The sequence below is a fragment of the Cornus florida genome, unplaced genomic scaffold (assembly GCF_030987335.1).
Source record: "Cornus florida cultivar Cherokee Brave unplaced genomic scaffold, ASM3098733v1 CherokeeBrave_3.0.0_Hap2_Chr01, whole genome shotgun sequence".
Taxonomy (NCBI): Eukaryota; Viridiplantae; Streptophyta; class Magnoliopsida; order Cornales; family Cornaceae; genus Cornus; species Cornus florida.
Genome location: NW_026775571.1, coordinates 105,774,723 through 105,918,901, shown reverse-complemented (window position 1 = coordinate 105,918,901; position 144,179 = coordinate 105,774,723). Strand labels below are relative to the sequence as shown.

Genomic DNA, 144,179 nt, shown 5'->3' with positions numbered 1-144,179 from the left:
ATGAAACGCCAATTTAGGGAGAATTTTCTTGACATCAAGATTGTTAATAATAGTCAAGACAGCATCCAGGACTGCTAAACAGACAAAAGACACCTTTGAGGATACTTTAAAGAACCAAATGTTTTAGCACCCTAAAAAGCTCTTTTGACAATGTTCAATGTCTTTATACACGAGTCAACATTTCTCAATCCTACTATGCCCTTTCAGTCTCGTGATATCACCACTCACAGATAAAGATGAATTATAAAATGCAAAGCTATAAATTATTAACTATCAAGTGTCAAGACATTGTAATAAAGATGAATTATAATTATATTTTACTTTCACTTCTTTCCCAAAAAATAAAAAATCAGATTTTCGGGAAATTCAGTAGTTTTCTTTTTTTTTTTTCCATAAATGTGACGATTTACATTAACAAAAATAAGCCTCTTCAGTACAATGGTGGAACTTCATTAGTTACTTAACATGTTTTATATTTTATCAGAAAATATATAATTTTAATATGCTTATTTATTTTTCAGAAACAAAAAATCCATAAATTAATTTTTTCTTGAATAAATTAAAAAATAAAATTGTGGTTTGATTTGGCATTTTAAATAGTTCCACATATATTATATTTATTAACATCATTTAATGTTATATATGAATTAAAAACAAAAAAGTAATACAAAATCAAACTTTTAGCATTTTCGAAAAAATAGAATAAAAATTCAGCCATTGCACTGGATTCGTAAGTACTTCCACTTAAGCATGTTGCAAGACAATGAAATTTATTTATTTTGCTTACTTTTAAAAGAATATATAGAGAACTACAAAAACAAATGAGTACACACATAATTAACAATTTAACATAAACATCTAGATCTGCCACAAATCAAAAAGAATAAACACAATTACTTTTAATTTTTTAAATAACTAAAATACAAGTGAAACTCAGCTATCTATTTTTGCAAAAGAAACCCAAGTATCAAACTAAGAAAATGACACTATTTATTATCGAGATGCACAATTATTTGACATTTGATTATTGGAGAATGAAAATTTTAAAATATGACGTCATTATGCAGAAATTTGGAGTTGAGTGGCTGCTTCATCATTGGGAGAGGAAAATGTGAAGAACAGAGCGGGATTTGCTTCCAAATAACCCATTTTTCCATGCTGAGAATGAGAAGGCATTGAACCTATGATGTCCAGCGGTATAGCAAGACGCCTTGAGGAACATCTTGGGCAATACGCACCAGACATCCTGCCACCTGCAATAATGCAGCAACAGCATTCGTCTCCCTCTTTTTTGTAATGCATCACAAATACGCTTTTGAACCCCCGGCAAAATCCAAGATGACTCAATTGAGTCATCTCAATAATGGGCAAGAGAGTTCAAATGTTTTTTTCAGAATGGCTAGCCATATAAGACATACACCGAATGAACCAATAGTAGCAGAACAAAAAGTACTCACCAAGGAATACCTAATAAAACAGTGTCACGGACAAGGACACGGACACGGACATGTCTGACAAAAAACTATAACTTTAAGACATTGTATGAAAGAATACCTGTCTGTCAAAAGTTTATCTCTGGTTGCCAGAGCTCCAAATAATAACACAGAAAATAGATACATAGCAGAAGTCGTGAGAGTTGCAGCCAGTGTTCCAACAGGAATAGATCGCTGGGTGTCTTTAAGTGATGCAGAGCGATTTGAACCTGCCATAATTCCCGTTACAGCAGGGAAAAAGAGACCGACCAATGCACTGACAGTAGTGAAAATTATTGTAGTTAGAAAGCCAGGAAACAAGTCAACAACATTCCAAATCCATTTATAAAAAATCAGCATGGCATACTTCAGAGGAACACTAATTGACAAACATCAAAGTCTTGTCACTGGGGTTAGAAACATTTGCAACAGAACAACAACCACCAAGTCGATTTGAAACTGCTCCAGCGGTTGTAAAAGAAGCACACAGCTATTAAGAATCTCTTTAATTCTTATTAATTAAAAAAAAATGCAAAATTCTCTAACAAAAACTTAGATGAATAGGATGAAGAAATACACTGAATTCCCTATGCCAGGCTATTAATAAAATTTCAATTCCTCACCAGAGTCCTGGAATCTGGATGGTAGGTTCATAATGTTACCTAAAACCTGCTAGCAGAGTTCATCTGGATATAATCATATAATTAGATCAAGAATGTCCTATATTCTCTCTTTGTGAATACCACAAAGGTGATGAGAAACTCCTGTAACATTTCCCATTGATTGCCAGCTTTAGGCAGGTCATAGAGCTACAAGTATGACATGTAGGAAAAGGCGATGTAGAAAGTACCTTTTAGCTATAATAATAATAATAATAATAATAAATTGAAGGATTTCACGTTTTACAGAGTCTCCAACCATGAAGCAAATGCAACTAACAAAGATGAATATATTATTATCCAGATAACTACACTAATTTTACATTAAATATAATTGACCAAATAGTAAATACACAGAATGATAGAAGATAAAAGACTCTAGAGACCCCATAGTTTAACAACCCCATGTACTGGGCTTACAATGTCAAAATGATCCAAGAAAAGGATCAACATGCAACACCAATTCCTAAGTAAATATATCAAAACCCAGCATTTGACACATTTATATGGAATAAACTCATACAAGCCAACATTATATATCGACAGTACCTAGAATTATTGGCATGACTTACTTAAAATTCCAATATATCTTTCCCTCAGGATCAGGTATTCCAGCATTGTTAGTCGTTTGATAATCTGGACTCCAGTTTCCTTTGAAAGTGTCCAAACTCAAGCCCGTGATTCCCGCTGCATCAAGCATTCCCAAAAGAAGAAGTAAATTCTTTTATTCAAGGAATATGTGATTTCATAAAGATGCATATAGAATAACAAAATTAAGGCAAACAGTATCAACATGCTAGAAAGCTACAAGCCTACAGCACAATATTCACATCAAGGAAGTGCAGGACACTAATCATTCCAAACAACCTAGAGCAGAAGCTGACATAGCCTAATGATTACCATATGCCTAAAATACGCTAATGCAATTTCCAGAGGACCATTCAAAATTCTGTACAAAGCTAATAAAGGAGAGTGGGGAGACTAAGTTAGAATGCACAAAGTACAAGTCATAAAGTTGTTTGGTTTGATAACTAAGCTGCATTAAACCTCTCACGAGACAAGCACCAAAACTTTTAGCCTCCTACCAATCAGACCATAAAGGAGACACATTGACACAGGATACAGATTCAAAAGAGCATGGATGCATGAAATAAAGGACACAGAAAGGCAAACATGACAATAAATATATTTATAAACATATATGATAAATAATGATTTTTTTTTTAGTTAATTAAATATTCTAACTTCAATATTCAAACTCAAGTGTAGTTCTATACTATTTTAAAAGGGTTGTATCTCAAATTTTCAATGTCTGAGGCAATTTGAACATGTGCCCTATGAGTTTGAAAGATAAATGTTCATTTACATATGGATAATACGTCCAGTAAGCATTCAAGCATTAATCTAGGATTATTTTCGAATTGGATTCATTCCCAATATCGATACTGCTCCTCAAAGAAGTGTGTGCGCTACACAGGGAACAGGTCGTAAAATTATCTTCTTTTAAATTCAATATTTTTCATTAGAAAGCAAATTGATCAAAAATCAAAAGCTATAAAGACCACACTTTCAAACATGCCAACTTATTTCCTGTCTCTGTTCTAGATCCCTGTTTCAGTGAGAGAGGATAGAGAAACTCCAACGGAACTTCTTGTGGGATAGCCAGGTAGGATTGGGGAGGAGTTTAAGTATCACCTCGTTTGCTGGGATCGGGTTTGCAGGCCTCTACAGGAGGGCGGGCTGGGGATTAGGAGACTTACCCCCTTCAATACAGCTCTGTTGGGCAAACGGTTGTGGAGATTTGGGGTGGAGAGGAATCATCTCTGGAGAAGGGTCATTAGTTTGAAGTTCGGGGAGGAAAGGGGAGGGTGATGTTCTTTATAGGTGCGGGACTCGGCTGGTGTTGGTGTTTGGAAATCCATTCGGAAGGGTTGGGATGAGTTTTCAAAACAAATTCGTTTCAAATTTCGTTTTGGGAGGATATTTGGTGCGGGAATCGCTCTCACGCCCGCATCTACCCGAGGCTTCACAGGATTGTGACAGATAGACATGCCATGGTTGCCAACTGCTATTGCCTTGATGGTGGAGGGCTGACATGGGATGTGCAATTCGTGAGGCATTTCCAGAACCGGGAATTAGAAGACATCTTTAATTTCTTGGCAATGCTGTATCACCAGAAGGTGGAGGGTACAAAGATGGATGAGTGGTTTGGACTCCCACTTCTCAGGGGAGGTTCAAAGTTCAATCCTTTTATTCGAGCCTGGTGAGTACACAGTCTCTTCCTTTTCCATGGAGGGCAGTGTGGCACATCAAAGCCCCTCTGACGGTGGCCTTTTTTGCATGGACAGCGGTGTTGGGCCAAATTCTTACGACAGACAACTGGAGGAGGGGGCAGACCCTTGTGAACCGGTGTTTCATGTGCAAAGCGGCTGAGGAGAGAGTTGACCATCTTATCCACTGTCTGATGGCTAGAGATTGTTGGGATATGCTACTATACATCTTTAGAGTTCAGTGGGTTATGCCCCTTTCTTCGATAAATGCTCGAGGAATGGAGGGGCGGCTTTGTGGGAGCCCAGGTCCGTGTTGCCTGGACGGTTGCGCCTTTGTGCTTGTGGTGGTCCCTATGGAAAGAAAGAAATAGGAGGTCCTTTGAGGGAGAGGAAACCCCTATTAGTGCGCTTAAGTTCTCTATTCTTAGTACTTTATTTTTTTGGATTAGGGGGAGATTTTGTAATTCTATAGGGGAGACAGTGGACTTTGTGGATACCATGAGTGTGTATTGTGTAAGGGCATTATTTGGCCCTTGTGTAGTTCCTGGGATGCAATCCCCTTTTGAGTGCTGTCTATAATACTTTATTTATCAAAAAAAGCTATAAAGCATTCAGAAAGCAAAACAGACCATAAAATGTCCATTAACTATAGATTCTGTTACAATTATTGCCCAGAAATTTCAGACAAAATATTCCAATTGAATAAGAAGGATTTGTTTTCTGCTCAATTTTCTAGAGACTGAGAGAACAAGGACTCTTATCACTCAATAGAGAAGCTCCATACAAAAGCATAAGAAGCAATCAAAGACCATCAATTCTCTGGAATTGTAGAGATTCTCCAAACTAAAAGTAGATCAACAAAAGAAGACCTCAATCCAACAAAAGGTCCATATACTCTTCTTAAGCAAGCATACTGCATACATGTTTATGAACCTTAACCCCCAAGAACAATTTTCTATCAAACAATGAAAATGCCACACTAAAAGATAAATTTATTTATTTTTTGATAAATAAATAAATCATTAAAAAAGCGTTCAAAGGGGGAACATGTCCCTAACAAAACCACAAAAACCTTGGTACCCTAAGGCCCCAAGGAAGCCAAAAACTCAACAATCTCCTCAGCAGAAGAGCAGAGTCTACCCGAACCCCGAAAAACAAAGAGAGCTAATAACAGAAGATTTCAGAACAGTGATGGAAGATTCCTCTCATTCAAAGGATCTTCTATTCCGCTCCCTCCACAAACACCACCAAAGACACAAAAGCGCCATCCTCCAGAACCCTCGAGCCTGTGCTCCCACCCAACCCACTCTCCAGGTATCCATCAAGCCTCTCGTAGATCTAGGTATGACCCAACAAACTCCAAATAAACCTAGCAAAAGGTTCCAACAATCAATCGCCACTGGGCAATGCAAGAGAAAACGATCAACCGACTCGCCATTGTATTTACACATGCAACACCAATTCACCGTGATAAGCTTTCTCCTTCTCAAATTATCCAACGTCAAAATTTTACCGCACACAACCATCCAAGCAAAAAAGGCCACTTTCAATGGTGCCTTAGTGCGCCACACAGCCTTCCACGAGAATACCACCCCATCCGAGTCCACAAGGCATCCGAAAAAAGATCCCACACTAAACATTCCCTAGCAAAAGAAATCCAAACTAGAGAATCCCTTCCTCCTTCCCGAATCACCTGGCTATACAACAACTCTAAAAAACCAACACATCAACCATCTCCCAATCCTAAAAAGATCACTAAAACAACACATCCCAAACCGGTCTCCCGCTATCAAGACGATAGCAGTCAGCCACCAAGGCATGCCTATCCGCCGCAATCCTAAACAGTCTAGGGAAAGAACATGCTAATGTGCGGTCTCCACACCACACATCCTCCCAAAACCGAATCTCCCTACCATCATGAACTCTGAATCTGATATGCTTAGAAAACTCATTCCATCCCTTCCGAATGTATTTCCAAATACTCTAAAAGGGAAAAGAACATCAATAAAGGAGTATCAATGTGGGTTGGGAGTGTCATTCAAGGGCAGGGAGGCTGAGGCGAGGAGTTTGTTCATTGATGTTCTTGATTCTCATCTCAAGAAAAAGGGAGGGTGGTAGGGAAAGGGTGCAGGAGTTAGTGATGCGGGGGTCCAATGATCTTTTCACGTATGAAAGGAGGAATAGGGGATCCAGGGAGAGGGTTGGTGGAAGGAGGGGTGGGTTTGCTTCTTCAGTTGTTTCCCTATGAAGCTACGTATCATTTCATGGAATGTTCGGGGTCTCAATGACCCAGTTAGAAGAAAAGTGGTGAAGTTAGTCATTCGTAAAGGGGGAGGTCATGTGGTTTGTTTACAGGAAACTAAGCTTGCATCGATGTCAGATAGAATGGTGCGAAGCCTTTGGGGAGGGAGATTTGTGGAATGGTTGGCTTTGGATGTTGTTGGGTCTTTGGGGGGCATTCTGATCATGTAGGATAACAGACGGGTGTCTCTGGTGGACTCTCAGGTTGGGAGTTTCTCTGTTTCTTGTGTTCTCTCTCTGCTGGAGGATGGTTCTCATTGGGTTTTCACTGATGTTTATGGTCCTACGGAGGATAGTGAGCGTCATTTGCTTTGGGAGGAGTTGGGGGAGGTTAGATGCTTTGGGTTCTTCCGTGGTGTGTTGGAGGGGATTTCAATGTTGTTCGTTCTCCATTAGAGAGATCTACAGGGGGGAGGTGGACTTTTGACATGGAGTCCTTTTCGGAGTTTATTGATGAGTTTGGGTTGGTGGATTTTCCTTTGCTTGGAGGGTCGTTTACTTGGTCTAGTGGCAGATCTCCTCCTACTCTTGCTCGACTTGATAGATTCCTTGTGTCGGGGGAGTGGGATGAGAGATTTTCTGATGTTGTTCAGGCTACGTTGGCTCATCCTATCTCAGATCATGTTCCGTTGATGTTGAATTGTGGCGGATTGCGTAGCAGACGTTCTCCGTTCAGATTCGAAAATATGTGGCTTCGGGCTGAAGGTTTTTTGGAGAAGGTTCGCCTTTGGTGGGAGGGATTCGGGGTGGTTGGCACCCCAATTCATGTGCTCGCAAGCAGTTTGCGTCTTTTAAAAGGGAATCTTAAGATTTGGAACAAAGAGGTTTTCGGAAATATAGAATGGAGGAAAAATCGGGTTCTTGCTGAGATTGCTAATATTGACTGGATGGAAGGCCAAGGGGATCTAGTGGACTCTCTGAAGGTTAGAAGGGCGGAGTGTCAGGCTGATTTTGCTAAGATTGCTATCATGGAGGAGATCTCGTGGAGATAAAAATCTAGAGCTTTATGGCTCAAGGAGGGGGACAAAAACACAAATTTTTTTCACAGATTGGCCAATACTCATAGAAGGGGCAATCATATTGGGAGAATTCGGGTGCAGGGAGTGATTCTTTGTAAGGAAGATGAGATCTGCAAGGGCTTTACTAAATTCTTTGAGAAGTTATTCACAGAGTCTGTTGGGTGGAGACCTTTGCTTGAGGGGTTGCAGTTTGCCATTATTTCTGGAGAGGAGTGTTCGGGTTTGGAGGGTCCCTTTTCTGAGGAGGAAGTCTTGATTGCTTTGAAGAGTTGTAACGGGGATAAAGCCCCAGGTCCAGATGGGTTTACCATGAGATTCCTTTTGGAATGTTGGGAGGTGGTTAGAGGGGAGGTGATGGGCTCTTTTCATGCTTTCCATGCTCAAGGGACTTTTGAGAAGAGCTTGAATGCCACTTTCATTGCTCTCATTTCGAAAAAGGGGGGACGTTGGATGTAAAAGATTTTTGCCCTATCAGTTTGGTGGGGTGTTTTTACAAGTTGTCGGCGAAGGTTCTTGCTTCTCGACTGAGGAAAGTGTTGGATGGCATTATTTTGGATTCTCAGAATGCTTTTGTGGGAGGCCGCCAGATTTTGGATTCAGTCCTTATTGCTAGTGAGTGTGGGGATTCCAGGTTGCGTAGTGGGGTCCCGGGAGTTTTGTGTAAGCTTGACATAGAGAAGGCTTATGACTATGTGAGTTGGAGTTTCCTTTTTTACCTTATGGAGAGGATGGGGTTTGGTGATAGGTGGAGGCGATGGATTTTCTTTTGCATTTCCAGTGCTCGTTTTTCGATTCTTGTGAATGGAGCTCCTTCCGGTTTTTTTTCTAGCTCGAGAGGCTTAAGACAGGGGGATCCGCTCTCTCCCTTCCTGCTTTTGTTTGTGATGGAGGCCCTTAGCAGATTGTTGAGAAGGGCGATTAAGTTGGGCTTTTTGAGAGGCTTTCGGGTAGGAAGGGATGTTGACTCCCAGTTGGAGATTTCTCATTTGATGTTTGCTGATGACACTTTGATTCTTTGTGATGCGAATGTATCTTAGTTTAGATATTTGAGATGCGTTCTGATTTGGTTCCAAGTTGTTTCTGGTTTGAGGATAAATGTTGGTAAGAGTGTCTTGGTGCTGGTGGGGGAGGTCCCTGAGTTAGAAACTTTTGCTGACATTCTTGGTTACCGCACGGGCTCTTTTCCCATCTCTTACCTTGGGTTGCCTCTGGGAGCTCCTTCGAGGTGTGTGGGGGTTTGGGACCCAGTGGTGGATAGGTTTGAGAGCAGATTGGCAGGGTGGAAGAAGCAGTATCTCTCCATGGGAGGCCGGGTCACTCTAATCAAGAGCACCCTTCTAGTCAAGAGCACCCTTTCATGCCTTCCCACTTATTTTATCCCTCTTTTTCAGATTCCCTCTTCTGTTGCAGAGAGGATTGAGAGATTGCAGCAGAATTTCCTATGGGGGGGGTAGAGGAGAAGAGTTCAAAAGTCATCTTGTTTGATGGGAACAGGTTTATAAGCCAATTCGATTTGGAGGTTTGGGTCTTCGTAAACTGATGCCTTTCAATAAGGCCCTCCTTAGGAAATGGTTATGGAGGTTTGGTGTGGAGAGACATTGGTTGTGGAGGCGGGTTATGGCGAGCCGGTTTGGGGAGTTGAGAGGTGGTTGGAGCTCTTTGGAAGTGAGAGGGTCTTGGGGGCTGGGGGTTTGGAATTTTATTCGGAAGGGGTGGGATCTCTTCTCCAAACATGTTCGTTTTCGACTCAGAGATAGGAGGAGGATTAGTTTTTGGGAGGATGTTTGGTGTGGGGATGTTCCTCTGGCTCGTGCTTTTCCTCAGCTTTACAAAATTGCTTCAAATAGGCAGGCCTTGGTGGTCAACTGTTATCATCTTGATAGTGGAAGACTGGTTTGGGATGTTCGATTCAGGCGATTATTTTAGGACTGGGAGATTGAGGAGGCCATTCATTTCTTGGAGTTACTGTATCGCCAGAAGATTGTGGTTGAGGAGTCTGATAGTTGGACTTGGACTGCCAACTCTCAGGGGCGGTTTGAGACTTTGAGGTGAGATCTTTCTTTAGGTATCTCTCAGATGATCCTAGAGTTTGCTTTCCTTGGAAGTTTGTTTGACGCTCTAAGGCTCCTCTCAAGGTGGCTTTCTTTGTGTGGACCTCTGTTCTGGGAAGGATCTTAACCCAGGATAACTTGAGGAGGAGGAATCAGGTGGTGGTCAATCGCTGCTATATGTGTCTTCGAGATGAGGAAACTGTGGATCATCTTCTTATTCATTGTACCATGGCTCGTGATTGCTGGGACTTAACGATTGGGCTGTTTGGGATGCTATGGGTTATGCCGGGAACCGTTAGAGGGTTTCTTAAGGCTTGGAGAGGTTGCCAAGTGGGGGCCCATATTCAGGATGCTTGGAGGGCTACACCTCTCTATGTGTTGCGGTGCTTATGGCTTAAGAGGAATAGAAGATATTTTGAGGGAAAGGAGATGTCGATTTCTTTTGTTTAAGTTTTCTATTCTTTCTACTCTTTTTTGTTGGGTTTCAGGGAGAGATCATAGATCTTTAGAGGAGATTGTAGATTTCCTGGCCTCTTTGTAGGCTTAGTGGCCCTTTGTGGGTTTTTGTATTCCTTTTGGGTTCCGCTCCCCTTCTGAGCGCTTTTATATGATTTTACTTATCAAAAAAAAAATCAATCAAGAACTAAAAACAAATCAAACTAAGAAAAATCCCTTTCAATCAAACCATCAACATCTTCTACCTTCCCCTCCTTACCAAAATTAAGAATTAGATAACCACATTACAAGGCAAGAAATAATTAAAGTCCAACTCATTCATTCATATTTCTCCTAAACCGAATATGTTATGAGCACAGATCATGTGCCTTGAGAACTTATAGTATTTCCTTTGTCCCAAAGAAAAGGTCCCTTTCGGGGACCTAACTTTTTTAGTGTAGTTTTTAATGTTTTTTCATTATAGTGGTAGGTAATGAAGTTTCAAATATACCCATCTATGGTGGGTCCACATAACTTAAATTGCTTTTATAATTTCAAGGCAATGAGGGCAAATTTGGAATATTAAAAAAATAGTGCATTGGTTTTTGAACTGGGACAATTATTTTGGGATAGCCAAAAATGGAAAGGTTGACATTTTTTGTGGGACGGAGGGAGCAAAATGTAAAAAAGTGCCAAAAAAGAAAAAGGTCAGTCCGAGGACAGGTTAGCATTGACAAAACAACCAAAACTGAAGCTGAACAAAAGATGAGTAGCACTAAGAAGGGTACATATTTGGCCCTGAATTTTTGCTAGGCATAATAAGGCTACACTTTCTGCAAATGGTCAAACTTTTAATAAAAAAGAAACTAGAAACCACTCTCTTCACTAAAAGTCCCATGCTTAATAAATTGACTTTTATTGCATTTCCAAGGGCCTTAACACCCACTTCAAGCCCAGTGATAACAACAAAAGAGCTTCCCTAGGAATGACGCCTGTCTGTCCAAAATTAAACACCTTTTTAACACCAACCAGGAGCTATTATTTAGATTTTCACAGCAACAATGAGCAGCTAAAGAGAGGCAAAATGATTTTTCCCATAAAACCATAATTCCTAAGAATGCAAACGGATCCTTCCCAACTTGGCCTGCCAGGAAAGCAACCACCATAGTTGAGTTCTAGATCTTGAAATCTTCCAGAGGTTCACATATGAAGTAGTGTGCTAGATTAGCACACTTCATATGGTATCAATACTGGCCAACAAAACATTTGGCAATGAAAATAGATGTAGTTGATAGATTCTCTTCAAACGTGATATGATATGAGGAAAAAATTACCTTCTCTGGTAATCTTTTCTGAAGATCGCTTAAATTCATGTTTCTGTGGGCTATAAGCTGAAGGCTTTGACCTTGAAAGCCAATTTTGGAGTTCCAAAGAAACTTAGAAACCTCAAAATAAGCTGCGTTACATGGACCTAAAATCATAATTGAGTATATTCTTAAAGAACAACAATATCATATATTACAAAATTAATATAACGTATTTAAATTAGTAACTAGACACACATCCGTACCCAAGTCTATGTAACATATCAAATAAGTGAACAATGAAATAGGAGCACAAGAAATGTCCCCAAGTGCTGAAGAACCAAAATATGGACTTGGGCCCCAAAGACCAAAGATAATCAAGGAAAGAGGGTAGCTTTAACGGACCAACTGTATTTTTTACAACACTTACAAATTTTTTAAGAAAGGCAGGTACATCAATAAGTGGCACTAACATAAAACCTTTGTCATGCGCTCGTTCTTGGAAGTTGCAAGATTGCCTCGACTGTTTCAAGGTGGTGTTGCAAGATCTGCAAATCTGTATAGGGGACCATCGATTTATTTGGATGATGATTCGGTTGATAGGAGAAAAGAGGACCTTAGGTCGTGTTTGGTGGGCTTTTTTGATAAGGAAGTAGGCGATGGAGCACAGATTGCAGCGTGGGCTTCGAGAGCTTGGAAGATCTCCACTGGTGTGTCGGTCTCGCCGTTGCCTGACTCGCTTCTTTTGTTTCGTTTTCCCTCAGCAGTAGAAGCATCTCGAGTTCTTAAAGAAGGTCGACGTGATTGGGGGAAGGCAACTCTTCATGTGGATGCTTGGAATTTCAGGGTCGGGTGTTCGGAGATCTTGAAAGAGAAGGGGTTGAAGAAGGTGACGATTTTTGGCCTTCCACTTCACCTGTGGAGTCATGCTTAGTTTGTGACAGTAGGCGATTTATGCGGTGGGTTTATCTGGGTGGAGGCCGATGAGGCCATTGATGCTGAAAGAGTTCGTATTACAGTCGCTAATGGAAAGGTTTGTCCACCTTTTGTGTTCGTTCATGACGATCGGTACTGTTACAAGGTGGCAGTGTGGGAGGAGAAGCACCCAGAGCTTGTTCCGACGACGGATTGCTTGGAAGGAGGTGATGGTTCACATCTGCTTAAGGAAAAAGAATGGTTGAGGTGGGAATCTATGGGGAAAAAGGGAATGGCAGAGTTCTAGAGATGGAAGAATTGGAGAGATGCGTTGTGGATTCGTAATAAGGAATGTTTCCGGAGGCTTTTTGTTCAGAAACGTAGGGATGGGCTCTCGTCTGGTTTGAATCGGCATCAGCCGGTTGATTTCCGGAAGATGCAGTGGAATGGAGGATCCACCGAGATTAGTCGTCAGCCATTTTTGCAGCGGTGGGAACAGAAAGGGTCTCGTCGTCGTGGTGTTCACGCGCAACAAGCGCGTGGGAGTGGGAAGGGGAGAATTGCTGACCAACCACGTGGTTGGCTCCCAGGAGTTGCCCGTTCACAGTGGAATACAGTTGTTTCCACGAATTTTTCAAATTCCGCTAAGTGGGCTGGTAAGAATATAAAGACCATACGCGATGACGGGCCTGATGTTGGGCTGGGGATTGGGGCTTTAGTTGTTTGTGAGGGCTGTACTTCTTCTTGTGGGCCTGTTCAGAGGCATCCAATTATTGGCAAGCCTGTTTGTGATTTGAGGTTGGATGGTGGTCCGGTTACCCAGTCTTTTAAAGATGGGTTGGTTGGCAGGTCGGGTGCCCATTCGCTTGATGGGTCAGCTGGGTTGAATACTGGGCAGGTTGGTGGGTCTTCTTGCTATGGGCCTGAGTTGAAGAATTGTTTTGAGCCATTGACTTCCGCTTCGGTTGGTAGTGACTCGCATCTTTCTGGAAGAGTCAAGGAGGATCGGCGGGCTAGGGATCGGGTGCAGCGAATACGTCTTCCTAAGAAAAAGATCCGTCTTCCTGCTTTTCGCAAATGTTGGACACGAAAGGATAAGCAGAAATGGGTGACGTCTATGCAGTCGGATTTGGATCCGGGTAAGTCCACTATTGTTTCTAAGGCACCTCCTTCTTGTTTCTTCTCTCCCTTTGCTCCTTCTCCTTCTCAAGGGGGTTCGAGTTTTTCCTCTAATTTGAAGGATAGTTTGGAGAACGGGCGAAAGGATGGTGTTGGGGTTTGCCACGTTGATGGATTGGGTACATCTCGGTCTGTGATTCAGAAGAATGAGAGAGTCACAGTTTGTGTGGGACGTGATATGAAAATTTGTTTGGATGATGCTTCAGCGACTGTGTTGTTGAGTGAGTTGCGGACTCATTTAGCTTTAAAGGGCTTTTAGTGTGGGATGAGTGGGTTTTTGGCTGCTGAGGTTAATAGGACTCTACCGGATGGTCATTCTCCTCCCTCGTCAGTCTTTAAGGACGGGGATGGTGGGTCATGCTCTTTTTTTGAGGATTTGGGGTCAGGTCAGTGGAATGGCAATGAGACGAATTTTGATTTCTTTGCTCCTTTGGTGGTTGTTCATCCGGATGAGGTCTTTGTGGATGGGGCCGGTTCTGATTCAGGAAGGGTTGTTATGGAGGACGGTTGGGTGAGGGAGAAAGGAATTGAAATTGGCTCTTTGTTGGGAGTTTCTTTTGAAGGACGAATGGAGGAGGCGACGAATATGTTTATGGAGGTTCTGTCTTCTCAGAATTTGGATAGAATGGGTGGTAGGGAGAGTAAGGGGAGCATGTCGGGGGAGTTGGAGGTTGAGGAGAGGGGAGTGTTGAGCCCAACGGCTCTTGTCAACAAGGGGTGTAAGGAAAAGGGTGGTGGAGGGAGGGATGTGTCTATCCAATCTGTTGTTTCCTTATGAAGCTACAAATCCTTTCTCGGAATGTACGGGGTCTCAATGATCCGGTTAGAAGAAAAGTGGTGAAGGTGGTGATTCGTAAAAGGGGTGGGCATGTTATGTGTTTGCAAAAAACAAAGATTGAGACGATGACGGATTTGTTGGTGCGTAGTTTATGGGGAGGTAGATTTGTGGAGTGGTTTGCTCTGGATGCTATCGGTTCTGCCGGTGGTGTTCTTGTGATGTGGGATAATCGGTGGATCTCTATGATGGATTCTCAGGTTGGGCGTTTCTCTGCTTCTTGCATTTTCTCTGTGTTGGAGGATGATTTTCGTTGGATTTTTTCTGGTATTTATGGCCCTATTGAGGATTGTGTGTGTCATTTGCTTCGGGCAGAGCTGGGAGAGGTTCATAGGAGATGGTCTTTGCCTTGATGTATTGGTGGGGATTTCAATGTTGTTTGTTCCCCATTTGAGAGATCGTCAGGTGGTAGGTGGACTGTCGAGATGGAGGCTTTCTCGGAGTTTATTGATGTTTTTGGTTTGATTGATCTGCCTTTGGTGGGTGGGCCCTTCACTTGGTCGAGTGGTCGTTCTCCCCCTACCTTCTCTAGACTTGACAGATTCCTGGTGTCGAGTGATTGGGAGGAGCTCTTTTCGGATGTTACTCAGACCACTTTAGCTCGTCCTTTGTCTGACCATGTTCCTTTGATGTTGGACTGTGGTGGGTTGCACAGTAGAAGATCCCCTTTCAGGTTTGAGAATATGTGGCTTCGGGCTGAAGGTTTTTTGGATCGTGTCCGATCTTGGTGGGTGGGGTATGTTGTTGCTGGCACCCCTAGTCATTCCTTTGCAGGTAAGCTGCGGTTTTTGAAAAGTAACCTCAAAGTCTGGAACAAAGAGATTTTCGGTAATCTTGCGTGGAGGAAGAATCGGGTTTTTTCTGAGATCGCAGACATTGATAGATTGGAGGGTCAAGGGTCTTTGTCAGATTCCTTGAAGCTTAGGAGGGTGGAGTGTCAGGCGGAGTTTGCTGAGATTGCGGTCATGGAGGAAATTTCTTGGAGGCAAAAGTTTAGAGCTTTGTGGCTCAAGGAAGGTGACAACAACACGAAATTTTTTCATAGACTTGCTAATGCTCACAAACGAGGCAATCATATCGGGAGGATTCGGGTGGAAGGGGAGATGTTTTGCAAGGAAGATGAGATTTGTAAGAGTTTTGCTGATTACTTTTCAGTTTTGTTCTCTGAACCGGTTGAGTGGAGACCTTTACTGGCTGGGCTTCATTTTGACTCTATTTCGGATGAGGATTGTTCTCTTTTGGAGGTCCCTTTCTCTGAAGAGGAAGTTTTGTCTGCTTTGAAGAACTGTAATGGGGATAAAGCCCCAGGTCCAGATGGCTTTTCTTTGCGTTTTCTTTTGGAGTGTTGGGAAGTGGTCCGAGATGATGTGATGGGCTCTTTTCATGCTTTCCATGCTCATGGCTCTTTTGAAAAGAGCTTGAATGCCACTTTCATTGCCCTTGTTCCGAAAAAGGAAGGAGCGCTGGATGTTAGGGATTTTCGTCCTATTTGTTTGATGGGTTGTTTTTACAAGATACTTGCCAAAGTCTTAGCCATCTGCTATTTGTTGGATGGCGTCATTTCTGATTCTCAAAATGCCTTTGTGGGAGGTCGTCAGATTTTGGATTCGGTTCTTATTGCTAGTGAATGTGTGGACTCCGGGCTGAGTAGTGGGGTTCCGGGTGTTTTGTGTAAGTTGGACATTGAGAAGGCTTACGACCATGTGTGTTGGAGTTTCCTCACCTACTTGATGGAGAGGATGGGTTTCGGGGAGCGTTGGAGGAGATGGATTCTGTTTTGTATCTCTAGTGCGCGTTTTTCTGTCCTTGTGAATGGAGCTTCCACGGGGTTTTTCTCTAGTTCGAGGGGCTTGAGACAGGGGGATCCGCTTTCTCCTTTCCTTTTTCTTTTTGTGATGGAGGCTCTTAGTAGGTTGTTGAAAAAGGCTGTTGATCTGGGATTGTTGAGAGGCTTTCGGGTGGGTAGAGATGTCGCTAGTCAGTTAGAGATTTCTCACTCGATGTTTGTTGATGATACCTTGGTTCTTTGTGATGCTGATGCGTCCCAGCTGAGACATTTGAGATGTGTTTTGATTTGGTTCCAAGTCGTCTCTGGGCTTAAAGTGAATGTTGGAAAGAGTGCTTTAGTGCCGGTCGGGGATGTTCCTGATATTGAGATGTATGCTCAGATCCTCGGATGTGGCACTGGCTCATTTCCTATTTCTTATTTAGGTTTGCCTCTGGGTGCTCCTTCGAGATGTGTGGGGAGTTGGGATCCGGTGGTGGATAAATTTGAGAAGAGACTGGCAGGTTGGAAGAAGCAGTACCTTTCCAAAGGGGGGCGGGTCACTCTAATCAAGAGCACTCTCTCTTGCCTTCCCACCTATTTTATCTCCCTTTTTCAGATTCCTTCTTCGGTAGCGGAGAGAATTGAGAGTTTGCAGCGGAATTTTCTTTGGGGAGGGAGAGGAGAGGAGTTCAAATATCATCTGGTTCGTTGGGAGCAAGTGTGTCGTCCCCTTCGGAGTGGAGGATTAGGGATTCGAAGGTTGTTGCCTTTCAATAGGGCTCTTCTTGGGAAATGGCTTTGGAAATTTGGGGTTGAGAGACTTTGGCTTTGGAGGAAAGTTATTGCCAGCAAGTTTGGGGAAATCAGTGGTGGGTGGTGATCTCTTGAGGGGCGTGGTCCTAGGGGTGTGGGGGTTTAGACTTGTATTCGAAAGGGATGGGACGTTTTTCGTAATCATGTTCGCTTTAGGATCAGGGATGGTAGGAGGATCAGATTTTGGGAGGACCTTTGGTGTGGGGATCTTCCCCTTGCTCTTTTTTTCCCTTGGCTTTACAGGATTGCTTCTGACAGGCAGGCCTTGGTGGTTGACTGCTATCACCTTGATAACGGAAGACTAACTTAGGACGTTCAGTTTAGGAGGCATTTTCAGGATTGGGAAATTGAGGAGATCACACGTTTTTTGGAGTTACTGTATCGTCAGGTGATCTCTCATGATGAGGCTGATTGTTGGCTTTGGAGTCCACACTCTCAGGGTCGTTTCGAGGTGAGATCCTTTTTCAGGTGCCTCTCTGATGGGGAGGGTGGCACTTTCCCTTGGAAGGCTATTTGGCGTTCCAAAGCTCCCCTTAAGGTGGCCTTTTTTGCTTGGACGTCTGTCTTGGGTAGGATTTTAACCTAGGATAATTTGAAGAGGAGAATGCAGGTGGTTATCAATCGCTGTTTCTTGTGTCGTTGTGATGAGGAGACAGTGGATCACCTTCTGTTGCATTGCAGTATAGCCAGAGATTGTTGGGATTTGATGATTGGGTTGTTTGGGGTTCCCTGGGTTATGCCCTGTTCCTCTAGAGGGTTGATTGAGGCTTGGAGAGGTGTCTCTGTTGGGGCGCTCATCCGGGATGCTTGGAGGGCTACCCCTCTCTGTGTTTGGTGGTGCATTTGGCTCGAGAGGAATCAAAGATACTTCGATGGCAAGGAGAAACCCATTTCTATGCTTAAGTTTTCTATTATTTTTACTCTCTTTTGTTGGATCTCAGGGAGAGATTATCATTCTGTTGAGGAGATTGTTATGTTTTTGGCCTCTTAAAAGGCTTGAGGCCTTTTTGGTTTTTTCTTCTTGTATCCTTGGGTTTCGCTCCCCTTTGAGCGCTTTTTTATAAAATTCTTACTTATCAAAAAAAAATAATAATAATAATAATATTTTGACATCTAGAGAACTGTTTCAGAGAAAAAAATGAAAAAAAAGGACAGGATTAGAGGATCCATGTATTAAATGCTTGCACGCACCATTGCACTTGTGATATCACACTAGTTTGTAGTTTACACGTAATTTTTCTACATCAATAAGTTTCAAAAACTTTTTCATAATATTTTGACATCTAAAGACTTGTTTCAAAGACAAAAGAAGGGGAAAAAAGGACAGGATTAAAGGATCCGTGTATTAAATGCTTCTGAATCATGGTTACTCACACCATGTGTGCGCCATTGTACTTGCAATATCACTACTTTTGTGGTTTAAATACAACAAGCAGCACTGGGGTGGGGGGGGGGGGGGGGGGGGGGGGAAGAAAATTTAACACTCACTTGTTGGTTGATCCTTCCTCGCCAAAAGTATCCCAACAAATATGGAAAACAATGAGAATAAAACAGGTACAAGGAAGGCAGGTGCCACCCGATTGATCATTTTCACGCCACCAAACACAATGAAGCATAGGACGACGGTCACAATGATCCCATAAATTTGAAGGTCATGTAAATTCGGGCTTGAAATGGGCTCTGCAACTGCCGTGCCATTAACTTTTGTGATAGTTTCTGCATTGATGAACATTATTTCAGTTAGTTTACCTGACTGCCAATAACAGCCAATGATAAGTTGGCTAAGATATACGCAGACAGAAAAAATTGGGGGATTAAATAGGATGCATTACAATGTGTCATCAGAAGTAAACATGGTCATACATAGTTAACAAGATCACCAAAATCGTTTAAATAATAAATAAGATGGTTATGCTTGTCCCATCAGAAATCTTTGAACAAAAGAACTATATATCACAATTTAAATAAAAGTTACACCTACTACCTTTATCGTCCTAGAGATTCTCCTCTACCTTCCAAATAGGAAGGTTGAGTGTTTAGGCCCCCATAGGAGCAAAGAAAGCATTTGAAAATATTACTAGATGGAAATTATTCTACAAATGTAATAATTCAGAAAATAAATAGGGCTGCAAAGTTGTGTTGGTCAGCCAAAGGCATAACTCGCCCATATGATAGATAAAGGCTTGCAGGTCCAAAGTCCAAGTTAAAAGGGATAGACCTAGGCACGTATTTGGGCCCAAAACACCTAGAGCCTAGCTTGGCCCTGTATAAGAGAGACCAGCCCAAGTACCTAAATTTTTAATAATAGTTTTAGTAAACCTTCAACAATTATTTTTAATATTCCTACAATAAATTTGAATGAACTCTGAAGAGCTGTAATGGGGATAAAGCTCCTGGACCTGATGGTTTTACTATGAGGTTCCTTTTGGAGTGTTGGGAGGTGGTCCGTGAGGAGGTGATGGGCTCTTTTCATGCCTTTCATGTGCAGGGCTCTTTTGAGAAAAGTTTGAATGCAACTTTTATTGCTCTTATTCCGAAGAAGGGAGAGGCAATGGATGTTAGAGACTTCCGTCCTATTAGTTTGGTGGGATGTTTTTACAAGTTGATTGCGAAAGTCTTGGCCTCTAGGTTGAAGAAGGTGATGGATGGTGTCATTTTTGACTCTCAGAATGCATTTTTTTGCATCTCTAGCGCTCGTTTTTCTGTCCTTGTGAATGGAGCGCCAACGGGTTTCTTCTCTAGCTCGAGGGGCTTGAGACAAGGGGATCCGCTTTCCCCTTTCCTGTTCCTTTTTATGATGGAGGCTCTTAGCAGATTGCTGAAGAGGGCTGTGGAGCTGGGTTTTTTGAGAGGCTTTCGGGTGGGCAAGGAAGTTGCTAGTCAATTGGAGGTTTCTCATTTGATGTTTGCAGATGACACTATTGTGTTTTGTGATGCGGATGCGTCCCGGCTGAGGTATTTGAGATGCATTCTAATTTGGTTTCAAGTTATTTCTGGCCTTAAGGTTAATGTTGGCAAGAGTCTTCTTGTGCCTGTTGGGGATGTTCCGGAGATTGAGTTGTTTGCTCAGATCCTTGGATGTTTTTTTTTTTTTTATAAGATTTTATTAAAAACGCTCAAAAAGGGGAGCGAAGCCCAAAGAAACAAAAGGAACACAAGGGCCAGAGGGCACCTTAGACCTTCAGATCCTTGGATGTTGCACTGGCTCTTCTCCCATTTCTTATTTAGGATTGCCTTTGGGTGCCCCTTCGAGATGTGTGGGGAGCTGGGATCCGGTTGTGGACAGAGTCGAGAGGAGGTTGGCGGGTTGGAAAAAGCAGTACCTGTCCAAGGGGGGTCGGGTTACCCTGATTAAGAGCACCCTTTCTAGCCTTCCTACATACTTCTTATCTCTGTTTCAGATTCCTTCTTCAGTGGCTGAGAGAATTGAAAGATTGCAGTGCAACTTTCTTTTGGGGGTGGGGGGGGGGGGGGAGTTCAAGTTTCACTTGGTTCGGTGGGATCAAGTGTGGCATCCAATTCCGTTTGGAGGCTTAGGGTTTCGGAGGTTGTTGCCTTTTAATAAGGCTCTCCTTGATAAATGGCTCTGGAGGTTTGGGATCGAGAGGCATTGGTTATGGAGGAAAGTTATTGCTTGCAAATTTAGGAAAAGTCGTGGTGGGTGGTGCTCTCTAGCGATGCGTGGTCCCAGGGGGGTGGTGGGAGTTTGGCATTTCATTCGGAGGGGTTGGGATGACTTCTGCAAGCATGTTCGTTTTCGTATTAAAGATGGAAAGAGGATCAGTTTTTGGAAGGATCTCTGGTGTGGGGAACTCCCTCTTGCTCTCGCGTTCCCACCGCTCTATAGGATTGCTTCTCATCGACAGGCCATGGTTGTTGACTGTTATCATCTTGATAACGGGATACTGTCTTGGGATGTTCAGTTCAGGAGGCACTTCCAGGATTGGGAGATCCAGGATGTTTCTCGTTTTCTGGAGCTGTTGTATAGCCAGGTGATTTCTTTTGGGGAATCGAATTGGTGGTTCTGGATTCCTAACTCGCATGGCCGTTTTGAGGTTAGGTCCTTTTTCAGATGCCTTTCGGTTGGTCATGGAGATCCCTTCCCTTGGAAGTCTATCTGGCGGTCCAAGGCTCCCCGCAAGGTAGCCTTTTTTGCTTGGACCTCTGTCCTGGATAAGATCTTAACCCAGGATAATCTGAGGAAGAGGAATCAGCTGGTGGTCAATCACTGTTACATGTATTTGTGTAATGAGGAGTCTGTTGATCACCTCCTTTTACATTGCAGCATCGCCAGAGATTGTTGAGATTTGATGCTTCGATTATTTGGGGTCCATTGGGCCATGCCTTTTTCCTCTAGAGGGTTGATTGAGGCTTGGAGAGGCGTCTCTGTTGGGGCTGGCATTAAGGACGCTTGAAAGGCTATGCCGCTTTGTATTTGGTGGTGTATTTGGCTTGAGAGAAATAAGAGATATTTTGACGGAAAAAAGAAGCTTGTTTCTATGCTTAAGTTCTCTGTTATTTCTACTCTTTTTTGTTGGGTTTCAGAGAGAGATTATAGATCTATGGAGGAAATTATTGTTTTCTTGGCCTCTTTAAAGGTCTAAGGCGCCCTTTGGCCCTTTTGTTTCCTTTTGTTTCTTTGGGCTTCGCTCCCCTTTTGAGCGTTTTTAATAAATTCTTACTTATCAAAAAAATATAAAAAAATAAAAAAATATTATTTTCATCAAAAAAAAAAGAATGTATGTTTTAAAAGGGAACTTCCATGTCCATGTCTGATTAAATATTTATCAAAACAGAGGCGGTTTTATGTGTTAACTGCATGTTTCTTTTATTATGTTAATAATTAAATACATACGACTCTCCCATTGTACTTTCCCTCAAATTTCTGGTAAAGCAGATTGGATTATTTCTAAATAAAAATGATACATTTAAGTTATATTAATACATTAAATACAAAAGGCCTCAAATTAACATTTTAGTCTTAGGGCTCAAATTGAATACAGTCTGCCCTATAATCAATGTTAGTTGTACAAAATTAGGGCTTCTACAAAATAAAACTTTATCTAGTTTAAATATTTCCAAGTATGAGAAGTAGATCGTAAGAGTATTCAAATATGGAGATTTTGCTCAAGTGGATTCTTGTATCCATATGTCTATTATGCAGAGATTTATAAGTATTATCTCAATGGAGTTTGAAAGCTTACGAATGGGCTGGCCCAAGCCTAGCCTTGTAAGGGAGAATAATGGGCTTGGCTTGGATTTACATGGACAGGCTTTTTTGGGCCTTAAGCAGGCCCAGAGTTACTGTTTTTCAAATGGGTTGGTCCAGGTTCACCTTGGCCCAGCTCCAGTGCAGCTATAGCAACAAATGCACAATTAATCAAACCATACAATGTCAATTTGCCACCAAATGAAAACTTTCACATGCACTATCAGGAAAAAGAATGTCACAATGAATCTGCTTCATTTACAGTACAATTGAATGTCAACTGTCAACTGCAGAGATTACTTAGGAATTACCTTTAAAAATCCCAGCCCCAGGCACGGCATTTAGAAAGGTCTCTACAGCTCCCAAAACATAACTAAAAGACACAAGTAAGTAAAAATCAAGGACAATAATATTAGTATGGTATTTTAATAAATTAAACAGAATATGACAACTACAATTATTAGCCACATCCTCATGATGTTCAACCATATTGTTGTGTCATCACAAGAGAGATCATATATTCATAATATACACTCACAGAGCACCAGCAACTGCATTCCCAAGGAAAAAACATAGTCCAATGCTGACTCCAACCTCAGGACCCAGGGCACGACCAATGAGATAATATGGTCCCCCACCCTAGAAATGCAGTTAAAAAATCAAGATTTAGATTACTATAATTTCCATAATTAAATAAACAATACAAAAAGAACCAATATAAATTTTGGAATGTAAGTAGGCGTTAATAATACATTCAATCAAATATTGATAAATGAAATCATATGGATTAACTTATTTTTAGGCTAAGTCATCGTGCTACTTCCTCCACTGAGAAGGAGAGGCATCACCACGATACTTATCAGCAAAAAGGGGAAAGGAAGAGAAAAATATAACTATGCTCCAATGTTCATGTTGAACTCCAACGCCATCACAGAAGTGGTAATCATATCAAGAAGGGAGAAGTAAACAAAACGCAGTCAATGCACAAGTTCCAAAGGAGACCAGACAAGCAAAGAAATTCCAAAGCGCAAACCACCTTCCCTGTAATATAAAGCATGATACATGGTCACTCCTTTTCTTTTTGCAAAAGAAGCAAGTTATCCATAATAGGCCTTCTTTAATATTTCAGTCATTTAGCTATTTCTAAACTAATGAGAAATCTTATTTGTAACATAAAAATATCAAGGTTGATGTTGATGTTTATATTACAAATTGCTCCACAGACATTTGGTGGTATTAAACAGTGGCAAGAATGCTCTCTCTCTCTGCCTCTCTTTATCTCTGACTTCGGAGTCCTCTACTCCGGCGTTCTCTGCTTGATCTCTTTCTTTTCTTTTCGATCTTGTTCCTTTCTGGTTCGCACGAAGGGGTATGTGCAATGGTCATATTTGGAGGTTGCAAAGATCCCTCGACTACCTACCAGCGGTGAGGTGATCTGTTTGCACTCAGACAGGGGGCTGACCTTTAGGGTTGACGATCAGAGCATTGAACGGAGAAGGGATGTTCTTAAATCATATCTGGTGGGTTGGTTTGATAAAGAGGTAGGTTGTATTGCAAAGATTTCTGATTGGGCCTCATCGTGCTGGAAGGTGGAGGATGGGGTTGAGGTTTTTGCGTTGCCGGACTCCTTGATTTTGTTCCGCTTTCCATCTCGACAGGCAGCAGAGAGGGTTTTGGTGTATGGAAGAAGGGAGTTGGGAGATGCCTTTCTCATGCTTGACAACTGGGGGTATAGAGAGGGATGTACTGGTCTGTTGAAGAAGGAGGGTATCTGCCGGATCTTGGTCTACGGCCTTCCTTTGCATCTTTGGTGTGATTCTCTGGCAGAAGCTATTGGTGAGAAGTGTGGGGGTTTCATTGGGATAGAGAAGGACGAGAGGATCGATCCAGAGAAGTTTGTTGTTGTGGTCAACGATGGTGGATTTGTCCCAGATGATGTGATCGTGGAGGATGAATGGATTGCTTTCAGAGTTTCGCTTTTTGTAATAGCTCCTCCAACAATGGAGGCGACGGTGGCATGGGCTACTCATAAGGCTTACACATTGGGTCCTGAGGCTGGGTTGAGAAGAGCGAAGAGGGAGGATGCGGTGGTGAATTGACCGGAAACAGAAGATCAGAATGGGTCTCTGCAGGTGCAAGTCGTGGAAGGTAAGAGGCGAGTGGTGGTCCACACGAAGGAAAAGCGCGTGAGGGAGGAGCGGCATGATCAATGTGTCAACAAAACACTTAACGGATATAAGAAAAGGTATACAGCTGGTGGGACGTGTGTCGAAGACCGTGTGGTGAGAGGCTCTCGGTCACGTGATATGCAACGTAATTTAAAGTTCTCTGGCCGGGGCGTGGACCTGCGGACAAGCAGAATGGGGGGTCATGTTAAAATGAGAGGCCATGTTAACAAAAGCAGAAATGGGCCTCTGCCAACTACTCATTCATCGGGCCTTTCCTCCAAGGGCCCTAAGGCTGGGACTAACACTCGCGGACCACGTCTAAAGGAAACTGGGGGTATGAATACCTGCTCTGGGTTGGGTTGGACTAACACGGCCACTTCATTTTGCTAAAAAAAGCTTCAGATTGTTTTGATGGGTTGGGTCAAACAGGGGGTGAGCGCAGGCTTGGCCCATTTAAAAAGGGCTCCAACTCAAGACAGGTTCAGAAGATACACGAACCGTCTGCAGCTAATCTGAATTCTGATGTACTTCGTCTCATCCCCGACCCAGTCACCGTAAATGGTCGCGAGCAGAAAAACAAAAATGGCATGCAAAAGAGGTGGTTGTTGATGGTTCCATTTCGGGTAGGTCTTCTTTCTCTCACTCTGCTCCATCTTCTTGTGGGGGACCGTCTTCTACAATTGTAAATCAGAGTAGAAGGGAGAAGGGTCCGCCTCCTACTTTCCGACCTGCTGGGAGGACTGAACTGAGCTCACCAGCAGTTAGAGAAGATGTGTGTAATGAGAAGACCGTTGTTTGTGTTGGTAGGGACATTTGCATCACCCTTAATGATGAGTCAGCAGCGTTGTTGCAAGAACTGAGAAAACACAGATTGCAGGTAGGCGAGCAGGTGTGTATTGGCCCGGACTCTCAGGTTGACAATCTGGTGGGGGGTAGGAGCAGTTCCATTGATTGGTTGTCTTGTGACGATTCTGAGCAGGGGTTGGGATGGGATGAAGGCAGTGTGAGGTCGGAGCAGCGGGAATGACCTTTTGACTCTTTGACATGGGATGGGGAAGATTCTTCTGGTTTGGGCTTTGTTGAGCCGCTGGCAATGATGCCTCCAGAAGAGACGGGGGGGAAGGGGTCATGGATAATATTGGCCGACAAGTGAGTTATTTGGCCTCTCTTCTGAAGGGAAGGACGAACAAGCTTTGATGATCCTTAAGGAGACGGTAGAGGGGAGGGATGTGGGGTTGAAGAAGGAACAAATAGGGGCAGGAGAAGTTCTAGAAAGAGTTCTTCTGCTTGGAGAGGGGAGAGGGGAGAGGGAGGTAAGGAATTTCATTTGCTATGTTAATTATGAGGGAAAGGAGGGGGTGGTGAGGGAGAGGGGTAGAGGGAGGAGTAAAGGGGAGGGGAGCGCCATTGTTTCCTTGTGAAGTTTCGAATCATTTCGCGGAATATCCGTAGTCTTAATGACCCGGATAAGAGGAAGGTGGTGAAGGTGGCGGTGAGGAAGTGCGGGGCACATGTGGTTTGTTCGCAAGAGACAAAGATTGCTTCGTTATCGGATAGGTAGTGAAGAGCCTTTGGGGCGGGAGATTTGTTGAGTGGGAAACTTTAGAGGCTGTTGGGACTTCAGGAGTATCCCTATCATGTGGGATAAGAGATGGGTGTTAAGGGTGGATGTTTGGAGGGGAAGATTCTTTATTTCCTGCGCTTTTGTTATGGAGGAGGATAGATTTAGGTGGGCTTTCAAGTGCGGGGCACATGTGGTTTGTTCGCAAGAGACGAAGATTGCTTCGTTATCGGATAGGGTAGTGAAGAGCCTTTGGGGCGGGAGATTTGTTCAGTGGGAAACTTTGGAGGCTGTTGGGACTTCAGGAGTATCCTTATCATGTGGGATTAAGAGATGGGTGTTAAGGGTGGATGTTTGGAGGGGAAGATTCTTTATTTCCTGCGCTTTTGTTATGGAGGAGGATAGATTTAGGTGGGCTTTCTCCGGTGGAGGATGGGGAAAGACACGTTCTGTGGCACGAGCTCGGTGTTGTGAGGGGTCTGTAGGCCTTTCCATGGTGTGTTGGTGGGGACTTTAACGTGGTGAGATCCCCGTCGGAGAGATCTTCAGGAGGAAGGTGGTCTTCAGCTATGGAGTAGTTTTCAGACTTTATTGATGGCCATCACCTTATTGATTTGCCAATGGAGGGAGCCTATTTCAATTGGGCTAGTGGCAGCGAGGATGTTACACTTTCTCGGCTGGATAGATTCTTGGTTTCTGGGGATTGGGAAGAGCGGTTTCCAGATGTGGTACAGGCAGCTTTAGCCAGACCGGCGTCAGATCATATTCTGTTGGTTTTGGACTGTAGAGGGATGAGCTCCCGGCACACTCCTTTCGTTTTGAGAACATATAGCTTAAAGCAGAGGACTTCCAGGGAAAAGTCTGTTCTCAGTGGGAGGAGGCTACAATGGTCGGCACTTCGAGTTTTATTTTGGCCAGAAAGCTTCGGTTTTGAAGGCTGAGATTAAAAGGTGGAATAAGGAGGTGTTTGGGAATCGGGAGTGGAGGAAGAATAGGGCCCTTGTTGAGATTGTAGAGATCGATAGGTTGGAAGGTTTGGGTGGTATTGTCGAGGCTCAAAGTAGGCGGAGGGCGAAGTGTCAGGCAGAGTTTGCGGAGATTCCTACTTTGGAGGAGATCGTGGCGTCAGAAGTCACGGACGTTATAGCTGCAAGAGGGTGACCTTAATACAAAATTCTTTCATAGGTTGGCTAATGCTCATAAGAGAGGTAATCATATTGGGTGGATTTGTGTTGATGGTGTGGATCTAAGTAGGGAGGAGGAGGTGTGCAGATTGCCTCGTACTATCCGAGACTGCACACTGAGACATACAGTTGGAGACCTAGACTGGGTGGTTTGCTTTTTGACTTGATTTCAAAGATGGATAGGGAGGGTCTGGAGGTTCCTTCCTCCGAAGAGGAAGTTTTGAAGGTGCTAAAGAGTTGTAATGGCGACAAGTCCCCAGGTCCGGATGGTTTCACTATGAGGTTCCTGATGGAGAGTTGGGAGGTGGTCAGGGGTGAGGTGATGGGGACATTCCAGGAGTTTTATTCTTTTGGGCGGTTCTAGAAATTTTTGAATGCTACTTTTATTGCTCTCATTCCCAAGAAGGGTGGTGCCACTGATGTGAAGGACTTTAGACCTATTAGCTTGGTGGGGTGTTTGTACAAGCTAATAGCTAAAGTTCTTGCCTCGAGGTTGAGGGATGTTTTGGATGGAGTTATTTCAGAATCTCAAAATGCTTTAATTGGGGGTTGGCAGATCCTAGATTCAACCCTCATTGCTAATGAGTGTGTGGATTCTAGGTTGAGTAATGGTGTTCCGGGAGTTCTTTGTAAGCTTGATATTGAGAAAGCTTACGATCACGTTAGTTGGAGTTTTCTGCTTTATATGATGAAGAGGTTGGGTTCTGGGGTGAAATGGAGGAGGTGGATCGCGTTCTACATTTCGTCAGTGAGATTCTCGGTGTTGGTGAATGGGGCTCGGTCTGGCTTCTTTGGCAGTTCTTGGTGTTTGAGACAAAGGGATCCTCTTTCTCCTTTTTTGTTCATTATTGTTATGGAGGCCCTTAGCAGATTGATGAGGAGGGACGTGGAATTGGGATTCATTAGGGGCTTCAGGGTGGGCAGAGACTCGGATCATCAGATAGAGGTTTCCCATTTGTTATTTGCGGATGATGCATTGGTCTTTTGTGATGCAGATATGTCCAAGATGAGATATTTGAGATGTGTTTTAGTTTGCTTCCAGGTTGTATCGGGTCTAAAAGTGAACGTAGGGAAGAGTTCGTTAGTCCCTGTTGGGGAGGTGCATAATATTGCTGAGCTTAAAGCGATGCTTGGGTATGGGATCTCCTCTTTCCCCATTTCTTATTTGGGCTTGCCTTTGGGTTCACCGTCGAGAAGGATGGAGGTTGGGACCCTGTGGTAGAGAGGTTTGAGAAGAGACTTGCTAGGTGGAAGAAGCGGTATCTTTCGAAGGGCGGGAAGGTCACCCTTATGAAGAGCACATTGGCAAGTCTTCCCACATACTTTTCTCTCTCTTTTTCATATCCCGGCCACCGTGGCTGAAAAGATTGAAAGTCTTCAGTGAAACTTCCTTTGGGGCGGGTTGGGGGATGAGTTTAAGTACCATCTTGTTCGTTGGGAGCAAGTGCCTATCTAGTTGGGTGGTTTGGGTATTAGGAGGGTGATCCCTTTTAATAAGGCTCTCCTAGGGAAGTGGTTTTGGAGATTTGGAGGGGAGCGACATCGATTATGGAGGGCCATCTCTTACAATTTTAGGGAGGAGAGAGGTGGGTGGTGCTCCCGTGTGGTTAGATCACCTGGTGGTGTTTGGGTTTGGAAGTTCATTCGGAAGGGCTGGGATGAGTTTTTGAAACACATCAGATTCAAAGTTCAACATGGTAAGGACACTTGGTTTTGGGAGGACGTTTGGTGTGGGAAGCGTCCGTTGGCTTGTTCGTTCTTTAGGATTGCCGTGGACAAACATGCTTGGATAGTTGACTGATATCGGCTTGATAGCGGAATGATAACTTGGGATATGCATTTTCGATGACATTTTCATGATTGGAAATTGGATGATGTTTCTGACTTTCTTGATATGTTGTATAGACAGACACTGGATGGTAGTGGCCCAGATTCCCTCTTTTGGGTGCCATCTACTCAGGGGAGATTTGAGGTTCGGTCCTTTTTCTGTTGCCTCTCGGGTTTCTCAGGGACTAATTTCCCTTGGAAAACAATGTGGCGTTTGAAGGCTCCTCTCAAAGTGGCTTTTTTTTTTTGTATGGACTGCAGCTTAGGGCAAGATTCTGACACTTAATAACCTCAGAAGGAGAAGGCAGATTACAGTTAGTTGGTGTTACATATGTAAAAAGGATGGTGAGTCAGCGGATCACTTGTTGCACTGCCCTGTGGCTCATGACTGCTGGAGTTTGTTCTTTTGGCTTGTTTGGAGTGAAGTGGGTTATGCCCCGGACGGCGAGAGGTTTGATTGACTGGTGGAGAGGGTGTGGGGTGGGTTCTCACACTCGTCTTTTTTGGAGGGTAGCTCCTTTATGTGCTTGGTGGTGCATTTGGAAGGAGCGAAATAACATATCTTTTGATGGGGAGGAGTATCCCATAGGAACTTTGAAATTCCGTATTATTAGCTTCATTTTTTTGTTGGGGTATGGGCAGATATTGTACATCTATAGAGGAGATTGTTGATTTCTTGGCCTCTGTGGGCCCTTAGGATCCCTCTTTTGGCTTTGGCTTTGGCTTTGGCCTCTGTGTATTCTAGCAACGCGTTCCCCTTTTGAAAGCTTTTCTATACCACTTTACTTATCAAAAACAAATTGTTTATATTACAAGCAATAGGCATAAAAAATAAAGTTTAAATACGTAACCCACATTACTCAAGACAAATGCACACTGCTGGAACTACAAGATTAACACATGATGAGCTTTTTGGAACATTATGGACCCTTCCCTTGGATCCTTCTCCTAAAACATATTTCTAATAGGTTTCTTTTAATTTAGTGTCTTTTCTTGAAGAATAAATAAATAAAACTAAGGAAAGAGACAAAAGTAGCTTTCAAAATCGGTAAATTGAACACTCTGGAACAGAAGTGTCCTGATTTAAACTGTGCAAATTGAAACTAATAGTGCTGGGTTATTAGGCTTTCAACCAACTCTCTCCTTAAAATGCATTCACTCCTTTACTAAAATCACATTCAAAAAGACGCTTCAAGAATACCTTTTTGTCATGTCTTATCTTTGGAAAAGAGTTCAATAATAAACATGTTGCTTTGTTACTTGAAACTTGTGTTAATTACCCTAGTAATTTCAACAGCAAGGAAAGAAAAGCTACCATTTTCTCATTTACTTGCATCTAAGAAACAAAGTGCTAACATGGAATGCAAGGTAGGAAAACATAGATGCCCAAAAGGACATCCTCTCATCCAAAACGCATTGGCAGTTAGTGCTGTAAGAACCATCCTTCTTTCTCGTATTTCAAGACTGAGAATACTCACCCTAAATATGTAGGGGGGGAGGGGGAGAAGGCAATGCTAGTAGTATAGTACCTTCATTGCGCCATTAGTTGCAATAGCACTCAATGATATTGTAGTTAAGGAAGTACACAGGCCACAGAATGAGACTAGCAATAGCGACTCGCCTATACCAGCCATACCAACAATCCTGAAATTTTCACATTCAGAAAATCAGTTTGCTTAAAATATGGCCAATCTATTAAACAGAAAAGGCAATCATATTTGTTCACGGTGAATAAACAGGGCATGGATGAATTTAAAAAAGAAAAAATAGTAGACCTCAATATCTAGTCAAGTCTACATATTTACAAATAATTCATATTACATGAAAAGCATAAATGAATTGAATTTACAGATATTCTGTGTTGCATTTCACAAAAGAATTAAGAGGATTGATAGACTAACAAAAATGTAACATAAATAAAAACAAATATATTTAGAATTTGTGGATTCTATCCTATTCCAAAATTCAGAGAGCGAGCGGTAAGGTAGCTCCATTGTAAAGTGAAGGTCACGGTTCGAAACAAGGAAACAACCTCGCCACATGTGGAGGTAAGACTGCGTATATCTGACCCTCCCCAGACCCCACAATGGTGGTTTTTCCTTAACCTAATCCTAAATTCACATCCAAATACTCAGTACTGAATGATACTATATCTCAACACTCCCCACTCTGACTTGACATATCCAAATGCTATCCATCTTATCCTCAAATTTCCCAATGCCCCCACTCTAACTACTTCCAATCAACTAGCAACAACAATGATTGAAATGGCTTTCATTGCAATAAAATAATCTGAAAATTCTGATGCTGACACTTGAATTGCTACTTAAAGATATTGTGTCCCCTTACAATATGTTGAAGGATTTATATATTTAAGTTACACCCTCTCTAAAAGCTTAAGCTTTTAGAATAGATGGTTGTTAACATGGCATCAAAGGCAAAGGTCTCGAGTTCAAACCTCACCGCCACCCTCATTAAAAAATTTGAAAGACACGTGTTAGACCAAAAGAAGGCCACACGTGAGGGGGAGTGTCGAAGGATTTATAAATTTAAGTTACACCATCTCCAAGAACTTAAGCTTTTAGAGTAGATGGTAGTTAACACAATCCAACTAATAAATGGTAATACTGCCTCCACAAAGGAAGGATTCTTAATCTTTTATACCTTTTTCTGTCTTTTTGGCCAAAAAATAACAATAAGCTAACCAAAACAGATAAAAGATCAATACAAAGGGCAATCCTCCTTCCATATGTCCCTCAATGGTGGGAATCATCAACACCTATATTACATGGAATCTTCTGGAAGTGTGAAAATCATTCTGGACACATGTCACTTTGGGTATGGATATAGGACGTTCTCTGCATGTCTAGTTGGACATGCACCCGACAAGCATATCTGATTAATCCAGTTTATAACTGTATAAAAGTTCTTGTATTATGTTCCTTTTACTATGTTGTTGCTTCAAGACTAAGTGAAGTACCTATATTGAATGATCTGTTACATGAAAGCATCATTTCACTCTGAAAAAAATAAAAGAAGAATATTAAAATAAAAGAATATTTAGTTGCGCTCCCGTGTCCCTGAATTTGGGTTATTTGATATCCAACGCTTAGTCACATACCCACACCTGATACATGTATCCATGTGCATAAAACATAGTCTAACACTCAAAATACATGCCTTGCCACACAACAAGCTGGCCTAGTTCCAAATTATCTCACATAGAACACATAACATAATCAATTTCAGAATTGATATGAATCTCCAACAACCTCCAAATCCAGTAATGCTCCAGACTCCAGAATTTCTATTCATAATTATTTAGATAGAATACAAAGAGAGAGAACATATACAAAACCAAAATATTTGAAAGCATCTACCTAATCCTCTAACATTAATCAAATCTATCTAGAAACCAATAGTACTAAATATAAACTAATAAAAAGTACCACCAACCTCCCAAAGGTCCAACATCTCTCTCATGTAAATCTATATATCTTTTAACATTTATTGTCTTGGGGATTAATGCTAGGAGAAATATTAAATTACATATTTTGTGGTAGAAAAAAGGTGGAAGGTTGTGGAAGCCTAGCAGAAAAGGGCCAATGCTCAAAGTGGATTTGGAGAAAGCTTGTCATGTGGATGTGTTTTTTCTTGGTTTTGTGTCACAGACAGACATTATTAAACCACATTAAGAATGTGTAGCATACTATGTTCATATTCTGTGTACTTTAGAGATTTGCCATCACAGGTGGATGGCTTTTCAATATTGGTCAAACATACCCAAAAGGTGCTGATAGGTTAGCAAGACCTAACTCACTTTTACGAGTTGTTACTATCATGGGCCACAAACTACCATAAAAAGTTGATTTTTGCAAGTGTTGGGTTAGATACTAAAACAACTCTTACTAGTGGCAAACTTATCATGTAAAAGCTCAATATTCACAACCAAGAGCATAAAACCAACCAAGCTTCAGACTCTTACGAAAACCTTAGAGCTCTTTCCCCCCAGACTTCTTAACCATAACAAGACCTTTCCTCCTTCCAAAATGAGACTGGTTACCGCACAACAAGCTAGCCTTCTGGACCCAACAATGTCTTTTTGAGATTAAAAGCAGACAATAAAATCATTTGGTTCATTTGAAAATTTGATCTTTTCCAACATTATCTACATTTTGCATTGCTCTTATTCAACATTGGACATTTGATGCAAGTTCCTCGAGGAAGTTCATATGAGTTTAACATTACAATGTATCAGTTCACAACAGTAATTGATGATTCCCATTTGGTTCATTGTAATCATCGGTTCTGTTACGACAAATAAAGTGATCCAAGAACAAAACAAGAATCTACGACAGAAACGTAAACATGCCACAGACAAAGAACACAAAGATTTTTGTGGTTCGGGGTAAGCCTACTCAACGGTGAAGATCTGGCGAAAGATTTCACTATGCGAAAAACAGGAGATAACTCCCCAAACCCTCGTTCTCGCTCTCTTTCTTGCGATTGTCAGTGTTCTCATGTTATCCCACTCCAAAGACTAAATGCCCTTATATACCGAGCTACAAGAGAATACTAAACAGGGTCAACGACCCGCACAAAGCCCATTTTTGGGGTCAAAACCGGGTCGCCACAACATCACAGGTTCATTTGGTTATTTTCTCATGCATAAACATTTAAAAGGAAAATAATAATTTCACAAAAAAAAGCAATATAAATATCAGGCATATGAAGTTTACCAAGAAAAACGAATATAGTAGATGATTCCCAAAATGCTCTGCAAGCATGGCACAAACACTCCCATTAATGTCCCCAGTTTCACATCAGTAGCCTGCGTATGAATGCACATCAAAGTCATTAAAGAGCATCAAAATGCCATACATTTCACTAAGAAAATATTAAATACCACATATAAGCTCTAATCAGTGTTCAATATTCAGGTCTAACACATCCACATCCAGAAAGTGGAGGTGAAAGAATGCTTTAAATATTATCATACATATTCTATAAGAACCGCATTACCCTTGTCCCAGTTGGGACTTGAACATTGCAACTTTCATTTTTGTTGTAAAGAGACACCACTTGAGCTAACAGTAAAAGTACATCCAAATAGAAGGATATTACAAGGTTAAAAGCATATGATAATACTAAATGTAGATATGCATCACTCCCAGCTCTCCATTTTAAGTCTTACCAAAAATAAGATGTGTCCAAGCAAGTTATGTAACAATCAGACTTCTAAAAAAAAATATTGTGGCTTTCTTTAAAGAATTAAACTAAACCACTAAGCCATTTTTAGTAATTAATATTCCACTAACAATCACTAGTTCAAAGAACTGCCACTTCCATTAAAATTTATCTTCATCTCCTAAATCAAATTTCTCTTCCGTACAATTAATAACTAGAAAAAAATGACAAGTTAAATAATGTAGCACCGTAATTAGTGGGATATAACAACTATTATGGAAATAAGCATCTGATTAAGAATGACAAAACCCACAATATTCCATTTAAAAGGGCAAAAAGAAAGAGAAAAAACGGCCGTACAATCAAAATGCCAATGAAATGGATTTCAATATTTTTGTTGACACTCCGCTAAACTTTAAGTACCATTTGATAAGATTATGTTAGAATGTATATATTTAATCTATATTTCTTCCAGGGACAGATTGGATATAAGTGAGAGAAGAAACGTGATAATCTCTCGAAAATTCCCCAAACAATATCTTCATCTTCTCTTTTCTTTGAACCCTAATTTTAGCATACTATTAGTTTAGCACCAACAAAAAAATAAAAAATAAAAAATAAATCAATGTTGAAAAAATAATGCGGGAAACTTTAAGCAGTTAAATTGAAGAAGTGAGAATTTAACGGTAAAATTGTCAGTTTAGGCTTAATCGAGTGTGCTCAGCGTTTAGTGAAAAGTCAAGTCCTTGTAACAAAATTTAGACCCTATTTAAGTGGAATTCAATTTTATAAGTGGTAGCTACTTGGTGCATTATCAAACTATAGAGGAACCACTGAAAATTCAGTTTTTAGCAATACATAGAATTATCAAACAGTCGTCTTGTTTACCAACAAAGGGGAAATTCATAAAGTTAAGAATCAAGTATTTCATGAGAAGATGAAACATATTAAGGTAGACTGCCATGTTTGAAACGTTTCTACTCACTCCTTGTAGGAAACTAAGGTACCAACATAGAGAATATTTCATCAAAAAGACTTGACCTTAAACCAGTTTCTTGATCACCAACTTCCATACATTTTACCAAATATTATGTTTCATAAAAAATAAAAATAAAAGGATCAATTTTGCAAGTGACACCCCTTTTTATTTGTATTGCATTCCTTTCCTTTCGCTTGCGTCATCTCTCTTCTTCTTCTTCTTTTCCCAAATTTTTAAACATACTTTTTAATATTATTAATTTCTAAATCAATTCATAATTTGTTATACTAATAAGAAGAATAATTCCTACCAGAAGATGATGACCAAAGCAACAGAAAAAGTTAAAAACATAATGGTACTAGCTCCAGACCAATGCATGAATGCCCTGATATTATTTCCACGCATAGCAGTACAACCATGGAAAGGAGGGAAGGTGCATGGAAGATAATGTGACATTCTTGAGGTAAAAAAAATGAAGTACCTTGGGACGCTCAAGAGCGAGAGAAACATCCTCACCATCTCTAGGACTAGAAGGTGTGGGAATCTGTTCCCCTGTCATACTAAAATAGCAAGCCTCATAAGGGGACTGTTATAATTCAGACAAGCAACAAATGACATGACCTTTAGCAGAAGTATATTCTTCAAATAGAAAGAGAATAACTCATAAGAGCTGCAGAAAACACCCTCCTCCCAGAATGAGTTCAATTAGAAAGAAAATCAATTTTGAAGAATAAAAATTGAACTGTGTTCTTCAATTTCAATTATAAGTAAATGAAGAGATTGGTTAAAAGAATATTTACAATTTTGGAAGAAGCAAGCATAAGGAATAGAAATAAATCTGGTAGGTCTTACCTCTTGAGACCCAGAATATTAACAAGGGAATCAAAACCGAACAATTCCAATTTGGATTCCCTCTGGGAGTCATTGAGTCCTCCATCAGTAGGCAATGAACTTTCTCTCGCATCGGAACCCATGTTCAGCTGTGTGCTCACTTTAATTTTCCTGCCACAGCATATACATCAATATATATACATGAAAACAAATCAATCTTATCAAATATAGATATATACATGAAAACAAAAAATCTGAATGAACAAAATAAACAAATGTATGTGGTTAAAGTTATTAGCATTTAATGACATTCACTATAGGAAATATTTGCACAAATATAAGGACATATATCCTTCTTAGAGTGTTTGGGTGCTAAAACAATTACAGCAACAATAATCACCTAGTAAATTTAAAAGAAAGCAGATGTTGCCCGAGACAGGAAGACATGTGTTTGTGTAATTTAAGCTATCGCATCACCAAGAACAACATACTTTAAAAGCCCTGAGAGTTCTACCTCAATGGTTCTTAGGGCTTTTAATAACTTCATTGATGAGTGTCAGCTACTTGAACTGTGGTTTCAGGGTTCACCATTTACTTGGAATAATAACATACCAGGTTCGGCAAAAATTCGTGAAAGGCTAGACAGAGCTTTGAGGAATTCAGAGTGGGTGAGAACCAATGGAAAAGCTGTTCTGAATAATCTTTAAGTCATGGGATCCTATCATATGGCTCTCTTGGTTGATTCCAAAGGAACGAGCAGGACATGTAGGAGAATTTTGTGTTTGATGCCCGATGGCCTGGTGATCCAGAATGTGGTCGAACTATAGTGCAAGCTTGGCAGTGTAGGGATGAAGACAATGATGTTTAAACTGAAATGCAATATTACAAATTGCAGGAAAGCTTTAAAGCGATGGAACCAGTCTAAAATCATAAATTCCAAAAGGTTGATTGAAGAGGCAGAGCTGGAATTGAAGGAAACTAAGGAAGAGGATATGTTCGATGCTGGGAAAGTTAAAGCAGTGGAACAACGATTAGACAGCTTATGGAAGAATGAGGAGCTGTTTTGGGAGCAAAAGGTGAGAGTGAGTTGGCTGAAAGAAGGGGATAAAAACACTAGATATTTTCATGCTAAAACTCAGCAAAGGAGAAGGAAGAATGCCATTTTGGGAATTGAAGATATAGATGGCAATTGGTGACTTGGTCCGAGGATGAGGCTCAGACATCAGCACTGTGGAAGACTGTTTTCAGCAGTTGTATTGTTCAAATAATGGTACAAATTTTGGCCAGGTTATCAATTCCGTTCCTACTCTTATCAGTGAAGAAGATAACAGAGCTTTGGTGGCAGCTGGTACCGAGGAGTTGAAATCTGCTCTTCCAAAGATGGACCCTCTGAAGGCTCCATAGGCCGGATGGTTTTACTCCCTTATTTTTTCAAAGGTACTGGGAAGTGGTAAAGCAAGATATTAATTGTGCTTTTATTGATTTTCTTAGGGCTGGTAACATTCTGAAAAAGCCTAAATCCCACTAATTTAGTCCTTATACCTAATAAGGTTAACCACCCAACTAAAGTGGTTCATTACAGACCCATAGCTTTGTGCAACGTTGTGTATAAGATTTTTTTCTAAAGCTTTAGCAAAAAAGTTAAAACCGTTATTAGACAAAGTGGTGAAGATTGGACAGGGAGCTTTTGTACCGGGCAGATTGATTTTTGATAATATATTAATTGCTCATGAGCTGATTCATTTTTTGAAAAATAATAGAAATGGTGAAGATTCATTCATGACTTTTAAGCTTGACATAACAAAGCTTATGAGTAGGGTGAAGTGGGATTATTTAGGGGCTGTGATGAATAAAATGGGTTTTTGTGAGCAATGGGGCAGGTTGATCAACTGTCAGATATTCTATTGTGTATCTCTACTGTCAGATATTCTATTTTGTTAAATGGTTTCCCTCATGGTTTTATAACCCCCTCTCGTGGCTCAAGGCAAGGGGATCCATTATCCCCTTACCTGTTTCTTCTACATGCAGAAGGGTTGCCTCATGTTTTGTCTTCAGCTTTGGCATCTGGCCTTATCTCTGGAGTGCAGATCTGCAGGCGAGCTCCTAAGGTGTACCACCTATTTTTTGCTGACGATAGTTTGCTTTTTTGTAAGGCAAATACTGATGAAGTTCAAACGCTCATTAATATTTTTAAAGAATATGAAAATGCATCAGGTCGAGCTATTAATCTGGAAAAGTCAGCCTTGTTTTTCAGTAATAACTCTCCACTGGAAGTAAGGAATGAGTTGGTTACCCTGATGGGAATAAATTCTGAAGGTATGACTGGGAAATACTTGGGTTTACCATCTGTTATTGGTAAAAATAAAAAAATAAAAAGTGTTTGGTTACATTTGAGGAGAAAGTTCAGAGCAGAGTTCAGGGGTGGAAGAGGAATCAATGGTCTTCAGGAGGAAAGAAAGTTTTGATTAAGAGTGTTTTGCAGGCTATTCCCGATTATTCTATGGCTTGCTTTAAATTGTCTAAAGTGGTGTGCGACAACATGGATAGGTTGATTTTCAGAGTACTGGTGGGATGGGAATGCAGATCATAGTAAAGTTCATTGGATTGGGTGGAACTTGGAAGCTTCTAACTCGAAACAAAGTTAACGGAGGCCTGGGTTTAGAGATATGGAATGTTTTAACTTGGCTCTTTTAGCTAAGCAAGGTTGGAGGTTGCAAGTAGAGAAAAAGGGGCTGCTTTACAAGCTTTTTAAGGCCAAGTACTTTCCTCACTCATCTTTTTTGAAAGCCAAGATTGGTAGTAGTCCATCTTAGGCTTGGCAGAGTTTTTTGGCAGCTAGATATCTTGTAGAGAACAGAATCTTTTGGAAAGTTGGGAATGTGACTAGGGTGCACTGTTGGGAGGACAGGTGGATTCCAGATCAAACCCTTCCAAGGCTTGTTACTCCTATTCCTTCTCAATCTCCTATTTTCAGAGTTGTTGATTTAATTGATCCTCAACTCAGGAAGTGTGATGAAGGGCTTGTTAAAAATCATTTTGTGGGGAAGGATTGGAGTAGAATTCTTCAAATTCCCATCAGGATTTCTAATAGAGCAGATTGACAATGCTGACTATTTTCCAAGGATGGTAGTTTTAATGTCAAATCTGCAAATCAAGTGACTCTCAAGCTTAAGCAAAATGAACAAATGGCTGTGTCAGTTGAGAGGGCTGAATGTAGTACTATTAGAGATAGAGAATCCCAGTGGACTGATTTGTGGAAGCAACTTTTGTGAAGATATTTGCATGACAAAGTCGCAGTTATGGAAGGTCTTAGGAAGAGAAAATTTGTTCAATGTATGTTATGCCCAGTTTGTGGGGTGGAGCCGAAGTCTCTTGCGCATATGTTGGATCGAAGTAGTAGAGACATAAATGCTTGCATCTTTAAGGTTGGCAAATGTATATGTTTCCCATAGCCAGTGGGACTCATGGTGGATAACCCAGGTTGAGTTGTGGAATAAGTGTGTTGATAGCTGGGTATTGAAGGGAGTGGCAGCTTGTATCTGTTGGCAGGTTTGGAAAGCAAGGAATGATTGGATTTTTCAAGGTAAGTGGTGGAGTGATCTAGAGATCGTATCTTCAGCTGAAGCTGAGTTCTGGGATATGTTACAGTCTCTTTGGGGTCTAATTGTTATGTTCGTCAATTATTGTCTAGAGCATATGACCCCAATCTTTGTGCTAAGTGGACTGCTCCTCCAAGGGGATATGTTAAGGTTAATGTGGATGTAGCGAACTGTGCTTATTCACGAGAGGCTGGAGGTGCCATGGTGATTAGAGATGAAATGGAACAGTGTTGAAGGTGGCTGCTTTTTTTCTTTTTCCCAGTCGGTGATCCTACTCTGGCAGAAGCTTTTAGTCCTTCATAAGGTTGTCTGCTATGTTATGGATTGTGGCTGGGGAAAGGTTGTAGTTGAAGCTGATGCAGAGGTGGTGGTTAAGGCGGTGAACAAGCAGTTTGTTGTGCCAATATCTATTGCTACAGTTATTGAGGATATTACAAGTTGGATTGATGTGTATGGTGGTTTCTCAGTTTGCTCTATATCCCATGAATCTAATGTTGTTGCTCACCATTTAGCTAGTTGGGCATTGAGGAGTCAAGCGGAGAGACGTTTTACTTTTGAGTTTCCAATTTGTATTGGAGAGAGTGTTATTGCTGGTGTAACCCACTGATCTTTCTGAAATGATATTTCTTGCCTTTCGGAAATAAATAAATAAGTTTCAGAAGTAAATGCATGGATACAGATATTGTGCCAAATTACCTATAAGAGGCATATGCGCATAGTTAAGGATCCCTAGACAGCACATTATAATTCTATTTTCTATTTTGTAAGTGATGCAGTAACAGAGACAGCATGACAGTCTTTGGCATATCAGAAGAATCCGATGTTCCCAAAATCTGTTCAAAAACAAACAAGATACCCTGAGGGTCTATCATGCACCATGGACTGTGACTAAAATATAATTTTCTTCTTTAAGTCTTTTGTTTAAATAAACCATTTTGCTGGCCAATAGCAAATTCTTTTAATTGTTATAATTGCACTTATCTTTTCAAGGCAGTATTACAAATAGGTTTGGATAGCTGTAGTAATCAGTTTTGAGTGGCAATTTTATTCCAAGTTTGTTCAATCTTCTTGTTTCTTCCCCTGTTGCTTTGCCTTTCACTTTCTTTTACTGCTATTAGTTGATTGACTTGATTATTCGTTGATCTAAATGGTAAAAATCTCCAACTCTAAACAATATGTTGACAACAGAGCCTGGTCAATTAGGTGTTTGTTGGTTTGTTATCATACGTCCAAGACAAATCAGGCGCATACCATTCAACTGGTTGACCAATGGGCTAGCTATCAAGGGGAAAACCCACTGACAATCTTAAATTGACATTTACCATTCAACCGATTGACCAAGTTATTGCCTGCAAACTCCACAATTTGCAACAACAAACACATCCTCGGAAATCTTAATTTAACCACCTCAGTTTTGCCCATCAGTGTGAGGATGAAAAGGGTAACTTCAAAATTGTTCAAAAAGCTCTCAATTAGTATATTCTTATTCATACATGTGTGCATATATATAATTGTGGAGAGAATTAACTTGTGCTTGTTTAAATAAAGAATGTCAACCAACCAAAATAAAAGCATTCAATTATTGAGTAAACTAAATCACAGTGATTTATATCCTAAATCTAGAGAGAGAGAGAGCTTACTTCAAAGAAGTGTCCCGATTTGGAAGTGGTTCAGAGGAAGATCCAGGATCGAGAGAGGACATCTCGAGGATTGCGTGATCTTTGTCGTGAGCAACCACTGGCCTGTACTTACGACCTCGTGTCTGCGACGTCTCAACTTCATTGTCATCGGAGCTCTCAATCTCACCATTGTCCATCATATATGAATCTATACAGATATATATATGTGTGTGTATGTATGTATTGTGTGTATATCAAGATCCAATTCAATCCGAATATTGGAGAGAGAAAGATCTGTCTCTGAGCTGCCAAAACCTAACTGGAACAATTAGTATAGATAATTATGGAGTATACAATACAAACAGAGATCGACAGAGACGCCCGAGAAACGGCCTTTGAGAAAGAGAGAGAGAGAGGAGAGGGGAGAGAGACGTCTTTGAATAGAGTGAGAAGAAAAAAAGAAAAAGAGTCCTGTATAATGGTAGTTTTAGTGCTCTAATTTTCATTTTCACCGAAAAATGGAATTTATTGGACATCTGATAACCGATAATATAGCAATTTTGTCCATTAAACGGGTTTGAAATTTAGAGTGTGACATGTGTATTTTTACACAGTTGCATTAAAAACGGGTTTGATGACTTAGTTTGACTTCTAAATATTATAGAATAAAATAAATAACGAAGATTTTAACTTATTAAAACTTTTAACAATGCTCAAAATTGGAGCTGTTTATAAGTAAAGAAAAAAATTGGTAGAAATAGCAATTTTAAATATTTTTACATAGAAAGAAAGAAAAAAAAAATGGTGACCCATCCGGGAGTGTGACTAACAATGACTTTAGGTCTCAATGGGGTGATCGTGGCGACCTTATAAGCAGGTGCAATAAAGTATTAGTAGGCTAAGAATTGGGTGAGAGCAGATTTGAGGGTGGGCTTGAGACCACCAAAATATATATATTTATTATAGGCAATTTTAGCTCAGCCAAAAAAAAAAAAAAAAAATTATGAGTATTAGCCCACCCAAATAAATATTAGCTCACCTATTGACAATTTCTGAATTCACCCTTGTCCTAAAGGTGCACGATCATACATCGTCTCGATGTGAAAAGAAGAAGTGCTATATATATATATATAAGTGTGTCACTTCAATTGATATAACATCTTTTGGGATAAAACACAAAAACAAAATTGTGCGGGTTCAAATCAGAAACGAACAATATCATACTATGTACTGAAGAGAGTAGTTACAAATACACTTGATTTATAGATAATGTGAGGTTTTATTTATCTTTCACTGGATGTACTTTAATTGAATTTTTTCTACGTGAATGAGTTGATAGTATAATGCGATAGTATGAGTTTTAATCACCTATTTGATGAATATACCAAATAGGCAAGCTCTGGAAGATTAGATGATGCTACTGAGTGCCCACCATACAGGCCAGAGAAAATATATCAATTTTTAAATGATTCATGATATACAAACCTGACTACTCTAAATATAAATATTTCCAGAAATATATTTGTATATATCTATATTTATATCTATACTATTATTAAATATGTAAAGTGTTTCAATATTTCAGTATTTATTTATTTATATAAAAAAAATATTTATTAACTGATATAAAAATAATTTTTGTAAAAATAATTTCTATAAACCTCTAAAAATTACCTAATAAAATCAATCACATTCTATACACAACTCTGTTTCAGTATTTCAGTATTTATTTATTTATATAAAAAAATATTTATTAATTGATATAAAAATAATTTTTGTAAAAATAGTTTCTATAAACCTCTAAAAATTACCTAATATAATCAATCACATTCTATATACAACTCTTATTTTTAGTTATTTTTTTATGGATAATTATAGTTTATATAAAACTCTAAAAATTATCTAATAAAATCAATCACATCCTATATAAAACTCTTATTTTTAGTTATTTTTATGAATAATTATCACAATATAACCACCCCGACCCATTTATGATTATGTCATTATTAGAAAAGGACACGTGTCATCATCTTATTCATCCAACAAGCCTATAAATGGAGGCATGGATGAAGGAGAAAGAGGTACAGAAATTGAGAATTCTAAGAATCCAGAATTTCAGAATAAAATACGGAAACTATGCCAAAGAGTTTCAGTATTTATTTATTTATATAAAAAAAAATATTTATTAATTGATATAAAAAGAGTTGAATTTCAGAGTAAAATACAGAAACTCTGTCAAAGAGTTTCTATCTATACTTATATAAAAAAAATATTTATTAAATGATATGAAAAGAGTTTTTACAAATAAAAAATAAAAAAATAAATAAATAAAAAATACACACTAAAATATACAAAATAAAATTTAAATTAACGTATTTATATATTTATTATTATCCATTTTTTAATAAAAGAAAATCTAATTAGACAAGATTTATTAATATAAAAAATATTTATTAATTGATATATAAAATAAAATAATTTTTATAAAATTCTACTACAAATTAGCTTTTATTATGAGTATCTTAATAAAATTAAATCTAATTAGACAAATATATGTTTAAAGAAAATAAAATCATTTATATAAAACTCTATTACAAATTACCTATTTTATTATCAATAAAACTTTATTAACAAATATATATTTAAAGAGTTTCTATAAAACTCTAACACAAATTACTTATTTATCAATTTATTATGAGTTTTTTAATAAAAAGGAAACCTAATTAGACAAGTATTATTAATATAAAAAATTATTTATTAACTTATACAAAAAGAAGTTTTAAAAGAGTTTTTAAAAAACTCTAACACAAATTACTCATTTATCTATTTATTCTGAGTTTTTTAATAAAAGTAAATCTAATTAGACAAGAATTATTAAAATAAAAAATATTTATTAATTGATATAAAAAAAGTTTTTCAAAGAGTTTATATTAAACTCTAACACAAATTACCTATTTATTTATTTATTATAAGTTTTTTAATAAAAGAAAATCTAATTTACCTAATAAATCAATCACATTTTATATAAAACTCTTATTTTTAGTTATTTTTTATAAAACTCTTATTTTTAGTTATTTTTTATGAATAATTATAGTTTATATAAAATTCTAAAAATCACCTAATAAAATCAATCACATTCTATATAAAACTCTTATTTTTAGTTATTTGTTATGGATAATTATCACTATATAACCGGTCCGGCCCAATTATGATTATGTCATCATCAGAAAATGACACATATCATCATCCTATTCATCCAATAAACTTATAAATAGAGGCATAGAGGAATGATAAAAGAGTACAGAAATTGAGAATTTTAAAAATCTACAATTTCAGAGTAAAATACAGAAACTCTGCGAAAGAGTTTCAGTATTTATTTATTTATATAAAAAAAATATTTATTAATTGATATAAAAAGAGTTGAATTCTAGAGTAAAATACAAAAGCTCTGTCAAAGAGTTCAGTATTTATTTATTTATATAAAAAAATATTTTTTAATTGATATAAAAAGAGTTTTTATCTATACTATTATTAGATGTGTAAAGAGTTTCAGTACTTATTTATTTATATAAAAAAATATTTATTAAATGATATGATAAAACACTAAAATCCACATAATAAAAATTAAATTAACCTATTTATTTATTTATTATTATCAATTTTTTAATAAAAAGAAAATCTAATGAGACAAGAATTATTAATAAAAAAAATTAATTAATTGATATATAAAATAAAATAATTTTAAAAAAACTCTACTACGAGTTTCTTAATAAAATTAAATCTAATTAGACAAGTATATATTTCAAAAAAATAATAATAATTTATATAAAAAACTCAATTACAAATTTCCTATTTTAATTTCAAAAAAACTCGATCAACAAAGTTTCTATAAAACTATAACACAAATTACCTATTTATCTATTTATTTTAAGTTTTTTAATAAAAGGAAACCTAATTAGACAAGTATTATTAATATAAAAAATTAACTGATACAAAAAGATTTTTTAAAAAACTCTAGCACAAATTACTTATTTATCTATTTATTTCGAGTTTTTTTAATAAAACTAAATCTAATTAGAGAAGAATTATTAAAATAAAAAATATTTATTAATTGATATAAAAAGAGTTTTTAAAAGAGTTTATATTAAACTCTAATATAAATTACCTATTTATTTATTATAAGTTTTTTAATAAAATAAAATCTAATTGGACAAGAATTATTAATACAAAAAATATTTATAATTGATATAAAAAATAAAATAAATTTTCTAAAACTCTACCACAAATTACCTTTTATTATCAGTTTTTTTTAATAAAAGCTAATCTAATTAGATAAGAATTATTAAAATATAAAAATATTTATTAATTCATATAAAAAGAGTTTAAAAATATTTTCTATAACACCCTAACACGTAATACATATTACAATTTAAAAAAAAAAAAAATAAAAATTTCAGAGTAAAATACCGAGGTTCTACCAAAGTTTTTCTGTATTTATTTATTTATATAAAAAAATATTTATTAATTGATATAAAAAAAGTTTTTATCCATACTACTATTAAATGCGCAAAGAGTTTCAGTATTTAAGTATCTATTTATATAAAAATATATTTACTAATTAACAAGAAAAAGGATTTTATAATAATAAATAAGAAAAAAAAAACTCTATCAAACTCCAAAATCTATCTAATAAAATTTAAATTAACCTATTTATCTATTTATTATTATGAATTTTTTAATAAATGAAAATTGAATTAGACAAGAATTACTAATAATAAAAATATTTATTAATTGATATATAAAATAAAATAATTTTTCTAAAACTCTACTACAAATTAACTTTTAATATGAGTTTCTTAATAAATTAAATTTAATTAGATAAGAATATATTTAAATAAAATAAAATATTAAATATGCAAAGAGATTTAGTATTTCAGTATTTATTTATTTATATAAAATTATTTATTAATTGATATGAAACAAGTTTTTATATATAAAAAAATAATAATAAGAAAAAAAAAATCTATAAAACTCTAAAATCTATCTAATAAAATTCAAATTAACCTTTTTATCTATTTATTATTATAAATTATATAATAAAAGTAAATCTAAAGTTTCAGTATTTATTTATTTATTTAAAAAATATTTATTAAATACGGAAAGAGTTTCAGAATTTTAGTATTTATTTATTTATATAAAAAATATTTATTAATTGATATGAAAAGAGTTTTTATATAGAAAAAAAAACTCTATAAAACTCTAAAATATACCTAATAAAATTCAAATTAACCTATTTATTATTATTAATTTTTTAATAAAAGAAAATCTAATTTTCAGAATAAAATACAGAAGTTCTGCGAAGGTGTTTCAGTATTTATTTATTTATATAAAAAAATATTTATTAATTGATATAAAAAAAGTTTTAATTTATAGAATTATTACATATGCAAAGAGTTTCAGTATTTAATTATTTATTTATATATAAAAAAATATATATTTATTAATTGGTATGTAAAGAGTTTTTATTTAAAAAGTCTAGCAAACTCTAAAATCTATTTAATAAAATTTAAGTTAACCTATTTATCTATTTATTATTATGAATTTTTTAATAAAAAAAATCTAATTAGACAAGAATTATTAATATAAAAAATATTTATTAATTGATATGTAAAATAAAATAATTTTTCTAAAACTCTACCACAAATTAACTTTTATTAAGAGTTTCTTAATAAAATTAAATCTAATTAGACTAAGATATATTTAAAGAAAATAAAATAATTTTTATAAAACTCTATCACAGTAGACAAAGATATAATATTTAAAGAGTTTCTATAAAATTTTTAAACAAATTTCCTTTTTATATATTTATTAATAGTTTTTTTATAAAAGGAAATATAATTAGACAAGTATTATTAACAAAAAAAATTATTTATGAATTGATCTAAAAAGAGGTTTTAAAGGAGTTTCTATAAAATTATAACACAAATTACCTATTTATCTATTTATTATGAGTTTTTTAATAAAAATAAATCTAATTAGACAAGCATTATTAAGATAAAATATTATTTATTAATTAGTATAAAAAGAAGTTTGAAAAGAGTTTTTAAAAAACTCTAACACAAATTACCTATTTATTATGAGTTTTTTAATAAAATGAAATCTAATTAGAGAATAATTATAAATATAAAAAATTATTTATTAATTAATATAAAAAGTGTTTTTTAAGGAGTTTCTATTAAACTGTAACACAAATTACCTATTTATTATAAATAGATTTACAGAAAATAAAATAATTTGTATAAAACTCTATCACAAATTATCTATTTTATTTTCTTTAAAATTCACATATAACTTGTTTTTATTTATTTATTATGAGTTTTTTAATGAAGGAAATCTGATTAGAGAACGATATATTTAAAGAAAATAATTTTTTTTTTTAAAAGAGTTTATATAAAACTCTAATATAAATTACCTATTTATGTATTTATTATGAGTTTTTTTTATAATAAAATGTAATATAACTAAACCAGAATTATTAATATAAAAATATTTAATAATTAATATAAAAAATAAAATAATTTTTCTTAAACTCTACCACAAATTATCTTTTATTATGAGTTTTTTAATAAATAAAAAATCTAATTAGAAAAAGGATATATATATATTTAAATAAAATAAATAATTTATATAAAATTCTACCACAAATTACCTATTTTATTTGCAATGAAACTCTATCACATTAGAGAAGGATATATTTAAAGAGTTTTTATAAAACTCTAACACAAATTACCAAAACTTTAGCACAAATTAACTATTTTATTTTCTTTAAAACTCTATCACATATAACCTGTATTTATCTATTTATTATGAGTTTTCTAATAAAAGAAAATCCAATTAAATAAGGATATATTTAAAGAAAATAGAACAATTTCTATAACTCTAACACATTGAAGGATATATTTAAAGAAAATATATAATAATATAATAATACATATAAATAAAATATAAATGTTAAAGAATTTGAACATTTTAGTATTTATTTTTTAATATAAAAAATATTTATTAATTAATATAAAAAAAGAACTCTATCACATATAAGTATGTAACATTGTATTTATCTATTTATTATGAGTTTTTTAATAAAAGAAAATCTAATTTTACAAAGATATATCTAAATAAATTAAAATAATTTATATAAAACTCTACCATAAATTACCTATTTAAAGAAAATAAAATATAACCTGGGGTCTTCAAAAAAACCACAAACTCCATATAATAAATTTTTATATCAATTTTGATCTAATGTATGATTAGTGTAATTGAATTTCTATTTTAAAATTAATATAATTGAATTTCTATAGTAAATTAAAAATTCTGCTAAATTTCAAATTATCTAATAAAATTCAAATTACCTAAAAGAATTAGTTACTTTGCAAAACTCAAATATTTCACTATTAAAATAAAAAATTATTAATTAATAAAAAATAAAATATACATATTTCAGTATTAATATAAAAATGTAAAAGAATTTATTAATTTATGAAACCTAAACTGTATCACCAATTTCAAAATATTTCAGTATTTATTTATTAATATAAAATAAATATTTATTAATCAATATAAAAAGAGTTACAAATAAATGTAACGTTTATTGTTACAAGCTTTAAATCAACAATTAGAAAAAAAAAAAAAAAAAATGAAATTTTTTTTTTATAAGTTACAAAACATTCACCACGTGTTTCGCACGTGCCTTTTCCTAATATATGTGTATATATATATATATATTTCATAAACATTTTGCTTTAATAATGATTTGACTTTTGAAAAATACTACAACAAAGGGCTCTCATTTGTTAGATCTATACTCAATGATGTCATCATTTGTGTTCCGTTTGGTAGGAAGAAAAAGGGGTGAAGGGAAGATAGGAAAAAAAAAATCAAATTTCCTTCACTCGGTAGAAAGAATGGAAGGAGAGAAGAGAAAATAGGATGGATGAATCCTATTACAAATTTTTATCTCTCAAATATGTACTAAAGACACGAAAGAAAAAAGATAAACTTATTATAAAAGTTTTAAAATTATAAAATTTTCCTTATAATTAACAATCTCTCTTGTCTTCTCTCCTCCTAATAAACAAAATAAGGTATTATTGTATTTTTTTCTCTTCCATTAACCCAAAAAAAAAAATGATACAAACTCATTCCCTATGATATCTCATTCATCTTTTCTTCTCTACATTCCATCAAATTTTCTTCCTTCTTATCAAACAGAGCATCAATGAATTTACTAAATGAAAAACACTCTCATTATAAATGTATTCATACTTATTTTTTTAACCACGCTTTTCTCTCATCTTATGTCGATGTCTTGAATTTTGATGGACTCACCCTAGACAGTAATTGGTTTTTTTTTGTTTTTTTTCAATAAATAATAGGCCATTATTTGCCTTATAAAAAAGAGTGTCATTAATACTTTATTTGGTAGGAAGGAAAAAAATTTAATGGAAAGGACAAAAGAAAGAATGACCGAGATTAAGCGTCTCTCTCTTTTTTATTAAATATTTATGAAGGTGATGTTGTAATTTAAAACTTATATAATAGGTTCACTTGTTTCTCTCCTATCTTTCGCCTATATTTTGGTGGATGAAAATTTATAAAGGAGGAAGGATGACTCATTCTTTCTATTATCATTTATTTGTTTATACAATCTCTTCATTTCTTTTTATTTTATTTTCACCCTTATATTTTCCTTCCTGCCAACCATAGCATAAGGCATTTTTTTATTTTTATTACCACGGGGCAGCACGAATGTGATTTTCCATTAAAAGTGGCTTTTTCAACATGAATTTTGAGGGAGCGCACACTCCTCTTTTTAAATGGAATTACAAAAACATTCCTAACTCGCACAATATTTGATTATTACAATTTTCACTCCCATAATTACCCTTACTATTTGCACATTCTCTCCCACAGGTTCTTCCCTTGTACAACTTGTAGAGTGAGAAAAAGAATCCATGTCGGTGTCGGTGAAGAGGAGAACTTGGTGGAATAAAGCAATTCTCGGACTCGGATTGCAATTAAATGATTTGTATTCGTGTATATTCGTATGTTTTTTTTTTTTGGAGATACTCAAGCACGCACATCACGCCCAACAAATATTAGACACTTTTTTTTTTTTTTTGGTTCAACTTGCCCAAAATTAGTATAAGTATTGTGTTCTTTTCTTTTGTGAATGAGTTGAATACCACTGCCTCTCGCCACTCTAAATTAAAAATTTGTATTTTTGTTACATGGGTCATATGAGAAAAGGGAAAGTCAGAAACTCATATAGTATAAGAAATATTGGGTAAGAAATATTAGGAGAAATTTGTGACACAAGCAGAAAATTAGATCTATTTCAAATCTACCTAATTAATGTATGTTGACACAATAGGTGATTAAATATCTCCATATATATATATATATGAGATGAATTGTATCATTGCATGAATGTTATGTTATTTTTTTATTTAATTTTTTTTGTTTTTTAGGGGGTAAATATGAATGTTATATTGCTGGTAGAGGGGGAGAGAAAACGTAAGAGAATATGAAAGGAATCCTGGCCCGAGAGAAGGGCAAATAGGACATTAACCTTTTTTTTTTTTTTTCGTTGCGGTTTAAAGATTTTTTTATAATTTTATTTTATAAAATAAGAAAATGGAGCGGCTTAGTAGGGTAGGGAAATGCGAATATAAGCCCCCTTTATTCTAATTTGAGACAGGAATTCACCAACCCCAAAAAAAACAAACAAATAAATAGATAATCGAGTGGAATTATGGAAGCAGAACTATACTAGTAATTGAGTTATTTAGGATAGACAATCCATGAACAGTGGCTGCAAATAAATAAATAAATAAATAAATATATATATATATGGAATTGAGATATAGGTTGCCAAGAAAGCCTCTCGGTTTTTGTACAGAACAAGAAAAGAAACAAAATAATAATAATAATAATAATAATAATAATAATAATAATAATAATCATAATCATTCAGGCAGGCCAATTTTTTAAGCAGATGGATTAAGGTGCATTGGATGCGAAAAATGACTCTTTTTTTTTTTTCCACTTACATTTATAAAGAAAGAGACTCGAAGAGAAAAGAGGTTATTTCTTTTTCTTTTCTTTTTTCGGTTTTTTATTTATTATTTATTTTAGTATTTAGTATTTCTTCTTTTTGCCCTTTCTGTAAGTGGAAAAGGAAAAATTTAAGTTAAATTGCTTTATAACATACGAAGAAGGTGGTACCATAACAAGTGGCTAATAATTATCATATAAATTGTTTTTTACAACCACACCCTTACCATATAGCAGGTACAGGTACAGGTACGTAAAAAGCTTAATCCTTATTTATGTTAATACTGTTTTTGAATAGCAATCGAATCCATAAAAGAGCACCAAATCAATGTTACATGAATACCAGATTCAGAGCACTAACATTTGTAGTCTCCCTCCCACAGATGCTACATTGTAACATGTATTTTTCATACCTTCTACCTATACGACGACGACTTTTCACATACATGCAAAAATTTACATGGTGAATACTAATTTCGACTCAAGACGGTGTTTGTTGCACTTGCTTTCACAACACATATTTTGGAGCTCATGCAAAATTTGCCAATAAAACGTTTCTGGTAGTTCCAAGTGAAGCTCAGAAAATTACTCCAATGTCCTAAACAAAGCCTCTAAACAAACATGCCCTTACTGTAATTCTGGGAGAAGCAGCAAATGAGAGGGAGAGAGAATCAGTCCTTCAGTACTGTTACGAACAAATTACACGATGCCTACATAGTTCGTCTGCATTACAAGGTTGGGATGAAGAAGAAGAAAATACATAATAACAAATATGGCACAGAAACATGGAGATCGAATTTTTTTTTTTTGAAGAATAAGGAAGGAGAAGTGGAGATACAAACAATGAGAACTTGGAAAAACGGCTAAAATAAAAACCAAACTAAAAAAGTTCTTACCCATCAGGAGACAAATTTTTCTTGTGTTTCCCATGCTTGTCTTTTGTCTTCTCAACCTTTCCACTACTGTCATTCTGGTTGCTAACAGACCCCTCTTGAGCACTGCACATCTGAGACTTCATGTTAAACCCAAACTTCTTCGACACATTCCATTTGCTAGAGCCTTTTACTCGACCCAGCTTCTCAATCTCCTGCCTCATGTTTGAGCACTCTTTCTCGAGTTCAGAAACCCGCATCCTCATATTATCCATCCCCACCTTCAAAACCTGATTCTCCCTCACGGCTGTGGTCCAGCCTCCCTCGTTAGATGTGGCCAAGCCACTTCTTAACTGTCTTGAACCGTCAAGATTGTCTGAGACCAGGAAGCAGCCAGCGATGGAGGTCCTAAGCTGAAGCTGCTCAAAGAAGAGAACTTGGACTATTACTCTTAGGGGCAGCCTCTCGTTCTGCGCGGCATGGGTGCAAGCTTCCAAGGAGAGCTTCTGGCAGTCCATCAATCTGCAGAGTTCTTCTCTATCTGATTCTGCCAACCATGGGTGCGACTGCAAATTGGAAAACAATAGGAAAGTCAATAAGCTCAAGGTAAGATAAGAAAATGTGCTCAATATAATGGTTTTTTTTTTTTTAATTGTTTTCTCACTTACTAAAAGCCCATAATATGATTTTTTAGTGAAATTCATTTGCTTCAAGAAGCAGAATATAAGGAGTTGCAATTTTCCATGCAGGAAAGATTACAGGGTAAGTAACATGACAACAATTTTCCTAAACTTGAACACAACCAGCCCAACCTAATTCTTGGTGAAACTGCTTTTAAACCTTTCCATTGTCTCTGAGTGGTTTCGGGTTCACACAAAGAATAAAAGTGAGGTTTGAGCCGGTTGCAGTTAGAATATCAGTTAAATTCATAAAATATCATGATTAATAAATCAAATATCCCTGAATCACCGCGTAAACTTGTTTATAGGTTCAGGTGTTTGGTTCTAAAGCTTAAATGCTAGAACCTTCAAAAACTTAAAATTTCATTGCTGGAGCAAAAATGCAACACGAATAATAACCTAATCTTATAAGCTACCCATGCCCAGCCTTTCCAGTTTCCATACAGCAGTTAATTTATTTTACCTTCAGATAAATGTCAATTGCACGATAAAGACCATCATCCAAGGGCCTGCCATAATCAGGTACAGCAGCGGCAAGAGATTGAAATTTGGGGAGCTTCAAATTAATATCAGGGGCAACCTCTGCTAGGTACCCATCAATCAGCTTGGCTACCATCGTGATTGGAGTCAAAGAAGGTGATCCCATCAATTGACCATCATCAACTGAACATGGAGATGCCCCACCAGTCGCCTGATCCATGGCCAAAAAGTGCTCGAGTATACGATGCACACACTCAACATTGTAAAGAGTCTCCATGGAATAAGAGAAGTTGGGCATCAAGAGATCTTCAAGAGTTGCCTGATCAAGTTGCATCCCTATCCTCTTCTCTAAGTTTGATATGTAAGAGGGGCTTGCTCGAAGAATCATGGCTGTTCGAAGTAGGCCAAAGAGGAACTTCGTTGAGACTAGGCCCTTCTGCAGTGGAAGTAACCTATCCATCTCTTCAAGTAAAAGCTTCTGATCTTCTTCGGATGGTGGGGCACCCAAACCCACCGGCACCAGACGGTTGCTAGACTCACTGGCACCCTGACGCCGATTCAGTCCTGGCAGGTACTTTTTTGCATAGAAAGTGAGAGACCCGGCAACAATCTCCTGATTAATACCACGAGATTCCATTGCCAAAATTAACCGCTTGTAAAGAGGCAAACTTAGAGCCGATGCATCTTCATACCACCAATCTGAACTTGAATTTTTTGGCCTAGCCCCTGTGCTTATGCCATTCCATAAGACACTCCCACCAGGGCTCTGCAACGGCCCTCCATGCTCCACGACTGGCCACCCGAACAGATTCGGGTCAGTACTTGCTTTCACAGCTAAGGACTCGATGCACCTCTTTGTAATATGGAGTTCTTCAGCATGGGGGAGAATATCATCACAGGTTTGAAGCGCTTTCAAAGAGTCTTTCCAATTTCGAAGGACTATTTGATTGAGAAAGACTTCGGTCTGTGAAATTAGATTGCCCTCTCCATACTCTTCAGTCATCTCAAGATGCTCAGCAGCACAACGTAGACACGCGACATTTGTGGCAGTAAGTTCCAGTTTCACCCCGTAGCAGAATTTGGCTACAAGTTCAAACGTTTTAGCCCCACCTGGGATGTCAGGGAGATAGATGACACAGCCCTCTTCTCCTTTAGATGCATCTGCAATCAATCTTTCCATAACACCGCTTCTAGAAAGCAAAGGGAACTGCATAGGATAATAATGAAAAGAAAAGTGTCATTGACTGGATGCTTAGGATTAAGCTAGCATACCAAGTATTAGTAAGGGAATGATGGGGGCCTGCATTGTGTCAAAAATCATAACAATATAGAGTTTCTTGGCAATAAATATGAGAGCAACCCTCAATCTCAACTCTCTCTGTGTACGAACATTTCTTTTTACAGCATTTTTGTGAATATATGCACATGTGTGTGCTTATTTTGAATAATAAATATATGATAACAACAATTTACTTGATGCTTTATTTATTTATTTTTTATTTTTTTATATATAAGTAATTCACCAATGCTTTAATTTAAACTATTTTCTTAGTGGTTACACCAAATGATGAAAACACGTTTTTGTTTGAATAACCAACTTCATGATTTTTACTTATCATTGTGTTTCCAAAATTTGCACTAAAATTAATAAACTTCTTGTGGAATTTCAATTCAAATTTAAACAATATATCATGCGAATCTAATAATTTTTTATACTCGTATACTGTATAAGAGTTAACAAGTAACAAACAGGAGACCAAATGAAGCCACTAATATAGTGATGGGGAGGGGGTGAAAAAAAGAATTACAGTGGATGGAATCTCATAAGAGATGAACACGGTCACATCTAATAAAAGTTCATAAAGCTGAGAGTTCAATATTGATAGTAACTTCAGCTACGCGAAGCAGTGAGAGACCCTCCATTTTGTTAGATATTAGGAAGATAACTTTTTTATTATGAAAATTACATTTAGATATCTCAAAAGTACCCAAAATAGAAAATAAAAATCAAGCATATTTCTAACAAAATGGGCCAATGCACCTAGAAAATCTCTAATGGAACAATCAGCCAAATACTGCAAAACAGTCCAAAACATAACGGGTACGAAACAATAGGTAGAATGTGTGAAGCGAAAAATTTTGATTACTATGGGTAACAGTTTGATCAATATGGTGGTTTTTCTGCTTCTTATTTGTATACCTACAAAATATACATGCATGTAAGTGGTAGCATAGTTGATACAAGTCTCCATAGAAAGAATAGAAAAAAGGTAAATCGGTGTTCAAATAACTTATTTGATTCAACATCAGATCCGATCTGACTAAATTAGAGCTCAATCATTTCATATCCAGGTCTCATTGCTAGGGTTTGGATCCTGAATGGTAGATCTGTAACTGGTTTGACAGTCAGGCTGACAGCAGTGCTATCAGCTGAATTGCAAGATAACTGGTCAAAGTCTTACATTAGAGTATTCTTAATATTAAATTTGGAGTACTGCTAAATGGTCCTGACAACTCTCCTTCCCAATAACTACAAGCTTTTAGAATATAAGATTGTAGAGTATGAATGAGAGCAATCATATTGAAAAAACAGAATAACTACAACATGCTTTATAATAGTGCTACAAATCATGTGATTACTACCTCTCACCCATCTTCCACACAAGACACCAAGAAACAATGCAGTGGTAGTTAACAGGAAATGCAACAAGGTTTACCTTCAACAACCATGTCAAAAAATTTATGATTTATTAGTATTTTTGTCTGATTTATGCAATTACACACAAATAAAAAGAAGGGAAAAGCAAAAAACAAAACAAAATATTATATTCCAACAGTTGAGGTAAAGTATCAATAGTTAAATGTAATCAAGTGAATAACAGAGTGAACTATAAGTGAACATATATTTGGTAAAAAGAATGATTACCTTGTGGAGATGGAAGGACATCTCCCCAACTTCAACAACAATATCACTTGGAAGGCCAGTAGTACAAAACCTACAATTATTTTTCACAAACAAACAGTCAAAATTACAGGGTTAGAGATTCAGGAAAACAAATACTCCGTATTAGTAAGGTTCATTACCTTATAAGTATGCAGCATATATAGGGTTGAAGAAACGAGGTTATAAAGATCGGTAAATCTTCTTCTGGGAAATGGCCGAAAAAATAAAGGTTTTAATTATAAGAATTGATTTGTAGTTTGATACAAGTGCTCAAGTCAAAATAACTATCAGTATATCTTGACAATGGTGGGAAACACTTGACTTTAAAGGTATGTTGGCAAGCAGTGAATAACGCAGAGTTGGGTGAATCTAAAACAAAAGTTCCAAACACTGCTATGAAATTCCATATATTTGCAATTTTAAGAGAGTTCTTAAAATTAGAAATCTATAGATGAATTCCACTTCTCTAAGCCATCACACACTCTAGGACAACATAAGGCTCAAATACTGTGTGAGCGCAGATGCCTCCACAAACAGTGCAAACACCCAGAAAAAGTGGGAAAAACCAAAGGCAAAAAAGTAAAACAGGGGAATCGATGGGAAATTTGAAGAAAGATCCTTTGACTTTCAGGTTTACAAGATAGAAGATAATAATACCATGAACTCCATTAATTATAGATCTCAGAGAGGATTTTGAATTGCAAAGATCAGGAACATACCAGGCCTGTCCTTGCCTTTGGAATGCGTCAGTTTTGGATCCCAACTTCATACAAGCCATTTTTGCAAAAATGCTATGTGCAGTTAAACTTCAATAGCAAGATCTTCAAGTAAACCAAACTCGGTAATATACTTCTATCACACCCAAAACCCTCAGTTCGACCAAATAAACTCCTTAGTTTGGAACAATGCGCTAGTTACTGTCCCAAACCAAGGCAGTGCAAAACCAGAAACCCAAATCCACCACTTTTGTGCCCTTAAATCTCCGACTATCGAGACCAAACGACCCAAAACCCAGTACCTAATTCCTAAACCAGAATCAGTGAAATCCTAGAAAAACCACAAAATGCAAAACCCTTCTTTTAAATAACCCAAAATTGCAGAAACGCACTTCCAAAAACTCCAATTTGGGGCAAATCTGCCTTTAATCTAACAGAATATCCAGCAAAACCCTAAAAACCACTCCAATAGGACATACCCACTTCAAAACATAATCGAATCTCAGTTCAAACCCATTCTACTAGAAACTAAAATTGCCTAATCAGACACCAAAATTAGGTCAACCCCTTCAATTTTCTGGGCCTAAAGAAACCCTACCCAGAGTGTTTCTGACACAAACCACTGCCTTCTTCAACCACCAGAAGATTCCAAAATTCAAATCATATACCACATGAGAGGCCAAAACCACTCCTACCCAATAAAGAAAAGAAAAAGGAGAGCACAAAGTGAAGAATCACTGTGTCTGTTTTCAACACCTCATCATCATATTAATAGTAGTGTGAAAACGCCACCATCAAAGTGAAAGACCCACATGTCAAGAACTTGAAAAACTCAACCATGGGTAATTAATGGCTACTCCGAAAGCAAGCCCTGACTAATACCATGTGGGGTCCTTTGGCTTCAAACACACTCATTAGCCTTGCTAAAAATCTGTTTCAGAGCATCTTTAAACAATACATTAATGCCAACGTCCAAAACGTTAATACCAACTTTATTAAGAAACTTCTATTTTTAACCGATATGAGTCTTTTGAAAGTAATTGTTATATGTTTGTCCAGCGAGGCCATGTGGATGCTTTAATTTCTTATATAATTTTATTTCTTTATCCATCTCTATATTGACAGATATGTGTGTGTGTGTGTTACACATCTAGTATATTGGGACAAATTGTAGAATCCTGCTCTCTAAAGTGTCAATTTTATTGTAGATATTCCTGGTAGAAGAAAAAATATCATTCTTGAACTTTAAAACGTACGCCAAATAACCTCCAAATAACTTCTATGTACATTCAACGTACAACTATCATAAACGTAAGGATAAAATTTATCGTAAGCGCTTGTAACTTTGTGCTGTACGTAATTATGTACTCAGTGCACACCGGCTTATTATATATTTTTTCAGCAGCATAATGGGTGTATAAAACGGATTGGATTTTTTTTTACATTTTTTTGCTCTTTTATTATTGTGATGTATTTTCACCTTTAGGCCAAGAACAGTCCTAATCTAAGTTACACAACCTTTCTTAATAGGTGTCGCTTTCACACTTCGAACGCACTCTCACTCCCGCTCTCACGGTCTACATATATTCTTTCTCAAATTCTCACTATTTATGACATAATGTTGCCACTCTTCCACTCTCGTTCTTGAATTCGCTCTCGTTCCTAACTTAAGTACCAATACTCCACATGATTTAGTGTGTGTAGTCCCTTGGTGTGGTGACCGGAGAAGTTTTACAAAGTCAATAAAAAAATTGATAATAGTGTTTTCATAATTGAAATTGTATTTTTTTTTGTATTTTTTGGAATAATTTGAGGAAGTTAAATTTTTTATGTAATTAAAAAACTGAACAGGTTTAGAGCAATGAATTGGTATCTTAAAGTTAGAAATTAGAATTGGAAAAATTTAGTTTAGAATTTTAATTAATTAATTTTTTATTCTAATTCCAAAATACCGATTTAGTACTTTCCAAACACAATATACAATTATTTACAATAAATAAATAAATAATTAAAAAATTTAATCCCAAATGAGTAAATCACTTGACTTGGTGCCTCTTAAAACATCATATATTAAGGTGTGCATTAGACAAGTACCACTTATAAATGTTCCTCAAATATTGTATGCTTCAATTAGGTTGAATAATTCTATTCTTTCTGAATTGCGTATCCCAACTTTACCACTAATTATTACTTTTCACACAAGTGCACTAGTTAATTTCAGTATAAATAAAAATCACAGTACAATGCAAAATTTTTGATATGAGAGTCATGAGACATGCTTGTGATGATTAAAGAAGCATTATTATGCAATTTATATATCAAAAATTGCATAATAATGCTCATGACTCTCATATCAAAAATTTTGCATTGTACTGTGATTTATATATATATATATATATATACAACTAAATGATAGATTTTAATCCTTTTCACATTTCTCCGTAAATGAATCGTTAGTTGTAAATTAGACTTTTTCAATTTCTATTGAAGTACTCCAGAGGATCCAATAATCCTCACTCTTCTTATACATACGTCTAAGTGATGGTATTAATTTTATCGTTCTAAAAAATAACACAAAATGCTTTACCCAGTTGTTTAATGGGTAGAACGTCTTACTTTCAAAAAATGTGTTTCGAAAATGTGTTTTTGTGTTTGGATTTCCGTCACTCTTCTTACACATGTGAATAAGTGATGATAATAATTTTATAGTTTCAAAAAAACATCACACAAAATGAGCTTTACAGAGTATCTCAATAAGCACAACGTTTAACTGTCCGAACATGTGTTCCCATGTTTGGATCTCCCTCTGAATTTGTCACGAATTTTGAACATGACATAGTATATGCTAAATGGGTCCAACTGTTTGAACAGTTTATGCTGCTTTATGACAGACTGAAACCCATTTGAATAGTTGTCTTTGCTTTTGCTAACTGCTTTGGGACTCTCTCCAAATAAAGAGCACTATGAACCAGAAAAACTTAACATACTGTTGAATCTTGAGTAATAAATAATTTCCTGAATCTAGGATGACCTAGTGGTTTAATTGGTGGATTGAGTCGTGGTGAGCTCTTTTATTTAATTAATAAATTAAAAAATTTATTTTATTTCATACACATCTAAAAAAATTTGTCTCAATCCTTTTAATTAAACATCGAAAACTCATACCTCTTGTCGTAAGATGGCTCTTATATTAGCATTACTTATAAATAAATAAATATTTTGTGTGAAAAGTCGGAATGCATAATGTAGTAGGATTGTCAGCAACTCACTTAGAATCATTTACCTAAAAAAAAAAACTCAAATAGGTTAAAATAAAACTATTCTAGTTAGTCAAAGGTAATGGTTAAGTTTAGTTAAAAAAAAAAAAGCATGGAAAATAATACTACAAAAGTATGTAATTTATGTAAGGTTTGGTTTGGTTACTTTGGTACATGTAGATGGAAATAATAAAAAAGGAAATGAAAGGAAATAGAAATTTAGTTAGCATAAAAAGAAATTATTTTTTTGAAACAAAATTACTTTCCATCACAACCTAACTTCCTCATAATTTTTTCTTAAAAAAGAAAATATGATTTCTTGAAAAAAAAAATGAATTAATACTGCTACCCTTTCTTTTATTCTAAATAAATTTCATACTATTCAAACAATATACTAATAGTTTCTCATAATTATTTTTTTAAAAAAAATCATGTTAATCAGATAAAAAAATGAAAAAATTATTTTTATTTCAGTCACTTTACTTTCATTTTTCACTATTAATTTTCATCTAACCAAACCGATGCCATTTGATACGAAATTTTAAATATATAATAGCATATTGTTCTTTTCCAAACAATTTTTTTTTTTTTTTTCAAATTTTACATTCCCTCCATCTCAAAAAAATTGTCCTGTTTTTTGGAACCTAACTTTTTAAGCCAGTAATTTTTATTTATTTATTATTATAATGATAGAAAATGAATTTTCAAATATACCATTCAAATGAATTTTTAAAGAAAGCTTTTATAACTTCAAAGAAAGAAGGGTAAATCAAGAATATTAAAAAAAAATAATATAATAGATTTTGAATTGAAATAATTATTTTAAAACTGTAAAAAATAAAATGGTGGATACTTTTTACAGGACAAATAGAGTATGTACTTAGGATAAAATGGGTACAGCACCTCTTTTATATATATATATATATATATTTTAATGTTAAAAATATCTGACTTTAAAAAAAGTTTGGGACACAAAATAAAGAGTAATAATGTTGTTGCTTGCCTTTTAGCTCACGCTTTCTACGCTCGAAGCGCCTAGGATTTAGGGCTCCTCAAATATCACCGATCACGACTCAGTCCTCAATAATGAGAAAAACTGTTTGGGCGCAAAATAACTCCTCCAGCATAACCGATCAGCCACGGACAGTATTGGCTGATTCATAATCAATTCTCAAAGATCCAATATCATTATACACTTTCATGAATTGGTTGGTTTGGCCGATTTACACTGCGCAAACCCATTACACCACGCAAATGAATGTGAAAATTGGACTTATGCTCCCGAGTTTTATAACAAAATTATCAAAACAAAGAATTCAGACAAACCATGCTCCCAAGTTAAATTCAGACTGTTGTTGACATTTATTTATAATAAATTAATACGCTTTTGTGGAGTTTTATTCTCAATCAAAGAGTTTAAATTGAATTAATCCACCAAGTGTCTATGAATTTGGACCGTCTAATAATTTCTCCATTCCTTAATGCATCCTATTAAAAACATACTTTAATGCATCCTAAAGTTAAAAGTGATTCAGTGAGACTATTAGACAAACTACACAATTTCAAAATTATTTCATAATTTTGAAAACAATTTTGGCCTAAAAAACCATAAGATATATATATATATGCTCCAAGTGAATTCCAAAATATTATGAATGATATTTTCAATCCTCACAGTCACTTCTCTATCGTCTACATTGATGACGTCCTCCTTTTTTCCAAGTCAATTGATGAACATTGGAAATATTTAAAAACATTTCTTTCTATCATCTAGAAAAATGGTTTGGTAGTCTCTGCTTCAAAAATCAAGCTCTTCTAAACCAAAATCAGGGTTATCACATTCATCAAGGACAAATTCGTCCTATTGATAGATTCATTCAATTTACAGATAAATTCCCAAATGAAATTCTGGACAAGTCACAACTCCAGAGATTCTTAGGTTCTCTCAATTACATTGCTGATTTCTACAAAGATCTTTGCAAGCAATGTAAATCCCTATTTGATCGACTTCAAAGTAATCCTCCTCCATATACTTCTATTCATACTAATATAGTAAAATCTACCAAACAATATGTCAAGTCCTTGCCTTGTCTTGGCATCCCCACAACTGATTCCTTCAAAATCATTGATTGGTTATGGTGGCATCCTCAAGCAGAGAGTCAGTCCAAATGCTCCTGAACAATTGGTTCGCTTCCATTCTGGTGTTTGGACAAAAATACAAAGTAATTATAGTATTATTAAAAAAGAAATTTTATCTATTGTTTTATGCATTAGTAAATTTCAAGATGATATTTTAAATCAAAGGTTTTTAGTTCGTGTTGATTGTCAAAACGCAAAATATGTATTAGAAAAAGATGTTAGAAAATATTACTTTTGTCCGATGACAAGCTATTTTAAGTATATTTGATTTTGATATAGAATATATCAAAGAAAGTAACAATTCTATTCCAGATTTTCTTACCAGAGAATTCTTGCAGAAATCTGATGACAAACTGGCAGCCTCCTATATATATATATATATATATATATATATATATATTAGTATATATTATATACTAGTAGTAGTACTCCCTCCGTCCCACTTTAAATGTCGCGTTCGGGGACTGTGACAACTGTGACTCACATTCTATGAGCCTATGACTAGTCCACTCCTTAAGTAAGCAGTTTCTGTGACTTGTGACTTGTGAGTCACAGTTTTCGAATGCGACATTTAAAATGGGACGAAGGTAGTATTATTTACTCATGAACTTTCGCTAAGGTGACTTTTATAATTTTGCACATAAACTGCGTACTTAAGGGGTGGATTAATCATAGGCTCATAGCACGTGAGTAACAGATTTTAAATGCGACATTTAAAATGAAATAAAGATAATATTATTTGTTCATGAACTTTCGCGGAGGTGACTTTTAGAAACTGCTTACTTAAGGGGTGGACTAGTCATAGGCTCATAGCAGTAAATGACAGAATGTCCACATCCAAATTACATATTCATCAACAATTAAATAGTGAGATTTTGGACATTAAGAATAAGCCAAAAGTACAAAGTTGAATTCTCGGGTCATTGAGCCACTCGATGATTTGTAAAGTCGTACACTAACCTAACCTTAACAAACAATAACAACAACCATAATAATAATATTATACTCTTTATAGCAATCAATTTCCTCTTTCAAAGATCTTAATTAATTAATTAATATTAATATTAATATTATTATTATTTTTCTTCTGGCATAGATTTTTGTAGGGGTCTCAATTGATATTAAATACGTAGTAATATTTAAGATTAAGTTACTTAATACTGCATAGATTTCCTAATTCAACTCACCAAAGTCATTTTTTCTTTTTTTTTAACTCTCTTTCTATTTTACTGAATGTCTCCGCGCGAAAACAAAAGATTAGACTTATTTATTATCGCTTTAATTTTCTTATTTTTACTTTTTTTAAAAATAAAATTATAGTTCTCATTTCTAAAACTGAAATACATAATAGAATTATGTTTAATAACCTTTTATACTTTCAATATTTTGAAAACAAAAAATTAAAAAGTAAGTTTAATAATTATTATTTTGATTTTGATTTCTAAATTCTAAGCACAGGTTTGTATCCACCAAACTCACATCCTCAGATAAACCTGCTACATCGTCTTACCAAACTCTTAAAAACTTCAACCCAGATTCATAGACTCACACAGGAATTGGAGTGGGCATATTGCAAATATTTGATTTATGAAATCAACTGTAATCAACAAGCAACAAAACCTTCGTTCCTTCTCTTTTGGAAAAAATGGCCAAGAATATAGATCAGAAAACCAACACAACACAGCTTCGGCCCCCTTTCCTCCTTACATGGACAAGGCCGCCGCCTCCGCATCCTCAAGCTTGGCTCTCGTCGCAATCGCCGCCGAAGTCACCGTAACAGACACCCCTCATGTGCTCCTGAACCTCCGCTCAGTGGTTGTGGTGGGTTTTGATGTGTATGAGAGAGGAGAGAGATGGTTGATTTGGGTTTCTACATGAAGATACAAGAAATTCCTTCCCCCTTTCTCTCTCTAGAATTCTTGTATTTCAACCGAAAAATATCTCCCCTCCTATTTCCATTACTTCTCCTATTTATAGATATTTACAAATGTTAAGACACTGCTGGATCTAGGCCTGTTCCTCCATAAGTCCTGGTCATCTTTGATGGGCTTATTCGCGTTCGGCCCATATGGCAATGTCTTTCTATGGGCCTGACCCATCTGTACCGACCGGATGTCGCGTTTGCAAGTCATATCCGGCCCATGTCATCTCGGGCCTCCTCAACTGCCCCCATCATGACGTTGACGGCCCGAGAAACCCACATGGGGGAACGGACGGTCAGATCCAGAATCAATGTTCCGGGGCTCGATGAATTTCTCGCCTTCCTGACGCTTCGGCCCTCGGGTCCCCCTCGCCTTTATAAGGCTCTAGAATACCACTTCATGCCTTTTACCGTCTCCATCATCAGTCAAATCTCTCTCTTTTTAGAACAGTGCTAAGCTTTTTCCGGTGAAATCCTTCAAGAGTCATTCTTCCAGCGGTCTTGCAGTGCTCTTTGTTACTTTCTACCTCAGAGGTTAGTTTTGTTCCTTTTTACTTTCGGCAGGCTTCTTTTTACCCTTTTAGATCCTTCAATCACTTCCACCATGGTTGTAGATCTAGATGTTCTTTGTATGAGACTTAGACTTCCTGACAACATCCAAGTTAGGGTTTGCCCTAAGGATGTTAATATTATGACCGGTGCCGGCCTCCTTCCCGGCGAAGTTTTATTTTCAAACCTTCAACTGAATGTCGTTAGGTTCCCTCTGCATCCCTTCTTTAATTATGTCTTCAATAGACTGGGGATATCCCCCCTGCAGGTAAACCCCAATTTCTTTAGAATCATATCCGTTATGCTACTGTTGATTCGTGACAGAAGCCTGGACCTTGACCTCATAGATCTTCTTCTGTGTTATAAGGTCAGTAAGATCCGAACGAACGAGCCCTTCTACCACCTCTACCCGATCGACAAGATGTCCATATGTACGGACACAATCAAATCTGAAAAGGGTTGGAGGGATAACATCGTGGGCATTAGTGGGGCTTGGTCTTCGCCGGCTGCAGAGGATTACCCAATCCCGAGCGCCTTTGGCGTCTGTTCTGTTTCCTCATATAAGAAATTCAAATCTCACAAACACGATTGTCCCTGCGAAACATGTGTTCCTCGCTTTTGTACTTTCTTATGCCGCTCCTTAGGAATATCTTGTGATGACTTGAGCTACAGTGTTTGCAGGGATAGGAGTAATTACTTGAAGAAATACGTTCTAAACGATATTCCTTCCTGCTCAGACCTCCTCACTTCAGACAACCTTTTAGTGCTCTCATCCCTCGGCTATACCATGAGCAGGCTTCAGATTCCATCCTTTGGCAGGAAGAAAAATACTCACCCAGCCACTTCTGCTGCTGGGGCAACCTCCTCTCCTGCATTAGCCTCTTCCTCAGCCACCATCTCTGACACCATCCCGAGCACGGTGGCTATTGATTCGGTTGTCAGCACCCCTGCTACCAACCCGAGCGCATCTCCACAAATCACTACAGCCCCTGCTGCCGCTGGGGGCGCTCGGGACAAAGAACGAGGCAAAATGCCTCATCCTGACAGTGGAGTCGACCCTGAGGAGGAACCTCTTATAAGAAGGACCCGGGTCTCTGGGCCGGGTGCTCTCTTGCACCGCCCAGTCAGAGCTCCTGCCCCCTCCGGGCCTGTTGCAGCTGGTGCCTCTGCTTCTGCTTCAAGCTCCCCTTCTCTTCCCACTTTACCACCATGGGCTCCTCGGTATACCCGAACGGATGGGACGTTCGTGAAGCCGAACGAGACCATGCTAAAGGATGGCCAGACTGCCATGGCGTATTATAGGAGCATGTGGACTCCGAAAGACCTTGAGGCGGCGAAAGGTCTATCCCAGAAGGATGTGTTCAGCCGCTTTCCCCAATCTGCCATGGAGGTGACTTTTACTTTCCAACTCATGAATCCTCTCATATTATTTGGTCTTGCCTTCGTCCGACCAGACTATCGGTTTAACCATTATTAATGTATATCTATGCAGACTTTGTTCGGAATGATGGCTATACAGAAGCAGGTTGAAATGGGGAACGCCAGGGCTCCTAAGTTTTCCGATAGCCTGGAGGTGGCCAATAAGGAAAACGACCTTCTCGCCAGCAAGAATACCGAGGTATTGGCTCGGCTTGAAAAAACCGAACAAGAAAGAGATGTCTTGAAGAAAGAAAACGACTCTCTTCAGGATGAGAAGGATGCCCTCCAGCTTGAAAAGAGTGTCTGGCAGACTGAGCGTGATTCAATCAGAGACGAAAAAGCAGAGCTCCAGCGCCTTCTGGCTGATGAACAGTCTACTCGGATGGCTTTTGAGAAGAAAGCTCTAGACGAGCGTACTGCTCTGATTGATACCATCAGCAGAGTGAACGGTGGGATGCTGGCTCTTCATGCTCGGTTCTCAAGGGTCGGCGCTCTTAGATATGCTCAAGGATTCCGAGAAGGTTTCTCCGACCGAGTTCCGGATGAGGGACAGACCAGCTCAACTCCAGATGAGGTCGATAAGGATTTAGGGATTGACCCTCTGGGGGTCTATGTTGACCCAGAACCCACCCGAAGCAGAGCACATATTTGATGAGTGCCAGGACATTGCTTCCTCTAGGATCACTACAGCTCCTCCTACCGCTCTGCCTCTAACCGCTCCTCAATCGTCAACTGTGGTACCTCCCATAGCCACTGCTGACGTTGGCCCCCAGCAGAATGACTCTGTTATTCATCTTGATTCCCCACCTCGTGAGGGTGAGATGGCTGATGGGACCGAGGAGGCGGGTCGGCACAACCAGGAGGCTGTCGGCACTGAGGCAGCTAGCTAGGACTCCTCCGGACTCCTCGATTCCATACTTTTTTGTAACAATGTGACTTGAATATTTCATTTTTTGTAAACCCAATGCTTATTATGAATGAGATGACAGAACTCTTTTTCTCTTTTTCCTTTGTGTTGCGCTCTGTTCAAACCCATTTTCAATATATATATACCTTTTCTCTCTTTTTTTTATATTAACTTTGTCGTGTGCTTGTTTATGGCAAGTGCTTGGCGTTCGGCTTGCGGTGCCAGCGGCCACTTATCGTGCTCAAGTGCCTGACGCTCGGCTAGAATGCCCTTGCCACTTGGCTTTTCATTTTTTAGCAAGTGTTTGGCGTTCGGCTTATGGTGCCAGCTGCCACTTATCTTGCTTAAGTGCCTGGCGCTCGGCTAGAATGCCACTTGCCACTTGGCTTTTCATTTTTTAGCAAGTGTCTGGCGTTCGGCTTATGGTGCCAGCTGCCACTTATCTTGCTTAAGTGCCTGGCGCTCGGCTAGAATGCCACTTGCCACTTGGCTTTTCATTTTTTTAGCAAGTGTCTGGCGTTCGGCTTATGGTGCCAGCTGCCACTTATCTTGCTTAAGTGCCTGGCGCTCGGCTAGAATGCCACTTGCCACTTGGCTTTTCATTTTTTTAGCAAGTGTCTGGCGTTCGGCTTATGGTGCCAGCTGCCACTTATCTTGCTTAAGTGCCTGGCGCTCGGCTAGAATGCCACTTGCCACTTGGCTTTTCATTTTTTAGCAAGTGCCTGGCATTCGGCTTATGGTGCCAGCTGCCACTTATCTTGCTTAAGTGCCTGGCGCTCGGCTAGAATGCCACTTGCCACTTGGCTTTTCATTTTTTTAGCAAGTGTCTGGCGTTCGGCTTATGGTGCCAATTGCCACTTATCTTGCTTAAGTGCCTGGCGCTCGGCTAGAATGCTACTTGCCACTTGGCTTTTCATTTTTTTAGCAAGTGTCTGGCGTTCGGCTTATGGTGCCAGCTGCCACTTATCTTGCTTAAGTGTCTGGCGCTCGGCTAGAATGCCACTTGCCACTTGGTTTTTCATTTTTTTAGCAAGTGTCTGGCGTTCGGCTTATGGTGCCAGCTGCCACTTATCTTGCTTAAGTGCCTGGCGCTCGGCTAGAATGCCACTTGCCACTTGGCTTTTCATTTTTTTAGTAAGTGTCTGGCGTTCGGCTTATGGTGCCAGCTGCCACTTATCTTGCTTAAGTGCCTGGCGCTCGGCTAGAATGCCACTTGCCACTTGGCTTTTCATTTTTTTTTATTTTTAGCAACCCATTGAAGAGGAAAGTTATTTTTATAAATTTCAGGAATTTGCACATTCATACGTACTTGATTGACAACAAACAACACCCAATAAAGCCGAAACTTAGCTTTTATTGGTAGTACCTCTTCAGAGACGTGGCATTCCAGGGCTTGCTGACCAACCTTTCCGCCATGGTTTCTAACGTATATGCTCCCTTGCCTATGACTTCTGCAATTTTGTATGGGCCTTCCCAGGGTGGCATCATTTTTTTGACTATCCCCACCTTTCTTTTCAGAACCAGATCGCCAGGGGCAAAATCTCTGTGTTTCACTCTTTTGTTGTGACTATTCGCCAATACTTGCTGGTATGATGCTAACCTTATTGCTGCAGCGTCCCTCCTTTCGTCTATCATATCGAGGTTCAATCTTAACATCTTGTCGTTCTGATCTCGACTCCATGCTAAGCTTCTGATAGTTGGGACCAAGTGCTCAACCGGTATAACCGCCTCGGTACCATATGCCATTGCAAATGGGCTCTCCCCAGTCGGCCGCCTTGGGGTGGTTCTGTAAGCCCATAGGACGCTCGGGAGCTCATCCAACCACTTCCCTTTATGGTCCTCCAGCTTCTTCTTAATGCAGGCGAAAATTGTTCTGTTTGTAATTTCTGCTTGTCCATTGGCCTGATGATGACTTACTGCAGCCAACTTCTGATTAATTCCATACTCCTCCAGCAGCTCTCTTACTTGATTGCTGTCGAGGTTCGTGCCATTATCCATGACTATGGACCTTGGAACGCCGAAACGGCAGATAATATTGTTCCAAATAAATCGCCTCACATGAGTCTGAGTCACGCTAGGATATGGTTCTGCTTCCACCCACTTAGTGAAGTAATCCGTGGCCAGTAACACATACTTGTTCTGAGCTCTTGCCGTTGGCAGAGGACCGACCACATCCATCCCTCATTGCGCGAAAGGCCACGGCGAGACGTGCAATTCCTCAGGTGGTTGGTGGATCAATGGTCCATATCGCTGGCATTTATCGCACCTTCGAGAGAACTCCTCCGCGTCTCTTGACATGTTCGGCCAGAAATACCCTTGTGTCATTGCTTTATGCGCTAACGACCTTCCCCCAGAGTGATTGCCACACACACCTTCATGAATAGCTCGCAATACCTGCTGTGACTCTGCGGGGGTGACACACTTCAAGTATGGGCCAGAATAGGATCTTCTGTACAGCTGATTATGCACGATGGCGTATTTTGCAGCATTCTTTTTGAGTTTCCTAGCTTCATCCCTTTGCATAGGCAAAACGCCATCTCGAATATAAGTAATGATGGGGTCAATCCAACTCGGTTCATACGGTATGACGTTGACTTGCCAAGGGTCAGAGTCCAAAGGTTCTTCAAAAATAGATGGCTGGGTCAATATTCCTATTGGAATCACCCTCGCCAATGTTTCACCAGAACTCGAAGCACTACATGCTAACCGGTCCGCATCTGCGTTCCTTTCCCTCGGTAACTGTATGAATTCAATCTTTGCAAAGTCCTTGGCTTTATGCAGAACGACAGAACGATATGCCCCCATCGTGTCATCCTTGGTCGCGTACTCACCATTTACCTGCCGAACAATCAACTGTGAGTCACTATAAACAGTCAAACTTCTGACCTGTAGCTCTTTGGCCAACTTTAACCCATTCAGCAACTCCTCGTATAATAGCTTCGTTATTGGTGGCTCGGAACTCCAGTCTGAGTGCTTGACTCAAAGAAGTACCCTCTGGGGTTTGCAGTTTAACCCCAATTCCGGCCACCATCTGGTTAGAGGAGCCATCCACATAAAGTTTCCAAGAGCCGCACCTAAGGTCTTCTTTCGTATCTTCAGAGTCACATTCTAGCAGGAAATCGGCTACCGCTTGTCCTTTGACAGCTTTATCGGCTCATATGTTATGTCAAATGAACTTAACTCTATGGCCCACTTTGTCATTCTGCCTGAGAGTTCTGGCTTGTGCATGAGCACTCTGATTGGAAAAGTTGTTAGAACAACTATAGGGTGGGATTCGAAATAATGCCTCAACTTTCTTTTTGCGTTTACAAGTGCAAGTATCACCCGTTCGGCCTTCGAGTATTTTCGTTCTGCCTCGGTCATTGTTTTACTGACATAAAATACCGGGTGTTGCACGCCTTCCTTGCAACGAATTAGAACGGCACTTGTCGCAACACTAGATACTCCAAGATACAAAAATAACTTTTCTTCTGGATCCGGGGCTGACAGGACTGGTGGATTCTGCATATATTCCTTCAAATGGGTCAATGCTTGTCGTTGCTCATCTCCCCAGACCTGTCTTCCATGACTCCGAATCGTGTCAAAGAACGGCTTGCAGCGGTCTGACAATTTTGAAATGAATCGACTTAATGCAGCTATTCGTCCTGTGAGGGCTTGCACCTCTCTGATCGTCTTTGGCTCGGCATTCTTAATTAAAGCCTCTGCTTGAGCGGGGCTAACTTCGATGCCTCTGCGGTTGACCACGTGTCCCAAGAACTGACCGGAACTCACACCAAACGAACACTTGGTTGGATTGAGCCTCATCCCATATCGCCTCAGCACATCAAATATATCTTGCAGATGTTTTAGATGATTATTCTTCTTCCTACTCTTTACCACCGTATCATCAATATAGGCTTCCACAATCTTTCCTATTTGATCCTTGAAAATTTTGCTAACAAGTCTTTGATAAGTTGCTCCCGCGTTCTTTAGTCCGAAAGGCATAACTTTGTAGTAGTATGTCCCTCGCTCGGTTACAAAAGAAGTTTTTTCTTCATCTGCCGGGTCCATAGGGATCTGATTATAACCTGAATAAGCGTCCAGAAAGGTTAAGCGTTCATACCCGGTGGTAGCATCCACCATTTGATCAATCTTTGGCAGCGGGAAGCTATCCTTCGGACAGGCTTTGTTCAAATTGGTGAAATCAATGCATACTCGCCATTTCCCATTCTTCTTCTGTACGACAACGACGTTGGACAACCAATCTGGGTAGTGCACTTCTCTGATAAATCCCGCATCAAGCAGCCTATCAACTTCCTCGGCTATGATTTGGTTGCGTTCTGGAGCAAATCTTCGTTGCTTTTGTTTTACTGGTTTGAAATTGGGATTGACATTCAAGGAATGACAGGATACGGAGGGATTAATTCCAGGCATGTCTAGGTGACTCCATGCAAATACATCGGCATTGTGAGACAAGAAGTCAACTAGCTCTTGCCGCTCTTCGCTGGTCAGTTTTATTCCTACTCTGGTAGTTCATTCTGGCCTGGACTGATCGATCTGCACATCCAGAAGGGGCTCTTCGGTCAAGTCAACTGACTCCTCCACCCTTTTCTGCTTGGGCGGAGGTTCCTGTAATTGCTATCTGGGGCTTGCCGGTCGGACGGGCGCCTTCCCTTTCCCAGCATACTTTAGTGTGACGGAATAACACTCTTTGGCTGCAACCTGATCCCCACGAATGTCTATCACCTTATTTCCATCGGGTCCGAGGCACCTCATGACCTGATGCAAAGTTGAGGGTACTCCTTGGACTTTGTGAATCCATCCTCTTCCCATTAGGAGATTGTACGAGGGGTGAATCTCTACAACCACGAAAGTTTCCATAAGAACTCGTTCTGCAGCTTGAACTTCTACTTCCACCATTCCGACGGGCTCCACCCTCTTGCCATCGAATCCTAACAGGGGATTCCCAGTGGGCTTGAGCCTCTCTGGTTTAATCTTGAGCCGATCAAATGTGTCCCTCGGCATGACATTCGCACTGCTCCCGGGATCGATCAGAACTCTGCGCACCAGGCAGTCCTCCACTGTCAAACTGACTACCAACGGGTCTTCATGGGGGATTTGAACACGCTGCAGATCCGTCCTGTCGAACTTTATCTGTATCGATGTGATCTGCTGGTGTAGAGTATTCACACTGCTGACCCTTTTTTTCATCTGTGCCTGCCGTAGGCGCGCTCGGAGCAGCTCATCTGAATCTTCGCTGGGCTCGGGTCGACCGTGGATAGCATTGATTATACGAACTGGTTGTGAATTGTGGGAGCTTTGTTTATGGCTCCTTTTTACTTGTTCCATCGGTCGATTCTACTCTGTCGCCGAGCCTTGAACATAACTCGCGAACTCCCCTCTAGCTATCAACATCTCCACTTGCCTTCTCAAATTCCTGCATTCATTAGTCTGATGACCGAAATCGGAATGGAAAGCACAATGTTTAGTCTAATCCCTCTGTTCGAGGGGTTGCCTAATTGGCAGTAGTGGATGAAACTTATCTTTGTTCTCCTGATATAGCCTCGCCAGAGTGACCTTCAGCGGAGTGATCAGCTCTTCCTCCCTGGACCTCTTTTCTGCCTTCGAGGAGGTCTGACGCTGCGGCTGAGCCTGCTTCTGCCTAATCTTTGCCTTGGATTTTTCCTCGGTCGACACGAGCGACGCTGTCCGAGCATTGGCTGCCTCCTCTTCTTCTAGGCGCACAAAGCCGTCGGCTCTTTCATTGAGTTCATCCATAGTCGTCGGCGTATTCACTACCAAACTGGTATGGAACGGAGTGCCACGGGTCATGGCTAACTTGAAGGCTTGAACCGCTGTAGAAGGGTGGCATTCGATCACCATACTCTTAGTGAGATTAAACCTGGTGAGAAAAGCCTGGAGACGTTCATCTTTGTGCTGTCTCATTGTGAATAGGCTTGAGATGTCCTTTGGCGGACGCTTGTTCCCACAGTACTGGCTTATGAACCGATCGCACAGGTCTCGGAAGCTACCAATTGAGCTCCTAGGCAAGTTCTTAAACCAGCTGAGCGCCGGTCCAGCTAGGCTTGTAGGGAAACATTTGCACATTAAAGCGTCGTTTTTCGTATTCAGGGCCATCTTCAACTGGATATGGTACACATGATCGATTGGATCGGTTGTTCCATCAAACAGAATAAATACTGGCATAGCAAACTTCCTTGGATGCGGGGCATTCAGGATCTCGTCAGTGAATGGTGAATCAACCGTTTGAGCCGCGGATCGGAGTGCTTCATTCTCTCTTTGGCGCCCAGTGGTAGCTCTGTGAGCTACGTTTCTGCTCTCCGAACCGCGATGAGTGATTGTAGCCATGGAGGGCCGGTAGGACGGATCGAACGACCGTTCCTCTATGAGCTCTCTTTGCCAAGGCGACGCAACTTGGCGGTGATCAACCTCTATCACCTCCTCTCAGTTGAACCTTTCCCGATGCGGATCGAAGGTCATGGCTTCGTTCTGTCTGATCTGCTCATGTCGCGGATCAACGTGAGTCGATCCTTCGTGATCCTCAACTCGACGAGCATTTGGCGGCAAATCATCCATCCTTCTTTCATCACGGTGGAGAGCTGACTGACTGTTCTCGTCCTGCTCGCCTTGATGCGCGATATTAGATTGAACACCTCCTTCTCCGGCCGAAGGTGGACGCGAAACCGCGGGCATTTGCTGATGTTGCATTCCAGCTTTCAATTCTGCATTCTCTTTTTTGAGAGCCTCGATCAAGTTCTTCAACTCCTCAAGCTTTGTTTGCTGGACAGCCTCCATCGGATTGGAGCTTTCACCTATCATTATTCCTGAACGGAGTAAAGGCATTAATCTCAAGTTCGCTAGTAGATCCGAGCTTCGTGAGTGGGAATTTTTTAGATCTGGTTTCGAATTCTCCGAATTGTGCTCATGGTTGACGAGATCTGAATTGTTCGAATTCTAAATCCGTCAGATCCTGCCACAATCGAACAACTCGTTGTTGCGTAGATCTGAAGCCACTTCTGCCAAAGCTACAGGAACTAAAATTCCTCCAGAGTAGGTCACAATCGCTCAGATCTGGATTCAACTCCCAAAGATCGAGTCTCGATCACCCGAATTGGTCTGAATCCACGCGATATTAATCATTGATCAACCAATCTTCCATGGTTCCCACAGACGGCGCCAATTGAAGATACAAGAAATTCCTTCCCCCTTTCTCTCTCTAGAATTCTTGTATTTCAACCAAAAAATATCTCCCCTCCTCTTTCCATTACTTCTCCTATTTATAGATATTTACAAATGTTAAGACACTGCTGGATCTAGGCTTGTTCCTCCATAAGTCCTGGTCATCTTTGATGGGCTTATTCGCGTTCAGCCCATATGGCAGTGTCTTTCTATGGGCCTGACCCATCTGTACGGACCGGATGTCGCGTTTGCAAGTCATATCCGGCCCATGTCATCTCGGGCCTCCTCACTACACTGATCGGGTTTGATGTGTATTAGAGAGGAGATAGATGATTGTGGCAGTGGCAGTGGCAGTGGCTGTGGTGGGATTTGATGTGTATGAGAGAGGAGAGAGATGGTTGATTTGGGTATATTATTTGATGGGGTTTGATGTGTATGATAGAGGAGTCTTCGTCCAGATAGAGAGAGATACTGATAAAAAGTGTGGTGGTTAGTGTCTTCCATCGTCGCCGGTGGGTGGGATGAGATGATGATGACATAGAGGGAGATGACGATGGGTGATGATGGTGGGGTGAGATGACAGAGAGGGAGGAGGATTATGGGTGAGTAAACTGCTACAGTAACTGAAAGTATTTTTTGTGAAAGGTGTAGAAAATAGAGAAGTAACAAATTCTCGCCTTCTCTCTCCTTCACCAATGTGAAAGTATTTTTTAAAATATGAAAAGTAAAATTATATTAATAAACATAATTTTTACATTTTACTTCACAGTTTAAAAATTAAAAGTAAAAAACAGGAATCATTCTTGTTAGTAATAGGCCCATAAGCTCCAGTCTTCAAACCTTCTTTCTTTTTCACTGGATACCCCCGCGAACTCAAATGTTTATATTTACTTGTGCATACAATCAATCTTTTAACTTCTGAAAAAAAAAAAAAAAAAAAAAAAAAAAACGACTCCCACATGTTCAATAATTACAAACCGTGAGACATGCTTAGGTATTTATGCTAAACTCGATGTTTACTCAATTACAAAAAGACTCCCACATGTTCAATAATTACAATTTAAAAAAAAAAAAAAAATACATAATCAATAGATGAGAAACTGATATTTCTTAAAAATAATAAATGACAGATGGACAAGTGGCTAATAAAATTGCTTTCTGATTTATATCATAAGATTGTCAGAATGGTTATCTAAGATGCAGAAAATAATACTGATTGGTAGACGAACAATATCTACTTAGATCAAGTGTTGGTTGTTTGCATTTTAAGGTACTTGAAGGAGGAGAAGAAAAAACGTTAAACTGCGATTATGAGAGGAGCTAAAGAAAACATCTCTGTTTGGTTTGTAATTATTGAAACAGTTTTCTGTTCTCAGAAAATTAAAAACTGTACAAAAACTCTACTTGGTTTAATTTTCCGAAAATTATTTTCTGAAAACTCAGATATAAAAATACTTGTTTTCAGATAATTATAAAAGATTGTTTTTTGAGAATAGTTTTCTGTTCTTTAAATTTTTGAGAACTGTTTTCAGAATTACAATCTAAGTAGGTCATTGGTTATCGAAAATTTGACTACAACGAGAACTGGAATGGAAGATCAAAAACCACGAGATCGAAGGTTTAGTGATGCAAGAAATGGAAGAAAGGACTACCAATAAATTTTGATGAGCATCTATTTGGGAAAGAAAGAAAGAAAGATATGCAATGGATGATTCTAATCAACATGGGCACAAGCATTCATATATACAATGTCATGAGGTTCAGAATCAACAATTCTGCAAGGTCTAGATTTCATGTTAATAGGTAGATGCATGGACACAGCTGGTGTAGTGCGTGTGTGAGAGAGAGACAGAGAGAGCATACTTGAAAGAATCCTAGAACATAATCATTGAAGAAAATATGACATTCAAAATAGGTTCCTTAAAATGCACTAGTTCCTCTCTGCACATACATTAACTAAACTATAAAGCACTCCGACAACAAGTGCCCAGCTAGTTAGCAAGAAGTTGCCAACCAATAAGATTGTAACGACCCGAAACCATAGGGGTGCGATTAATGAGGTTTAAATGACAGCATTCTTCAGTAAGAAGAAAAACATGCGCAGCAGATACTTAAAAATTCGTAGAAAAATCATTTTTAATCGAAATGGGCCAAACTAAAATTATGTCAAAACTAGACTCGAAGGATAACATGACAGAGCCACTCCCAGCAGCTAAAGCTTTGCCATTGAAATCAGTATTTAGATCAAAATTTGACTACATTGGTTGTGCTAAAAATTTACAGTATTGTGATTTATGATTGACACACAGAATTGTGGATACCCTGGCGAGATTGCACTATGTGGTATTGCCAGTCAATCACACATGCCACAAAACAAAGAGGGGGGACCTTTCCACGTGACAATATCATTGGCGTCAAAATGCCAAGAAAAGGGGAAAAAAATTAATACAACACATCACAGTGTCATTTTTGCTAAAACAGTGTCACCAACTATAAAAATCTTGACATTCAGTCCTAAAGGTCAGCACACATTGTCAAATGCATATCTGTGTAATCGCCTACACATTTGACATTTAAAAAAACAAAACCACTTCACGGCATTTGAAGAAGTACACCAGCATAGACAATATTTCACAGCAGTTTTTACGACCACCACTATAAGCCTCTTTTGTTGTAATTTCTGCAAATTATTGACAATCAATTCTTAACCTAAAAAGTAACAGATCCTTGTTATCATAAAATATATTTGAAGAGTAACAGATCCTTGCTAATTAATAGTCTCAACCAAAATCGGATTTATTTATTAATGGGTTAAAATATACATAGAGTAACCCAATCCTAACTCAATTTCTGCCTCAACCCTAACCATCAATCACAATCCACTTCATTTTTAGATTTTCACACATTGAACCTCAAATTCTAGATTGAGATTATGTAAGTACAAAGACTGAAGGAGCTAGGTTGGCCAATTCAGTCTCTTAGCCACTAGAGGAAGACAGAGTTAGGTTGGGCAATTCTGTCTCTCAACCATGGGAGGAAGACATTGCTAAGTGAAGAAGTGAAACCTGAACCAAATCCAATATTCGTCCGTGTTAAGATTTTCATGCATTCAACCCACATTTCTGTTAAAAGCTTAAGATAGTAGACAAAGTTTAAATATACATATATGTGAATCCAATTATGTTTGATCCCTCTTGAGATGAGATGAATAGTAACAATAGTATGCAAAAAGATATGTGAAGAAATGTTAATTGAGTCAGTGCTTGATACCCAAGTACCAAGAATCCACACCAAATACATGGCCATGAGCCAACTAATTCTGAATTCTTTCTGTCAAGCAGAATAAGCATTGTCATTCCATGAATCCATTCGAAGTTTTTTCTAATACAAGGAGTTAGCAAAGCTAAGAGCATAAATGGGTTTGCTAATTAACAAAAGGCACAAACCTAGTCAAAATATTATAATTTGCCGACTATGATCACAAGGTTGAAACATAATTATATAGCAAAACAAAGCACACATAATTTGTAAGAATACCCGAAATCCTCTATGGTCACCATAATAGAATCATGCTTTGGTAGAAAGTTAACAGCTCCCTGAAAACCAAACATCCTCATAAATCACAGCAACAGTTATAGAATGCCAATTCATTGATAATAGTTGAGCTTAACAAGGCTTTTCACATTAACAATCGCAGCAACTGAACCAATGCCGAGATCCACGACCCTGTTCTCTTTCAGGTCATACCAAATTAGAGTACCAAACAAATGCAACAAGACAACTTCCCTACTGGTCTTAGAATAAGCCAAAACCCTTGCACGCTTCAGGCTATGATCCTCACTGTATTTGACACTCGGCAACTTTACCCTGAAGAGTTTTGTCCATGACGACTCCACCATATAATCATTCATGACCCATAATTCAACAGAATCTTTTAAATTCTTATTATAAAATATGCACAAACATCCACATAGAACCCCCAAGGTTTCGCTAGTAAAATTTAAATCAGGAACTTGTGGCAACTGATGTTTCTCATTCAGGGGATCAAAAGCAACAACAATGTCAACCACTTCTGAAGATTCTTCACAACCAAACCAATGCAAAGCTCCATTCATGCTCACGCTATGAGTTCACGGAGTGTCGCATTCCCTTTCGAGGAAATAAGGGAAGTTCTCAATCCGCCTCCACATATTCGATTTTAAACTATAAACCGTTACTTCAGAGGGAAATGAATCATGACCATGCAAGAACAGCAAAAATCTTAATCACCATGTAATCATCACCAACAGAATCATACACTATTCCATGAAATGTGTGCCAAGCTTCGGAAAATGTCAATGGAGGTAAAATTTTGTACTCTTGAAGGATTTAACAAGGCAATGTCTTCATATGAGTGCAAACAGACCAAACCATTGCACGGACCTCCTTCTATATAGTGACTATCTCCATCTATATAGTGATTATCGGTCTCAGATCTGATGGGGTTATCGACTTCTGCAACATCTAAACGTGGGACACTACTACTACCACCAAGTTCCACGACACCATCAAGCACATCTAAGTCTACTGAATGTATTTCCTTATCTATAAAAATCAGACTCAAATTCGTTCCAGTTTCAAGCGATCGATGGAGTTGCAATTTGATGAACCTAGGCGAGTCAATTAGGGCACACCATGGTTTGGAAACGCACCTGAAACGTAGCAGATCTTTCACCGGTAGTCGGGAGAGAATGTCGTCAAACACATCATCCGGAAGCTCCGACATGGATTCCGCCTCAGTCTCCTTCAACACTAACACAGTAACACTCAAATAACTGTTTATGAAAAGCTCTCCTCGCTACCACACATTGATGGACTATCCGACCTTCTCGCTGAATGGTTAACGCATTCTCGCCAACGGCCACCACCACAACCTCCAGACGCCGCTTGATGAAATGATTGGCAATAACGATCGGATCCCTTTGACTACTGTGTGTGCCAGAGAGACGAAATCTGATTTAGAGCGACTAGAGGCTACCATTTTGGGCCTCCATTGTCTACTTTGTTGGGCTACCTTTGTTATTCTTTCCTTTCTTATCTCTTTTTCCAGAGCGTTTTGGGCTTAAGCCAGGCCCAACCTTTCTCATTTGTACAATTGTTTAAACTTCCAAATAAAAAAAATAAAAATAAAAAACATTAAATGTACTTTATTAAATGGTGTTCCACATTTTAAATGTAAAATGCATTGGATGAGTGGTTTAAAAAAATTAAAATAAATAAATAAAAACATTTTAGAATTTCTTAGCCCAGATAATGTGTGTGGGTGGGTGTTGAACAACACATATTACTATATTACTGTAGCTCTTTACCGTACACAGCATGAGTGCCAAAATCCTAACTTGTATCCGAAGAATCTGAACCAATGAAGCATTAATAAGTTAATAGCCGTAATTTGTTTGTTTATCGCGATATGAGATTATTAGTATTATTATTAAAGAATGCAGTTCAATATTGTCTTAAGGCTCATGAGCTTGTTTTTTTTTTTTTTTTTTTTTTCCTGCTCATGAGCTAGTTGACTGCATGCAATATCAATCTACTGGACACAGATATCTCTGCATAAACTTTGTTTTAAGAGCATTTGGTGCGCGGCAATTAATAGAGAAGAAGTGTGAAAAGTAGAGAGAGAGAGGGAGGGGGGGCTAAAGTAGAATACTATGTCCCATTTTAGATGTCTGTCTTTGGAAATTGTGACTTACAATTTTTGTAGTTCCCACATAGTCTTCCCTACATAGAAGTGTTTGGACATGATCTATCATTTTGTTTAATATTTTATTGGCTGGTCCTATCTCTTTAGTTTGGCAACTTTATATGTTTTGAAATTATCAGAATTTTTTTAATTAGTTTACTTCTGGATTGACTTATGAAAGAGAACACCAAGATACTTTAATTTCCTACTTTTTTGCAAGCACGATTATATCTTACGTAGCAGACATGCTAAATTAATCAACAATTATTATATAATTAATACTACCTTTACTCATTCAACAAATTCGATTGGTTGATACGAGTTGATTTTTGATTACGATAAATTGACGAAACAAAAGCCAGTCCAATAGCTGCTTCAGCGGCTGCAATAGCTATAACAAAAATTGCAAAAATGGTTTCTTTTAATTGACGACTATCAAAAAAATCAGGAAATGTTACAAAATTTATATTAACTGCATTCAATATAAGTTCAAGACACGTAAGGGCTTTATTAAACGGCTATTTTATTTATAAAAAAAAAAAAATGCACTGTAAAAATCCTAGCAATTATCATCTTCAATAATTCTCTCTCAATATATTTTTTTTATCATTCATTTCCATGGATCTTATACCTCTATTCTTTTGCTCCCATCTCAACCAATCTCATAACTCCGAATTACTACCGCAGTCTAATTATAATTTGGATTCTTAAAAAAAATTTCAATCCGAAAATTCATCTCAACCCCAATACTCTTATTTCTCATATCTACCACATTCTTAATTCCAACCATGAGTGGTTTATATAGAAATTGAAATATAACTGTTGGGAATATAGTCATTGAAAATATATATACATATTAAAATTAAAAATTTTATTTAACTTTTAAATTAATTAATAAAATAATAAATAGATAATGAGATAATTGAGTTCTACACCATGAAACATATTGGATAACAAAAAAATAGAATACCACATCATCACCTTTAAACTTACGTGGCAATCTACTTTTAAAAAGTATTTAGTTTTAGACCCACACCACATGCTCTAAGTCTCTATGTATAAAGTGGCCCTTTCTTACATAAGCTTGTGATTATATGTTATTGTAACACATCAAGAGCACAAATAAAGAACTGATACAAAATAAATACACACCATATAAGGAACACAAAAATTTACATAAAATCTATTTCCACAATGAAAATTCGATCAAAGATAAATTTCATTATGCGAAAATAAAAGATTAAAAGTTTCCGTCTCCAAACCCCTCTCTTTTTTACTCTCTGCTTTCAAAACGCTTGGCATTAAATTAGAGGAAATGACAGGCATATTGGCCAAAGAGAACAAAGCTTCGACTAAAATATACGTTACGAATGGGTAAACACACGAATGAGGAACGCATCATAAACCAGTGCTACATGGACAACCACACCTCTCTGCCACAAAATCAAGGAAGGATAAAAGCTTCCAAGGCTAAGTTTCAATGCACCAAATGCTTAGTATCTAATCTATACTTACAACCATCCTATAACTACACTCAGGTGCTCCCTCTTCATTTACAAGGTTGGCTTCAATGAATCAGTGTCCCCGAATTCTCTTCTCAGAGAGGTTCAATTGAAACGCTTTTAAGCCTCTCCGTCTTTGCTTGAAGGCCATAGGAAGAACAATGTCTTCTCATCCATAGGAAGAACCCCACTCTGCACAGAATTGCCTGCACTAGCACGGTCTGATGCATGTGGAAACTGACCCTGGACACCATGACTTAAATTGCCATTCATGTGCATTAGTGGCCTGTTTCAGAATCTGGGTTCCCAGCAGCTGCCGCTAGCTGGATGCTCTTCATCCTTTCTCTTTTAGCATCTAATGTTCCGCTAGATACTGCATTCAGTAAATTAAATTTCTAATGTTAGATTTTTCATTACACGGATTGGAACAGTTAAATAAGTGTGGCACAACAAATTACCTCCAGATGGGATTTTGTGGAAGAAAGGTTTAGGGCAGCTAGGGGAGGAGTTGACAATGGTAAACTTAAAGGTGTCCTTCCTGCTGCTGCATTCTTCTCCATCTGCAGCACAAGCAAAAAACAGTTCTTGTATTTACATTGCACTGTTAACCTTGGAACATTTAATTGCAAAAGATGTCAACCAAACCTGTGCTAAACCATCTCTTATGTATGTTAGAAATGCCTCGCTAGCATTTTGAAGCTGAGCAAATATATCAACCTAAAATATAAAGCATGAATCAAAATCTGCACAACTACACTAACAAGAAGATCCAGAAAAGAGAAATCACTTGCACTAGTATGAGAGCCCCAGCCCCCTCTGAAAGATTATAATAAATGCAAGCAAACCCTTAACATATACTCCGTAGTTACTTCATACACAAAGTTTTACCTTGGGATATAATTGGGTCATACGATAAAGTTCATAAAGACCAATAGAGCATGTTTGCTTGTCACCAATCTTCTTGAAAATTGCAACAAGTTCTTGCTGAAGGATGCACACACTATTAAGCAGATTATATCATGTACCAAAAGAAAACATGCAAAAAAGGAACTATAAACACTATTTTGAAATCAACATGGATAGGCAAAACAAACGTTAGAAAATAATATATAAAAAAAATGTTTGGAACATGCATTAACCTTCAACTGGGCATCTGCAGAATGAGTGGCAGGTGATGGATTGTTAGCGGCAGAATCATCCCAATGTGTTTGGCCAGCAGGGCCTGAAGGTGTCAGCATTCTTGCAGCAGCCGAAGTCTGGTAAGGTTACCAGATAAATAAAATAGAGCAAAAAATTAAGATAATATAAAAGTTAGAGAAAAGTCATATGAAAAGAAGCGAAATTCTCCGTTTGTTTTGACATAAAATATTTTCTTTGGAAAATATATATGTTTTTTCAGGTAAAATATTTATTTTTATTTTTATTTTTTGGTGTTTGGCAAAGGTCTAGGTTGAGGTTGAGATCGAGTCCATAGGGTGGGGCGTGTAAAATTGATGAATAAGTTAATTTTGTTAAGTTTTGATATTTTTTTTTTCGTAAATATTTTATGACAACCAAACACCAGAAAACACAGAAAATATTTTCCGAAAAATATTTTACGCTCAAACAAACGAAGCCTAAGTAATTGTGTAATTTACAAAACATAAGAACCTGAAGATAAAGATCAATGTAGGCAAGAATAATAGGCTGAGGTTCCATGTCTATTGGAACCATAGAAAGATGACCCTTGATTGCAGTCCCACGAAGCTTAACAAGCTCGTGTAGAACAGTTTTAACCATACGTAATGGTTTATCATCAGCTCCAGCTCTTTTAAAATGCATAACATTAAAAAATTGATAAGTTCATATCAAGTTAAGCAGCCAAGTGCAAAAGCGATGTTACAAAAGTGAACAAAAATCAAATAAAAAAATTTATATAAATAAGTCAATTGATACCTTCTCCTGATTTCTTCCATTCCCAGTTCTTGCAGATATACATGGATGCTTTGAAGGATGTGGTCAAAGTCAACATTACTTTGAAGAACCTGCACCAAACGGAAATGTCTAAAAGATTATAAAGGCAATAACTACAAGAGTGCAAACACCGTATGTGAGAGCTGACAATCAGATTGAAGGTGGCACATCTTTCAAAGAAACCTGGTTTCGCGTCTAACCCTCACTCTACCAAAACAATACTATGGTGGAAATGATGATGGCAGGAAATAGAATTCTAAGAAAAGTTTTAGGAGGACAGAAAATTAATTTTTGGAATTTGCCAGAGCATATGCCAGCTTAGTCAATTAACATACACAAAATGACATCAACAGAGGACTGAATCTTAAATACTATAAGTGTAAGCAAATTTCGTTAATATCATTACCTGCCGGATTGTCAAATATGCTAAACATGTATGGCAATTTTAACACTTAATGCAGTTTACCAAGTTCAGTTCTGGGAGTAAATGGTTAAAAAAAATTCCTGAATGGGTGGTATTCAATACGGATAACCTAGAAATCTAGTAGTCAAAGAACAAAGAGGCAAAATAAGCACCAAGAAAGAAATATTACCTTTGTAAGTTTGGTTAGACATTTGACAACCAGATCAGAGAACTTCTGATTTCTAGTCGCAAATGACTCATTCGATGCTGGCGACGGCCACCTTGAAGGGTCCAATGGCCGCAAGAGATTAATAAGGACAACAAATGACGATGTATGTTTTGCATTATCCTGAATTTACACACGTAGTCAATATCACAATGCAAACCACCAATATAATAACTAACCAAATGAAAGCTTTTTATAAATACTTAACAAGAATCTTGAGCATTAAAGCATTCAATGCATTTAGAAGCTGGCTGCCATCATCCATCTGGGGAACCCTTTCATCTAAAAGCCAAAGAAGAAGCTCTGTGATGAGACTGTCAAGGGTACTCTCTTTGACAGCATGAGCAAGCCGTTCAATTTGGAATGTCTAAATGCACAGTTTGGTACCCAACAAAGCAGAGGAAAGAAAAGAAGAAAATAAGAAGAAAGGAAAGGAAAATTATGAATATTCCAACCAACTAGTTTCTGCATGGTCCGGACTCGTGAGTTTATTACCTATTTCTTCACTATTAATCAATCAAAACAACATTTCTCATAAAAAGGGCAATCAAACAGAATATCAAGGAGACACAAAAAGTCAAAGCTGAAAGGTTTTACCTCAATGAGTGTTTTCAGAACATATTTGCAAGACCTTGAAGAGGCTCCTGTCAGACTCGAGTCAAAAGTCTTGGCTACCTTCAAGAAACAAGTTAACAAAATTGATTTTTTGATATATGGCATAGAAAAGCTAACCAAGGGGGCTTTGAAAAGGGAATAAATACAAACACTTGAACTGGAACAACAATTTACCTTATTTGCTAAGCAAGAAACAAGTCTATCAGCATCTTTCACAATATCATCCATTGTGCTGCCTTCGGGATCACTTGTTGCCTGTTCATACTCAAGGCACACAAGCTTCATTCCTTCAACAGACTGCACCATGAGAAAGTACTTCCAAGGTCAAATTATAGTTTCATTTTCTTATATTTTTTTTTTTTTGTGTGTGTAGTAACGCTACAAAAATCTTAAACCAGATCAACATTGGCACTAAGTGGGCCAAACGCTTGCAGGAAAGAGTCATAACGTTGAAGAAATTTCTAACTCAACAAAGTTGTCCAGAATGATTTCTCAATACTTATGGAGCATTTAAGAGAATGTATTCCTCTAGGAATTGAATTAATCATGTGGTAAATATATATATACCAATTAAACAAATTTGATGAAGATCAAGAATATGACAACTCAGTAACATAAACATATTTTCAATTATATTCTGAAATAGAATTTATACTCTGACAGCATAGTGCATAAATAAGTTAGTCCAGCTGTGTTAACCCAGTGGACATTTAGCACAACACAAAAAGTATAACCTTTTTAGTTCTTCCAAATAATTCTAATTTCATTATAAATTAGAAATATTGAGGGTCATTTAGACATACAACTTAATTTGGGGGAAAAAGTAAACAAAGAAGGAAATTATAGGTATGTATCACAGGTATGAATGTGTGCCTTTGGTGTTACCTTTTTCTTGCCAAAACATTTAGCAAGTCTATGAACTCATACAATAACAATCTAGTTTAAAAAGTCAAATATGCTGACATAAACCCATATAACATTAAGATTTTCTCAGAAAAAAACGAAGTGGTGATGTTCTCAATTTAAGTGTCAGATTTCTGTCTGTATTCCCATGCTATATCCAGTTTATAACAAAAATTTGCCTGATAACATGGCATCCAGTAAAGTAAAACTAGAATTCTAGATGAAATCCTAAACCACAGATACCATACATGGCTTAGAAAATGAAGATACAATCTAGCAAAACACATGTGAATCTAACATATCTAAAAAGTATAAATAAATATATAATGACACAAAGTAAAGTACAACCTGCTCAGGGGAACCATATGAAATCATATCCAGAGCTTCATTCCAGTCAGTTGGGCCATTTGCACTAGCAAGTGGTTGAGGCATTGCATTTCTCTCCATGTGAGGCTCAGCTTGACCATAACACTCCCTAGAACATGAAAATATTTAGCATCCAAAATAGGATAACTAAGATATAGCATATTGTTATGACAAACGCAACGAACCCAAGTTGAACCAAGAATCACGACAGAAATTAAACACGCCACACAAAGAACACAAACATTTATACGTGATTCGGCAACAGCCTACGTCGACGGTTGGGATCCGGCGAAAGTTTTCACTGTGTGTAAAATCGGAGATTACAAGTTTTCAGCCCCTCACTTTATTTCTGTACGAATATCAGAGTCTCTTTTGTCCACCACTAAAAATCCTTAGCGCCCTTATACATCGGACTACAAGAGACTAATTAGGATTCACGACCCATGAGCAAAAAAAGGTCAAAAACAAAGCTCATCCAACGGGTCGTTGGGTCATAAGCGGGTCATAACGCGACCCAACGCCAAATTCGGGCCACAATATCACACATATGAAGGTGAAACATATTTGAGAAAACAATCAGGACCGACCAGACTAAAAAAATAAATGAATGGAAAAAGGAAAAAGAAATCCAGCAGTACCTGGTAAACATTGGACCAGACACAGAACATAAAACTTCACCACTTTGCTCTGCTAAATCAGAGCTACAAGTCACAAATCAAAGAAAAATGTCAAATATTATAAACAATAAAACCAAACAACAAATTTGGTTGATTCACAATATTTAAACACGTAGATCGCAAAAGCGACATCATTGTGAATTACATCATCCAGGAAAATAAAACTTATTCTTAAATTGAGAAATATTCAACTGTTGTAGCAGATGACAACTTAAGCAAGAGCAGAAGACACGAAACAGAAAGAAACTCAACTAGAAATGGAAAAAGTTCCTAATCAAACAAGGTAAATTAGGATAAGATTCAAACAAATAGCTCTAACCGAATTACAACTTGTATGATGAATTTTTCCTCATATGAGACTAAAATTGAAATCAACTAAAAGCAGCAAAGATGAATCACGCAGGGACACGGAGAGGGAGAGAGATGCATAAAATTTTGATGATAATCATGCAGGGACACAGAGAGAGAGAGAGAGAGATGCATAAAATTTTGATGGTATGAACAAACAAGGGGTGCAGTAGAGAAACCAGATACACACCCATTTTCCCTAATAGAACGCCTTAAAGCAGCCCTAGCCTCACCAGGTTTTCCTTCCTTCCTTTTGTCCATCTCTCGGGCCTGACAAAGTACTCATTGGTAAATGGGAAAAAAAAAAGAAGAACAAGTAGGGTGTATAGTATATATACAAACCTTACGCTTAAACCTGTCACCTAACATGCTTCTCTGAGCATCTGTCAACTTTCCAACATATTTCCATATGTCATCACCTAAAAGAAAAAAACAAAAAAATTCAGATGATGAAACTGGTTGATGAACAAAGAATACCATTCTTCCAAAACTTAAGTCCAAGAAGAAGAAAAATTTAAAATAAAAATGGAACTATAACAAATTAAGTGTTCCTTTGTTCTTTTAAGAAAGTAAAAGAAAATTTGAAAACAGAGCATGCATCTCAGACAACACACCACCCAAAAATAAAAATAAAAAACAAAATCAAATAAATAAACCAGAGAGGAGCTTAAAGGCAAGACTTTTATGTATCTCAAGATTCTCAGCAGACCATTAGCCAAATCAGTACACAGATTGTAGGATCATAACTCACCAACAATCTTATAACCAGTAGCTAGAGTATTTAAGGCAGCTTTGCGTATTTCACCATCTTGTTCTGCTGTTAAGCTTGCAACTATCTGCAAGGATTTTAACCGTCCACCAATCTGTAGACAAATGATGAATGGATTATGCATCCTTTAAAAGATGACCAAAATGAGACACAGTTCTCCATGTTACCTCAGCACCATGGCTATCAATTAAAAATCCAACAAGATCGACACACTCTATCCGGGTTCGGTTGTTCCTAGAACGCAAACCCTCCAAAATATAGGGGAAAGATTTTGAGGCTGAATATGCATTAATAATTTGTTTAATCAGCTCCCGCATTTTTTCTCGTACTTTCTCAATGTTGTGTCCACACTGCAGTAGTAATATGATGTCACAATCAAGAAGGATGTTTGCTGAATTCTCAGGTCAGTAGAAAGAAGAAAGTCACATAACAGCAAGTGGCATGAAAGTACTTCAATATTAGCATCTAACAAGCAGAAGTAGCAAGATTTGGACAAACTTTTATGACATGTTACCTCCCAACAAGAGCCAGACAAGTCTAGATCAAGTAGGGAAACTTCCAAAAACCAACACACCAAACCTACTGATACATAATAAATATATAAAATGAATGCCACTAGCATAATTTCTCAATATGAGAGAGCCAATCCAAGTAGTATACAACCAGAATTACTACAATCTTTTTTTTAAAACAAAAGGTGGATTATCTAACAAAAGAAAATTGAACCAGATGCATTCTTAATGAAAGTACTTCGCCTTCTAAAGAAAGAACATATCAGTTTGACATCTTCTAAGAAGGTTAGGCCAAAAACTGCCAGCTACCATAGTTCAAGTTGGTTAGCACGTTTGGGTCAAACATGACCAACAACAATGCAGCATTAGAAACTGCACAGGTGATGGGACTAATTAAAGCAGTTCAGGGCTATAAGAAGAACCTTCTCAATCAAGCAGGGAAAAAAAATGGCAGCCTCCGATTCAGTAATGGTGTATCCCTCATTCCTCAATGTATCAAAAAGTTCAGGAAGGAATTCCAACACCTGTTCTTTAAGAAAAAATAATAATCACAACCAACAAATTTTCCTAACAGCAACCTGAAATAAACAAAACTGAAATATATTAATAAGAAAACACTACACCTTCAATAGGCATGATGTGTTAGATTCGCAGAATCGCAAACCAAACCATCTTAGAAGAACATCTAGAACTTCAATTATTTCTCTTCCAATGGATGGAAGTGCCTGGAAAGCCAACAGAAACTAAAATTATATAACCAACCAAATATTCTGAGCAAGTCCAAGTAACCACAAATGTGACAATGAAAGCACCTTCTGCAACATTTCGATACCAGCAACTTGCTTCTTGAAGTCTCTGCTAAGAAGCCTCCTGTACAAATCTTCTCTGAAATACTTCATAAGATCATTCTGTAGCATAGACATTCGTTCTATTAAATTCAAAAGGAAATGATAGAAAAGCAAGAAAACATTCATCAGCCATAAATGAATAATAAACCTCAAGATCTTGAATTTGCTCTAACCGTGGCTCTTCAAATTTAAACCTACGGACAACCATCCTTTCTCTATCATCCTGCACATGGGAAGATCTAAGTGACAGCTGCACTAAATGAAACAAAATTGGGACTTGATGTTAATAGATACCTTGTTTGAATCCTTAACATTTAACAAAGGCTGAGACTGGATAGTCATATCTTGAACAGATGTAATTGATTCAGGCCTTAAAGCTTTGTTTGAAGTAACTCTCTGTTCAAACCATTAAAGAATCAGAATCGTTGTTAGACCATTAGCAGCAAACAATTCAATCAGGTAAAAGCATACCGAAGACACAGCTTGGCGTCCATGCCTTGGTGCACGATGATGACCATTGATACTAGATTTCCCAACCCTTGAGCTGCTTTTGGATTTTGGTATTGATTTTGCTGATTCAAACGTTTCTGATAGCAAACTAGTTAGATTAGCTAAGTAACATTGTCAATAAAACCAATATAACATCTCAACAAATTTTAAGAAGAATCACCTTGAAAAGCCCCATATGGCTTCAGCTGTTCAAGAATAATAGCTAAGGCTGGTCCATGTATATCTTTCAAATTTTTGGTCACCTATAAAAATGATAATAGAATAAAGAATCTCAGGAGTTCTGTCAATCTCAAGAAACCAAAGGGAACACAGAAGAATTTTGAAGCCAACGCACTATTTCTTGTCCGCAAACTCTTAAAATTTCACGAATGCATACTTCTGCAGCTTTGCGCACTTCTGTTGATTTATCCTATATGGGGACCAACAAACCATAAAATTTTCATAAAACCAAAAATGAATGAAGATATTGCTTTCAATTGATTTTGCTAGAATATTCTAGTTTATACCGTCATAGCAGAGGCAGCAGGTTTTAGAATATGTGAAGCATCAGAAAAATCACTTAATCCAGTAAGTTGCCTGGATACCCAATCAAAAAGATCCTTACGCCCTTCTGCGCCAAGCTTAGCATCCGTTAAAGCAGCAGCAACATAAGTAACCTAAAATGGACATAGAATTGTCATAATATCAGACAAACATGAATATAATGCACAAAAAGTACAAGGAAATAGAAAAAAGGAACAGATGGAAACCATTTTGTCAAGATGTACAGCAGCAAGCCAAGTATCTAAAGTAGTCAAAACGGATTCTTTCATATGCTTTTTATTGTCTCCCATGCATTTCAAAACATCTGACAGAATGCTCTTCAAGAAACCACTTTAAGTATTAATCTCGGATATCTAAAGAAAACAAAGAAAAAGAAACAAATGCAGGTTAAAAGCCAACAAACCTTGCTTGACTTATCAACCGCTGGTCCCATTGCAGATGCGACAGCACCAACAGTAGTCAAACTTGCCATAACTAAATTTTTATTGCTATCGTATAGGAGCCCTTTAAGAGCTGCGAATAAATCCGCTGCCAATCAACAGAAAAACAACAGATTGGCAACATTACAAACAAAAGACAAAGTACAATGAGGATGATGCTGTGTATGGTCACTAGTTTAATCAAGCAAAAAAATTTCATACCAGTTCCGGTTGGCCGAATGCGCTTATTGGCCTCTTCCAAGATTTTATTAACAGCTTCAATAGATTCCAATCGAATCTGATATACAAGGAAACAAGAAGTTCAAGAAGGTGAGTTACAAAGCATTATGCCTGTTCCCACACAAGACTGTATTACAAGTGAATCTCATATATGCTAATGACCAGACCTTCCAATCAGGACTTTTCAAGCCCTTTAGAAGGGCAGGTGTGATCTTCCCACTAATATCTTCGCGTGGCAGGCTATCTAGCCCACCACTAAATGAAGAAGATGTGGATTCTGATGTCTTAACAGTTTTCTTCGGAATTGCAGATGCACCCTACAAAATACACCACCACACAATAAACAGCCAAATTAACAATCAGAAATGGAATGGTGAATATAAAGGCAATCCTACCTCAAATGGATTTTTTTCGTATTCCGCATCAAGGGCACCAAGAAGAGCAGGTTTGACATCTGCTAGAAACCCTTTGATGTCTGCAAAAGGAGTATATCTTACAACCAATAAATTAGCTCAAAAGCATCCAAAAAGTTGACACAATAATTACCTGGACCAACAAACTTATGTGAAGCACCAACAAGCTTAATAGTGGCATTTCTAGTGGCAGCAACGCTGGATTGCAAACCCGTATCTTTGCAAAAATCAATTAAATCCTGCAAAAATAATAGCAAATTTCCTTCTTAACTGTGATATAAGGGACAAGAACTAGAACATCACTCGTTCTAAAAAAAACTGAAAAAGTAATATAAGAACTGGAAACACCTTCAGTTTCATATGTGATATACCAAAGTCTTCAACAGCTGAAACCATCCACAAAATACCCTCGCTAAGAACCTTCGGATTCTTGTGCTCTTTCATGATTTTGTATAACTAAAACACAACTCAAGAAGTATAAGTGACACAAATAGTAGAAAGACAGATTTACCAAAATGGAAATAAGAAGAGCTCTCTATGTCCCTGCCTAAGAAGGAGACACCATTTGAGCACCTGTTAGATGTAGACCTATACACGAAAAAAAGATGAACAAGAGTGCAACTACACTTACTTGGTCAAAAATAAATCCTGGGCTTGCAGCTTCACAAAAAGTAGTAAGGCAATTGATGGCATGAGTACGGCTCTTGATATCTGCCATCCTTTCGATTATACCTGTTATAAAGCAGATATACTCCAGACATTAATAACAGGCGATGAATAGAGACTGTCACTGACAAAAGAAGTGCCACTGAGCACAAATATTGAACCAACTAGCAAAGAAGAACTGGCCCCAGAAACCAGTTCTTTGATTCAAATATGTTTAACCAAAAACTGAGACATTATTGAAAATCTAACCAGTGTACTCACCGAGAAGGCAAAGTACTACACATTTTTTCGGAAACTTGGATGCCGTAGATGCTATGTGGTTAATAATATCAATAACTTGTTGCTGGACCTGCATTTTTCAAGAAATACAAACTTATTACCCGTAAAGCTAGCAACAATAATAACCCTTCTGATCAGATGAGGAGAAATTTTAAATACCTGAACATTTTTCTCACTCCATCCAGGAACAACACAAAGTAAACGAATTAGAATCTCCACTGACTGGTCCAGATCCCGTATCCCAACCACCTGTTCTTTAAATGAGACAATTGCTGCAACAACAAAAAAGGATAATTTGCTATAGATTCAAGAACAAGTACATGTGTTTAATGCATAACATTAAAAAAATCAATAATAGAAATGCAAACTATCAAACAGAGATATAAATTTAGGACACTCCATCTATAATTTTTAACAAGCTTATGATTGCTAGATGAAGTTTATTAGCGATATATATATGATAAGTAAGTCAAACATCAAAACAACAACAAAAGGGAATATAACCACAAGTATAAAATAACAGGTCGAGAAAATAAATGATCAGAAAATACTATCCGTAATGTGAGCATTGATTTATAGGAAGAATTCCTGCTGCTAAATTTTCCTTCTAAGACAAACACTCTCAATTGACAACACTATTACAATTCTAACGATGTGTAATTGGAGAGTGAGCAATTAGATTAGACAACAATTTCTTTTCACAACAATCTACCCCAAGAAATAATGGTTGAGTTGGCAAAACGAATATAAAAAACTGTGATGTTGTGGCCCAATTTTTTTGACCCATTTTTGTTTGCGGGTCGTGGACCCTAGTTACTACTCTTTTGTAGCCTGATATATAAGGGCATTTAGGCTTTGGAGTGGAATATAGAGAGACACTGAAAATAGCAAAAACGAGAGTGAGAGAAAGAGCTAGGGTTTGGGGGCTGAAACTTGTAATCTCCAGATTTTTTGCATAGTGAATTCTTTTGTTGATCTTCACCGTGGACGAAGGCTTTGCCGAACCACGCTAAATTTTTGTGTTCTTTGTGTGTGGCATGTTTATTTTCTGTCGTGTTTCGTGATTATTTCTTGGGTTCGCTGCATTTGTTGTAACAAAAACTCCAGAAATTCTATATAAATTATACAAAAACAAATCAAACACTGGAAGTTGTAATCAGAGGGCACCCCAACAATACCCACTGCTTTGTAAGAAAAGAAAACATGGAGCCATAAAGATAATTCACAGAATGAATGGTACTGGGCCTTTATGATTTAATAATAAATCTCTTTCACTTTCCAGATAAACCAATGAGGTTGGGATACTTTTGAAGATTCCACACACTGGAAAACGAACACTTGCATTTAATTTTTAATGACCTTCAAAGTTCATGATACAAGTTCAACAAAAAAAAATTATTTAAAAATAAAATAAAATAAAAAGTCTCAATATTGATAGAGAAGAATGATTAACCTTCCAGCCGTTCTTTCCATATGGCGCTCTTCAATTGAGAAATGGTATCGGCTTGTATAAGAGAACCTAATCTGCTTTCAATCTCTTCAAGACTCATATCTACTGGCTGAAATTATTTGGTAAACAAAGAGAGTATAACATTACCGATAGGTTGTCAAAAAAATTAGCATGACAAAATACAATCACCGAATAACTAAAATGGTCATATCTATAACTTACCTCAATGCCTTCAGGTTCAACTGGCTTTGATGTTTTTAACTGTCCAGCTCCATCTCCTTTTCTGCTGACACCCGATTTCAGAGACCCTCCTTTCTTACTAGCAGGCTGAGAAAAAAATTAGTCTCAAGCAAGAGAATATAAATATGTGAATTTTTTTTTCTTTTTCCAAACATGGGATGCATATAAAAGAATACCCTAGTAAAGAACTATAAAACACAATACTCACAGCTGCATGAATAGGCTTCTTCCCGATAAGCATGCTTGCTGCTGACTTTCTCTCATATGATCCTTCTGAAGCCTGTAAAATTTGTCAAGTATGTTGTATTAAAGTTGTGATCTAAGCACAAAAATGTAAATAGGTTGAAGTACACCCAGCAAGTACGAATTCAAAATGATGCAATTGTTTCAAACACATTTATGCACCAAAATGAGACTCGGAAATTTCATATTCTGCCACATGTAACTTTTACTTCTTTTCCCAAAGTTCAAAGAAACGAAAAGGAGAACTTTGGATTTCTTTTAACCAATAACATGTTTGCCCACCAAAAATGAGAAAAGAAAACAAACATTTACTGGTCACCCAATACAAAATTAGTCGATGAATAGATTAAGAAATTATAGATAGTTAAAGCATCCAACGTGCATAATTAAAGAACCAACAGCAACAAAAACAGAAAAAAGAGAGGTGGGAGTCATGCTGAAAAACATTCCAATGGTGATGAATGGAGATAGCACCATCTTTTGAAACATTGATTCAAAACAAAACGATGAAGAATTCATGGAGGTATTATCAGGTGGTGAACAAGTATGTTAAAGAAGCACAACAAATCATTCTAAAGTGGCAGAAGCATCTTAGGTTTCAATGAAACAGTAGGTGATATGTTAACAGCCAACTAGGATAGCCGGTAATATGTGTTATGACCCTTCGGGTTAACTAGAAGCCAGAACAAGCAGAAGGGCAGAAAGATCAGTTTACTATTGAAAGATTCCTCTGCAATGATTATACATCTTTAATCCATCTTTTCGCTTTTTATTGATTCTTATATTATCCAGGCAATTTATAAGTACTCTTTGTGACTGCCTCTTTCTTTTTTCCATAGTTCTCCATCTCTGCTCAGCTAAACAAATGAAAACAAAAAAGTACTGAGAATAACATACTAACATTATTATAAAAATAAATAAATAAATATTGATAAAAAAAATTATAATCTGTGAGGCATATCAAATGAGGCATGTTCCAATGTAATGATTAAGGAGAACACCGGACAAAACTTGAAGCTTGAGTTTTCTCAGGCCAGAGATGTGCAACTTCCATGGACCAGAAAAACTTGCTCATGGTTAACCACTCTATCTTATACTGCATTTTCTCTCTACATCAACATGTCCAGACCCATTTTGAGTTTTAACAATTCATTGCCCCTTACTTTATAGACAAGAATTGTCAAAGCGAGAACATTACAAAGTTTACGGCCATTAGTGTAGGATAAAATTAACTTGTTCTTTTTTTAAAAAAAATTCCCAAAATCAACATGCTATAGCCTTCAAACTGGAAGTGCTTCCTAAGAAAAACATTTCTATAGTTTAGGCAAGTTGAAAAATAAGCCATCATCACACCAAACCATAGTCCAATTTAGCCAAAATAGTAAAAACAAAGCAGCAAGTGTCAAATACACCCACCTTTACACAAGAAACGCTTCCACCAGATGTTTGGACTGTAACAGACATATGATTATAAATATGAGAAATGAAAACAGAGAACTTCAGAGAAAGAACAATCCCTAACAGATCAAATGTGATACCAATATAAAAACATTAGAAATAATTTCAAACCTGAGCTTGTAGCAACTGAAGCACCTCCAGAGCCCCCAATCATTTCTGAAAGCTTCTTTTTTCTAACATCATCAAGTTTCTCCAATGACTTCTCTAAAGGCCTCATGCCAACCAACTAGAGGATAACGAACGATAAAGGAAAAAGCAATTGTTGCCAAAGTTATAAGACACAAATGGAAAATATTTAAGAGGAAATGGAATTATGAATAAAAAGAATACCTTAGCTATGGCTGCCAAAGCAGAAAAAGCAGTATCTCTCACTTCTGGGGTCCCATCATTGAGGCACTATGCAGAATTTGTTTTAACAAATGACACAACAAAATAAGTAAATAAAAATATAAAAAAATAATAATCAGCTTCAAATTTAAAATTTACAGCAAAAGTCTAGAACATATGGATAAAGAGATCACGCCCTTCAGAACAGCAACTTTAAAATGCTGGACGGCCAACAGTACTTGTATATATATATGCAAGTACACAGATCTATAAAATGCTTTCAATATGTGAATTAATACATAGAAGTGTATTTATTATGTGGCTATACTTGTGACTTACAAAAATCTACCAGGAAGTGATTCAAAATCAATTGAGGTTAAAGCTGTGATTCAATAAATTGACCTGAAAAGTCTAATTAGGGAGAAAAAGTTCCAACTTTTAAAATCAACGATCTATTTAGTCTTTTAGATTAAGGTGATAATTTTTAGAGATTGATGGGAACACCAAAATTCAATCTCTGAGTTTTAAGAGCATATCCCTGAGAAAGACTAGCACCAATCCACCAATTGAAAATTGTTGGCAGGTTCGGCACACAGTTCATATGAATTGAGTCATTCAAATCCAACAATAATATGCCTACACAAATCAGTGTTTATGGAACGGATTTCACTAACCTCCATGCAAATTGGAACATAGTCCTTGTGGGTTTTGAGAACAACAGCCTTGTTGCTTGTCTCAATACAATATTTGACCCAGTTTAAAGTCAATGAGCGCACAAGTGGCATTTTATTTTTCACTGCTGCCTTAGCATCTGCAATAAAAAGGAATTTAGCATAATAAGTATAAGGTTCACAACAATCACAAAGCAAGTCTAAGTACAAAATCCAAAGAAAAAAATTTCCTTTTATATACAGCCCCCAGATATTTAAACAAAATATGAACTTCCACTTGCAAAAATAATGCATCTTAACACCTTAAAAACATAAAATAAATAAATAAAGCAGAATATAGCACATTTTGCACTTGCATATTGTTAGACAACAAATGAGGGAAAATCAATACAACTATTTATATTACCTATCAAAATATACGATTATTATATTACCCATACAAAAATACGATCATTTATATCAAACCCAACCATTATATCTTATGGAACTAGTCCCAATATGCCACTGCAATCCCAATATACCACAGCCATATAAGTATCAAATATTCAACAGGATGGATCCAAAAAAAAGAGAAAATGAACCCAAAAACCCCTTCTGATGTAGACCAGATTGCTGATGATTTTGGAGCCCGTTTGGACCGTCAAAAGGTTAAACGGGCGGGCTGACACAGTTTTTTGGGAACAATTTCGATGAACCTGCTGCTGAGGTAGAGTGCTTTTCAGCCGAATTCAATCGTTTAGGGCTCGGGAATTGCGTTTTTCCAATTTTGAATATTTTGGGATTTTTATTAGAAGACTAAACAGATTCAAATTACTTTCCTTTTTGATATTTAGTAGTTTTTAGCAATTAGTTTCTTGCCTTATTTTTACAGAATTTTTGGAGCAAGTTGATTTTTGAGCAGTTTCCTTACGCTCTAGTTTCCTTATGTTTTTAGGGTTTCTTATGCTTTTAGGTTTCTTAATTATAAATATATGTACTGCAGAGCAGGTCATTCATCCAAATTATCAATAATATTTCAAATTCTCTGCGAATTTTCTTCAACCTTGTGGATTCAAAGTTACCTTACTTAGTGGATTCAAAGTAACCCTTGTTCCTTGTGAACGATTCATAGCTTCCGCATACGTCACCTCCCATAGAAGCAGTTCCCAAGATGCAACAATGAGTAGAAGAGGAAAAGACGGAAGGAATAAGTACCTCCATACAGGTATTTTCTTGGCTTCTCTTTTCTTTTCTTTTTTTTTCTTTTTTTGGTGGGAAGTTAATGCCATTTTCTTAGCTTTTTTCTAATTGACAAAAACTTTCATCCCATAGGCATGTAAAATATTTATTTATTTTTGTATAAACTCTCCTAGCATACTAATGTCAACACAACACAACATTAGTACGAGTATAAGAAATGTGTCCAACAATTGAACTCAAATGGGGCATCTCAAAGTCCAATCCTCAACATTTAGTGACGGTAAAATTTGATAGCAAATAAGGGCTTCCTAATCATGAGAGATATAGAACTCCCTTTTTACTGCATCCTATTGAATTTCAATAATAATTGAGTATAACTTAAAGAATAGTAAAACCATGTTGTACTCCCTTTTTTCACTAATACAATAGAAGTTTTATAAAACCTAACATATTAGAATGTACATGACATGTCTACTGTATACGTACCAAACTTTTGGACACATTAAGATGAACCCCACTTATCCTATGATTTGGAGCTCAAGGAGGTCCTACAATAAGAATAGACCGAGCACTTGATACACATATCAAGTCCATATAACAGAACCCATAGGTCTCAGTTGTCCCTGCAAAATTATTTGTGGTTTCTTTTGTTTGGGCATTATACAACCAACCGAGGGAACAAAAAACTTATGGATCAGATTTTCCCGTTTGTAAAACAAAGAGGTTTTGGACTTCTTATTCAAATAAATAAAGAAAAGATGAAGGAAAATGAAACAGTAATGAGCTATAATGAGATATCAAAAGCACTAGCCGGGAATAACTTCCAATTCCTATTGAGTTTAATCAAACAATTGCAAGATATTATCTGAAAGCAATGAAATTACATTATTGTACATCCATTTGGTTTCATTTCAATCAGGACAAATGAGACAGGCAAAGTAACCCAATATATCCTGCTAATAGGAGAATGACAAGTGACAAAAGGGTTCTTAGACAGGATAGTCTAATTGTTGTCAAGGGCTTATTTGTTACTACTTATATAATGTTGGGGCTTATGTGTAATTTCTGAAACTTATTAGTATAAATATAATGTGGTGGAAGGATGAAAGTATTCTTTCATTCTTTCCCCATCTCTCTCTCTTTTCTCTCATCCTCTTTCTTCTCTTTTTCTTCTTATACTTTATTCTTTGATAGATTCTCTCTTAAAGTAAACACTAATAGGACAATGGACCACAGAAACCTCGAAAAACTTTAGTTAGTCATAAATTTTTAATATTTATTACTTCCTTCAGGGTAGAGAAATGTAACCCAACCTCGAATCCTTCTACAGCCTTCTTCCAAAGTCTTTTCGCTCAATCTCCTTGATAATCAAGATAAGGTTGGCTTCAAACCTCCAGTAGTCCTCAAGAGTGCCTCCCAAAAGTAGAACCTTGGCTGATCTTATGGTCTCCAAAAAGGGATTAACTTGTGAACAAGAACACTTGTAACTCAGTGTGCCCTCTATCTGAATCTTGTGCCTCGTGCAAGGAGGGAATAAAGGGTTGTTGACTACTTCTTTATTCATTTTTAATTTGCTTATTCTACAGGTTATTGTTGTTTCCTGTTTGTATTAGTTGAATGGTGGTTCAAGTAACTTTCATTGTTTGTGGTTCCTTTTGTTTGGGCATTACACAACCAACCGAGGGAACAAAGAACTTATGGATCAGATTTTCCCGTTTGTAAAACAAAGAGGTTTTGGACTTCTTATTCAAATAAATAAAGAAAAGATGAAGGAAAATGAAACAGTAAGGAGCTATAATGAGATATCAAAAGCACTAATTGGGAATAACTTCCAATTCCCATTGAGTTTAATCAAACAATTGCATGATATTATCTGAAAGCAATGAAATTACATTCTTGTACATCCATTTGGTTTCATTTCAATCAGGACAGATAAGACAGACAAAGTAACCCAATATATCCTGCCAATAGGAGAATGACAAGTGACAGAAGGCTTCTTAGACAGGATAGTCTGTCTAATAGGACAATGGACCACAAAAACCTCCAAAAACACCTGAATCACTTTAGTTAGTCATAAATTTTTAATATTTATTATTTCTTTCGGGGTATAAAAATGTAACCCAACCTCGATTCCTTCTACAGCCTTCTTCCAAAGTCTTTTCGCTCGATCTCCTTGATAATCAAGATAAGGTTGGCTTCAAACCTCCAGAAGTTCTCAAGAATGCCTCCCAAAAGTAGAACCTTGGCTGATCTTATGGTCTCCAAAAAGGGATTAACTTGTGAATAAGAACACTTGTAACTCTGTATGCCCTCTATCTGAATCTTGTGCCTCGTGCAAGGAGGGAATAAAGGTTGTTGGCTACTTCTTTATTCATTGTTAATTTGCTTATTCTACAGGTTATTGTTTTTTCTGGTTCGTATTAGTCGAATGAAACTATTTCCAAGGTCTGGTTGTTAAAAAGGAATGCTTGTGTCGAGTTTGAAACAAACTTCTATGTGATTAGTAATCAGTTAAGAGGGGGATGGGGATAAATTAATTAATCAAAGCTTGCATTGGACAGATATCAAAAAAGTTTCAGCAAAATCCCTCTGTCACTTGTTACTAATACATGCAAAATCTAGCCTAGGGGTATTTCAAATAGACCCCATGTTCTCTTGGTGTAACAGTTCACTTGGGCATTGGGGGTTAAAGAGAGGATATACTGCCACAGCCATTATATGTGGGATGTTGACGTGCCTAAAAGAAGAAAACGCAACAAGTTAGACTACCATTCACAAGTTGAGTGATTTATGTGAACTACTGGATTAAGAATATAATTCAGGGCCCTGGAGGAACTCTCACTCCCGCAGAAAAAATTCTATATTGCAATAAATAAGTACTGCAGTCTATCTAATTTCTAGATCGACCAAACAGATCATCAGAGTGCCAAGCTAAGTTAATGCATTGGAGAATTACACCAAAGACATCTATCCTATGAAGCACGTTTTTTTGTAGCTTATTCTACTATGTTTTGCTTTAAAGTTTAAACCTTTGTTTTGCTTTGAAGAACCTGTGGTTTCCGAATAAAAACTTTCTCCAATATTAAAGAAATTCTAAGTTACCAAAGGAAGATATATATATATATATATATATATATATATATATATATAGACACACGCACACACACACAGAGGCTTTGAACTTAAAGAACAAGAAAATGAATTGAAAAATAAATCATTGGGGGAAAGCAGGGAAAGGGATTCAATTCTTCAAGATTCCCCATAAAAGACTTATTCTAAACTTCTATGCTACATGAGTAAGGGCAACAGAGCAACAAAAATAAAATCATACTCACAACACAAAAACAAACTCTACAAGTATTAAACACTAGCTCATGCATTCACAATTCTGATCTTTAGGGTTTTGAAAAACAAAAATAGACTAAGTGATATGCAAATGTAAAAGAATTACTTCTAGAAAATAACTGAATGTAGAATGACAAATTACAAAACCATACAGATCATCTAGAGAGGAAATCATGCAAAAACTATTTTCCAAATAATAAGTGCATAGGATTCCAGAATTAAGAAGATAGTAAAACCCGCCTTCAACAATGTCAGCAAGAGTTAAACACCCAGACTTGTGCATTGCTTGGAGAGTTTGGGTAAGTGAATCAGTCAGAGTAGGTTTTTTCTCCTTCAGTTTTTCCTAGAAAAGATAGAATTTCTTAGATAAAAAATTCACTAGTTAATCTTCTACAAAATAAAACAAACATGAAAATTTTACAATGAAGCTAAAATGCAGATGAATTATATAGAATATATAGTATCATACTAAAAATGCTCAACTGGGCAACCGCCATCAATTTTCAGTATTGCACATTCAATCTTCATATAAAAACCATTTGCTCAACAGGAAAAGGAAAGGGTATTGAGAAGACTATAAAGAGGAATGAATTCTGTTATAATGGTTATATCTGTCAATTTCTCGGGCTACATGTCAATTTACACCTTGGCTGCATCATATATCAGTATAAACAAAGAATTGGCTATCTCATGCTCCAGCAAGATCTGGAATGATAACAGCACAAAATCTAGTCCCTTAAAAAGCCTACAAAGTACCAACAACTCCCCAAAAAATATTTAAAAAATGTAGACTAATAATAGAAAGAGAAGGACTGCTCCAGGGAATAAATTTAAAAGAACCAAGTCACCAAATCAAAATTAATAAAGCAGGTAGTTTATCCTTTCGAGTAAAGAAGAATAGACCACATTGTTTAAACCACAAAACCACTTTGGTCAATAAGAAAACTTGGTAAGTTAACAATAACTTTTATATCCCATAGTAGTTGTTCCTCTTTTGATATTATAACTTTTTAAGGGGACATGCAATAAATGCATTGTCCCCTATTAATATTACCAAGTTGTCCTTTTAAGTTTAAATATGTATAAGTTGAAATTTTTTTAAAACTAAAAGGGTAATTATAGAAAGATAACATTTATTTTGCTTTAACTTTTCAAATGGGACAACTAATTTGGGAAATTCTAAAAAGGGATGACGGACTACTAATATGGGACTGAGGGAGTATAACTAATAACAAATTGGGTAGATTACACATGTGTTTTGGGTACCTACAGTTACCTCCCTTCTAGTTTACATGTCCGTAATTGTTGAAATATATGTATTATTATTATTTTTATTAGTTGTTTTCAGCCTTTTATTAGATATTTTATGTAATATCTCTATTATCATGGGATCACGTAGATAAGATCCCCATAATCATAGGATCACGTAGATTTTGGCATATTTCCTGTTTTTCTTTGATTTGGTTTCCTGTCTTTGTATCCCATTCTTGTATATAAATATAGCTCTTGGCTCTCGGTTTGAGTAAGCCAAAACCCAAAACTTCTTCTTTTTGGTATCAAAGCAAAACAAAAACATTCACCTCCCCATCTTCCTCCCCAACGCCGCCACCATCTCTCTCCATTTTCCCCTACCTCCGGCGCACCTCTATCTCCTCCTAGCCCTTGCGCCGGACCCCTCGAGTAACCCTCTCTTTTTTACTCCTTGTTTAGGAGAATTCCCTTAAGTTTTTTATGACCTAAGGGTCCTTCTAGTGTTTTTTTTTCCTTTGTGGGCTGCCGGTGTTTGTTTGGCAACATATTTGGAGGAAAGCGCTGATTTTTCCGGCCTTGTCTTTTTCTCTTTCCTCCTGTTTTGACGTGTGGACCAGCCTTCTTTTGGTACTATGACTGATTCTAGTAGCCAAAAGGACACTTTATCCTCGGTTCAACATACTTTATCTTCTAGTAACCCGCTGTGCTGGAGTATGACGTGCCAAAGATAAAGTACACTAGACCATTTGGTGGCCAAAGGGTTTACTCAGATTCCTGGTAAAAACCTTAATGACACCTTCGCTCCAGTGGCTAAATTGACCTCAGTTCGTTTGCTTGTCTCCTGGTTGCCTCTCACAATTGGCCTCTTCATTAGCTTGATGTGAAAAATGTTTTCCTTAACGGTGATCTTCTTGAGACTATTTATATGGATCCTCCACCCAGTTTTCGGGCTGAAAGGGAGTATACTGGAAAGGTCTGTCGATTGCGGAAGCCTTTGTATTGGTTAAAACAATCTCCCAGAGCTTGGTTCAGCCGCTTCAGTGATGTAATTCTATCCATGGAGTTTGTTAGATGCCATTCTGACCATGCATGTTTTATCATTCTTCTTGTCTATGTTGATGATATCATCATTACTGGCAATGTCATCCCTGGGATTGCTTAAGTAAAGCTTCAATTGGCTAAAGCTTTTGATGTGAAAGACCTTGGGCAACTCAGATATTTCTTGGGAATTGAGGTTGCTAGATCTAAGCAGCGTATCTCTTTATCGCAAAGGAAGTATGTCTTGGATCTTCTTCGAGACACGGGTACGCTTGGGTGTAAACCTGCTTCCACTTATATGGATCCTAATATGAAAATCTCGATTGAGTCTAGAGATCTCCTTTCTGATCCCGTGCAGTATCAGCACTTGGTAGGAAAATTGATTTATCTTACCCATAGTTGTCAAAGGCGACGGAGGCGCGCGCCAGAGGCGTAAGGCGCCTACAGGAGCATGAATAGTGCCTGTAGGGAGGTCAGGCGAGGCCCTTTTGATGAGGCATGCACATCTGATGCAGAGGCAAGGAGCACAAGGCGATTCAAAGGCGCGCCTTATTAAAAATCCTTTAAAATGCTATGTTTACTTATTATTGCAGGTTACCACAGTAAACTAAAAAGGTATATGCCTTATATAACTTATTACAGCCGGTTGACACTTAATTGTTTGACCAAGTTGACCCAAAACAAAAGGGAAAATGAATAAATAGAAAAAGGCTAGGGCTTGCGAATTGCGACTGCGATTGAAGTCCCCTCTCTCTCATGATCTCATCTTTGCTCATCTATTGCGATTGAAGGTATCAGGTAAGTTCTCTTCTTCTTCTCTCTTCTTTTCTCTCTCTCTTTTTCTCTCTCCTTCTTCTTCTTCGGCAGAAATCTTTTTTTTCTTGGGTTGCGCAACTTGCACTTGATTTTTTTTATTCTTCTTCTTCTTCTTTCTGAAATCTCTGGGTTTTTTTTTTTTTATATACTATTCTTCTTCATCTGGAAGTAGAAGCTCTATTTTTTTTTTAGTTGCTACTCTTCTCCTTCTTCTTCTTCTTTTACTGAAATCTGTCTCTTTTTTTCTTTTCTTTTTTTGTTGCTACTCTTCTTCTTCTTCAGCGGGAACTAGAAGCTCAGTTTTTTTTTAAAAAGAAATCTGTTTCTCTGAACTTCTTTTTCTGAAATCCAATTTGCTGATTATTTTGTTTTTCTGAAATATCTGTTTACCAGTTCTTAGTTTATATGCTCTTGAAATAAACATGCTAATGGTGCTGGGAAATTAACATGCTAATATTGCTTTGAAATTGAAATGTTGTTGCTTACTTGCTAGTCTTGCTTTGACATTGACATGTTTGCTGTGATAGTGTGATGTTCTGAATTTATTTTGTTATCTTGAATTTGAATGTAGTTTGTACTTTAAAAGATGCCAAGTGAAGGTGCAAGAAAGGATCCGGCATGGAATTACTCACATTTGGGGAATCCGAAATATACAAATGCTGTCGCTTGTAACTTTTGTGCAAAAGTTATAAAAGGAGGTCTTTATCGGGCTAAGCAACACTTAGCTGGAGGGTATAGGAATGTGAGTGCATGCACAAGATGCCCAGTTAGTGTTAGAGAAGAAATCAAAGAGTACACGAGTAAGAGAAAGGAAGAAAAAGATTAAATGAATTTGTTACCGAATGATTACATTAATTTCATTGATGGAGAGGATGAGGAAGACGTTGAGGAAGTTAGCAATCGGGGAAAAAGGGTAGCTAGTGCAGCTAGTGCTAGTGTCAATTCCGCAAAGAGGCAAAAGCAAAAGGGGCCGATTGATTTATATTTCACTCCCAGACCGGAAACTATGGTACAAAATAGAAAGGAGGGGGGAAAACAGACAACCATTAATGATGCATGCAAGAAAGAGTTGAGAGGAAGAGCGTGTGCTGCTTTCGCAAGTTGGATGTATAATGCAGGAATTGCATTCAATGCTGTTAAGTATGATGCTTTGCCGAGGCTTTTAAAACATTTGGACAATATGGTCCTAGCATGAAACCACCTAGTTATCATAAGAGTTCCTTTGCTTAGGAAGGAATTGGATAATACCAACGCTTCGATGAATGACCATAGAGAGGAGTGGTCAAATTTTGGATGTTCATTAATGGCAGATGGGTGGACAGACAAGAGAGGGAGAACATTGATTAATTTCCTAGTAAATAGTCCAATGGGAACCATGTTTATTGAATCGATAGATACTTCTTCTTTTTCAAATGATGGTGAAAAGATGTTTGACTGACTTAATAAATTTGTGAAGTACATTGGAGTAGCAAATGTTGTCCAAGTCATCACAGTTAGTGAATCAAGCAATAAGTATGCCGGTAAGAATGTTCAATGTTTTATATACTTTTAGAGTTTATATTATTTACAAATATATAATTCAAATCAATTTTGATTTACTCATTCTCTTTATATCATTTTTTTTCCGTTTGGTTTCAAATAGGGAGGATGTTAGAGACCGCACACCCACATTTGTATTGGACACCATATGCTGCTCATTGCTTAGACTTGATCTTGGAAGACATTGGGAAAATACTGGCCATCTCTAGAACATTGAAGAGGGCAGTGGAGTTGAATAGTTATATTTATATGCGTCCAAAGTTGTTGAACATTATGAGATTTTTTACTCACAAAAGGGAGTTGCTTAGGCCCGCTAAGACTCGATTTGCTCTTTCATCACATTATCAAGTATTCACAAGCAAAAGAATAACTTGAGAAAGATGTTTACTTCGGAAGAATGGAGTAGCAGTAAATGGGTGAAAGAGCAAGCCAGTAAAAGAGTTACTTCTTATATTTTGATGCCTTCCCTTTGGAATACCATTGTCTTTAGCCTTAAGGATTCCGGTCCTCTTGTTCCAGTTTTGAGATTAGTTGATGGCGAGAGAAAGCCTCCCATGGGATACATTTATGAGGCTATAGATAGGGCTAAAAAAGCATTGCAAAATCATTTACGAAAATAGAAGAGAAGTACAAGGAAATTTTTTAAATCATTGATAGAAGGTGGAATGTTCAACTTCATCGCCCTTTGCACGCAGCAGGTTATTATTTGAACCCAAAGTTCTTTTATTCAAATCCGAATATTGAAGAAGATGAAGAAATTGCAAAAGGTTTGTATAAATGCATTGCAAGGTTAGTCCCGGACATCAAAGAGCAAGACAAAATTACTGAGGAGCTGTCCTTATAATCTAAAGCTGAGGGCCTATTTGGTAATCCATTTGCTATTAGACAGAGATGTATACGAGGACCAGGTAAAGTGGTAAACTATATTAAGTTAGTATATCTAATTTTTTAATTATTTTGACAATAAAGTCGATACAAAGATGAAGATAAAGTTGTTAAACATCATTTCTAATTTTTTTTAATAGCCAATTGGTGGGAAGCTTATGGCAAGTCAACAAAACATCTCCAAAAGTTTGCCATAAAGGTTTTAAGCCTTACTTGCAATTCTTCTACTTGTTTTTGAAATTGGAGCATGTTTGAGCATGTAAGTATATACTATCTACTAACTAGGTTTGTAATTTAATTGTTGAAGCCTAAATTTTTAATTTTTTATACTTACTAGTTAAAGTTGAATTTATTGCAGCTTCATAACAAGAAAAGAAATAGGCTCGCTCAAACAACTTTGAATGATTTAGTGTTCATCAAATATAATAGGACATTGAGGCGTCGATATAATATGCGTGACACTCATGATCCCATTTTACTCGATGACATTGATGAGAGCAATGAGTGGTTGATGGGGAGGATGGATGATTCTGATGCAGAAGATGATCTAGTCTTTGAAGATGATTCCTAGGCGTGGGGTGATGTTGCTAGTGTTGTTGGTGTTGGAGAGGATAGCAGGTACCGGTCTAGATCAAAATCTAGTTTACGGCTACCAACAAAGGCAGTAGGAAGTTCTTCAATTCGACTTGTGGATGAGGATGAGATTGAAGATGAGGCAGATTCAGATGAGATAAAAGACGATTCTGAGAATTATGAATCCTTTAGTGACGATCAAGATGATGTTATGCTTATTGATGACGAGTATGATATTTAGATTCGTTGGTGTTGTCTTCTAAGGAAGAAGTGATCATGTCTGTGTTTGTTTTAGTTTTATCTCATTAGTTGACTTTTGCATCTTTATATTAGTATATTGATTGTTCACTGTTGAACTTAAGTACTTGATTTAGATGGCTTTGGCATCTTTATGTTGAATATTGAACTTAAGTAATTGATTTAGTTGACTTTTGCATCGGGTGAAGTGCAAAAAACACCCCTGTAGTTTCAAAAGTGTGCAAATAACACCCCTTGTGTTCAAATCCCACCCCTGTAATATGTAAACTGAGCAAATAAGGACTTCTAACATTAAAAAGTGGCATGTGCGGGTCATGTGACCAAAAAATCCTCTTTAATACCAACTCTACCCTTTTGCACTTCCCAAATTACCCCTCACTCATTTCTCCCTCATTTTTATATATAATATATACAATACCCCTATTTCTATATTTTTCTCTCTAAAAATACACTATCTACATTTAACATTTAATATATTTTCTCTCTCCTCTCTAATAACTCTTTCTCTATATATATAATTTCCATTTAAAAAATTTTGCTCTTATTTATTCTCTCCCCCAAAGGCTTTTTCTCTCTCTATATAATGGGTGTTTCTATAAAAATATATATATTCTATTATTTCTCTCTCTATATTTATCATACCCATCAGCATTGCAAAATTGTTCTCAAGGTCAATTATTCATCTTCTCTTTCAAAGCTAATAGACCTCATTATTACTGTTCCGATGGTGTCCGGCCAACTAAAAAACTTGTGCCTCAGTAATTCTTTCCATGCCAAAAAGAGAAGGGAAAAAAAGAGACCCATTTGTGATTACAAAATAATAAAACCTATTCAACAACAATTAAGAATTAATTTTGTCAAAGCTTTCAAGAGATTAAAGTGAAGGACAATTCTTTGTGTTCAGAGGTAATAAAATAATATTACTAGCAACTTCTTGTAATATATACAGAGAACATGAAATTGGGTTGTCAATAGAGCAAACGCCTAACATGCCTTGCAACCAAAAATTTGTAAATACAATTCTGATAAAGATAAATAATTGTTCCTTCAAGAAAACTCTTATTTTAGCTATAGAGAAGGATTGAAGAAAAATTAAATAGAAACCAAACCCTATTATTGTTCAATCACACATTGAAACCCCCAAATCATTTCTAGTGCAATATGATTCATTAAGCAAGTCATTTCCCAACTGAACAACAGCTTAAAACTCATTTTACACCCAAAATCAAACAGGCTTAAACCAAGAAAATTCATATCAATACCAAATTGGGATTTTGATGAATAATTAAATAAATTCAAGTTGGCAATAGTGAAAATTCCATAAATTCTCAGATCATATCAAACCATTAATTCCATAGTGAAAAATTAAATGAAAATATTTCAAATTTCTTTCACATTTTCTCTTAAATTTCCTTTTTCTTCACTTTCTGAGCAACCAAACATAAGCAAAATCCAAATCAAAATTAAACAAACTAAGATCAGATGATGATGAGGAAGAAACAGTCCTCCACCAAGACCAAGTCCAAGAACCTCCAACAAGAGCTCGCTTCCAATGGAGAGGTACGTAGCAGCGAGGATCATCAAGTAACATAGATGATGATAAGGAAGAGATTGTTGAGCGTTGTGGTGCAAGGCATGAAACCGTATGTCTGATCGCAAGACTCTTCAGCGAAGAAACGATCGAGCCAAAGAAGTTGCGAACCTCGCAAATCATTGTGGACACCGTCGGAGATGAGACTTGAGGATGGCTAACCGATGATGAATCGGCCGTAGAAGAGGTTGCAGAGGAAGAGAGAGGAGGAGATTTAAGAGGAAAATAGTTGAGAGGAAGATGAAATATGGTATCTGAGCCATGTTTGTTAATGTGTTGTTTTAAAGATGACCCCGATGAAGATCAAGAGATATTTGCTTCTAGTATGTCCATTTAGGTAATTTCAACTTCTAGGTATTTTTTATTATATTTTTTATCAATAAAATTGAGGGTATTTTTGTCTTTTCATCCATCAGGTAATTTTAACCTGACAAAAAGCCCTTATTTGGTCACTTTACATACTAGAACACGAGGGGTGTTATTTGCACACTTTTGAAACTACGGGGGTATTTTTTGCACTTCACCCCTTTTGCATCTTTATTAATACTATTGCATCTTTATTAGGTGGTTTTTTTTTTTTTTCAACGTGCCTTGCTTCAGTCGGGCGCGCTCCTCACCTTGCGCCTCAGGCTCCAGGAGGCCTTTATGCTTTTGTGCACCTTGAGCCTTTAACAATTATGATCTTACCAACACCCATCCTGATTTGGCTTTTGCTGTTAGTGTTGTGAGTCAGTTTATCCATGCTCCTCGTATAGCTCATATGGATGTAATATATCATATTCTTCGATATCCTAAGTCCTATCCTGGACTTAGATTATTCTATTCTTCTAGCAGGCAAGTTGGGCTATCTGTTTCAGTGATGCAAACTATGTTGGGTCCAAGACTGATAGACATTCCACATCTGGCTTCTATACTTTCTATGGAGATCATCTTATATCCTGTAAAAGTAAAAAGCAACCTGTAGTTTCGAGATCTTCAGCAGAGGCTGAGTATTGTGCCATGGCCCAGAGTACTTGTGAGATTCTCTAGCTTCAATCGTTCTTGGAGGAACTAGGGCTAAGTGAAAAAAAGTCCTCAGACTTGTTTTGTGATAATAAGTCAGCCATCATGCTTGCTTCAGATTCTGTCCTTCATGAGAGGACTAAACATATAGAGCTGGACATTCATTTTATCAGAGAGAAAGTTCGTTCGGGAATTATCAAGCCATGTTTTGTTTGGTCCTTTAATCAGTCGACAGATGTGTTCACCAAATATGTTGGTCCATCTTTGCTTCATTCCTCGATTACCAAGCTGGGCTTGATTGATATCTTCACTCCAGTTTGAGGGGGAGTGTTGAAATATCTGTATTTTTTTTTTTTATAAGTAAAATTGTATTAGAAAGCGTTCAAAAGGGGAACGCATCCCAAGAGCTGTACAAGAACCAAGAGCAAAAGAAAAGAGAAAACCTAAGGATCCAAAGACCCCAAAAAGTCCAAAAAGTCCTCTACAGAAGAGCAATCTCTCCCCATACCCCAACTAAAGAGAGAACAAATAATAGAATACTTAAAGGCCCCAATGGATAACTCCTTCCCAACAAAGGATCTTCTATTGCGTTCTTTCTAAAGGCACCACCAAATGCAAAGGGGAGTCGCCCTCCAGAAGTCGCGAACGCTAGCCCCCACCCTTTGCCCCCTCCAAATATCAATAAAACCCCGTGAGGTCCGAGGCACAACCCACTGAACGCCAAAGAGACCCAACATAAGGCTCCAACAGTCATGGGCCACTGGCAGTGCAAGAAAAGGTGGTCCACAGACTCTCCATCGATCATGCATAGACAACACCGATTAACTATGACATGTCTTCTCTTCCTCAAGTTATCAAGCCGCCCTAAAAGGAGCCTTCGAATGCCAAACCGTTTTCCATGGATAAGAGGGGGCCTGAAAACCAGAAAGGCAGAAGAAAAAAGACCGGACCTGAAAATTCCCCTGCGAAGAAGGCACCCTAGTCAAAAGGTCCGCCCCAGTGCCATTCACCTCCTGTCGATACAAAAGGTCCAATAAGCAAGTGACATCATCCAGCTCCTAATCCTGAATGGCTCGCCAGAACGAACATCCCAAGACAACCTACCGCTATCAAGGTGAAAGCAGTCGGCAACCAAAGCATGGCAATCCACAGCAATCCTGAACAACCTTGGAAACTGTCGACACAATGGACGTTTCTCGCACCAAAGATCCTCCCAGAACTGGACACTTCGACTTTCTCAAACTCTGAATCTAATATGCTTAGAAAACTTATCCCATCCCTTCCCAATAGAATGCCACACACCCACACCGATAGCGGATCTAGCCGGTCTAGCATACCAACCCCTTCTCTCCTCCCCAAAACGATAAGCAACGATCTTCCTCCAAAGTCGATGTCTTTCACTGTCAAACCTCCAAAGCCATCTGCCAAGAAGGGCCCTGTTGAAAGGGGCCAATCTCAGAATCCCAAGGCCTCCTGACTTAAGAGGCCTGCAAACCTGCTCCAACCGAACAAGATGATATTTAAACTCCTCCCCCCTACCGCCCCAAAGGAAATTACGTTGAACCATCTCAAGTCTCCTGACAACAGAAGAAGGAATCTGGAACAGAGAAAGGAAATAAATTGGGAGGCTGGACAGAACACTCTTCACCAGCGTAACTTTTCCTCCCTTCGAAAGATATTGTTTTTTCCACCTAGCCAGCCTTTTTTCGAAGTGCTCAACAACCGAGTCCCAGCTTCCCGCCCTTCTAGAGGAAACCCCCAAGGGCAAATCCAAATAAGAAATAGGGAAGGAACTCATCCTACATCCAAAAACAGCTGCAAGAGAAGCCACCTCCTGGACCTCCCCCACAGGGACAAGCACATTCTTGCCCACATTAATTCTCAAACCAGAAACAGCCTGAAAACACACCAAGACGCATCTCAGGTATCTCAATTGGGACATCTCGGCCTTACAAAAAACCAAAGTATCATCCGCAAACAGCAAGTGAGAAATCTCCAATTGATGGACTGCCTTAAGACCAATCTTAAAGCCCCAAATAAGCCCCAAGGTCACAGCCTTCCTCATCAGCCTGCTAAGACCCTCCATAACAACAATGAACAAGAAAGGGCAGAGGGGGTTCCCTTGCCTAAAGCACGAGAACTGCCAAAAAAACCCAGCAGGAGATCCATTAACTAGCACCGAAAATCTAACAAATGAAACCCAAGTAACAATCCATTTCCTCCATCTCTCACCGAAGCCTATCCTCTCAAGTAAATAGAACAAAAAGTTCCAGCATACATGATCATAGGCTTTCTCGATGTCCAGCTTACACAGAACTCCGGGAGCCTCGCTACGAAGCCTAAAATCCACACATTCACTGGCAATAAGAGCAGAATCCAGAATCTGTCTGCCCCAATAAACGTATTCTGAGACTCTGAAATGACTCCGTCCAAAACCCCTCTCAATCTTGAGACTGAACTTTGGCGATGAGCTTATACAAACACCCAATCAAACTGATAAGTCGAAAGTCCTTAATGTCAGAAGCTCCCCCTTTCTTAGGAATCAAAGCAATAAAAAAAGCATTTAGCGACTTTTCGAACTTTCCAGTGGAGTGAAACTCATGAAAAGTGCCCATAATCTCCTGTCTAACCACTTCCCAGTTCCAGAAGGAAGCTCTTAGTGAAACACCATTACAACTCTTCAAGGCCACCATGACCTCCTCCTTCGTAAAAGATCTCTCCAACCCATTCCTATCCTCCACTAAAATAGAATCAAAATGAAGACCATCAAGTCTTGGCCTCCAGCGAAAAGGCTCAATATATAATCTCTGGTAAAAAGAGACAATCCCAGTTCGCACTTCCTCATCAGAAGCCAACAACGATCCATCCACCAGAATCTGACCAATGTGATTGCCTCTCCTATGGGCATTAGCCGTTCGGTGAAAAAACTTAGTGTTATGGTCACCTTCTTTGAGCCACAAAGCCCGAGATTTCTGCCGCCACGAGATCTCCTCCATCATCGCAATCTCAACACATTCAGCCTAACAACCTGCTCTCCTAAGACGTTGAGGCTCATCAAGGCCTCCCACCGCATCTAATCTATCAAACTCTGCAATATCAGCGAGAGCCCTATTTTTCCTCCACTCCAAATTGCCGAACACCTCCTTATTCCATTTTTTAAGTTTATCCTTCAGAATACGAAGCTTTCTTGCAAGGATAAAACTCGAAGTTCCCACCACCATGTCCTCCTCCTACCAAGTCCGCACCAAACCCTGAAAATAAGCCGCTCTTAGCCACATGTTTTTAAATCTGAATGGAGTGCGACGATGACTCAAACCACCACAATCCAAAACCAAAGGAATGTGATCCGACGTCACCGTAGCCAGCACAGCCTGAACTGCATCCGGAAATTACTCATCCCACTCTCCAGAAATCAAGAATCTATCCAGGCGTGAAAAAGTAGGCATCTCCCAACCACTAGACCAAGTAAAAGCAACTCCCTCCAAAGGGAGATTAATAAGCTGACGATTATTGATAAACTCCGAAAAAACCTCATAGTCGAAGTCCATGAACCACCTGTAGACCTCTCCAACGGGGATCTAACCACATTAAAGTCACCCGCCACATATTATGGAAGAGATCACAGCTCCTGAACCTCACAAAGCTCCTCCCACAGCACAGGCCTCTCACAATCATCCACCGGCCCTTATACATAGGAGAAAGCATAAGGGAAGCCATCCTCTTCCAACAAAAAGGCACAAGACAAAGAGAAGAGCCCCTTACAAACATCCACCTTATCCATCTATCGCCTATCCCACATCAGAAGAATGCCTCCAGAAGTCCCCACTGAATCTAGCGCCTCCCACTCAACGAACCTACTACCCCAAAGACTCTTAACAACTCTATCAGTCATAGAATCAATCTTCGTTTCTTGGAGACACACTAAATGAACCCCCCATTTCCTCACAGCCATCTTCACCACCTTTCTCTTGCCCAGGTCATTGAGGCCACGGACATTCCAGGATAAAAGTCGTAGCTTCATGGAAAAACATCAGCGCCCTCCTCACCCCTCCCCCCTACCGCTCCCTCCTTCCTTATCACCCCCTTTATCCTTCTCCCCCACAAGAGTCCCATCAAAGGTCACATCACTGCATAGATTACGCGTCTCCCTCTCCCCTCTCCAAGAGGGATGAGTCTTCTTCCTCCTGAACCTTCTTCTAGAAAACTAAATCAACTCCCCTTCTCTCCCCTCCACCGTAGCCTGAAGAATAGCTAAAGGCTGCTCCCGATTGCCTTTGCAAAAAACACCTAGCAAATCACTCGTGGCCCCGATGTTATTCAAAACCCAGTCCTTGCCAACGTCTTCACACTCCTTCCTATCAAGGGCACTGGCCATCCCCTCCGGATGAACAACTGCCAAAAGGTCAACCAGCCCCAAATCCGAGAAACTCTCATCCCCCCACGGGATCATATCCAATGACCGACCATGTTCCTCCCGGTTCTCATCAACCTCTCCTCTCTCACCCTCCTCAACCGCATTCACACAGGTCTCCCAGTCAACAACACTGTCCACCCCACTGTCATGAACCTCAGAGAAGGAGGCTAAATAACACGAAGGCACATCAGTCCAGCGCTTATGTTTCTGTAATTCCTTCACCAACAAAGAGGCTGAATCCTCATTAAGAATGATACGAATATCCTTTCCCACGCAAACAGTCATCAATTCTGGCTCACAAATTGTCTGAGATGGCACCAAAACATCCCCTTTAGGAAGACACAAATCCAGCTGAGGCTTGACCAGCCCACCCGCATCAAACCCAGACGTAACCATCTGATGAGAAAAAAAGGAAAAATTCGAACAAGAATCCTCCGGCCCTTCACTGATACGATCCGAACCCCCATCCACAAATAAACCGACCGTCCCATCCCTTTCTAAAGGTCCAAAAATCCCACACCCCAAATCAGCCATGTCCACAGTCTCATTACCCACCTCAACCACTGGTGAGAGTATCCGTGACTTACCAACAAAATCATTCCCAACCTTGTTTCTCCTCAACCCACAAGAGGGAAAAGAGAGAGAAGAAAAAAAAAAAGAGGGAGTTCCGAGGACAAGGAGGGGGGATCTTACCCGATTCAGAAGGCACATGCGGGCGACCCATTTTTGCTTGTCCTTTCTGGACCATCTTCTCTTAGACTTGTTCGACCAACTCGAAACATCATCCTTGAGGGAGCCACAGCTGCGAGTCTCATCCTCACACAAAGAGCTCGACTGAAGCAACCCAAATCTGTTTCCAGAAAGCAGATTCTGACAACGCGCACCATGTCTAGACGTCTTCGACCTCAGTCCAGAACCCTTCATCATGTTCGAACTCACAGAAATCCAACTCTCATTTTCCACCTAAGACCAATGTCTCGCATCATCCTTCGGTTGTATCGAATCAAAGGATTTGTAAGAATCGCCTCTAGGAGCCATTCCAGAAGCTAGGCTGGGCTGCAACCCATTAATGGAAATAGAAAGACTTCTATTCGGGCCCCAGAAAACATCTCTAGAAGAAGAATGAGTGGGCTTGGCAAGAGAAGGCCGAGAAGGAAAAGAGGGCTTAAGTATGGGCCTGACCTGTCCAGCCCTGTTCACGGCCCGCGGACCTTTAAATCCAGATCCAGAAGAAGATGAAAACCCAACTGAATTGGCAAAATGCCCAGCCCTGCCATCAGCCTTCAACGCAACCTTCGCAAGCCCATGTTGGGTAGGCCCTTTCCTAACAAACCCATCAGAAGATGGATTCAAAATCCCAACCGCCTCACGTGCCAAGTCCTTAGCTAGCTTCCATCCACAACGGGGGGGAACCGTCCTCCAACCACATGTCCCTCTTACCAGGCGCTCCTTCCCACTCGCCTCCGGCGCATGGAATTGCACTCGTCCCTGACCCTGCTTTCGGCGACTTTGCAGAACCTTTCTGTGAATCTCCGGTTCACGCCCACCTCCAATAACTGATCTGTGAGACGAAAAAGCCCTCCTGTCCGCCACCTCCAAAGGATTGAGAACATCAGATCCGGCACGAAACTTGGAAATCAGCTCAAGAGAAGGGGCGATTTCCTCTATGAGAGAGATGCGAAAAGCCCGCTGACTGTCCTCCACGATAATAGACTCCGGGATCACACAACTTTCATTCACAGTGATGACGATCCTCTCCATATCGCTCATCTCAAACGCCTCGACGTCCCAGAATCCACCACAAAGATCCCCAACAACAACGAAAAGTTTCTGGCACCATAGGTGGAGAGGAAGACCATAAACAATGATTCTCCGACATTTAAACTTTTTTCTCAACCCAGAGCACCCAACCTTGTAATACTAATAGTTAATGAACAACTGTGCGTCACCCCATGTTTTCTTTCCATAGTTGAGAACCTTCACAGCCTCCATGACCGACGAGAAACGAAACAGCAAAAGCCCATTGAGTAACGAAGAAACCTTAACACCAGCCGAAATCAACCAAACCCTCGTAGCCCAATCTTCAATGTTCTCAAGAGATCCCACCTCCCTATCAAATCTCCCAACAAGACAAGTCCTAAGTGTACGCTCGCGAGAAGACGTGCTATGATTATCCACCGAAAAAACAAAATCATTGGAAGAAGAGAAACATTCCACTTTGCCTTTCAAATCCAGACAAGGAAGGCTAGCGACCTCCAAAAAAGATGGCCTCTGACCGTCGAGAACTCTCATGAAGGTAACAAAAACCACCCCGGACCACCACAAACACCGAAACCAACAGAAAAAGAGAAACGCGAAGGAAATAAGATCCCCGTAATCATGGGATCACATAGATAAGATCCCTGTAATCATGGGATCACTTAGATTTTGGCATATTTCCCTTTTTTCTTTGATTTGGTTTCCTTTCTTTGTACCATACTCTTGTATATAAATATAGCTCTTGGCTCTCGGCTCTCGGCTCTCGGCTCTCGGCTCTCGGTTTGAGTAAGCCAAACCCAAAACTTCTCATTTTAGTAATAAACCAACCTTTGCCGTCCGTATCATTAACGATCAGAGATGGTCAACGCTGATCTAACAATTTTTTTAACTTCATATAAGCAATATGCCCTTCAACTTGCTGTGAAGACACTTTTGTCCAATGCTTGTTATGCAAAAAGACAATTATACCCCAATAAAAGAGAGTGAGATTGACGGAAATGGTCTGAGTTAACATTATATGTGTGTATGTGTGTGTGTTTTGTTCCATCACTATATATTTTTCCACACTATGTGTTCTACGATGCATAATTGATAAGGAATTGAATTTCAGTTATCATTCAGACTTCAGAGTTAATTTGACAGTCTCTTCATACACTTTCTAGAGAGAGAGAAAGAGAAGAAAAAAAAACTTTCAAATTTCATCTTTATTTGAAGACCCAAAACAAAGGTTCTTTTTCATAATTCAAACTATTGTTATCACGTACAGACTGATGCTTTAAATTTCTAGAGCCAGAGAGCATTCACCGTCAATTGAAGACACAAATATAAAATTTTTGTAATCAGTAGATTTTAGATAAGCAGGTGAAATTCGATGCTATGACTTTCTAGAGAGAGAAGGATTGATCACTCAGCTTAGTTGAACGAGGACGCAGAGCAATCACTTGAATCGTTCGAATATATATATAGAGAGAGAGAGTAAAGTAAGTTTGAATCGTTCAACTTTAGGAAAGCTTATCAATTGAAATTTCTAAATAACATCAATATTTCCTAACTAAGAGAGAATAAGCATTCAATTTTTGGCCAGAAAAGCGAACTGAAAGCATTCATTTCATTTGTTTCAATTAATTATCTTTGATGAATCTTCAATGTTTAGAGATATGCCCTTACTAGTTTCAGTCACGTACGTTTTTCAAAGAACATGCCATGCCTCTTTGTAAATCTTCTTGACCTTTGATTATATCGATTCGAACAATGATGATGAAACCTTTAACCATTCGATCTGGAGTGGCTTTCAGTTCTAAGTGTTTGGTCTCCCAAACACTTGGAACAGTGGGTTTAAGAACGTTTGACTATTTCAATTAGGGTTTACAAGAGGGCACAAGAGTAATTGCAACAAATGAATTATTTTTAGTTAAAAATCATTTAAAACAATAAGGGCATAAGAGTATTTTCACATGCTCTGTTAACAGACATTAACGCACATCATTTAGAAGGGAGGTAACAGTAATTATCCAAAACACCGGAGGTTTTTGTAATTTCCCCTATCTAGATGGAAGGCAAGTGTAATTTACCCTAACAAAATTCAGTTTTCACAGCAAATACTATCATCCATGCTAGTGTCTCTATATTATAAGTAATAAAAAGGCAGTCAATAAATTATATAGAAATACAAGCAGATAAAATTATGATAAATAATCAAAATGTAGAGTATGTGTCTCCAAACCATAACAATAGGAACAAATAAATTTATAAAGAAAGGAAAAGAAAATAAATGGCCAAACAACATCATTCAATGACACACTTACAAGTAAAACAGGCAATAGGAAGCGTGAACTCCCAGAAAAATGGGTTCTTAGGCCCCTAGCAAGATTCCCAATTGCTTGAATGGCTTCAACTGCAACAGCTATGTTCACATCTCTAATAAGCTGGAGAAAGAAAAAAATAAAGAAAGAAAGTCAAGGAAAACTGCATGAGTATTTAACAATTTTGATGAACCGCGACACAAACAAGAATAATATATGAATTTAGAAATTACAGATGGATAGACATATAAACTTCCAAATTCAAAACCCAGATCTGAACAGAAAATGTGATGCAATGGATAGAATAGTTCCGGACTTCACATCTTAGTTAAGTTTTAGCCTCTATAGGAATGTATTAAAATAAACAAAGTATATGAGAGATCACAAAAACTCGAACAAAATTCGATTCCACCGTATAAAGCTTTCACGTCCACGATTTGTTAAACATTAATCGCTTTGAAAATGCAACTGAGTCATGTGACATTGTGGAATGAGACTTTGGCATAATATCCTCAGCTCAAAGAAAATTAACAAAGGTCAACGTGGCAGAAGCTATGGTTATAATACAATGGGTAGCTATGACGTATGTTGGAAACCTGAAAACAATCTGAAAAGGCTTTGATAGAGCATCAACAAAAATAACAACAGTGATATGTAATATTCAGCATATAAATCATGTCTTAATGCCCCGTATATGTATGTATATCTGAATTCTGAAGCTAACAAGAAAATTAACAAAGGTAATGCTGCAATGGTTAGCTATGTTGGAAACCTGAAAACAATTTGAAAAGGCTTAGCAGAGCATTGACAATAATGACAATGGTGTTGTATTTTCAGCATATAAATCATGTCTTAATGCCCAGTACATGTATATCTCATGCAACGAAAGCAGTGAAGGAGTCACATAAGCATGTAATACCATATCTGAAGGTATAACATAATATGGAAAGATACAAAATTAATATCAGCATTGAGTAGATCATCATCAAGGACTTGCGTATGAGTCATAGCAGAACAATATCATATGAAATAAACAACCAGAAAATGAAACAGAGAAAAGAATGACATAAACAAAAGAAAACCTCAATTGGTCACGTCTGCTGCAATAAGATCCCATGTTGGGAACTAAATAAATAAGTAAATAAAAGTTATAATTTTTTTTTTTTAATTATTTTACCTTTTTAAGTATCCGGCAGATTTCCGTGAAATCTCCAGGAGCTATCCTTTTACTTGAAGCAAGCCTGGTAAGCTCTGCAACAGCCTCCTTTCGGTCTGACCACTTGGCAGATTTCTAGAATAAAGAAAAATATTATATACTAACCAAAACCACAACAAAATTACCTATCAATAACAATAATATGAGATCAAGTGATAAAAAAGAGATCACTAACCACGCCATCCCAAAACCCTGACTTCTCCAAAGGAGTCAATATATCAACAGGGTCAACAAGCTCATACTCATCAATTTCCTGAGGAACTAACAATCAAGATATCCATCAAATCCAAGTATGACATGTCAATGAAAGGATGTAGTAGGTTAATATGCCCAAGCATTAAGCAACATGATTTAGCAGTCACAAAGCTCAATCTAAAGCTCGTTCAACCTCTCTGATAAAAAAATAGAAAGAAAAAAAAAAATCCATAGGATTGATCAAATACCATCGGTGCCAGATTGCTCATAAGGACCAGAGCCCAAAACTTCAGACGGAGCATCTTGTTCGAGTTCCTTATCTTGCTCAGATCTGATCAAATAAACAACAAATATATGTGAAGAAAATAAGCATTTATGTACTAAAAATGTTCTTCCGTTAGTTTTATCCTCACTGTGAATAAGAACAAATACCATAAATATGCTCCCAATAGAATTGAGCACCCCACTACTCGTCAGCCCCATTATTCAAAAGGAGCAATGGTACTTGATGAGGAAGAAAGTTGGATTAGCTATGGTACCTCTATACATCACTAGTTAAAGTAATTGACCAATAATTTTGGGTTTTAGTCTGGACTAGTATGGCAGGATTGTTCTCTTTCAACAACCACCTGTGGGTTTTTTACATTAGGCTTTTCCACGTAAAAGTTTTCTCCGTGCTTATTTGCTTTTATTTTTTTTCTTTATTTGATGAATGTGATTCTTAACAGTTAAACTAAAAAATGGACATTAAGCAAATCAGACCAATTCACTCCCCCCATCCCCCTACCAAAAAATAATAATAAATAAATAAAAGAAAACAAAACAAACCACCTATTTAGCAATGTTTCACATCTAAGAATTCAACTAAGTATTCTGTTGCACAAACAACTCTCACCTTTCAATGATTAGAAAGATCTCTTAAATTCTTTCTTCTTCTTTTTTTTGGTAAGTGAAATAAAATTATATCGAAAAATAAGAATTAAGATCACTTAAATTCCCACACTACACATAACATTAAAAAATACTAAAGCAATCTTATCGAGCATGCCATTTTACACAAATGCTATCCCAAGGATTGGAAAAATATTTGCATGTCACCATGTTCAAGGAACTGGGGGGGTTATAGATGGAATAGATACTAACAACAATGCAAGGACATATATATATAGAGTTGTAAACATGACATATACAAACATGTATTTAGAAAAAAGAGCATTATGATCCAAAAGTCACATAAAGCCCACTCCAAGTGAGATTAGCAGATAACATAAGATAAAAATATGAATAGAAAAAAGATGGCTTGAAAGAAATGGAGATTAGCAGAGGAAAAAATGAAAAAAAAAAAAAAAAAAAAAAATTGGGAGTAAATATATTCACACACAATAGGTAAGAAAAGCGACCATAAAAAATATGAAAGAAAATTTAAAACAAAGGAAAGAAATAGTATTGTCCTAACCATGATGGAAATTCACCTTATTTTGCGAGATGGCCTAGCCGTCCCAGTGACATTGACAAGCTCTGCTTCTAACTCTTTTTTCTTATAACATAAAAAATGAAACCATAAAATTATTCACAAAATCTAAATATAGAAGTGACACCAAACAAAGAATCAAATAATTAACATACCATTGTATCACGCATTTTCTCAAACAATATTGATTTCACTGGGTCTTTCCCAATCCAACGACAAAGCTCAAGTGTAAGTCCTTTAGATGAAGCACGAACATTTTGGTCTTGGTGATCAAAAAGTTCGCGAAGCATCTTTAAGATTCTTTTAGGGGCCACAATCTTTGCCCCAAATTCACTAATTACAAGCAACAAAAAACATTGGATAATTTGGATCCCTCAAAATAGCCAAAAAGAAGAACTGGTATGAGAAATTCCGTCACAGAAAACTTATGGGCAAACCTTAATGCTTGAAACATGACATCAATTGCGGGAACAATTGCTTTGGCAACTTTGTTTTTAATAGCTTTCTCCATAGCATCCTGTCATTAGAATAATCCTCATAAGGATACAAGGAAAACAATCCAATCAAACATTTACAACAATTGAGACACCAAAACCAAATATATTCTAATACTGAAATGTGCAAAGAAACTTTTAAATTTAAAAATAATAGACAGCTGTAAAAAAGCAAGTATAAGCGATGTCTTCTAGATTTCAATCAACTTTCTATAATTTTAAACCAATTTTCGATGGCTGCAAATGCAGGTATAAATTTACATAATGGATCCATATAAACCGTAAATATAAAGGTTCAGGAACTCAACTAGCTCGAGGGGCTTGAGGCTGGGGGATCCACTCTCCCCTTTCTTGTTCTTGTTTGTGACGGAGGCCCTGAGCAGATTGATGAGCAGGGTTGTTGAGTTGGGGTTTTTTATAGGCTTTCGGGTGGGCGGGGATAATGCTCCCCAGTTAAAGGTCTCCCATTTGATGTTTGTCGATGACACTTTAGTTCTTTGTGATGCGAATATGTCCCAGCTTAGATATCTGAGGTGTGTTTTGATTTGGTTCCAAGTTGTCTCTGGCCTTAAGGTAAATGTTGGAAAGAGCGTTTTGGTGCCGGTGGGAGAGGTCCTTGAGATTGATTCTTTTGTTGATATTCTTTGTTGTTGTATTGGCTCTTTTCCCATCTCTTACTTAGGGCTGCCTCTGGGGGCTCTTTCGAGATGTGTGGGGGTTTGGGACCCTATGGTGGAGACGTTTGAGAGGAGGTTGGCGGGTTGGAAGAAGCAGTATCTCTCTGAGGGAGATCGGGTCACTCTTATTAAGAGCACCCTTTCTTGTCTTCCCACTTATTTTATCTCTCTGTTCCATATTCCCTCTTCAGTTGCGGAGAGGATTGAGAGATTGCAGCGTAATTTTCTGTGGGGGGGGAGAGGTGAAGAGTTCAAGTTTCATCTGGTTCGTTGGGATTAGGTTTGCAGGCCGATTCGGTTTGGAAGTCTGGGTCTTAGAAGACTGGTGCCTTTTAATAAAGCTCTCCTTGGCAAATGGTTGTGGAGGTTTGGAATGGAGAGGCAATGGCTTTGGAGGAGGGTCGTTGCGAGTTGTTTTGGGGAGTCTAGAGAAGGGTGGAGTTCTCTGGAGGTGCATGGTCCTTGGGGTGTAGGGGTTTGGAAGGTCATTCGAAGGGGATGGGATGACTTTGCCAAACACGTTCGTTTTCGTATCAGGGATGGTAGGAGGATCAGTTTTTGGGAGGATGTTTGGTGTGGGGATTCTCCCCTCGATCTCACTTTTCCTCAACTCTACAGGATTACTACGGATAGGCAAGCCATGGTGGTCAACTGTTATCATCTTGATAATGGGAGAATGACTTGGGATATTCGATTCCGGCGTTTATTTCAGGACTAAGAGATCGAGGAGGCCATTCGCTTTTTGGATTTGTTATATCGCCAGAGGATTGTGGTTGGGGATTCTGATAGTTGGACCTGGGCTGCAAACTCTCAGGGGTTAGGTCCTTTTTCAGATGTCTTACTAATGAACCTAGAGTTCGCTTCCCATGGAAGGCTGTTTGGCGTTCTAAGGCTCCTCTCAAGGTAGACTTCTTTGCTTGGACCTCCGTTCTGGGAAGGATCTTAACTCAGGATAACTTGAAAAGGAAGAATCAGGTGGTGGTCAATCGTTGCTATATGCGCCTCCGGGATAAGGAAACTATCGATCATCTTCTCCTCCATTGCACCACGGCCAGAGACTGCTGGGATTTGATGTTTGGCTTGTTTGGGTTATGCCTGGTTCCGTTAGAGGGTTGATTGAGGCTTGGAGAGGGTGCCATGTGGGGGCTCACATTCAGGATGCTTGGAGGGCTACTCCTCTTTGTGTATGGTGGTGTTATTTGGCTTGAGAGAAATAGGAGATATTTTGAACGGAAGGAGATGTCGATTTCTACTCTCAAATTCTCTATTCTCTCTACTCTTTTTTGTTGGGTTTCAGGGAGAGATCATAGATCTTCAGATGAAATTGTCGATTTTTTGGCCTCTTTGAAGGCTTAGAGTTCCTTTGTGGCTTTGTATTTCTCTTTTGGGATTCGCTCCCCTTTTGAGCTCTTTTATAAAATTTTACTTATCAAAAAAAAAAAAAAAAAAAGGGGTTCAGGAACTCAACTAACAAGTACAGGCCACCAAGCAAAGATACTTAAAGCTCATATAAATAAGGATGATTCCCTAGAGTGGTCCCTTAGGCCCGAGGGTGCTAGGAGGACAAGAATGGATATAGGCCTAACATTTGGCTATTTGCAGTGACTGTTGTCCTTCAGTCTCCCACTTGACAGCCTAAGCTTCTACCAGTACACCAGGCAATGATCCATACTAAATAATCATTTAAATAAGATGTTGGAATTTGTGTCTCAAATTCCTATTCTAATTATGTTTCTATTTTAAATTTGTATTATGTTTGGTAATTTCTTATTTGACAAGTCTTGGCCTCTAAGAAATCGTAATCCTTGTCCAACCAGGAATTGGGTTTGGAACTTTATAAATAGATACATAGGCTCTGGGTTGAGACTTATGAGAATGAGAGCGATGTAATCTCATAAAAGAGTTGATGGGTAGAGGTAGTTTATCGGTTAATAGAGTAGGAAAAACACCGGTGACACTGTTAGCGAGGAGATAAGCTTATGGAGTGGTACATGGTAAAATGACATGTACGTGGTGTTGGTACTCTATTGTTGTAATATCTCTACGAATCATAGTGGAATCTTTTCTCATCCATTGACGTAAGCCAGTTTTGGTTGAACCATGTATATCTTGTGTTTGTGTGTAATTGCTTTGTTGGCTTTCTTTGAATCTTTCTTGTTCGTGCGCTTCCGCTGCCCAACAAATTGGTATCAGAGCCAAAGGTGAAGGGGATCCAGAAACACAAGGAGTCTCAACATGTGCTTCAACGGGCTTCGGTTGTAAGTGGAGTCAATCGGTTTAGTTACATGGCATGGAACTCGAAAAGTCAAGGTGGAGCCTTGGAGGTTTGACTGATCGAACAATGCATAATGTGGACAACTGGAAACTTGCAGGAGTATCGTCAAGATTGAAGCTACAAAAGAATTGCCCTGATAAATGCCGCGGAAGCAATGATTGGCTGAATGGAATTTGAGCCAAGGCGGAGATTGTTGGAATTTGTGTCTCAAATTCCTATTCTAATTATGTTTATATTTTAGATTTGTGTTATGTTTGGTAATTTCTTGTTTAGCAAGTTTTGGCCTCTAAGAAATTGTAATCCTTGTTCAACCAGGAATTGGGTTTGAAACTCTATAAATACATAGGCTTTGGGTGGAGACTTACGAGAATGAGAGAGATGTAATCTCATGAGAGTGTTGATGGATAAAGGTAGTTTATGGGTTAATAGAGTAGGAAAAACACCGGTGACACTGTTAGCGAGGAGATAGGCTCGTGGAGTGGTACATGGTAAAATGACATGTATATCTCTACGAATCATAGTGGAATCTCTTCTTACCCATGGACGCAGGCTGGTTTTGGCTGAACCATGTATATCTTGTGTTTGTGTGTGATTGCTTTGTTGGCTTTCTTTGAATCTTTCTCATTCGTGCGCTTCCGCTGCCCCAACATAAGACATAAATTTCATACAAGCATGTTACCCTATCCATAACAGAAAGTTTTACTTGTAAAAACTGCAATAAATCTAATTTATGCACCAACAGCACAAAACTGATGATCCCACTTGTAATCAAATCAGTGTCTCGTTGACATGGTATGGCATGGTTTTAAGGGAACCAAACAACCAACTTCCCAGACTTGTACCACTCTTAGAATAAGGGACTCAAAAAAAGGTTAAATACAATATTCCCCAAAATTCTGCACTATGCCTTAAGTAGCTAAATCACAAATCGTCAATTCCCCCTTAAAGCTTTTTGAACACATTTAATAGCATGGGATCATTTCACACTATTGAGAAATTTAAAATATATTAATCAATCAAATAGTTGCAGCCGAAGAGAAAGAGGTGTTGGGGGGGGGGAGGGAGGGGAGAAAAAGAAGAAGAAGGTAAGAAAAAAGAAATTCTGTTGGCAAGAGGTGCAAGACTAAAGGAAAATTATCAATATAGAAATCTATATTAACTATTTAAGCAAACAAATCTATTGAAGCATGTTGTTCTGGACGTTGCTCCTGAAAATCTTCTTCGCACTTATATATAATACATCCCAAAATTACTTATCAAAAAAAATAAAAAATACACAATATGTCCCAAAATATTCTCAAAGTTTACCACTAAAGGCAGCATAGAATTCCCAATTCATCTAAAATGGAACATGGAAAAAGATACTAACCATCAGCCTCAATTCAGGGTTGCATAAGTCAAATCCATCAAAATACTACCACTTCTATGGAACCAAATGGTTAACTCTAAGGATTTTATCTAATGCGTTTGTCCAATATATGAAGACCAGCTTAAGAGAAAGAAAAGCCTTGAAATAGCTTTAGGATAGATAGAGCCAATCATTTTCCTAGATCAAAGACTTATATTCCAACCAACATTACAAAATTCACACAGTAACGCCATCTGGTAAACAAATTCATGAGGTTCAATTTTATAGCACTAAACGTTCATCGCAGGTTTGCTCTGATAAATTTACATTTTTTTTTTTTTTTTAATAAACAAAATGTATTAGAAAGCGTCCAAAAGGGAACGCATCCCAAAAGATATACAAGAAACCAAACAAAAAGCCTTATGGACCCAAAAAGCCCAAAAAGTCCACAGTCTCATCTAAAGATGTACAATTTCTCCCCATCACCCAACTAAAAAGAGAACTAATAATAGCAAATTTCAGCGGTCCAATGGAGGTTTCCTCCCCATCAAAAGATCTTTTGTTTCGCTCTTTCTAGATGCTCCTCCAAACACAAAGGGGGGTCACCCTCCAACAGACACGAACATGGGCCCCCATCCTTTGGCCCCTCCAAATGTCAAAGATTCTAAATGTAGTCTGTAGAACCTCGATACGAGATAATAATACAAATAGTTCGTAACATTTCCAGCCTCACAATTATCATCTCAAATTTCACTCCATCTCCAAACTCTAGCTAAGGGCAGAGAAAAAAGGATAAGAAACTTTTTTTAAGCAAAGATTAATCTGCAAATACACTACCAAACTTCATCGTCCTTGCCTTAATCCCATATGAATGGGGTCGGCCACATGAATTCTTTTTCTCCAACTTTGATATTACATGCCAATTCACAGGAAAATTAGATAAGCAATTTGAAAACCCACAATAAAGGAATCTGAAAAATAGTGTAACAACTTTATATCTTGTTTAGCAAGTATCAATCATTTGGTTGAATGCATAAATCTTGGTGAAATTTAAAAATAAAAAAATAAAAAAAATAAAAAAAAAAAAACCACCTAAAGAGCATTATTAATTCCCTGAGATTCTAGGAAAGGCCAAAGTAGAATTAGATTTCAGCCACTTAAACAAGATACACGCTCTAATATTAAAGCTTAATGGGGGGAAACAATATAGCAATAATGAAGTTCGTATTGCTTCATGTGATTTAAAAGTGATTCATAGAAGAAGTGGCATAAATATGAGTAGATTGGCCTAAGAAATTCTGAGTCTGATACTAGATAAAGCTAGAATGACCCAACACAGCTAAAATCAATGAAGCTGACACAATTTTTCTACATGTTCTAGAATAAGTCTATATTCCACTAAATAAATCTAGTTGAAAGGCAATTAGAATGACCCCACACAGGTAGGACCGATGAAGCTTATACAATTTTGTCTACATGTTCTGAAATAAGTCAATATTCTCCTAAATAAATCTAGCTGATAGGCAATCATTATGCATTGACCATTGTTGCACACCATCTAAACCAGACAGAGGATAGAAACTTTGCAATATTCTTTAATTAACACATACCAGGAATGCATCAACAGCCCCTAACTCTACCCAAAGCATAAACACCATCTGCGACTTCTCCACTGTCTTTGGCCTGCCAGTGAGGCACTTTGCCACAATTGCATCACATACTTCCTTCGCGTACCTGTAAGCATAGGCCCTCAAATTCCAACTTCAAAATAAAATACGAGTACAAAAAGCGGATTCCAAGGCATGCAACAAAGGAAAAAATAATAATAATCACATTATCAGAATATTTAGTACCTTCCTGCCTCAGCATCAGCAGCTCTCAAGTACGCAATTAGCGCATCGAGAGCCTTCTCTTGCACTGGAGCATTCGAATCCGCAACAGTCTTTTTGAAAAACGGCCCTGGTCAATAATCAAAACAAATTCAACAAAATAGAGAGATCAATATCCACAATCCCTAACCTAGAATCAACAGAGATCACAAAAACTACCAAATCAGATCCGTGCCATAGAAATAAAACCCTAACTAACCGAATTCGCGAAGGCGAGAATCTTTCGGATCCGTGATTGAATCGCAGACGGCAGCGAGGTCGATGTTCGCATCAATCCTCACCTTCCAGTTCTTGTGCGTCAATCGATCCTTCCATGGCAGTTTCTTCGCCTCCTTCAACAACTTCTCATCTTCCGACATTGCCACCTATATATATATATATATATATATATATATATATATATCAAACCTATATCTATAAATATCTATATATGTATCGATCTCTATAACATCCTCTTGAAGGTGATAGAGATAAAATGTAGAGAGAAAGAAAGAGAGCGTCCTCTTTTACAGGTTTTATTCGGTTTTTTTCTGCCGAGTGCCGGCGGGAACGAGGGTATGTAGAGAGGAGAGCCCAAATGCCGAAACGAGGGTAGAGAGACAGGTGCGAATTAGTCGCGGGTGATTAACGGCTATTTTGGGACTACTCATCTACTCGCCTATTACCAGTTTTGCGGTGTGTTAGACAGAAACGTGGCTTGCATAGGGGTATTAGTGTCAAATTGCTCTGATATTGAAAATTATTGTGGTTGTTTTAGTTACTAAAACGCCCCTACTTGCACGTTATTGATGTGATATGGTTTCAATATTGGACTCAATGCGGCTCCGTTGATTTCCCCTCCCATATTCCTCATTGCCCAAATTTCAAATGTTATATACTGCGGTTGCATGTACCAAATAATCTGTACACTTGTCCTTGTCACCGTTAGAACGTTGGACTGAACCAAATTACCAAGGGCCAATACAAATTTGACTTATCACTTGCTCACGGTAAAAACTTTGTTGGTGTAACTGGTACATTCGTACCATTCATATAATGCACAGGCACGACATTCACAATAATAAACGATGAAATGCTTTCATTATACGATCGATCTACCACAAGCAACCAAATTTTTTTTCTTTTTTTGCCAACTCACCAAGTATAATAACTTCATGATATGATGGTTATATTTTGTTTTGGTAATTACTTTTTTTTAAATAAAACTAAAATCATGTATAATAATTATCATTTATGGTGTGAAGAAATCTTCTTATTTTTATTTATACACAATTGTGGAGGGAAAAAATCCCCCCTCCAGTAAGAATCATCCACGTCATCACACTACAAAATTATCTTAGATACAGCAAGGGCCCAATCGATGTCAAGCCCAAATTATGAGAACCCAGTCTGGAACAGGCCCAGACAAAGTCTTGCTTCCATGTACACCGCTGACCCAAGCCATCCGGCCCACTTACTAAGCCCAGACGTCAACAGCCTGGAACGCCAAGGATGAACTCTAAGCCCATTTACCGAATTAGTTGGATCAACCCACATTCAGCCCAATCCTAATTAAAGGTAGACCAGTCCTGCTAGGTAAAGGATTCAGCAAAGAAAACAAGTTATGTGTAAGGAAAGTTTTGCATGAAAGAATTGTACAAAGGAAAGGATTATAATTGTAAAAAATGTCATATATGGAATGGATTGGAGGACAAGCCAGACAAGTCCTACCATAATTCCACCACCTTGTTTCTTATAAATAGAGGCCTAAACCTCCAATAAAAGCATCGAGCATTAAACACTTGTTTTTGAGTATTATACTTGCTTGTTCTGAGTGAGTTGTATTTTTCTTTTTATTTATTTTAATAGAGATAAATTTTACACCTACACTTTGGCGCCGTCTGTGAGAATCGTATAGAAATATACTCCCACTTTTGTTTCAAATTGATTTTGTTTCCACGATCTGGAATATCGAACGTAGAGTCAACGGCGGCTGATCAGCAGATAGAATTGATGCAAAAGATGCGAGAAGAGTTCCTACACCAATTCGAAGCACTCCGTCAGGCAAATGAAACCAGCGTTGCCCAGATTGCATTACTTCAACAGCAAAACGACACCCTTCAAACGACTATGGCTCAGTTGACACCTCAACCACCACCAGTTGATGTGATTGCGCCTTCTCCCAACCAAAACGAGCCTCAGGTCAATGGAGTTCGGCTTAATGAAGTTCGGCCCAGCGAAGTTCAGCAAGAGCAGAGGACAAGGTCCGAGGCGGTAGCTTCAAACAATCTTCCTTGTCACACACAGGACGAACAGGCCAAGTCCAGCCATAAGCTTACGGTATGGTCTAATGGTGTTCCAGATGGTGCAGAAGTAAAGGAGGCCTTTGACGAGAAGAGACTCCTGAGAATTCAAACATCTGCCGAGATGGCCAGGGAACACAAGAATTCTCTCATTAAAACCCCATTCACTGACGATGTGTACCTTGTTGACAGACCTAAGAAATTCACTATGCCTTCCTTTACCCAGTTTGATGGTACGGGAGATCCTTCTCGGCACCTAGATCACTACGCACAAAAGATGGCTCTAGACGATCACAATGACCCATGGATGTGCAAAGTTTTTCCTACCAGTCTAACAGGGGCTGTGCTGGAGTGGTTCAGGAATAGGCCACCCAAATTTATTCCAGACTATGAAACTCTGTGCACTATGTTCCTGGCGCAGTACTGCGGTAATAAAAGACAAAAGAAGAGTATTGCTAGCCTTTTCACTATAAGGCAAAAGAAAAGTGACACATTACAGGATTTTTTGTCCAGATTTAACATGGAGGCTTCGAAAATAGCAGATTGCCATCCTGCCACAGCAATAGAAACGTTCAAACTTGCAATGATTCAGGGAACCAAGTTCTATACATCCCTAGTTAAGTATTCCCCTCTGGATATGCAAACTCTCAATGCTAGGGCACAGATCTACATCCGGCTTGAGGAGAATGTGGCCCACCGAGCGCAACAAGCCACCCTCGTCACAGTGGAGAACAAGCCTCAGGAAAGGGTTTCAAACTCAAAAAGCCAAAAAAGCCACAACGCTTTATCGCCAGCCATTTAAATACACGAGAAAAGGCAAAGGACAGAGGAAAGGTTCACACCTCTTCGTACAACCTTGGCTCGGCTATTCCAGGAGAACAAAATGAAGTTTACAGCCCTTCAGCTAATAAGGCAACCTTTGGAACAGAAAGACAAGAACAAGCACTGATTACGGGCATACAACCAATGATTGTAGATCCCTTAGGCGGCAGGTGGAAAACATGATAATGAGAGGTGAATTGGCAAACTACCTCACAACAAAGGAGTACGTGAAGCCCCGGGAGGTCAATCCTCGGAAAGTCAAAGGTAATCAAGTAAAGGTCATCCATGCAATACATAGAAGATCGGAGGATGATCAAGAGTTAGAGGAGATGTATAGATCCCGATTGAGGGCAACCCATAAGCTAAGGAGGTTATCATCAGTGAACACTATCGCTTCGGGAAGTGTTAACATTGGGTTCTGCGATGGAGATCTATCCAGAGTTCAACTCCCCTACAAGGATCCGTTGGTCATCAATCTCTTAGTGGCAAATTGAATGATTAAGAGGGTTTTGATAGACCCAGTTAGCAGTGCCAACATCATCACAAAGGCGGTCTTTGAGCAGCTGGAGATTTCGTCATCATTAATTCGGCCTACTTCCAGCCCCTTGATGGGGTTTGATGGCACAAAGGTGGACCCCCTTAGGGTAATTGACCTATCCGTGACCGCGGCAAAGAGGACACTGAAAGAAAACTTTGTTTTAACGAAGATCCATCATTCCTATAATCTTATTATGGGAAGAGGCTGGATCCACCGAATGAACGGGGTTCCATTTACCCTTCATCAAGTGATGCGATGCTTGTCTCTAGACGGTAAAGAGGTTATTGATCTTAGGGGAGATCAAGTCGCTGCTAAAGAATGATACATGTTGACACAGAATAAAGCAAAGAAGGTAGCAAAACAGTCCCAACCAATCGCACCTCCTGGGAGCATGTCCAAATAGCAATTACAGAACCCTTTGCCCAGGTATTTGAAAGCAGAAGATGAGGCCAAAGTTGAAAAGCCTACCGAGGAGTCTCTGGAGGCTGTCCAAGTAATCCTCGGTGATCCTCAGAAAGTCACCTACATAGGTTCTTCCCCCACAGCCGAAGAAAAGAAAGTATTAATTGATGTCATTCAACGGAACGTAAATGCATTTGCTTGGGAGCATTCAGACATGGTAGGAATCAATCCTTTAGTCTCATGCCATAGCCTGAAGGTGGATCCGGCGTTCAAACCAGTCAAGCAGAGGCACAGAGGTTCGCTCCTGAGCGAAACCGAATTATAACTGAAGAGGTAAGCAAATTGCTTCAGGCGGGCTTCATTCGAGAGGTGTACTACCCACAATGGCTCTCTAACGTGGTGGTAGTTCAGAAGAATAATGGAAAATGGAAAATGGAGGGTGTGCATAGATTTTACCAATCTCAACAAAGCCTGTCCCAAAGACAGCTTTCCATTACCCAAAATAGATCAGATGGTTGATGCTACTACTGGTTTTGAAAGGCTCACATTTCTTGATGCATATTCCGGCTATAACCAAATCCCTATGAATCCAGAGGATGAAGAGAAAACTGCCTTCATAACAAAAAAAAAAGGCACCTACTGTTACAGAGTCATGTCCTTCGGACTCAATAATGTTAGGGCAACTTACCAGCACCTTGTTAACGAGATCTTCGACGAGATGTTAGGAAAGACGATCGAGGCATATATCGACGTCATGGTGGTCAAAAGTGTGAAGAAGGAGGAACATCCTAAGCACCTCCAAGAGGTCTTTGACACTCTGAGAAGGTATGATATGAAGTTGAACCCTTCGAAGTGCTCTTTTGCGGTTTCTTCAGGACAATTCCTCGGCTATATTGTAAACAAGAGGGGAATTAAGGTGAGTCCGGCTCAAGCTCAAGCCCTTATACAAAATCAGGAACCAAAGACCCTCAGGGAAATACAGGTTTTGACCGGTCGAATCGCAGCTCTCAGTCGATTTATCTCTTGATTGTCAGATAAGTGCAAACCATTCTTTGATGCAATAAGGTCCAAGAGCAAAGACATATGGGGACCTCAGTAACAAGCTGCTTTCAATCAACTGAAGTGCTACATGCCTGAACCTCCGATTCTGTCAACTCCGAAGCCTGGTGAAATTCTTATCATGTACTTAGCCATCTCCAGCATAGCCACGAGCGCAGTATTGATCAAAGAAGAAGGTAAGAATCAGTATCCAATCTTCTACACCAGTAAAACAATTACAGATGTAGAAACGCAATACAACAAAGTAGAGAAGATCATACCAGCATTAGTGTATGCAAAGAGAAAGCTTCGGCACTACTTTGAGTCACACAACATCAAAGTTCTTACCAACTACCCCATGCGAGTCATTCTTTCCAAGCCAGACTTATCTGAAAGAATAACTAAATAGGCAATCGAACTCAGTTCCTTTAATATATTCTATGAACCGAAGGTGTCACACAAAGGACAAACGCTAGCTAATTTCCTCTTAGAGTATGAGGACAAGCCCCAAGAGCCAGGTCCTTCCGAGACACAATTGGAGCTTCAGGTGGATGGTTCCTCAAACTAGATTAGTGCCGGGGTCGGAATCGTTATAATAACCCCCGAAGGCACCAAGTTGCATCAATTAATCCGTCTGCCTTTTCCTGCCACTAACAATGAGGCCGAATACGAGGCCTTGCTCGTAGGACTTCGGTTAGCAAGCCAACTTCAGGTAAGGGGTCTAAAAGTTTTTAGTGATTTTCAGCTTGTTATGAATCAGGTAACAGGTTAGTATCAGCCTAAGAAAAATAGAACGAAAGCCTATGGGGAGGCTGTGGAGAGTGCCTCGTGAGGGTTCGATCAAATCGAATTCCATCAGGTACCTCGTGAGGAGAATTCTGAAGCAGATCAGTTGGCTGCAGCAGCATCTTCTTCAGATGAATATTTGGTTCGGATCGTACCAATTAGCATCCTGGACGAACCAAGTATAAGCCATTGGCAGGAGTAATGGTGATCCTAGATGTTCCACGTGAACCATACTGGATGGATCCATTGGAAGCTTACCTTATGGAGGGGACCCTTCCGAACCAGAAGGCCGAGGCACAGAAACTAAGGCTTACCGCAGCCAAATATGCCATCATCAATAATTAATTATATCAGAAGTCATTCTCAGGTACTTACCTGAAATGTTTAAGTCCCACTTAGGCCCTCACGATTCTAAAACAGATTCATGATAGGGATTGTGGCAACCACTCTGGAGGCAGATCCTTGGCACATAAGGTCCTAACTCAAGGTTATTTCTGGCCTTACTTGGCTCGAAATGTTGAAAAATATGCCAGAAGATGCCACAAGTGCCTGCGATATGGTCCAATGAAACATCAACCTGCCAAAGATTTGCACGCAATGGCGAATCCATGGCCATTCGCTCAATAGGGGATTGATATGGTCGGTCCTTTACCCAAAACTGTGGAGAAAAAGGAATACGTGTTGCTAGCCACGAATTACTTCACTAAATGGGTTGAAGTCGAAGCTTACTCAAGTGTGACCCATAAACAAGTAAAGAGTTTTCTATTGAACAACATAATATGCCGATTTGGGGTGCCGAAGGTGATAATGATGGATAATGGCCCGAACTTGGATAACCGAAGCACGAGAAAGTTCTTCGCTGACCATTGGATTAGGCAGAAGCTGGCTGCAGTTAGCCATCCTCAAGGAAATGGGCAGGCTGAAATAACAAACCGAACCATTTTTAACTGCTTGAGGAAAAAGTTGGAAAAATTCAAATCAAAATGGTACGAGAATCTACCTCAGGTGCTTGGGCATATCGAACCACCCCACGAAGGCCAACGGGAGAAAGCCCTTTTTTCCCATGGCCTATGGGTCTGAGGCTGTCATCCCACGGAATCAGTAGTTCCAACTCTTCGGACCCACTTGGTGCTCGAAGATAACAATGATCAACAGCTTGAACACTGTCTCGATCTCTTGGAAGAAAAGAGGGACGCTGCAACAATTAGGCTCGCTTCGTACCAGTAACAGTTGCATAATAGTTATAATAAGCGAGTTAGGTTCAGACGTTTTGTGGAAGGAGATTGGGTGCTGAAGCAGGAAACAGCCCATGTAAAAAAGTTACAACCTAATTGGATTGGACCTTACAGAGTCACAGAAGTAATAGGGAAAGGAGCTTACCGATTGGCGAAAGCTGATGGGCGTCCAATTGCACGTCCATGGAATGTAATACACCTGAAAAGGTACTAGCATCAGATAATATGGTTTATTTACTTTTCTTTTACAGACAACATACGTTTGTTTTCTATCCAAATATGGCTGTTTCTAGGCTTATATAAAAAAAGTTTATCGAGTTATACACATCTTTACTCCTTTTACTTTAGTAATATGAGGTATTGCTTGTTGCTATTTTCTTTGTCGTTATAGGGGGCAATACATGTACCCTACTGTTGATATTACGACAAAAACATGTAACCTACTATTGATATTACGACCAAAGAAATAAATTATCAAGAAAGATATTACCACAACCAAAACAAAGCTATATAATTTTTTGGCTTTTTGGTGATACTTACAAGTCCTTTTTTCATGAAAACGTACTTTAGAGTGCATGTGCATTACAACAGATGCCCATTGAACATTCAGGCTCTACTTAAATCATAGACCCAAAGGCGCTTTACAGTTTTTCTCTTGTTTTTGGACACAAACTGCAAATATGTGTAGCTCAAAACACTTATCTACGGTGGTCCCACATCGGAAAAAAACTACTTCTATACGTTCCTTTATAAAGGGAAATATTAAAGTATTTGGGTAAATTGCAAAGAGGGCCCGTTGGTAATAGTAACGGCCCAGCCCAAATGGTGTTCAAAGCTCTAGTACCAACGGGCATTCTTTGCAATAATTTTTGTTCTTTCCAAGCAAACCAAGTTTTTGGCCCATATTAAATTCCTTGTCCCACATCGAATAGGAAAACAAAAGGTGTATAATAAATATAGAGTTAGCACACCATATTCGGTTGCCACGAAGAGAGTCTCTATGGAAAAAGTCTCCCAAACATATGTATAGGGGACTCCTCAGTTACAGTTACTCTCTTTCTTAGCTTCATGTCATTTTTGAATCTTCGGCCAACTTTCCATATTTAGTAAGTTCTCTATACTAGGCCTCAGACCTCAAGAATTTGACACAATACAATTCCTCTCAGGCTCAGAGACGAGGAATACAACGTTTCGGACCCTAAGAGTTCGACACAATACAATTCCTCTCAGGCTCAGAGCCGAGGAACACAACGTCGCGGACCTCAAGAGTCTGGCACAATACAATTCCACTTAAGCTCAAAGTCGAGGAACACAATGCCGCAGACCCCAAGAGTCTGGCACAATACAATTCCTCTCAGGCTCATAGTCGAGGAACACAACACTTCAGACCACAAGAGTCCGGCACAATACGGTTCCTCTCAGGCTCATAGCCGAGGAACACATCGCTTTGGACCTCCAGAGTCCGGCACAATACAGTTCCTTTCAGGCTCATAGCCGAGGAACGCAACACTCGGACCTCAAGAGCCCGGCATACTACAGTTCCCCTCAGGCACAAAGCTGAGGAATATATTGCTTCGCACAACAAGAGTCCGGTGCAATACAATTTCTCTCAGGTTCCTAGCCAAAGAGTATACCACCTCGGACGATTTAAGTCCGAGGCTACGTCAATAAAGTATAAGTCCAGCTGGGGGCAAAAGTTGTGATACCCCTCGGATCCGAGACACGGGTTGATCAAGTCCGACCCGAGTCCGAGGGATATCAAACAATTAAAGTATTTTAAATCGAACACGGAATACAAAATTGATTTAAGAAATAAAAATTTAAAAGCTAAAAGGAACTAGAAGTAAATATCTTCCAAATATAATTATAAAAATCCAAGCTTCAAAACCTCTGTAAGTTTACAACTCGGGAATCCATCTATTGGACCCCTTATAAAATTCTCAAATAGGAGTTTAAATCATAGAAATAAATTCTACAGCTAACATAGAGAAGATTCCTACATAGTCGGAGGAATGAATATCTGTATCTGCTCTGCACGTCCAAGCTCTAACCCTGGAACTGACGAATACCTAAAAAATAAAGGAGTGGGTCAGGCCCACATGCAAGTCCTGATCTACTACAATCCAAACAGTAATCCGATACGCAGATACATCCTAGGAAGACTCAACCATATCTAGAGTAGTCCATATATGTATATAGTGCACACTAATAGGACGCTCGCTAGTCCAATAGGTTTGTCTCAGCCTGAATAGAAGGCAATATGTAAATACGCACCCTAAGGTGGGCATGAGTACCTAGACCTACCAGGGAACAATACCTATGTCCAGTTATCCATCCCAAGCGATATACGCGCCCTAATCATGGTCCTGAGACTCAAGCTCATACCATGGCACATAAAATAAATATATAAAGTCCATACTCCTAATACAAAATATCATCCATCTGTATAGTGGTCTGATATTTGTAGCACAAATTCATCCTGAAACCATAGTAGGTTATTCACTTTATTTGATTGACATAACACAAGTAGGTGATGGACTTAACATTTATGGTTAATCCATACCTTAATCCAAATTTGGGTAGGACTTAGTGTTTTGAACTAATCCATTCCAATATAGGTAGGTCTTAGTGCTTTGAGCTAAGCCATCCCTAATATGACACCGTCCCATACCGGTTCATACACATCCATTCAAGTAAGACTTAACCTTTTTATGGTTAATCCAACTCATTCCAGATTAGGTAGGATTTAGTGCTTGAACTAATCCATACCTAGTATGTCACCGTCCCATACCGGTACATACAATCCTCCAATTAACATAGTCGATAAAACAGTAATAGATGCAAACCAACTATACTCCAGAATAAGCATTTATTATAACCTATCAAGTTTAGGATCAAATTATGCACAAAGTTAAATTAATCCTCATACATAAATATCAGGCATTCACTACGGAGCCAAAAATCTAAATCCAACAATGTAAACTGCTACAATATATTCAAGCATTCACATCCTCCAAAATATGCATAAATATAAATTCATACATATATAACAGTATTAGGTATTCACTACGGAACCAAAAATATCATGCTCCAATAATTTAAATGGCTAAAGTCAGTTATAGCATTTAAATTCCACATACAGTCCATAAACTGATACCATTTAACAATTATTAAGTGCCAATCTACTCCAAACCAGTCATAGTTGAATTTACAAATAATTCACTACATTCATAACATGGTAAAAAAAATATGATTAAACATAATTAATTCATATACCAACAACTTGCTAAGCTCCGGTAATTAAAATTCTTAGCAAAACAGTGCAACACATAGATTTTCCTTGAGCTGTTCATGGCTCCCTTCTTTAATCCATTATCATATTAAGTGTTTACAATATTTATATAAGTCCTTAACATTTAATTACACCTTACAGTAGCCTTTAAACAGCTTCTGGAAACACTGTACAGCCCTAACCATTCCCAAACACCCAAACCATAGCCTTCAGGGTGAGAGCACTGCTCAAATTGCCTCAAGAGCTGGCTCTGGACTATTGGAGCCGGCTCCAAAATAGCCAGGAGCCGGCTCCAATCCTTTAGGAGCTGGCTCCAAAGGCTTAGAGGCGGCTCCTAGGTTTTCTGGAGCCTGCTCTTGCTCATTTGGACACCGTCATCTGTTCTTGCTTTATCTTCTTCGACTCCGGTAACTAACAGAGCCTCTGGAATGTTTTAATCAGTTGTTCTAGGGTCCAATCAAAGTTATAGATTAATCCTAACCCACTGATATGCAACCATGATTTGAACTAGACTCAAGTTTGGAAGCCACAATTACAGAACGTTCAACCTTAAGCAACTTACAACAGATTTATTTTGTAAAAATCAAAACTGTTTTAAAATCTTGTTCCAGGCTTTAAACTCACTCCTAGATTAGTTACAAAGCATCCCACATATAATTTACAACCTTAGTTTACAACAACCTGAATCACAACTATAGAAAAACAGATTAACAGAGAAGCAGAAATAGGCAAAACAATTATCTTACGAGTATTTAAACCAGATTCTTATATGCATAAATCCATGATATTATGTTTGTTTACAATTGTTTTAGCCTTTATTAAGTCCCTGAAGTCCTCCTAGGCATGCACAGAACACAGATTAAAGAGATAGAGCAGAACAGAAACTTGCCTCTGATTTCCGATTGAAAATCCAAAACTGTTGTCTCTAGCAACTTCGGCAATGTCAATAGTTGTTATCAACCTCTGCCACTCCTAGTTAAATCCAGAACTCCTCCTTGATTCCCTACCTTACTCTCTTAAAGTTCTCTCTGTATTCCCTCTGTATCCTTATGTACGTGAATATAGTGAATATGGTTTACAGGAAACCCTAGCAGACGTATACTTATGTATTTATAGGCTTAAGTTGAAACCCTAATTTAAATCCTAAACCAAACCCTAAATTAAATCCTAAACCAACTATATGTCGACTCCAATCCTAAACACGATGTAAAACATAAAACCCTAATTATCAAAACAGTGCATTTACATAAACACGTAAAGAAACAAACACAAATACAATTTAAGCAATTAATTAAAGAAAACACAATTTAAAACAATTAATGAAAGAAAAACACATTTAAGTTAATTAAAAATAAAACAAATCAAATGAGCAAATAATTAATTAATTAAAACAAACAAATAATCAATTAATTAAATAAAAATAATTATATTAAATTACAGGATTGTCCTTTTAAAATTAGGGGTATTACAAAAGTTCTCTATAGTAACACACCCACAGATCCTTTTTTAATGGACTAATGGTATATAACTCATGGAAAGTTTTGTCCCACATCGAAATAATACAAGGAAAACAAGTATTGATATATCTATGCCACACGAATCAGTGGCAAGAAGGGTTCCCTTGACGGTTAGAATAATAGACGGAGAAACCATCCTCAGATATTAATTAAACAGTCAAAGGGATTCCCTTCTTATCATCTTTCCTGTTTTTGCTTCGGACCACAAGGGGTACGAAGTTCTCAGACAATGAGCCTCCGTCCTTGAGGATATGAGCACATTATTACAATGTAATAGTGTAAACATCGTGTAAACATCAAAAACATTCACAAGCAGGAAAGATACTTCAGAATAAATGTAGTTACTTGCACTTCAAGAACAAAAATATATATAGTTTCTACAATCATTCTTTCAAAATAAAATAAATAAATAAATAAATAAAAAATTACATAGCTCTACTTCCTTTTTGGATCAAAGGGAGCAGAGTCAAAAGCATCCACTACATTTGGATTTATAGATAAAGGAGCTGGCAGGTCAGAAGATGGATGAGCGGGTAAGCTTGAAGCTGGATGAGCCTTCACCATCTCAGCAAAGAGCACCTCAGCCTCTTGGGCTTTTGGACCCTCAGTATAAGGGAAGGACACCTCCATGTTAGCATCAAAGGCTTCTGGATCCTTTGCTTTGTCACCAAAACCCTGGCTGAAGCCGAACCTAAAAGCCTTTGCACTGGATAAGCACACAATAGTGGAGTAGCGTCCTTACATTTGCCTCTCAGTAGTAATGCAGGTACCAATAGCATCATTTAAGCGCTGGACTTTAGCTTCCAAAGTCTCTACCTTCACCTCAGAAGCTGCCAGGCGATTCTTGTAGACATCCCTCGCATCAGAAGCGATCTTCACATTCATAGCAAAATGCGAAGCCTTCTTCTCAGGATTGCCCAAGTCTCTTTCCAGTTTTTTAATGGAAAGAGACTGAGCTTTAGCAGTGGCATACAGTGCCATAGTCTGGTACAGACTCTGCATAATTAATAATGACAATATCAATAAATGTGCGGTGAAAAGAAATCTGAAGAATTAAGTAAGTGGAGGGAAAAGAATAAACCTTCACGACATCAACTGGGGCGGATGGTAGTAGCTGATCCAACCCCAGATTCCTAATGATCTCTTCATCCTTGGGTAGCCACATCCCTTGAGCAATTGCCAAGGTAGCAGAGGGGTCAGAAACTATTGAATCCCCAGAATGAAGGATCGACTTGTCAGCCCTAGAGAAGACAGGTCTCCAAGGTTTCCCAGATTCGGCTTGAACAAAAGCCCGGACTTCCTCCTCTAGGTTAACTTCACTAGCCTTCTTCCCTTTGCTATTGGGGATGTTCTTACCCTTGCTGCTGGAAGGAGGGTTCGGTCTTATTTTCTTAAGGGGAGGTTCATCCACCTCATTCTCATGCTCAGTCGACCTAATGACTAGCAGAGGTTGCTTTTTAGCAGCTTTCTTCTTCAGAGCTTTAGCTATCTGTTTTTCTTCCTCAGTCAGGAGGAAGCTGTCAAAGGATGGAAGTGTTAAATCCATAAGGTCTGCAGCTGCGGTACTGGAAGTAATTTCTTGAAGGTTGGATGAAGTGAGTAACTCCTCCACAGAAGGGGGCTCGCTCCAAACTTGTGCTTCGAGAAAAACAAGTCTCTTCTTAGCTGCGGAAGAGGGGAATGTTGCTAAAAAAAGACCAAGAAATTCATAACTATGACAAAATAATAAAACTTGATAGGGAAACAACCAGAGTACTATTCATGGAATGAGGGAAGATATTCTATACCTAGCTTCCCAAATTTGCGAGGAATGGGGAGGGTATTCGATTTATCCACAGACCAATTCCCCTTCACAATTATCATCCTCTCTTTCCACTTCTTCTCGGAGGAAGGGAGGTCTGTACATATCCTCTGCTGAAGAGGGGAAGTGAAGTAAAAACGGCCAGGCTTAGTCCCATGCCTGGCGATGGTGTAGGTAATGAGTAAATCAGTAAAAGTCAAGTCAAGACTCTCCAGCCTTCGGCGAACTAGAAGTGCCGAGACCGCTCGAAAAAAGTTTGGGTTTACTTGGATAGAGGCAAGTCCTAACTTATTAAAAACTAGATGATAGAAGGGGTAAAGACGGAACCGAAGAGCGTTAAGGTGCCCAACTGATATAAGCAACTCATTGTCCCCTACGCCTTCGCCGAAACTGAAATCAGCCCCTTCTGGGTATTCGGCAATGTCTACCCCATCAAGAATCTTAAAATCCTCTATTACATACTCAATAGAGAACTTGATACGCCAAATAGACAAAATCAACTCTCTCTCCTTTTTAGTAAACACACAATCTGACCCAGAAGTGGATACTTCAACTTGTGAATGGGAGGCATCCATTTGAACAAATGAATCGTTTGTGAATTTAACGAGGTCAAAAACCTTAGGAAGAGGGATCCTAATGAGATTGGGAGAAAAAGGAGGTGTGGAATCCGAATCTACAAGGTCTATACAGTTGTGAGTGGGTGAGGAGCTCATGATGTGAAAGAAAAATAGACAAATGAGTGAGAAACTAACCTGAGATCACGCTGAAGCAAAAAGCACAGCAAACGTCGCAGAGTCAGGAACGAACTATGAAGAGGCCTTTTGGTCAGAATGGCAATAGACACACCTTGAACCGCCTTTTAAAGAATTGGCAACCGTGTAACTTCAATTCCCTTTTAATTAGGAGCCGTAGTCCAATTAAAGAGGGGATTGGGGGCAAATTGTGGAAGAAAAATATCCCCACTCCAGTAAGAATCATCCACGTCATCACACAAAAAAAATATCTTAGATACGGCAAGGGCCCAATCGGTGTCAAGCCCAAATTGGGAGAACCCAGTCCGGAATAGGCCAGACAAAGTCTTGCTTCCATGTACACCGCTGACCCAGGCCATCCGGCCCACTTACTAAGCCCAGACGTCAACAGCCCGGGGCGCCAAGGGTGAACTCCAAGCCCATTTACAGAATCGGTTGGATCAGCCCAATCCTAATTAAAGGTAGACTAGTCCTGCTAGGTAAATGATTCAACAAAGAAAACAAGTTCTATGCAAGGAAAGTTTTGCATGGAAAGAACTGTACAAAGGAAATGATTATAATTGTAAAGAATGTCATATATGGAATGGATTGGAGGACAAGCCAGGCGAGTTCTACCATAATTCCACCACCTTATTTCTTATAAACAGAGGCCTAAACCTCCAATAAAAGCATCGAGCATTAAACATTTGTCTTTTGAGTATTGTATTTGTATTTTTCTGAGTGAGTTGTATTTTTCTTTTTATTTATTTTAATAGAGATAAAATTTGCACCAACAACAATGGAGTTCAATTGTATATACCAAAACAATTAGAGCCTTAGATGTACTACATAATAAATAATATTATTTCAATTACCTTTAAATACAATTGGGTGAAATTTAAAAAGTATACAATTTCATTAAATGGTTGTTGGTTCAAAGCTATTGTTATTTAATATTTAAATCAATGCAGTCAAGAAAAATAATTAATTTTTAGAACAGTTGGTAGTAAAGTTTTAAGGGATTTTGTTCAATTTCATGCAAATTGTTGTTGTTACAAGAAGGGCGTGTTCAATTTCTATGCAAATTGTGAACCCCTTTGTACCCTTAGGTTGCTTCCCGTTATTCATGGGAGTCCGGTTTTAAGCTTTCGCCACCTCTAATTTCTAATCTACTATTTTTTGCCCTGAAAAAAAATTTTAAAAATAAATCCACGCTAATTGAGAGTAGTATTCACAAAATCTCTTAATTGCATCAAAGTATCTATTTCCTATTAAAAATAGTTTTTGATCTTATTCGATAAAACAATGATGGCCATTCCAAAATAAGTGTTTCGTTTTGGGAATATAACTTTTTAAGAAATTGATTGTCAATTTGTTTTGTTTTGTTTTTTTTTTTTTTTTAATTAATAGTAAACGAATTATCAAATTTACCCTTAATGAGTCCGCAATGATATGATGGTTTACTTTTTATAGGTTCAATGTAAGAATGTTAAATTGTTAATATTTCAAAAAATAGTACATTTGATTTTTCAAATGAAATACTTATTT

The 144,179-nt window shown here is 38.1% G+C and overlaps 4 protein-coding genes and 1 pseudogene across 6 annotated transcripts in view; 1 reads left to right on the top strand and 4 right to left on the bottom strand.

The window, feature by feature from the left end:
* Positions 1 to 41,679, bottom strand: part of LOC132311951 (cation-chloride cotransporter 1-like) — a 46,008-nt gene extending 4,329 nt beyond the window's left edge. Inside the window, exons 1-10 of the mRNA XM_059810131.1 lie at positions 41,207 to 41,679; positions 35,989 to 36,138; positions 35,618 to 35,696; positions 33,710 to 33,801; positions 30,500 to 30,614; positions 22,769 to 22,869; positions 22,542 to 22,603; positions 18,510 to 18,737; positions 2,704 to 2,818; positions 1,555 to 1,749 (exon numbers count right to left, since the gene is read on the bottom strand). Of these exons, the coding sequence (XP_059666114.1) occupies positions 1,555 to 1,749; positions 2,704 to 2,818; positions 18,510 to 18,737; positions 22,542 to 22,603; positions 22,769 to 22,869; positions 30,500 to 30,614; positions 33,710 to 33,801; positions 35,618 to 35,696; positions 35,989 to 36,138; positions 41,207 to 41,385 (1,316 nt within the window). The 5' untranslated portion in view covers positions 41,386 to 41,679. The remainder of the gene's footprint in view (positions 1 to 1,554; positions 1,750 to 2,703; positions 2,819 to 18,509; positions 18,738 to 22,541; positions 22,604 to 22,768; positions 22,870 to 30,499; positions 30,615 to 33,709; positions 33,802 to 35,617; positions 35,697 to 35,988; positions 36,139 to 41,206) is intronic.
* Positions 41,680 to 51,491: 9,812 nt separating this feature from the next.
* On the bottom strand, positions 51,492 to 57,835 carry LOC132311939 (BTB/POZ domain-containing protein At1g30440). Of its 3 annotated transcripts, XM_059810120.1 has the most exons (6): positions 56,997 to 57,834; positions 56,418 to 56,481; positions 56,260 to 56,329; positions 53,317 to 54,540; positions 52,198 to 52,739; positions 51,492 to 51,939 (listed from the first exon to the last, which is right to left on the bottom strand). In XM_059810120.1, exons 3-6 carry the CDS (start codon positions 56,278 to 56,280, stop codon positions 51,900 to 51,902), a joined length of 1,827 nt encoding a protein of 608 aa, XP_059666103.1. In that variant the 5' UTR covers positions 56,281 to 56,329; positions 56,418 to 56,481; positions 56,997 to 57,834; the 3' UTR covers positions 51,492 to 51,899. The 3 variants fall into 3 exon arrangements, with proteins under 3 accessions (XP_059666103.1, XP_059666082.1, XP_059666094.1); XM_059810099.1 differs by lacking the exon at positions 56,418 to 56,481 and having other exon boundaries at positions 56,997 to 57,835; XM_059810111.1 differs by lacking the exon at positions 56,418 to 56,481 and having other exon boundaries at positions 51,914 to 52,024.
* A 20,176-nt stretch (positions 57,836 to 78,011) lies between these two features.
* On the bottom strand, positions 78,012 to 78,479 carry LOC132279723 (F-box protein CPR1-like). Its single transcript, XM_059781758.1, has one exon. It carries the CDS (start codon positions 78,477 to 78,479, stop codon positions 78,012 to 78,014), a length of 468 nt encoding a protein of 155 aa, XP_059637741.1.
* Positions 78,480 to 81,245: 2,766 nt separating this feature from the next.
* LOC132311930 (protein MOR1-like) lies at positions 81,246 to 128,805 on the bottom strand (annotated as a pseudogene).
* Positions 128,806 to 130,188: 1,383 nt separating this feature from the next.
* LOC132279713 (uncharacterized) lies at positions 130,189 to 131,271 on the top strand. The gene has a single exon (XM_059781747.1). It carries the CDS (start codon positions 130,189 to 130,191, stop codon positions 131,269 to 131,271), a length of 1,083 nt encoding a protein of 360 aa, XP_059637730.1.
* The last annotated feature ends 12,908 nt before the right edge of the window (positions 131,272 to 144,179 follow it).

Bases quoted from the DNA above. Each gene is read 5' to 3' on its own strand.
- LOC132311939 (XM_059810099.1), bottom strand. From the start codon at position 57,055: ATGGCTTGTATGAAGTTGGGATCCAAAACTGACGCATTCCAAAGGCAA. The intron at 54,541-56,259 runs GTAATCATTCTT...TATCCTATGCAG, and splicing joins TGTCCTTCCATCTCCACAAG to TTCCCTTTGCTTTCTAGAAG. The intron at 51,940-52,197 runs GTAAGAACTTTT...TGCTTCTCCCAG, and splicing joins AAAAATTTGTCTCCTGATGG to AATTACAGTAAGGGCATGTT.
- LOC132279723 (XM_059781758.1), bottom strand. From the start codon at position 78,479: ATGAATGGAGCTTTGCATTGGTTTGGTTGTGAAGAATCTTCAGAAGTG.
- LOC132279713 (XM_059781747.1), top strand. From the start codon at position 130,189: ATGCGAGAAGAGTTCCTACACCAATTCGAAGCACTCCGTCAGGCAAAT.